The sequence below is a fragment of the Brachyistius frenatus genome, unplaced genomic scaffold, assembly GCF_029030835.1.
Source record: "Brachyistius frenatus isolate BFR_SWC_R1_liver_20210118 unplaced genomic scaffold, ASM2903083v1 Contig_63, whole genome shotgun sequence".
Classification (NCBI taxonomy): domain Eukaryota; kingdom Metazoa; phylum Chordata; class Actinopteri; family Embiotocidae; genus Brachyistius; species Brachyistius frenatus.
Genome location: NW_027210662.1, coordinates 585,596 through 707,308, shown reverse-complemented (window position 1 = coordinate 707,308; position 121,713 = coordinate 585,596). Strand labels below are relative to the sequence as shown.

General features: G+C 41.4%; 2 protein-coding genes across 22 annotated transcripts; both read right to left on the bottom strand.

Moving 5' to 3' along the window:
- Positions 1–9,295: 9,295 nt before the first annotated feature.
- Positions 9,296–78,828, bottom strand: LOC138625517 (potassium channel subfamily T member 1-like). 21 transcript variants are annotated; one of them, XM_069706474.1, is made up of 39 exons: positions 78,471–78,828; positions 74,987–75,035; positions 74,009–74,176; positions 51,820–51,858; positions 41,580–41,659; positions 40,222–40,318; positions 39,158–39,214; positions 38,991–39,039; positions 38,715–38,774; positions 36,625–36,699; positions 36,299–36,382; positions 34,735–34,829; positions 33,764–33,944; positions 32,719–32,883; positions 31,763–31,899; positions 30,606–30,669; positions 30,236–30,344; positions 30,047–30,155; positions 28,624–28,773; positions 28,309–28,544; positions 27,970–27,990; positions 26,478–26,691; positions 25,157–25,262; positions 24,827–24,999; positions 23,617–23,688; positions 22,033–22,167; positions 21,589–21,700; positions 21,155–21,217; positions 20,158–20,259; positions 19,636–19,719; positions 19,419–19,547; positions 18,883–18,903; positions 18,375–18,669; positions 15,971–16,033; positions 15,681–15,731; positions 13,627–13,638; positions 11,546–11,630; positions 10,772–10,899; positions 9,296–10,635 (listed from the first exon to the last, which is right to left on the bottom strand). In XM_069706474.1, exons 1-38 carry the CDS (start codon positions 78,535–78,537, stop codon positions 10,779–10,781), a joined length of 3,930 nt encoding a protein of 1,309 aa, XP_069562575.1. In that variant the 5' UTR covers positions 78,538–78,828; the 3' UTR covers positions 9,296–10,635; positions 10,772–10,778. The 21 variants fall into 21 exon arrangements, with proteins under 21 accessions (XP_069562575.1, XP_069562574.1, XP_069562579.1 ...); XM_069706473.1 differs by having other exon boundaries at positions 9,296–10,899; XM_069706478.1 differs by lacking the exon at positions 78,471–78,828 and adding an exon at positions 77,034–77,374 and having other exon boundaries at positions 9,296–10,899.
- Positions 78,829–79,494: 666 nt separating this feature from the next.
- On the bottom strand, positions 79,495–88,968 carry LOC138625520 (kelch-like protein 20). Its single transcript, XM_069706498.1, has 8 exons — positions 88,794–88,968; positions 88,328–88,482; positions 86,411–86,594; positions 84,131–84,274; positions 83,576–83,709; positions 82,204–82,415; positions 80,539–80,645; positions 79,495–79,737 (listed from the first exon to the last, which is right to left on the bottom strand). Exons 1-8 carry the CDS (start codon positions 88,814–88,816, stop codon positions 79,680–79,682), a joined length of 1,017 nt encoding a protein of 338 aa, XP_069562599.1. The 5' UTR covers positions 88,817–88,968; the 3' UTR covers positions 79,495–79,679.
- Between the last annotated feature and the right edge of the window lie 32,745 nt (positions 88,969–121,713).

Below are 121,713 nucleotides of genomic sequence, written 5' to 3'. Positions count from 1 at the left end.
TGCGTGAATGACGAAGACTTGAAGTTGAAACGGTTTGTTCTTCATCTCCACAGTCGAAGCTGGTCTCGTGCTGCTGCTGCTGCTGGCAAACGTGTGTCTGAACCGTCCTTGTGCCAAAGAGGGACTGGTTCTGATCTGCTCGGAGATCCAGACATGTGAGCGCTTTTTTTTTTTTTCACATTTAGTACATGTTCAAGAACCGCAGAACTTTTGGGCACAAAAAGTGAAACGACAAACTACAAATCTGGATGAAATGAGTATTTAGTGAGACGTCCCTTTGCTCTTCGGTATGCTGTCCCGGTTTGTCAGGGTGCTGAGCAGCTCGGTAGTTTGGATCCTCTTGGAGAACTTGTGATCTCAGACTGACTCCTGGATGTTGAGATCTGAGCTCTGAGAGGTTCACATCTGTTGAAGGACTCCTTGTTGCTGAAGATCGGACTCGGGCTGAATGTTTGTGTTAGTAGCCCCTAAAGGTCAGAGGTCATCTTCAATAGTTGCACAGTACATTATATTTAAATGGTGAACTCGGTCTTTAATTGATGAACGTGAGATCGTTGGTATTTTCCAGAGAGCTTTGTGAGGCGCTGCTGTCATCGTTCTGAATTCCCACAGGAGACATGACTCTTCGTAGATTTGCTTCATTGACGTGAACCGCACACTCGGTCGAGAGATAACGCTGGTTATATTTATTTATTAGATAAATCTGTATTTAATGCTGCAGATGATTTATTATATGATTTATTTTTCTCTGTGTAATGAGAAACTATTTAAAAACTGGATATTGATGATGGAGTTACGTTCTTGGCTTTTACAACATAAATAATGCTTAACATAATCAAATCGATCATTTTTGTTAATGACTGGTGTCATATTGCGCAACACTGCACCACCATTCCTGCTGACGCGTTGTTTCCTCTCCACATGAGAAGTTACCAGCCACCAGATGGCAGCAAAGCAACAGTTTCTGCAGGATGCTTTTGTCTTAATCAGGAATAATACATACAAATAATTGGTCTGCACTCACCAGAAATGGTTCTAGTTTCTTTCAAAAAGGAGTCTGAACTGTGAAGCACCCTTTGCAGGTTCTTTATGTGGTAACATTTCTGTCCTCGTAGCTTTTGACGCCGGTTATTCGTCTCTGGTGATGCCCCTGAGGGACGTTGGACAGATCAACTCCACCGTGTTCCACAGCGACAACCTCGCCTCCATCACCCGGCTCACCATCAACGACGCCGGAGTCACTGCAATCACACAAGCGGCTTTCGGCTCCTTTCGCAGTCTGATCACTCTCAGTTTAGACGGGAACCTGCTGACACAGCTGAATCCAAACTGTCTCGGCGCGCCGGCCGTCCTCCGTGAGCTCAGCCTCGCAAACAATCGCATTACAGCGGTGAATGAGTCCATGCTTCACGGACTCGTCAACCTCACGAAGCTCCGGCTGAATAAAAACGGCATCGCGACCCTTTCTCCAGACAGCTTCAGCTCCCAGAGCCTCCTGGCTGAGCTGGACCTGTCTGAGAACCGGATGACTCGGATCTCGCGGCAGGTCTTCGGGCCCCTCGTCTCCACCGAGATCAGACTGGATGGGAACCCGTGGGACTGCTCGTGTGACGCAGAAGACTCCGTTGTCTTCCTGAAAGGTTTGTGAAAGGTGAGACAGATCAGCGGTGTGCGTACAGAAGGTTGAGAGAGCTGCTTCTCTCCTCAGAGTTGCGGAGCCACGTGACCTGTGCGAGTCCTCCGCCTCTGAGGGGACGACGTGTGGACGACGTGTCGGTGTGCGAGACGTCGTCTCCATCAGGACCGCCGTCGGTGACGCAAACCGTCCCCCTCAAACCCACCGGTACGTTGACACGCTTTCACCAGGACATTCGGGACGTCGTCGTCTCTTTTATATTAATAATTAGCCTTTAATGTCTCCGTTGTTTCCAGCAGAGAACGTTATAACGAGTCCTCCATCCCAAACAGCAGCGTCTGTCCAACCCAAACCCTCTGAAGCACCCGCTACAATGTCCTCTCACACTGGTACACGTTTTACAGTTCACCTGTTCTTTTCAGCAACCTTTCCATCATCAGAAACTTCTGTCCACTCGGGGTTTGAGTTCCTCCAGTGAGCTTTCGGGGGGGTCTCCGAAACGTCACGTGGAGCCGTAGAGTTACTGAGAAACTTCTGCTCTCTCCTTCGTTGAAACCAGAGCCTAAAGATCTGGTGACGGCTACTAAAAGCACGCAGGCCACGGGACTGTCTGCCACCTCCTCACGTCACAACAACGCTTCGTCCACCGTTAACCCGTGACCACACAACAGGACGCTGATTTCGAGCTCCTCTGAATGCCTCGGTTATCTTCGAGGGGAGCTGAGCTTTAATTACTTTCTCTGTAATTCAGACCTTTAACCAGCGCTGGATGTGGTTCTTCTCATTCTGGTGTTGTTTATATTCAAATTTCTTGAGCAATCGAATTAAATTAATGATTATAAAGCCGAGAAAAAAAAAAAAATCATAAGCATGAACTTGTGTATCAAACTTTCGACTCTATTAAATGGACTTAATCTAGTCAATATTTTTCTAGGTTTGTTTTTCCCAGTAGTAGCTGTAACGCCCTGATTCTCATTATATCAATTTAGTTTTAATTGTTAGTTTGTTTGCAGGATAACTGAAACATTAGGTTGAATTCAAATGGAAGCCTCGGCCTCGGGATTAAAAACAAGTGGATGGCTTTGTGTGCATAGCGCCACCATGTGGTCATTTTTTAGAGCACGTTCTATCCTGATTCATGATTTCTGAGGTCATATTTTGTTATTGTGAATACCTTCATTCAGCTCGAGTTTGTTTGTAGCATCATGGCCTCCTGAACACATCATGGACAGTCAAAATGTTGTCATTAAGTTCACTTTCATCTCGTCGTCACGTCGTTGGCTGTACAACTTAAAACTGGAGAATCAGGGACACTCGTCATAATAATAAAATAATATATTTCAAACTAAATATATATTTTTTAATTTCATAATTCATGTATTACTCTCCACATAAAACTGTCTCTCTTAACATCACGGCCTTTTTTTAATTAAATGATTTAGATTTAGATTTGACTTTATTAATCCCACGGTGGGGACATTTACTCATCACAGCAGCATAGAGGAAGACAGAAAAAGTGCTCACAATATTATCAAATGTACAAATACTTATGAGATATAGGAAATAAGATGGATAAAAAAAAGTCTTATTTTAGGAAAAAATAAAATAAGAGCAATGAATAAAAATACACACACACACACGGACTATATACACAAAAACAAATAAAATAAATATAAATAAATACAGTATGGAATGATGAATGTAAAGTGACAGGCGCAACATTATTTTATTGTGTTATTGAAAAGTGTGACAGCCGTCGGAACAAACGACCTGCGGTAGCTCCTTCCTGCTCCGAGGGCGAAGCAGGCTGAACTGAAGGAGCTGCTGGAAGCTCCTCCAGTCTCACGGAGGGTGAGAGGAGTTGTTCATGATCCATGTCAGCTTGGTAACATCCTCCTCCCACCCTCCTCCTCCACGGAGTCCAGAGGACTGGCCAGGACAGAGCTGTCCCTTTTGACCGGCTTGTTCAGTCTCCCGTGGCAGAAGTCAGTGTTGTACCTGAAGTCTGAGGTGTACAAGGAGGACAGGAAGTCTGAGGTGTACAGGGAGGACAGGAAGTGGGAGGTGCCCTGCGAGGCCCCCGTGCTGCAGACCACCACATCAGACACACAGTGGTGAAGCCTCACATAGTCTGTTGGTGAGGTAGTTGATGGTCCATGCAGTCAGGCGGCCGTCCAGTCCAGCTCCCTCCAGCAGTGATGGCCGTACGGGGCTGAACATGCTGGAGAAGTCAAAGATCATGACTCTCACTGTGCTTTGTTTTTAGAGTGTGGGGAAAACCCACGTAGGTCTGTGTAGTTGACTTTGATGGGACCTACGATGGGACAGTGCTAACCACTGCCCCACCATGCTGCCCATGAAATTATGATACCACAACTACAGTGATAGAAAAAGGCGTAAAAATAGAAAAATGTTGATCATCTCAACTTTCTGGTGAAGGAGTGACAGGCGTTAGTGATTCTTCTGACCATTCGCTTCCACTTGCTGTCCTTCTTGACGGGGCTCTTGGTCTGGATGTTGACCTCTTTGTTGTTTTCCTCAGAGTTGATGACCATCCTTTTAATCAGGCTCACCAGAAGATGTAGATCGCTGTGGTGTCCCGTCTTCGATGCAATCAGCAGCTCCAGGTCATCAAGACACCGGAGCTTGAAGCATCTGGTTTCGTTTGGTTTGAATCCCGTCTCATTCAAATATTCTTCTGGTGATTTAAAAATCCAGCGCTGTCGACTGTTTTCTTTATAGCGGAAGTATAAATGAGAACCCAGGACGTAGTCCGCTGGCTGGCCCTGAGTTCCCACGATGAATCTGAGAACATCGTAGTCCATGTCCCCGGGGTACATCGAATGCCCTGTGGCCAGCTCCACAGCTGTTACGCCCAGAGACCACATGTCAATGTCAATGGCCTCACTATATGGCATGCGCATCGTCACCTCCGGTGCCCTGAAAAAGGTGGTCTGCAGAGCGACACCAGGACGGGCCGCAAACGCCGGATGTGCCAGGCCAAAGTCAATCATTTTAACTTTGATTGGCAGCTGACGGCGGTCCACAACCATGATGTTTTCGGGTTTCAGGTCTGCATGTATAATTCTCTGTGATCCCAGGTAGTTCAGGGCCGTGGCCAGCTGGTGTAAAACCGGCTTCAGCTCTACGACGAGGAGACCCTCGAGGTTTCGGTCATTCAGGTAATCGTACAGACTTTGATCAAGGAGCTCGAACTCCAAACAGATGTGCTCCTTGTGGGAGAAAAAGCCGTTCCATCTCACGATATTGCAGGTGTCTGGATCCAGACACCGTAGACGTTTCAGGATGGCGATCTCCAATTTTGCCTGTTTCACAGTTTCGGGATGGCTCTGATTTATCTTAATGGCAACTGTCCTGTTTGTTTCTGTGTTGAGGCATTTGGTTACAAAACCAAAGCCGCCTTCTCCGAGGAAAGCCTCCACTTTGTAGCACTTTCTGAGTGCGCTTCCCTCGTAAATCTTAAGGTCTTCTGATGTTCTGTTCAGTGACATCTTGACGGGTGCACGCGCACACGCACTTCCGAACTGCAGCTGATGATATTTCATCCTCCAGGTGGCGCCACAGCAACATAAATGTGATCCTATTGGATTTGTACGTGGGGCGTTTACTCGTTTTGAAAGACTGTGTGGACGTTCTAGTTGTTTGGTTTGTCCGTTGTCCTCTGCAGGATCTCATGTGACATCATCTTCATCAGTCAGAGAGACCTCCATCCATCCCTCAGATTTACCCACAACCCCCTGCAGACCTGAAGGTTTGATTCCTCTCACCTCTGCATGCCGTTTCATCTCCGACGTCTCCATGTGTGCTTGACGTGTGCTTCATGTCTGTCGTTGCCTCTAGAAGCCGCATCACAGACGAGGGTTGTCCTCACTCTGATTGTTGTCGTCGGTACGTTTGGTGTTTCTTCGGCACATTTCTGTTTGCTCGATCTGAATATTAAAAATCACTCTGACGAAGAGCGTGTCTCCGCTGGCTCTGCAGCGCTCCTCTGCCTGCTGCTCGTCGTCACGTGTTTCATGGCCGCGCTGCGACGAAGGAAACGCAACATCAAAACCGTGTTTCCCGGACGTCCAGAAGAAGAGAGGAAGAAGCTGGAGGAAGACCGCAGACCGAGTGGCGATCGGGACCCAGAGACGGCTCGGGGAGACCCCCGGCGGGAGTCAGAGCAAAGTCGGCAAATGCCATAATCCTCACGTCCCCTTTCTGCGTGTCCGAGAAACATCAGGCGACGGAGGCTGAAGCTCGGTGTGAAGATGCAGCCGAGAGGGAGCGGACGCCGGGAGGTGAAGCGGGAGCCCGGACGGGAAACTTCACGCACACCGCCGACGTGCGGGAGGAGCGGGAGAAACATCGCGGTTCTGTCGACACCGACGTCGCGCCGTACCTGAGCATCGGCACCAACCAGAACGGACCCGGAACCGAGGAAGAGTCCGCTGATCGCAGATCACACACGGGTAGGGCCATCGGCAGGATCTCCACCTGGCCTCTGACCGCCGGCCAGTGGAAGGCCAGATGTAAACTGAGAGAGGACGAAGAGGAGGGCGGTGGTTTCGCTGAGAAGTTCTCCGGTGAAGTGAAGATGGAGCGTCCGTCCGGCTCTGATCAGGACACAAAGGACCATGAAAGTGAGAGAAATCAAACAGAAGCTCACACGAACCCGAGATTCTTTCTGTCCTCAGGCCAAAGTGATCAAACCTCTTCCGTCTCTGAGGCTCTGAAGAACACAGAATTAAAGCCAGAGGAGCAGCACCAGGAGGAGGAGATGACCCGGGACCCCGTCACCGAGAGCCAGACCCAAAACCTGAACCAGGAAAACCTCCGTCCAAACCGAGACCTGAATCCTGCAGAGAATCCTGAATTGAAGGGCAGTAAGAGCAGCAACAGAGCAGGTCTGAGACGGGAGGCGAAGCCGGGACCGGGGCCGAGAACGGAGTCTCAGCGGCGCCCTCCGGTGGCACCTCGCCCGACGACGAAACGCTGCTGTCCGGCAACGAGTACGCCTTCGTGGACCTGCTGCACGAGGTCGTCCAGAACAACGGCCGCTGGACCAGAGGCAGGTGGAAGCAGAGCCACGGCAACAAGCACGGCAACAAGCGTCAGGACAGAGGTACGGAGGGAGTTTAGAGACGGTCCACCCTAAATATGATGTATTTTATTCTGGCACTCTTCAAATTAAACAAACTGATGCTGCGCTTCTGTGATTTCTGTCAAATTAATTCACTGTTACTACAGTTGATTATCTGAGAGTCTGATGAGAGGATTGATCCGACTCTCACGTTGCTCTGTTGAAGACACACTAGTGATTTTGTTTTATGGGACTCCCACAATGTTAATAAAATCACAAGAGACAGATTACAATAAACAGCCCCAGCTGAAGCACCGTGTGACTTGTAAAGTGAACTGGAAGTGTGACATCAGTTCCTCTTTAGATTTGAAGCATCCACCAGCTCTGCTCTTCTTCCTCACTTTTCCCTGCCACCACCTGACCCTGGAGAGGAGGGTGATGAGGGAGGGGTGGCTGAGGTGTCCCAGGGTCAGTCTGAATGAGGTAACTGTGGCAGCTCCCCTCCCCCTGTAGGTTTGTTAACTGCAATATTGAAGCCTCCAGTCTTCCCTTTAGTTTTTTTTTTTTTTTAGAGCCACAGGTGACCATATTTGGACACTATGCCCCGCCCACCTATACTGGCAATGTATTGACTTTTTGAATGGGAGTTCATTAGAGCCAGAGTTTTTTTTTTTTGAGCCAGCCCCTAGTGGCCCTCAGTGTTATTGCACGTTAAGGCACACTGACTCCACTTTCAGGAACCGGAGACTACTTCCACTTTTATTGATAATCTATTGGAACAGTTTCTCAACCAACAGTACATTATCTATAGGGCTTCATCACCTTCATCACCTTCATCACCTTACGGTCCAAGGAGGCAACTTGGAGTTCAGTGTCTTGCCCAAGGACACTTGGGTATGTGGACAGGAGGAGCCAGGGATTGAACCACCAACTTTCCAATTAGTGGGGAACCCACTCCACCATCTGAGCCACAGCCTCCCACAAACAGTGACTTCTTAAATCCTAAATAACTTTAATATTTATTTATTTTTTGTCTTTTTCCTTTAAGACACATCCAGGCTAGTCTGGGAAAAGAAGCCAACAGTGCAGCTTCATATTTGACGGAGGTCACGAGTCTCGAAATAAAAACGTCAGCGTCCGTTCGTGATGTCTGGCTGCATGCAGCATTTATTTGTTCATATTCTGTATGTGCAGAAGAAGACTTCTCATAAGAAATAGTACAAAATGACAATGACTCCAAAACATAAAGTGGAGGTAAACATAATACGTTGGCTTTTGATAACACCTAGACAACATGCGTGTTCCATTCATATAAATACACGGTATCAAATAATGGCTCCGAACTCACAAGCGGTTTACTGGATCGGTGGGTTTCTCAAGCTGCGGTACGTCACGCAAAAATGTCCTGCTAAATGTACAAAATGGGTCGTTCGTGGCAAGCTTGTATATCAAAACATGCTTCTTATTTTGTATTTGATTTATTATTTTTTTTGTAAGTGTTGACATGCCCCTTGTGGTGTTTGTAAGTACGGACAGTAAAGGAGACGTGACGTGCGGGTCGGTCTGAGGTGAGGACGCGGGAAGACGAGTAAATTTGCACGCGGATTGGATCCTCCATCGGCGGTCAGCTCGCGCGTTTCTCCTCCTCCGCTGTAAACGGAGACTTGTGACGGGGCCACTGAGCAGAGGTCAACAGTAGGTTCAGAGGGTAAAACACACACACTGTGAAGAAAACATCTAAAAAAAACAAAAAATAAATCAAATAAAACCACCTCTAATTCATCTCAGATTCGTCACGCTGTCACTTGATATGAAAAACACCAAATCAAGCTTGAAACCAACGAATGCGTGATAAGTTCCTGCGCGTTTGTCTGTCTGCGTCGCAGGATTGTTTCCGCACCGTCCGCCGTGTCCCACAGATTCAGATTAAAGGGTCGTGCTGCTCAGCTCCAGACATCCCGCAGAGCTTAGTGCAAAAATACTTCAAGTCCTCTTTCTCTCTGTCACACCGGAGACCGAAAACAAAGGAACCGAGGATGGAGATAGAAAGTTCTTATTTACAGTGAAGCCAAACAACAACAAAAAAAACAACAACAACAACAACACTGAGCTGAGAAATGAAGAGTGAAGGTTGAACCACGGGACTCGTGATCGTCCCACAATACAGCTGGACATTGATCACATTGATCACAGGACAACATCTGTCAGTCCTACTGACTCCATCAGAGCTCTGAAACTGCAAGATGACCAGAAATAAAAAGAAAGAAAGAAAAGAAAAAAGAAAAAGAAATAAAAAGTCCCATTAAATGACTTCAAGTTCAAAGAATAAAAACACCACAACCTGACCGATACCGTCAGACACACTTTAGTAATGATTAATTTCAGTATTTTCTTCCTCCCCGAGTGTGAGATGAGAATATTGATGCCGCTCTGTGCTGCCCGGCAGTGAGCTTAGCTTAGCACAAACACTGGAGGCGGGGGGGAACCGCTAGCCTCACCCTGCTCTGCCACCTCCGTAAAGTCAACGAGTACCAGCATGTTTAATCCACACAGACGTTCAAGGTGGAAAAAAACGCAAGATATCGCGACATTTCCAGCGGCGAAGTTTTCCTTCACTTCGAGGAGAGCGGTGCAAAAATGTTCTCATCGAAACTCTCAAATCAAGAAGCAAAGTCTGACTTTAAATTAGCTTATTAAAGATTTGAACATCATTGATGTACTGGCACACTTCATAGTTAAAAAAAATAAACTTGACATTATAGTGAGTTGGCGATGATGCCTTCAGGGGCTCACTGTAAAACTGCAACTTGCAAAACAAACTCATTAAATAAGAAGAGAACCATCTTACTGCCTTGATTGTTGTTGGCCTCATTTGCCATGAATTCCCCCGTGAGGGATAAATAAAAGTATTTGATTGACAGCTGTATTTCTGATGTCTGAACAAAGAAAATGAAAAAAAATACAGCTCATAAAACTACAAGATACTGTATTGAATAATGATAAACACTTAATAAAGTAGTGTGTCTAAACGAGTGTCGTTAACACGAGTTTCTGAACGCAACCTGTATAAAAATGAGTAATTCATCATTTGAGTGAACTGATTTGTCGTTTCTGCTTCGGTCAGGTCCTAAAACAATTCACACTGAGAGTAGGCTGAAGATGGCACATCGTGAACAAATAGTTCAACCGCATTTACAAAGCAGTGAAGTCAACGAAATGGCACAAGGCAGAGCAGACAGGGTGTAACAACAGTGAAAGCAGCAGAGGAAGAAGCGTGTGAAGGAAGAAGCGTGTGAAGGAAGAAGCGTGTGAAGGAAGAAGCGTGTGAAGGAAGAAGCGTGTGAAGGAAGAAGCGTGTGAAGGAAGAAGCGTGTGAAGGAAGTGGCTCCAGAGTGTTTTCAGAGGCGACTGCGTGTCGTAGAAAAGTTTGCGCTCGTAAAGAAAATGAGAATCTTGTCTGGGAAAAAAAGTCAAAGAATAAACGAAGGTAACAAATTAAGAAAAGTGGACTGTAACTACACGATAAATGCTTCAGATGGTAGGAATTCGACGCGTTTCCCCTCGTCTACGGAGAACACGGTGAGAGGTGGAGTTGCCGCGTGTTTCAGATCTTTTTGTGAGTTTGGGTAGAAACAGGAAGTCGGCCTGAAGAGACGGCACGGCGGCAGCTTCACCCCCGGACCTCACGACAAAGAGCTCTGATCTGTCCTTTGGTTGGTCGGGTGCAGCCTGCTTCTCACTTTCTGATTGGTTTGCGAGGGGTGTGTGTTAGTTTGTGCGTGTGTGTGTGTTAGTCGGGCGGGGTTGATGACGAGGCACTCTTCATGCGTCCTCCTGTAGCAGCTCGGTGGGAAACAGCAGGTGTCTGCAGGCCGTCTTCTGACATGTTGATTGTTTTGCTTGTGGTCGGAGGCTGAGGGACACATAATGCACGTTCGTTATGGACGGCCGTCCTCGGCCCGAGACCGGCCTTCACCTGGGAGAGACAAACGTGCCCTGCCGGCCTGGGCGGGGCTTAAAGGTTAAGGGTCGGGGTGTGGAGGACTGACGGGGGTTTCAGAGGTGAGTCTCGTCCCTCGTCTCTGTGCCGAAGTCCTGCTGGTTCCTGGTGCTGCGAGCCTGTCCCACCTGGGAGTCCTCCGGCATGTGAGCCAGGGGGTCCGAGCGGATAATGTACCTGGAGGGACAGGACCAGCGTTAGATGGTAGCACGGAGCAGGTTTACTATAAATGGAAACACAATGTTTCCCACACAGACTTGATGTCATCTGTCCGTCGACCGAACGCCACGACTTCCGTTACAAATTAAAAGCCAGGTAGCTTTTCACATACTATGATTTGAACGGGTCTGGTGGTTCTTTCAGGGGACAGGAGGTCCCACTGGTGGGAGCAACTTTGGGTTTCAGGTATATCTCATGTTAAAGTGCCTTATTTTACTCTTTTCAAACTCTCTTGGATAAACGCTGAATGTGTGCACAGCTGTAACTAAGGAAGGACTGGAGCTGGCTTCTACTGATAGCCTGCGTGGCGTTTAGGGAACACGGTAAATTGTAGCTACAGTAAACAATCAGGGTTACACTCTCCCCCTCTAAATGCAGGAATCTCTGCATACACATCGGCTGCACGCTGCGCCAGCCACAAGGACGGGTAGGAACTCATTTTGAGAAAGCAGAGCGATTGTTAAAAGCCAACAACAGTCTTGTTTGGTGCCCCGGGACAACCGGGAACATTATAAAAGAAAAGGTGCGTGTGATTTATGAAGCTGCAGCCTGACGACACGTTTCCTGCATCACAGATATGACGGTGTGTTGTTTTGAGCCTCACACTATGTCGTTGAGCTCCAGCACGGTGTCCGGAGGAGGGTTGATGAGGACGTAGGACAGCGTGTTCTGGTGGTCGTTCATCTCGTCTGCGAAAGGAGAGACAGAGGAGACGTTCAGAGCTGCTCCGTCGCCCTCCCTCGTCCTCCTCCACGAGACACTACATCAGCCAGGAAATGAGCCCGCTGACAGAAGGACGCTTTCATTTCTGGACGAAGGCAGAGTGACGCCCGAACAAGAGACGACCGGGTGCTACAGAAACTCGACACTAACAGTGGCGGGAAAAGATTTAAGAGATGCTTGTGGCAACTGTTAAATACTATTTAATAACTGTCACAGGTACCGGTGGAGGGAAATACGAGGGTCAACCAATAAGTTCCAGGACAACTGCTCCGGAGGAAGCAGGAGGAAGATGTAACTCTGACGAGTAACTGGTACAAATGTTGCGGCTTGACAGTCATCGGTTCCTGAGTTACAGACGTTTTTGTGATCAGTGAAGCGGATGTTTTCTATCAAACTCTGGAAAGCAGAGATCCTACAAATGGTTCAGGAGGGCTGCGACCATGAAACAACGAGCGTGGAGAGGAACGTCGCTGTCCGGAAACAATGAAAAGCTCATCAGGTCCGGCGCCCGGCCGGGTGGGCTTCCTCCGACGCCGGCGGGGCGGTGCGGTGAACTCGTCCCCCGGGGGAGGATCCGAGTGAAACCGGCTCCGCTGTGACGTCCTGAGGCGACTGAGGAAAAACGTGGAGTTGAAATGACCCAAACTGTGCCGACATGACAGTGCGCCCGCTCGGAGCCCAATCATTTAGTTTCCCGCCCTCAGCAACAAGTCGTTGCTCTCCACGACGACTCCTCACCGGATCCCTGAAACTTCGCTCTGTTCGCCACCAGTTTTTCACAAATGTTCGCTCTGCTGGAGTTCCGGGTGCGTAAAACATCTCGGACTCACTCCGGCCCGCTGGTCGCAAAAACGTGTGACTCGGGAACTGATGATGATCAAGCCGCAACATTTGTACCGGTTAATGATTTGGAATATATTTCTCCTCGGACGTCTCGGGAACTTATTGATTTAACCTCGTAAAAAGTCATACATAGAAATACATTTAGCATTTCATTCAGTTAGTATTTTGTCTTTACTCATACTGGTTTTTTTTTGTGTGTTTATTTTTTTAAATGAGACCAATATCAATATTAAGGTAACGACAGATGGGCAGATATGTGAACACGTAACAGAAACTAACAGTCTCGGTGGGGATCCTTCAGATTTAAAAACATATATTTTTGATGCCATTTGAACAGAGCATTTTATAGCTATAAAGTAAGTGTGTCGGTGCTGCCTGTTGGATGGTGACACTGAAAGGACTTCGAGCTCACTTTGACATTTCTGTTGTGTGATTTCTTGTCTCCTCGGCCGACACACAAATCCTGATTCAGCTGCAGGAAACCAGCCCCGGATTTATTGACCCGACTCCAATTATGACATGCAAATGATTTGCTATTCACTTAACAGTGACTTTTGTGTGTGGCAGATTATGAAGCATAGTTCGTTAATCATTTAATTATAAATGAAAAAAAAACTAGTTTTTGTTCAGCTAAAACATTTATTTGTATAATTTGATGATAAAACTTTTTTTTATTGAAGTGTTTTAATAATCATCTTCTCATTCAGTCCTCCATGTACTGTTGGCTGTCAGGTGTTTCTGCATTAAACATTTACATAAACTGTAAACATGAACAGTTGTAACGAATGTCTTTCATTGCTTCACGACATAGTTAACTGTTCTACGCTGTGGAGATCTATATTTCAGAATATTTAAGAAGAATCGATGAGAGGAAACTAACTTTTAATGTTCATGTCCCAGACGAGTCGTATTACTGTGTGTGTGTCAGTGTGTGTTATTTATGTCTGCGTGTGTGTGTGTGTGTGTGTGTGTGTGTGTGTGTGTGTGTGTGTGTGTGTGTGTGTGTGTGTGTGTGTGCTGAGTGCGTGTGTGAGTGCTCTCTGGCAGCGGCTCCTACTTGCGCTGTGTGATGGACGGAGGAAGGGAAGGGAGGGCACGTGTGTCTCCATGACAACCCACCTGCTTGTGGCCCTTTATAAAGCCAGGCGGGGTGGAAGAGAGAGAAGGGCTAACCGTTACTGACAGGGCACTTTGTGGAACAAGGGGGAGGCCCGCATGCTCGCCTGCTGACTCAAACGGCATCACATGCGCAGCTTCACGACGGAGCCAGCATGCAGACAGCGTCCGCGGCCACGCGGCAGATCCCCATCGCATTCCACACTGGAGCAACAGACTGGTATGAGGCGGCAGGTTGCCATGCCAACGGACAACACTCAGCCCCCACCCCCAACACCACCATCCACCCTCCCACCCCCGAGTGACATGTGACATGTGACACACACACACACACACACACACACACACACACACACACACACACACACACACACACACACACACACACACACACACACACACACACACACACACACACACACACACACACAGAGAGAGAGAGGACATGCTCCAGCATCCGTCGGACTGGGCCAAACGCAGAGCGACTCAAACCGAACAGAGTGAAGCAGAGCACATTGGGAGTGTGAGAGTGGAAGAGGACAACCTGCTGCTGGGTCACCTGACATTTGTTATGTGGCCTCATCCACACATACTCTGTGTATGTAATATGGATTATACCATGGCCACAGATTCTGATTGGTAGACAGCTGGAAAAAAAAAAAAGCACCGCAGGTCAGCGATGGTTGTTATGTTGTGGCTCCGCGGTCCGTGCTACGCAGCGAGATGAGCTGTGTTCAGACTAAACGGGGTTGTCGGTGTCACGAAGGGGGCTCTCCTGTAAACGGGTAACTGAGATGAAGAAGTTAAACACAATCCAGCTGAAAGCAGCGCAGCTGCTGAATGATGGAAGGAAGACAAAAACGCCGACTGTGTGAATGTGCAGCCAAAGTTGAGGCTTAATATCACTTTACCATAAAGCGCACGGGACGATCTGACTGTAATTACATGCGTATTTCATTTAGATGTATTTTCATGACGTGCATGAAGTTTTAGCCTCATCACTTAAGAAGAGAAGAAATACAAATAAATCAAAAAATATTAAACGATGGATTGGCTCACTGACATGTGAAGTTAAAAGTCTTCAGAGCTTCAGTCAGTCTCTCGTGTAGGTTAATATCAGGAAACCATTTTTAATAGAATTTATATCTCATAAAAATCACCGGGGAAAGCCCGAATGTTTGTCGGTCTGTGAACACTCTGCCCCCCTCCTGTCGATGTTCAGCCCGCTGCCTTTATGATTGATTTAGGATGCATTCACACCACAGCAGCTCTCTGGGCAGCAGAAGTTGGAGTTGCAACCATCCATCAGCTTTCCTGCGTGTTTCCAACTGTTGTTGATGCACTCACTGTCCCGGAGCAGTAGTCTCCCCTTTGTAGCTTCTGTCGTCATTACTAATATTCTACACATCGAAAATCCTGTAATCCTATTTGCATTTATATTTTTCCTCCCAAACTCAAACGTGTGGATATTACTGGACATTTTTAACACAAGATTTATATTTCTACAAAGTACTCATAAGGTTTTAGCCGCTGGAGGGCAGCAGAAACATCATTCTCAGGTTCTGTTAAATTGTTTTTGAAGTAAAGTAATTTTTTCTTCTTCTTTTTTTTTTTTGTGGATTTGTTCAAATCCAGGACGTTAGAGCCACGGTGAATCAAACTGCTGCTGAAACACACCGAGCTGACCACACACAGCTTCGTGACCATGGTATAAAGTCATGACCCACTCTGAGGTGAAGATATTTCTATTCTACATATGTGACATCTAACCTTCCATCCACAGACATAATGCCCTCCGCTCCACTCTTTAAGCCACACTGACGCCCTGCGGTACTCTAGCCGTGTGGGACGTCACCTCACGGGAACACAATGCAGAAAAAGAGCAGAGAGAAGAGAGAGATGGGAGAGTGAGATAGCGAGAGATATGTCTGCCGATCTACTGCTCACACACGCACACACACACACACACACACACACACACGCACACGCACACACGCACACACGCACACGCACACTCTCATGCAGTAAAGTTGCAGTACTGTGATCAACCAGCTAACCTGACAGCCTCGTCCCCTCTGTACACGGGTGCTCTGAAATATCCTGCAACTCTGAGCAACGGCATTCACTGTTAACTTCAAAGTCCCAGTTTGTTCATTTACAATTAGCTACAAGTTGTTCTCAACCAAAACACGTTATTCAAAAGATCAGAAAAAAGGTCTTCTACAGAGAAGTGGTACAATTGACTATTGTTCACTGGATGCTGGCGAAAGGACAAACTCCTTTCTCCACACGATGGACGTAACCGCTCACATGTTGTCAAATGAGTTGTAAACAGCACACAAATTACCTTGCAAATATCCTAGATTTACTCGATTCATGACATCGCTCGCAGTGAGATTAGAAACATCCTCTACAAGCCGAAGAGGGAGGGGGAGAGGGAGGGGGAGAGGGATTGGGGGAGGGGGGGGGGCAGAAGAGTCAGAGAAAGAAGGAGAAAAAACAAGGAAAAAGAAATCCAAACAGATCAGGCAGGCAGCGAAAGGCATTGGCAGTTTCAAACATAAACTGTGGAGGAATGTGAGAGCGATGCAGAAGAAGCCATGCGTCCGTGTGTGCACAGAATCACTTCCAAATTGATTAATCTGTTATGATGCTGCCGCAGTAATCCTCACTGACATTCATGGTTCTTAAGAAGATCTGGAGCTCTACGGGTTCTTCCTGAAACGTATTTAATCCACACGTTACATGAGATTTAGCACGTGCAACACATCTGGAACATGATTCTGCTTTTATTTTGAAAGCATGAAGCTGGGAGGAGACCAGAAGTAAAGAAACAAAAGTACAGAAGTGAGCAGAGAAGAATGCAGGCATATGCAGTCTGTGATCAAATGAAAGTGAGTTGAGGTTCAGTGCTCCTGCATCTACATGCATGAAGTGTTCACACCCACATGGTGATCGTGAGTGCGCGATATGGCACATGGAGGAAGCGTGTGATGAGTGTGAAAGCGATGAGAGAAGATGAGGTGATCTGAAGGCTAATGGTGATGCAGTGGGATGTTAACGGTCTGAACTATCAAGACTCACAGCACCACCTCTGAAGACGAAATGAGATGAGACAGAATGACTTGAACACAGATTGGAGTGTGAAAGATTCTCCTCGAACAAACGGCTGCTCACACGGCGGAAATAACTTAACTGCTTGAGAAAAACCTCAGTGAGCGAAGCAGCTGAACTCGGGAGTGTCCTCGCTCTCACGAATACAAACACTATCAAAGGAAAAGGCCTCGCTGGAGTTAACGCTATGCTGCGAGTGGTTTTGGTCCTTTTTCCATCTGTATGTTAAAGCTGATGAATACTTGATCTACACCAGGGGTGTCAAACATCCGGCCCGCCAGGGGGTCCAGCTCGGCCCGCCGGATGACTTTGCTAAGTGTGAAAATTACAGAAAGACATAAATTGCATTTCTATGAGAATATGGAGGTTTATGAGTACAAACGTTTTGTAATTTGTCTTTTTTTTTTTAATCGATCCAGTAATTGCTTCAAAAACAGCGTAAATGCGACGTCTGCTCCGGAGGCAGCAGCGCTCGCCACAAAGCGAGGGAATCTGCAGAGGAGAGCCCAGGCAGATAAACAGTGGGCTGATGTCTGAGTTTTTGCTCTTTATGTTTCTAGTTTATTGTACAAAGACCTTAAAATAGGGTTTATCATCCAAACACCTTCACCAATGATTTAAACATAGAGAAATATTGTAGTTATGTATGTGTTGTTATGCTATGATTTCACTGGTCTGGCCCACTTGAGATCAAAGTGGGCAGTATGTGGCCCCTTAACTAAAATGAGTTTGACACCCCTGACAGTATGAAGGACGAAAACCAAACTTCTTGCTGTGATTTGCCTCCTAACTTCCATGTGAAGAGAGCTTCCTGCAGTACTCGGCGGATTTAGAAAAGAGTTCCCGGTATTATTAAGTGAGCTTTGTAAAGGCAGAAATGGAGCAGTTCACTGAGACCGATATTACACTCCAAAATAAAACTGGATGGAGTGGTCTCAGATGAATATTTATAAAAGAATTTATAAAACTTTTGCTTTTTCCAGCTTCTCAGTTATCTTCTTGCTTTTCTTTGGGTTTCGGATTTTTAGTTGAACGACACGAGATCATCTTGGAATAACATTTTTTTTTTTATTTGACAAAAAACACTCAGAATTTTAAGTGATAATCCCTTCAGATTCCTTTAGATTATACCATGTTTGATTTTATCTGATGTTCACTGAAATAATAAACGGTACTTATTAAATTATAATTTAAACCGTTAGTTATTTATGTAACTATCATTTGAAAACTATTATGATGTGTGCTCTCGCTACTAAAAGAGAAAAAGTGGCCCCATTTGCATGTTGATGTGGAGTTTTCTCCTCTCTGATTCTGAGGCTTCACTCACTGAGATTAAACTCAACCAGTTCCATCATTTCCGCTTCTGTGACCTCAGAGACATGTTTACGCAACTGAGACTCCAATCTGCAACAAACATTATAATTTACATTGTTATTCATTTGCAGGCACATTGTGACTAATTATGATCACATCATTACAAATCAATCAGTTCAATAATTGTTAACTTTTAGTCCTTCCGTGCAATATGTTCTGTACTGTAAACTGAACTGCATATTAACTCTCAGAAGGGAACTTTAACATCACAGTAAATCTATCCGAGTCTCCTGGAGACCGAGGCCATCAGCCGGTCCACTCACCGTATCCCACGGTGGGCAGGCCCAGGTGCTTCATGCGGTTCTTGACCAGCTCCGACAGCTCCTGCCGCTCGGAGCGCCGGTACAAGTTGAGTCTCTGCTGCGAGATGCGCTCGGCTCTGCTCGACGGTTTGACGTTCTTCCTGCTCAGCCGCCGCGCCCACTGCATGCTCTTCTTCCTCAGCAGCGGGTGCTCCGACTGGTCGCTCGTGGTGGAGTTTCTGTGAGCCGTCTTCTCCTTGCAGTCCCCGCGCTCGCGGTGCTCCTCGCCCTGCTCCACGTTGATGGACACCTGAGACTGGGACAGGAGACGGGGAATTTAAATGTGCAAACTTCTGTCTTTTATGGTTTCTAGGTACCATTTTTCAAAGCATCCCTTATAATAATATGAAGGATATGAAATTTTGATATTCCAAAAAATGCCAGTAAGGTATGTTTTCATCTTTGCCTGCTTAAAGCAAAAGGTGACAGCTGACTGAGCTACTGCATGAAGCACAGCTTTGGATCTCACCTGTGCGTGAGTGTCCTTGCACTGAAAAAAGAAAAGGACAAACAGACATCCAAACAAAGATGCAATGAAAGATGGGAGCATCCAAAGCAAACTAAATCATTCGAAGCCTCAGGCATCACCATTACACAGGAGGAAATTAACCCTATTGGTAGTTGAGTTTGTCTGTGAGCTGCTTATTGGAGGCTGATCAAAAACCTTCATGTCCAACCCAAAATGTTAATTTCCTTCACCTGCTTGGCATAAATAGCTGTCTACTGCAACATTCTAGTTCGCCAATGATGCAAATGAGGATTAATTAAAATAAAAATTAAAAAAAAGAGGAGAGGCACAGACTCAAACAAAGGGAAGATATTTTAGGAAAAGAAAAAAAGAGAGCAGAGAGAATGCAAAGCAAGGACTGGATTCATAAACACAAATATCGGTGAGAAAAGAGAAGCCATACTTAACATTTCCAAGAGGAATGAATGATGACAGGAAACCAGAAGCCAAAGCTCAAACCAGAGCAGATATGAAGTATGTGACTAAGCTCAACTCGCCTCTGAGGTGGAGAACATGTGCGACTCGGTGCGGTAGATCCCGATGGGGATCTCAGCGCTGGAGGAACACAGTTTCTGGAAGAGTCTGCCGTACGTCCTGATCCACAGGTCCTCCTCTGTGATCTTCATCTGAGGACAGAGAACCACGATCAAGTCGCTGCACGTCACGCGCTCATTTATTCAAACGTAGGAAAGACGTAGAAGCAGCCGAACGTACAGCGCACAGGTACCCGGAGCCGGGCGTGGTGTCCAGTCCGAGGAGAAGCCTCGCAATGGCGATCATGTAGTCCTTCACGAAAGACTGTCCAAACAGAGACAACGTTTTCAACTGCACCAAACAAGCCCAGTCACTAACAGCTTGTTCAGCAAGAAGAGATAATTATGTCTATATTGTACCCAATATATTGTGCAAATTGAGCTTATTTAATATTCAAAAACAACAATTCGATGCTTCCACATTGTTTCATAGCATAAATCCGCTTTGTGCAAGTTCCCTTTTACTTGTACATTAATCTATTTTGGTTATATAATATATGGCTACAAATTTGAACAGTGTGAATTTTCTTTTCATCTACTTTCTTTTTACAATAAATGATGTGGCAGCTGTTTTGGACAAACGTTTCACATCGTTGCTTTCGTGCAGCACAAATTTCTAAGACAGCAGAATTGACTGACTGACGTGTCCACGTCTCAGGCCTATATTTATCTCCAGTTCAAGCCCGAATTCTGTTCATCCCACCTGGTAGAGCAGCGTGTCCAGCATGCTGATACTGAACACCCTGCCTGCAGCAAACGGCAGCCGGAACATGAAGGCCAGGTTGGAGCCCTTATCGCGCTCGATCTGAAAACAGCAGCAAACACAAAGACAAACAATTTGAGAAACAGAACAACAACTCCCTTTTTCTGTGTGTTTACTGAACTATTGCTCTTTTTTTCTTTTGCTCTCTAAGAACACTTGAAGTGAAAAGACCTGAAGAGGTTTCTAACACTCAAACTTGCAGGTTGGTTAACACATTTGTTTTTAAAGGAAAGTGAAGGTGAAATCTATCACTGTAGGTAGGAGGAAAGAACGGTTCAGGAAACATCTACAGCTAAGAGTCCGGATACTTTAAAAATTTATGAACTTTAATCAGTTTTTAAATTGTTACTTCCATAATATTCTCACCCGCAGAGGTACATTTTTGATACGATATATAAATAAGTAAATCAATTATGGAATCTGTTCCTCTATAAAATGCTTTGAAAGGAGCTTAAAAATACATTCAACTGCTGCTTTGTAACTGTAACATATGCGCACACACACACACACACACACACACACACACACACACACACACACACACACACACACACACACACACACACACACACACACACACACACACACACACACACACACACTCATATTTATTGCCTTAATTTTGAGATTATTGTTTTTGCTGTGGTTGTCATATACATTTTGTTGCTTTTTTGTTTCCATTATTTTTATGCAGCAATATTATTTCCGCAGGCTATGTAAACTTTATGAACTTTTAACATTATCTAGGTGGAGGCTTCAAATAAGCCCATTGGGTTTTTTGCCTCTCGATGCACATCAAATTAATATGAGTCAAGATATTAATGATAATCCTTATCTGTTCCTTTTGTGTTAATGTTTGAAAAAACAAGACCTGATCACAGAACCTAAATACATGTAAAACAGCACTACGATTATATAAAACAATAAACCCCATTACTTGAGTTTGTGGAAGGTGAAATGCTGTGTATACAGATGTTAACAGATCCATCTCTCTCCCTTCCTTGTGATGCCAGAGCAGGTTTAATTTGTAGGAGGAAAGAGAAAAATATTATTTTTACCAGTAAATATGCAAAACATAATGATCAACATTGATCAATACTTTGCCTCGTTCATTCATGTATTTATGTGTGATTTTGTGACAGGCTTGAAATCGCAATAAGATTTGGGGCAACATGCTAAGACAAAGCAAAACTAAGCTCTACTGGACAATCCAAGGTGCTTATTATTATCCGTTTTAAACATTACACTATAATAATCAAGCTCTGACCTGTCTTGTAAAAACATGACTACATCTTTCATCTGCAGGAAAGAAAACATCGTAATATAAAGGCAGGCCATCGGCACGTAGCTCGCCCGTCCTGATCCTCTCACCTTCTCCAGCTTGGACAGGGCGAGTGAGTAGCAGTCCTTAGCTCTGAACTGCATGAACCTCATGTTGGACGGGTGCGTGAGCTCGGTGATGATGCTGAGGCTCGGGAACAGCCTGGGAGAGGAAAACAAGAGAGAGGGCTGTTAATGGAGAGATGCAATGCTTTGTGCTCGTGCTCAGACCCGACGTGGCAGTGATAAATGCTTTCAATTCTCGTTGCTAAATAAAAAAAAGCACTTTCACAGCTTTGGCAACTGTAGTTTATCTTTGACATGAACTCGTTCTCCATTCTGGGAAACTCCACAACACCATTATTTACTCTATTCATCACAGTGAGAACAGACGAGGAAGTTAATTGAGTGAATCCGTTTCACGCAGCTCACACATAAACACTCAGCAACAATTGCAGTTGTTTCCTGCCTCTGCAGTGAAGCCCTCTCCGTTACCTGAACATAGTCTGGACGTTGACGATGGTCTTGGCGTCTGCCATGTAGTCTTCCTCTGCACTCATGGTGCTCTCCTTGTCCACCACCACCAAGTTGTCTGCGTAGATTATCCCACACTGCAGCAGGTTGTCCAAGCTGGTCCATTCAGAAGACAACAGTGTTTATGACCAGAGATACTTTTACAATACAAGACTGTGAAAGTACAGTCAGTAATAAACTTTGTTAGCATTATTCTTATGTTAACTAATTCATAATCACTTAATTTCTGTCTTAAGTGACGGCTTGCTATGCTTGGAGCCAGACTTTCTCTTAGTGTGCATTTTAAGGCTTCACCCAGCTCAGCATGATACCTAAACTCGGCAAAGAGGTTAAAGGTCGGAGGTCCAGGTCGTAAATTAGAAACAAAGTATCTGCTGCAGAATTAAGTTGCTTCCTATAAGATGTCTGTTTACTAATCATCTTAAAATGGTTTGGAAAACAATGTGCTATGAATATCTGACTAATAGCTCTGAAGTCTCTGTTCATTATACAAAGCTGTTCCTGCATGCATATTCTTCGAGGCTGTAATACAGACATATTGTCTCTAAGCAGTTTTTCGTCGACAATTCGAGACAGAGTCGGCAGTAAAAGCATCCTTTACTGCATTATGTTCTGTAAAAAAAAGTTCTCATAAAGGCGAATATCAGCAAACATATAAGCAGGTCTCGTCCAATAAAATCTGTATATTTATTACATAACTACAACTACAAAAAGTAGTAAACATCAATTTAATCTCTTCTAGCAAAGTGTACCCACTTCACCCAAACATCATCTGCATCAATTTACTAGATTGAATCGGACTAGTTAAGTGTTTACTAAGCGCAGATTTATGCATCAGCAGGAAAAATTCAGCAGAAAAAATAGTTCTTCCATAGAGGTTAGTTGTTACTGAATATTTACACTTTATTGCAGGTGAGACGGTTAAGATTTCAAACAAAAATAGATAATGTGGCACAGTCAGCACAAACGACACTGCTTAGGTTATCATTACCGGACATTTGACCACTTACAAGTCGTTTTCTATGTATTCAGACAAAAATAAAACAGTCACCTACATTTAAAAAGGACGGACAGTGGAATTCATTTTTATGGTTCTCTTCTTAAAAAGGTTATTTTTGGCAGTGACGTTACAACTTTGTGTTGCTTCAGTGACTTTCTCTTCCTTTTTTTTTTTTTTTTTTTTGAAGAGCAACCAATTTTCCCAGGCAGCCAAATTACAATTTACTGAAGTCATTAAATCACAAAGTTCAAACTAACCAGCAGTTAAAACTGCTGCAATCCAACATGGAGTGTTCACTTAAAGCATTTCACATGCTGCTAAAAACAGGTGTGTTTTTGTAACAGCTTTCATGCTGTATGATATTTGAACATCACTTCAGAACTTGAGTCTAGAAAGCAGCGCACTCTCCTTCATCCACTAACACAATACACCAACCGTCATTTATGATGCAATTATGATGTGGGAGCTATACGTCCATTAAAAATGATTACATACATTATGGTAGGTAATCAAATAAGCATGTTTGGTATAATTTAAACACTTACTTATCGATAGTGCCAGCCATGAAGTAAACCATTGGAAAGCAGCAAATGGCCTCTAAGAAGTGGTTGTCTGGTCTGCAGGAAACAGGAAACATGAATTCCACACTAATTATCTTCATAAACCCCGGTGACAGATTACTTCATTTCCTGAAGTTTGCTCGTTGACGAGGGGCAGAGCAGATTCATTTCAGTTTATTAGGCAACAAGAGGGAAATAAATCATTCTTCGATGCAATAGGAGCATTTACAAAAACCGGTTGCTATGGAAACTCCTCACTTAGCCGGAGCTGTCCTGGCTCTGTGTTTGTGTAGTTTATCTGTTTCAGCAAGTGCAGAGATTTGGCCAACGTTAATGAAACCCATAGCGAGTTGGAGCAGAAAACTAATTGCTGCAACACACAAATGTAGACACGCCCCAACACACAAATAGGCTCGCAAGTAGAAGCAAATAGAAGTGATTTTTTCCTTCATCTTGAAGCAAATCTATAGTTCCAGCTGCCATGATCAATTCTCCACTTGCAATTTGGCTGTTTGAAATTGCAAACATATAAAGTACTCGTGCAATTTTCTTTAATCTCAAGCCCACATATGCCCATAAACAAATGCAAATATACACTACAACACTAACAGGCACACATAGATCCACTTCTATACTTTCTCTCTGAACTTCACTTAAGCGTTCTGCACAGAGAACTTTGTTTTATGATGTAATTACAGGATCATTTCTGTAACTTGTTAACCTATATATCCATTAGCTGTATAAAATGAATTTTAATTATATACAACCTATATTTAAATCTACTGCAGACAATTGTGGTGCTCTGAAAATGAGCTCAGAAAATGACTTCTATGGATGTCAGTCTCTGAAATGACTGATGTCATGAATGAGTATACAAGTAGCCCAAAAAGTCCTCCCACTACAAGTCTTTATCCAACACAGACATCCATGTGATAAAAGGAGCTCCAGATTAAGGCTCATTGGCTGGTTGCTATTCCAACTCATATGGTAACAATATATTGAATTAGCATGGGTTTAATCTGTATTGTGTTATATGCACATACATTAAAGGTGTAGGTAAAATATGGGTTAAAAGCCTTTATATAAAAAAGACATCACTCCTAAGTTTTGGGTGTAATTATGAGAATTTCAATGCTTTTGCATCATCGTAGGAGTAGAAACAAACAAAGAGCAGATTGGAGGTTAACAGCCTTACGGGTAGTCTAGCAGCAGCACTATGGGGTTCAGCTCCTTTCTGGGTCGATAATAGGCCCGCAGAGGGACTATGAAGTTGTAGAGACCGTTTCCTGCCGTCTCTGCAGAAACTATAATCAGCTTATTCTTGAAGCCGTACGCCTTGGCATCCTCGAAGCTGTTGTGTGTGCAGCCCTGAATGGAGACAATTGGACAGGAAATCAGTCAAGGTTTTAAGTTGCACTGCGCTCTTAGGAGACAAATCACATAACAGTTAGATTTTACTGGAATAAGATGGTGAGGAGAAGGAGATACATGTCAGGTGTGTGTAGGTGTTTGTGTGTGAATTCACCTTGTCGAGGCGAAGGCAGCAGAACGAAGCCTTCTGTGGTAGGAGGTGGCACAGGGTCGGAGAGCTGCCGATGTAGGGCGAGTTGGGAGGATAGCCTTTCACAAAACTGAAGGGAAAAAAAACATTTAGTGGTGTCAGAAAACTAGGCCTAAAAACCTAGACTGAACTATTGGAAAGATATTAGCTTTTTAATCGATATCAGAAAACTAAAAGTGAAGGGGGAAACCTTTCAACCGAGAGTTTCATTCCTCTCCACAGCTTATTCTTCTCTAAAGGAAATGCTGAACACAAGCACACACACAAATTGCCTGTGGTTCAGCTGAAAGTTTACCTTGCCAAGATTTATGTCAGTATCACTGAATCCCTCCTTATTTACATCCTTACTTAGTCAAACTGAATATCACCATGAATTTCTGCCAATATATAAAATGTGTCTGGCTTTAAGTTTTTTATTTAATTGAGCAGCTGCTTTACTATAATTACTGACGTTTATAAGCCTGAATGACTAATTCCACTACAGAGTCTGTTTAGTTTGAGTTGTGTCTTGTTTTAATTTGTGTCAGGTTGGTTCTGTGTGCCTTGATTTGTGATGTGTCAGCTGAAAATGCCTCATCAGTTTTATGGTGCTCTCTATAGTTTGCTAATTGAAGAGATTCCTGTGATTACAAATATATGTACCCACTGATCACCACATGGTGGCACTGTGGGACCTTGAGTTTTATTCAATGCTTCTCTGCAGATATTTCTGAAGAACTGCTTCTGACAACTCTTGAAGCAGAAAAAGTATTAAAGCGCGATGCGGTGCAGAAACAGAGGCTCAGAGGTTGGCGGACCATGTTGTATCTAACTTTATGAGACTCACTGATGTCTAACTGTGTTCAGATGGACTTGTTAGGGCTGAAGCTTTAGAAACCCATCTGTCCTGAACAGATCTCCGTCTAAATAAACCAGATACAAACACAGTAAATATTCGCCAGCCTTGGCCTTCCTCTGACTCACTGTAATCCTGTAACAGCGACTATCTGTCTGGCCAGCTGATACACGGGCAAAGAGAGTTCACATCTGTGCAGGGACATCTTACACGAGAAAAGCGCTGACCTCCCAGTCATGACACACACATTCATCACTGCCACTTCGACACACTGATTACATGCCTATTTTAAACCCATCCATCTCTCCTCCTACCACCACTGAGACGTGAAGAAGAGGAGAGGTGAGATCAATCACGTTTGGAGCGCAGGACACTTGACACTTTTTACTTTCTTTTACTGCTGAAAGACAAGACACACTGTCCTCTAGAAAAAAAAAAAAAAAAACGTACTCTGATCCTACAGAGCCCTCCTCGTCCGACTGGTTGGTCTCGTCCTCTGATTGGTCGCTGAGGAGGTCGCAGGGCAGAATGGCGGAGGAGTCGGCGATCTCTAGGACGGGTGCGATGCTCGGCCGGCGGCTTCCGGCTCCATTTTCTGTTGGTATGGTCAGTTTGCTGCTTTCCTCGGGAGGATCAGGCTGCTGCAGATCAATGGCTACAGTACCTGGAAATTACATGAGGTTCTTCTTTGAGAAACGCACTTCATGCCGACACGTAGAAATAGCTCGCGCAGCACTTTTACTGTAATGTGGTTTGGAGTCAACAGTTTGCACATTAATGCTGTGGTGAACTCGTGACCATGGTCACATTCTCCTGGTGGAGACGCTTTTTCATCCTGAATATAATATAGGACAGGTTTAATTTATTCAGCATCTTCATCCTTCACATTCCTATTACCAACTTGAATTCATGAGCTTGACCTTGAGGAGAAAATGCGTTGCTTTCTGAATGAGGACGTTCTCCATTTATCATGAGTAGCAGTGTGTTTGTCAATAAATATGTCCCTGACATACATCATATTAGCTGTTTGCAATATGATGGATGATATATGTAAAATGCATATATCAGGTGTATAAGGTAACACTTCACTTCAGGGTTATCAAGGATTCATGCATGAATTCATGCGTTACTTAAGCATTACTTCATGCATTAATACCTTATGAAATCATCAGGAAATAACATGAGTTCAAGGTCATTTATGTATGATCTCATGCATTTAACAACACGTCAATTAAAGCATTAACTAAGGTAAGCACATCAATGATTATGATTTATTAAGCATGATCATTATTATTCTTTGCAAAAAATGTTGAACCACTGAACCAAACTGTGCAGCACGGAGCACATCTACAATCACCATGATGTGCTGTGATTGGACAATTTCTAACAAACATAATAATTCAGACATCATAAAACTTGAAAAACGTTTGCTCTCACATTCGTTCCAGCTCTTACTACAGTTTTAGCCACATTGGACAGTAGAGATGAAATGTTCAACACTTAGGGGCCACAAACATAATGACCTCATGAGTAACTAATGCTTAGTTTAGGATGATTTTAGATGTGCTCTGTGCTGCAGAGTTTGGTTCAAGTCTTCATCATGATCATGTTTAATAAATCATAATCATGAATTATGTACTCACCTTAGTTCATGCTTTAATTAATGTATTAATGTATTGTTCATGCATGAGATCATTATTAAGACTTGTCAGAAATATCAGATACATGATATATGTACTGTACATGTATCATTCTTTATGTTAAATTGTGATTTTTGTTCAAGAATATTAAAGTTACAGGAGAATTAAGGTATTAGTTAAACAGTAATGAAATATCACTGTCTTGTTCTGAGAATGACTAAATAATAAATTCAAATGTTTTATAATATTCAATGAGCAAATAATATATATTGTGAAAATCTTAGAAGTTGTAACTAACTTACCATATGAAGTGGCCTGATCAACTTTCACAGGTCAAAGAAAAGCACAACACAATAATGTCAGCCAACAAATTAAAAAAGCGTGGAAGAAAAATGTCATGCGTAACAGTCAGCGAAAGCAAACAGCTCCACTGAGGCGGCCACCGTTGTGTGAGTGCACTTCAGAGTAAACAAACAACAAAGCATCCATTTTCTCTTTGTACGCGGAAACCCTCTCAGCCATTAAATGATAAGTCTCATACAAACATAACCCTCCATCCTCCTCTCTGGTTTCCTTTCTTCACCTGCTTCTCTGCTTCTGAACATTACTGTTATTCTGCCTCTGGCTTTTGGCAGCCTTACCCATGCTGGCAATGATGCTGTGCACCGGCAGCCTGGAGGGGGCGTCGTAGAGGCCTGTGGCGGGCAGGCCCTTGCTGTGCTTCTCCTCTTGTTTGAAGATGAAGGCCGAGTTCTCCTCCTTGGTGATGTTGATGTAGTAGCAGGTGTCGGCGGCGGCCATTATGTGGCGAGGACCGGGGTTCAGGAGGATGCTCTTGTTGTCCTCCCTCTTCACACCGATCAAACACACGCCGTACCTGGAGGGGTGGTTTAAAAAGGGCCTGAGCACCACCTATTTCCCATTAACAATTACTCCAATATGATAAACGTTCTCACTTCTTGTGGGCGTGAAAAGAGGCGTAGGTGAAGCTCTTTCCATCATACTCCCCAAAAAACTTGCTGTCACACAGGCGGATGTGGTAGACCTCGTTTCCAGAGCAACGACCGTATATCCTCTGCCACTGCTCCGGTGACAACTGCCCCTCCCTGGAAAAAGGATTATCACAATATTCACTGCTTGAATTACGGTAATATGAAGCTTCAGATTTCCATCATGGACTGCCATCTTAAAGTGAAATATTGGCCTTATGCCTAAATTAGATGTTGGAATATAACTGCGTTGGCATCAATTTCTCAGTTGTTATTTAAACTGTGGCACAAGAGTAATTTCATTTCATGAAAGGAAAATCAGATTTGCCTTTATTTTCCATATCAGGGGTTCTCATTTCCTCACAGACTTATAAATCCAACCTTTCCTGACCTTTCCTGACACCGTACTCCCCAGCCTCCTCAATTCTACTCAGTAATGAACACGAGCCTAAAGACTCTCATTGTATTTAAACACGTCATGGAAGTTATGGGTTTTAATTCATTTGATCATGTTTAAATTAACATCTGCCACAAAGAAGTCTGTTTTAATTCCTGTCACATTTAAGAGCCTAAAGTCAGTGCGAGTTTCCATGATAGAGATTAAAATGGATGTCAGGTGTCTCTGATGTGGACAGCAGTGAGTAAACTGTGACAAACACAGATTCAGAGATTAAACTCAAAACAGAGTGAAGTTCAGTGATTTGTTTCTGCAGAGGTGATGGCACAGAAATGAGCCTGTCAGGATCTTTCAGGAAATGCAATTGAATCTGTGTACATGAATAACAACAGAAAATAATATTTAACATTATCAGAGCACTCAAAGCAAGGAAGATTTACTTAATTGAAACAGTTGCCATGCAAGCAAAAATAATTTCACTTGTGGAGGTTCATCTCAACACGGAGCAAAGACACAGCATCAGGTTTGTCAGGTTGAGAAACAATAGAAAATGTTGACGCTCAGCTCTCTTGCGAGATTGGTATTGGTCTTTTCAACTAACCAGCAACAGGAAAACAAATAGGTGTATTTAAAAAAAAAAAAAGTCAAAATTTGACCTAAAAAATTATAACCAGGATTTTAATTGAACTAATGAATAGATAAATGAAATGCATCAAATATAGGAAGGTGGAATGCGCTTTGATATTTAATGCTCTCAGGTCTCACCTAAAGTAAATTCCAGGGGTAAGATTTGGAGAGATTAATGCAGGACCATAATACCCACTCATACAGTATTTTGATTTAATTTGATTTTATACACTTTATTAATCCCCGAGGGGAAATTTCTTCATTATTATTATTTATTATTCAGTAATAAAAGTGCACACTGTGAGTGGACATCATTGTAAATAAATGCTCTCATAAACCGTTTCAATATTAGTGGGATGTACTCACTGTCCTCTGGAGGTGTGAACCAGGAGAGTGACTAAGGTCGACGTGGCCGGGCACACACAGTTGAGTGCCAGCATGGCGTACTTGAACTCCTCTTCACACACGACATGATCTGATTGAAAGAGAAAAAAATATCTTTCAGATTTAGGAAATGAGAAATGATTTTGTTTCTAAAGGTGTTTTCACACTTACCAGCAAATTTAACATGAAATTTATTTTCTGGTTTGAGGATCTGGACGTAGAGAGGACAGTTTGGAGCAAAGTCCTTCGCAGCCCACGCCCTCAAAATAGTCTGGTGGTCCTGTGGGAGCAGAAATATTTCCATTTTTACTCATTTGGTGGCTCATTTATAAATACAGCATGAAATTTATGGACCTTGAAGTTTGCCTTAGCGATTCAGTGCACTCGCAATACTCAACATCATCTGAATGTCTCCGACTCAGCTCATTTGAAAAGGAAGTAAAGTGCGAAGGCAAATTACAAATCATTCGTAGCACGAGAGGGTTTACGCTGGAAGCAGAGTTTATGGCTGCTTTGACAAATTGCTGTTGGAGTGACTCACAGCAGCAGTTCGGTCCACTTCGTTCCTGCTGCTCAGGATGAAGCAGGCCTCAGCGTCGTCCATCCTGAAGGAACGACAGAGACACAAACAGAATAAGACAGAAGCTCAGACAGACACGGTTTCGGGCTGGTGGCTGCGAATAGGACATTCAACCACACATGAAATTAATTATTTCAGTGGATCAATGCTTTAAAGAATAGCTCAGAACGAATGAATGCTAATGTCCCATGACAACTGCTGAAAAGGTGAACAGCTCCATTCTTGCATGGAAACAATCTGCCACAAATACAATTGCAGTGCTGCGACACCTGCGGGACAGAGAGCGTTCACTTGTACCAGAAAACTCACATGTTCTGTGAACTTGAAGTGAACAACAAAATGAAGATGTTCAGCAGATCATGGCTGGCACATCCATGATTTTATCCATCACATCTCAGTGCATGTAATTCTCTAAGCACCTAATCACCTGCACAACTCTGCACCTTGAGAAATTTATGATTTCAAAGTTTCATGTTCTACTGAGAAGTAGTTCCACCTCATTTCACAAGTATTGCATCATAACACAACAAGCAAAAAGCTGGAAACAACATCTGGCGGGGATCAGCAGGATCCCCTGAAGCAACCATTAAACTATAAAAGGAACACTGCCGCAGTAATATTTTCTATTGCCATCAACAGAAATGACAGCTTGAACATATTCAGGTGTTGCGGCTTCTGTGTGTGCCCTCTGATGTGATCAATGCAGGGTGAAATCCCATTACACTGATGTGCAAGCAAAGGGCAGCCAAGTGGACTTGCAAGTACTGGATCTCAACCTCTGATTGCACTTTAGAGGCTCTGCGCTGCCAGTCGAGGACGGACACCATCAATTTAATGTCCACATTCAATTAGCTGTGATTCCTATCCAGACAATACAATCAATAAAACAAAAGGTTCGATTCAACCAGACTGAAAGAAGATGAAATGCACATTCTGTGCTTTTACAGCACTGTTTGCACACACACACACACACACACACACACACACACACACACACACACACACACACACACACACACACACACACACACACACACACACACACACACACACACACACACACACACACACACACACACACACACAAACGTGGGACTTCTAACCAGGCATTCACTCACTTGGCCCTCATCAGGTCCTGGTCTTTGAGGGCAGATCCTTGCAGGTAGATGACTCTCTGGGACCACAGAGGGATCTGGAGGATACGGCGAACCTGAATGTCTATTTCTGTGGGACACAGGATCACCACGTAGTAGTCCTGCAGGACACAAAAAAATGAGGAGTCTTTATTCAAATGTTATGGTAATCTTACGGACCATGGTTATGGTTTTATGGTAAATGGTCTGCACTTATATATCGTGCTTTACCACCATAGCGGTCTCAAAGTGCTTTATAGTTTTCCTCCCATTCAGCCACTCACACACACCACACCAGAGTGCCATGCAGGCTGCTAGCCTGGGTTCAGTGTCTTGCCCAGGGTACTTTGGCATGTACACAGGAGGACCCAGAGATTGAACTGCCAACCCTATGATTCGTGTGCAAACCACTCTACCACCTGAGCCTGAACCTATTCAACCTTATACATGACATTAAATACTCAAGACTGAATAAGCAAAACAGCAGAGAGAAATATTTTATTAAAATTCAAAACAGTTCAAATTTTGCGAATACTTAACTCCATGTTTAGTTGTATATAATGTATTCAGTTAAAGCCTGTTACTTCTATGTAGTTTAAAGTTAATGTTTGTAATGTTGCTGTTTAGTAATCTGGTATGAGACTGTGACGAGAAGAACTTCTCTTCATGTAATTATCCTGCACTTTTCCCTCATGACTACTGCAGAAAATACATTATTCTATAAAACAGAACCAAGTAAGCACACCAAAACACAAACCTGGACTCTTTGTGATGTAGCTAATCGCACACTGATCTTCTACTGATGGTTAAAATGACCAGCAGAATGTGCAGTGTCTTGACTGCATTTAAAACTGCTCTGTTGGAGAAATATTGCAAACCTAAAGTTTTAGAGTTCAGAAAATTCAACACCCAAAGAGTCTCCTCTGTTCCACCCTCTGTACCTGTAGTCTGGGATGAGCGTAGAACTCGTTGAGGAAATCCATCAGCAGGTCTATCTTCAGCGAGCTGACACACAGCACCACATGCTTCTCTGTCTGTGCACGGTGGCGGCTGTAGTTCCCCCCCAACTTCTGGCTCTCCATCCACAGGTATGCGAGTTCTTCAAACTGAAACAAAGACACCAGATGTTGGCGTGATGTCCAGAGCAACAAGGATGAAATAAAAAATGAAAGGGATGGATTTGCTGCCTGGACTCAGGTGGAGAGAATGTTGCTGATGGAGGAATTTGTCAGCAGCAGGAGTTCATTTCTTTTTCTCATCCTCTCTGCAGGGAAAGTGAACTCTTCTCACATTTGAAGTGATGAAAGTGTTTGGGATCATTAAGTATAAATAACACAGTGACTAGGTGAATTTAGGATGCAGCCAGTGTGATCCCGCGTGAATTTGGCTCGAATTTCAAGTGAGATTTACAAATTTCTTCTGCAGCCAAAACTGTCAGAGACATAAAGGTCTCATGAGATTTCTATTTGCTGTCAGCCTGTAAAAGCTGTTTTTTGTGCATTTGTGATATTGGACCTGAAAATTGAGCAGAGAGCTGATTTCAATCAGGAGAGACTTATATGTGAAAAGATAGAGAATTTATTTCTAAGTGCACAACAGTGAGGATGTTAATAATGTGAAAGTCTTTGGCGATAGACCCCGACGACGTCTCTTAACCTGATGCAACCTTTTTGGTTTTGGAAAGCGGCGTTCTTCCCCTCTTATCACTCAGAACACATCGCTCTGCTCATTTATTAACGTAGATTTTCTGAGGCATTTCGAGGGTCTCCGTTTAATCATTTTCCAAGTTTGACACAAAATTTGAGGTGTGCTCTCTGCTCAAGTTTCAGGCCTTGGGTGACATCAGAAATGCCCACAAACCATCACAAAAACACACGCAAGACAGATGCTGATGATGATCAAGCAACGTAACTTGAAATTATTCCCCGTTTGTGCGCAACATAAACACTCACAGATCTTTGGGATCACACCTTGTAAACTATGTACCTGTAGTGGGAGGACCACCAGGGCAACGCAGATGAGAATGACCACCAGCAGTTTGGAGGGCCAGATCTGCGGTGTGACGTCCCCGTAGCCCACAGTGGAGAAGGTGACGATACAGAAGTAGAAGGAGTCAAACAGAGACAAGTTCTTCCCGGCTCTCTCCAGGTGTTGGATCCCACAAGCCCTGCAGAAAAATGAGGAATCATACAGTGTCCTGCAGGTACAGATAATCCAAATCAAACACATGAAGAGATATTTTACTGAGACAATCTGCTTCACTATTTCAATTTAACCTGGTCTGGACTGGATATCAGAATTCAATTTGCCCGAGACCAAAGGGCACCAAAGTCAATAGAGAACGAGCTCCTGCTCAGGATGTCATTTAAAGTGACACCATCGATTGTTCCGTCAGGTTCCTTTCAGTGCTTGTGCTAATTCATTTGTGTTTTTTCATTGATAAGATTTAATGAAACCTCCGGGGGCAGCAGGAATGAGGGGGTCTAACTGGGCAGAGTGGGGTGAAGGAGGAGGGTGCTTGGCGGTGGCCTTGGTTCACAAAAGGCTGTTAAAGAGCTGAGCTCTGACAACATACCAACATTAAAATAAATTGATGTTATAAAAGCGGAAATCAATGAGACATAAGAAATAAAGGAGAGGTGAATAATACAATGGCCACATGTTAAACATCTGCTGATCAGTATTTCTGCTCACAGAACTTCAAGATAGTAAATACCAAGTGTATGAAGAAAAAAAGAAAAGCTTATTTATTTAAATTTTTCAAGCAGTTATAGAGAGCAGTACTCAGGACCAGCAGCTAACTGGCTTCATATGAGATAACTTTAGCTACTTGATCATGGTGTCATTCAGTTACATTTCACCACACCAGAGAAACTGTGCACCTGCGGCCCCACTAACTGTTCATAGCACAGCATGTCTGCTTCCAAGAGATGTTTGAATAACAGAGGTTCACTAACCCGGTGAAGACCAGACACAGTAAAGTGCAGATGAGGATGAACACCTGGTTGAACATGGCAGAGTGGGTCCTCTGGATGGCACGATGGAAATCATTCTGGAGACGGGACAAGAGGTTATTAGATGGGCACATCTATTCTCCTGCGCATAAACTGTTTATTAATATACCTACACCACTGAGTGGGAACTGAACTAGTTTTCAGTCTGGTTTACAAAGTAAAACTCAACAACCACTGCAACAAAGACATTTGGGAAACAAGAAAAAGGCAGTCGATATCCTCATAGAGCCCTAAAGTTTGATCATTGTGTTAAAGGTGCAATACTTCACACAGACTTCTTTCTGAATTTGCATAAATCTACTAAAATTAAAGCGGACTTGAATGCAGTACCTTTTATTTTACAGAGCCAGAAGTTGAAAAATGTCCAACTGTCCAAATACTTCTGTGTGTTTATGAGCTTTTTCTTGACCTTTGTAGATCTTTTGTTTTATTATATTGGTGGAGGAAACAATGATGCTCTGCCTACAGACACTGACATTTGCTGATTCCATGATTGACATATTTCTGTCTTATTTTTTTCCACCCAGTCTACATACAACTCTACATTTTCGTACTCCTACATTTGCTCCCTGTTCATGTTGAAATGTAGCAGGTCCTGATTCATTTTCAGTTGCACCTTGTTAGCATGTTGTGCCTGCCACCACCTCTCTGGCCCCGGACTCAACCATCTGCCAACTTCCGCCCTGGCAAGAAGCTCTTACTCGCTCATGGCCTCATCTTATTCACAGCAAGCGCTGCGCTGCAGCGGGTGGATGTAATCTAATGTTCTTTGAATGTCATGTAGCAATCACTTTGCACCTATGGTGAATCAGTATCATCAACAGTGATACTTTAACACCAGAAATCCACCCACCAACCGTGTCTATGCAGACATCCATGTTTTGGTTTTCCTGATACTGCTGTAATGTGGCTTCCAAACAGTTAAACTTATCATCGTTATTTTCAGTACAGATTTGCATTCCATGAAATATTTGCATGTGTTGTATCTCTAACCTCCAGCACACGCTGTTAGTTGGATAATGAAGATGAATTGAATGAGCGTAATTATTTACGCTCTATATAACCACCCAAAGATAGGTGTGAAAAAGACTGCTTTTGGGCAATTGTAAAAACAAATGTCGACAATCAGCTCAGTGAACCTGAATACATGGTTAGGTGTAGCTTAGTTCCAGCAGGCTGATTTATTAAAGCAACCGGTGTTAGTCTGTTAGCAGGGACTAATGAGCCTCAAACTAATGTAACACAATTCAATAAGATGCATTGACTCGTTCATAGATCAGAGCGCCAGCTAACCAGAAAGAAAGGAATTAGCCTTCTCAATGAAATCCTCTGCAGTTACATCGTATAAACTCACTTAGCGTATACGGCTGCTAGAGAACGGATAATGTAACCTCATAGCCCGCAGTAGTGAAGATATAACACAGCTGTGTTTGCTCTCTCTTGTACAATTACAACTGCAGTGTTTACAGCATAATAAAAACAGGGTTTTAGTTTGTAAAATACTTACGATCATGTTCTCCAGGGCACCTTTGGCTAGCCAGCAGTTAAGAAACACAGGGACGAATATGTTTCTTAATGGAGGCCAGAAGATCTTGGGGAGGAAAGGAAAGGCGAGAGAAGGTGGGGGGAAATATATTGGTAAATATTAGTGATTTAATTCAATAGATAAACAATAAGAAATCAATATCCTCAATACAAAGGGGGAAGCAAATGAATATGTCCTTGGCTGTTTTTCCTTCACATTAGATTACTGTATAATCTCCAGCCTGAATGAAGGTGCCTGTGCTAATAAAGTTCTAGTGGAACAGACAGACTGATCAATTGATTACTCACTGTGATTATAAATGGCCCTGTATTGATCATCTCCAATATGAAGGATATCTGGAAGATCTGCTCCCAAATGTTCCCCTAGAAAGAAAATTGATGGGAGATAATCGGATGAAGCAGAAAGACAGCAGAGAGGAGAGCAATTCCTGTAATAATAGAGGAAGTCAGCTGGGACAGAAAAACAGTACAACAGGAAAAAGAAGTACAGTTTTATGTTCTCTAAATGACAGAGAAATACAAGGTCACATGCTTCTTTCTTTGGTACAAACAATTGCTGGAAAACAACTCTCCTCATTGATGTGCTTTTGTTCTTAAGACATTCAAAGTATGCTTGTTTGTAGGTCATGCCAATGATGCGTGTTTGTATAAAGATACATAATTATTATGAGACTGCTTCTGATCAAATATATCGTTATCAGTAATATTTTCTTCCAGATTTCATGACTTTTTGAAGAGTGTACTTTGTGATCTGCTCTTTCAGACGTGTTATGTAAATTAAGTTTACTAGTGTTTTTATTATAATTACATTCTGGGTTATATATTCAATGCAGCTCTGACGGAGGAAAAACTCTATTTCCAAACAACAGATGAAAGGAAAATAGCTTATCTATAAAATAACAACACTTCCACGAGCAAAATGTAGACTTTACATGCTTTTGTTGTAAAAGGCAGTGCAGGATGAATTTACCCTAAAAGTATGACACAATGATGAAGTGGGATGACATACTAGAAACACTGAGAGTTTCTAAGGTGCAGTTTAGTGGGGAAATATTTTTCTACGATGGCGCTTTTAAAAAAATTCAGTAAAGAAAATGAAAGTTTGTTGCAACAAAACATTTTACAAGGCTTCAGTTCACCACCAATAGAGAAATATAAAATACTGGCATTCGCTACTCATAAAAAAAAAAAAAAAAAAAAAAATGCAGTAGGAATCCTTCAACAACCCTCGGAGGAGGAGAAAAATACAAGGCTGGTCATGAAAAGATGAACAAAAGATTGTGTGTAATAAATCCCAGACCAAACTTTAGAGGAGCACCGGAGGGGAAAGAGGAGAAAGCAATATGTCTTCTTGCCTCAGAGTAGAAGAAAGTGGTGGGAGATGTTAAAAAGGTGTTTTCATACAGATCCCAAAGGCAATTCAGCCGTGTTCAAATGCAAAGTAAGACTGAGCTTTTTCCTGTCGTCTATATGTGTGAAGACAGGAACATGGCAGAAAAACATAAACACCAGTTACACTATTACATGGTAGATATTAATGCATGTACAGTATATAAATGTTGTTCATTCTGTATCAGAAAGCTTTTGTTTCCCTCTCTGGTCATTTATGAATATGTTATTTTGTGTCCGAACTAAAAAAAGTCAAACAACGCTTTATGTGGTTTTGTTTTTATCTCCAATACCTGAAAATTGTTTGTTTGTTTATTTTAAATAAACTTTTTTAACTTATGGTTGAACTTATGTTTCCTATTTGAATAGAACATATGCCTGTTTATGTTCTATTCAAATAGGAAACATAAATAGAAAAAATAAGTGGGGCATATATTGAGGCAACGGCAAATTCTCAGTAATGGATTACTTCTTTTTTTCAGAGCTTTGTAAAGCATTTCTATTATTTACACGGTGAGTTACTGAATCTGTATCTCACTGCGCTCTTCACTGCTCATAAGCAGAGTAATAATTGCACACTTCGTCTGACCCCTGTGTGATACGTGTGTTTTAAAAAAAACACATAATGCTGATATTTTTAACATTTGACTTGCACTCCTCCGTTTAAATGCTCGTGAACTGAGAGCAGAAGAGCACCTTCAGGTGACTCACACAGATACAACTCAAACTGCACTTCCAGCTCTGCAACCCTGTTTACATAACCAGCTTCTGAAACAGTGAGCTTCATGTCTGAGTTTAAAATTGGTAGCAAAAGGCTTCAAGCCTCGTGTCTTTAATAGGTGCTTTGGCAGTATGACTGCTGCTGGACACTGGAAGCTGTTGGCTCACGAGAGAGAACAAACAGGCAGAGCTGAACTTTCATCCAACAGCTGTAAAACATCAGCATGGATTAAAGAGAAGAAAGCGTGCACCGTGAACCAGTCCCTTACCTTGTAGCTGAGATACGTGATAAGCATAGTCTCCAAGAAACTGATTAAGGCCACTGTCACCTGGAGCAGAGGGGAGAGGGAGATAAATGGACCCTGCAACTGCAGACTCATCTCTTCTGGCTTCTCAGTCACCACTGAGGAACTACCGTCCTCTGCAAAGCTTTATATCTAATAAATGGCTGCAGGTGTTTTCAGGTTAAATTATAAATTGAGATTGAGTTCGTGTAGGGCGGTTTGATTTATGTGCCCTGTCAGGAGGAATGTTATTACTCTCACCTGTATCGCCCATACAGGAACCCGTCTGTTCACCCAGAAAATCAGCTCCCTGTCAAAAACCATAAGAAAAGTTTTCATCACACTTCAGTGCACCTCTTCATAATCGCAATACAGACCCTGAACACATAAAAACTTTACTATTAAATGCCATTTTGACTGAAACATACCAGTTGATTTCTGGCGACTCTGTTGCATTAGTCCAACTTGTGTTCCGACATATTGCACTGCAGAAAGTTTTTAAAAAAAAACAGCGGCATGGGACAAAACAACAACAATGTAGAAGTGTGTGAGAGTGGGAGTGGAAACATGCCTGCTGGGAAACATTTCCATCAGCTGGTATGTTGCCATTAATAACAATGTGTCTCTAAAAGCAGCTGGCACAAAGCACAGTACAGGCAATCTACAAAGTCCACATTGATTGAACAGAAGGAGCAACTCAGCTTCGCTCATTTTGTCTTACTGTACGAGTACTGTATGGCTTTAATGTTGCGGGTACATTTGAACTTTTCAGGAAAATATTTCAAGCAGAAGAATCTCTTGCACATACTCAAAGTTCTGAGAGTAAAAATCCAAAATATTTCCTATAAATAACTGCTCTGTGCTCTCCTGATATCTTTCACATTTGATGTTCCCACCCGCCAGAAGGAAAATATGTTGTGAAGGAATCTTCTGGCGTAAAGCCAGTCCTCTGGCTGGATTAAAAAATAACAGAAGGAGGTAGATAATATTAAAAGCAGTAAGAAAAGACTGTGAAGCCAAAGATTTACATTTATTTTGAACGTGCTCGTTGAGTCTTTTGATAACCAGCTTTGTGACACTGGTTATCCAGAACAGCTCATGTTGGGCTCAGTGAAGCCAGATAACCCAAAGAGAGCTCAGATAATCTGAGCTTGGCTTCGTGGGTTCAGGTAACGTCACAGGTTCGGCTTTGTGTTTGTCTCAGACATAACAGATCTGCGGCTCATGTTTCTAAGGACTCACCTGTTTATATCACTGTTGGAGCCGTTTGAATTATCTGTAAAGGACATTTTCTTTGTCTTGTCTTGACTTTCACTCTCTTTCATTTACTTGACCCGCTTTCGTTTCATCTCCAACTTTTGCCAAAACATAAAATATAACGAAGATGACCACGAAGGGCCATAAGGTCAAGCAATTATCCAGAAGTTATGGACACAGCTGGAATAGGGGACGATAAATGAGCGAAGTGGCAACGGCTGAGAGTGTCTCTCACCTTTGGGTGCTGTTGGGGTTATCCAGGCCAACTCTCACGATGTAGAGGATGCAGGTGAGGATCTTCAGTGCGAAGTTGAACAAGCGGATTCTCAGGCCTGTAGGGCAACATAAACAAACATTTGAATTGATTTAAAAACTAGAGCTCAACATGAGTGAACATCACTTCAAAAAGGCTTGGTTTCAATTTTGAGTATTTATTCACAGGCTAACATTTAAAGCTTTTAATTCTCTGTGTTCATTTTTTAGCAGATTTTTACACTCGTCTCAGTTTAAACAGAGTCTGCTGCTGACAACAGATGCAGCCACATCTCCTATTAGAAAGCTGCTAATGCTTCAATGTCAGTTGTTTAAGTTTATGAAATGTCCTGAAGCGTAACTAATGCAGCTCCGTGCTGCTCTGGCAGTGTCACAGCACCCTGTCACAACGGATTTCATGACGCGTAACTTTCAAAGCCTCAGGGAACAACACAAAAATAACATCAGCACATCTACATGCTTAGAAGATGTCGATGGACAACAAAGAAATAAAATACACTGGTGGGCTTCCGCAGAAATAACAAAGGGGCATATTAATGTTTAGGGAATCTAAATTTTGTGTTTGAATAAGTGCAGAAATACAGTGATAATCAGACACACATAATCTGCATTACCAAATATGCATATAAACAGAAACTTGGCTGCAGATACACTTGTTAGCCAGCGGGTGGTGCTAGTTGTATTATCCATTTCAAGTCGATGTCTGCAGCTAATCGCAGGTGACAGGACCTCTTCAGATGACCTCTGCGTCAATGTTAAAATCATTTGAAACCAGACAAACAAAACAACAAATAGAGCAACAGACGCCTGCAGCCAAGAGCGACATTTTCATTAAACTCTGGTGTTTTGTGTCAAAGTCTGTGGTGGCTTAGTGACAAGGACAAGCTGAGGGGAAGACAGCAGAGCCGTTGTCGAGGATGTTAATCACATGTTCTACCGGACAGCAGAGAGTTCCCGGAAAATGTTCACAACTACATGCAAGCGAATGGCTTCCAGACACAATGCACCAAACCGCTGAGTCTTTCTGAGGTACTGTGTCTTATCTCCTAATGAGAAAAACACTGCAGCCCTGCCTCAACCAATGAGCCGTACTCTTCTGGCCATGCTGTGCCACAGTGTGCATACCCAAAAACACAGCAAGCTCCAGTCAGCCAGCTCATATCATAATGAAAACCCCAACTGAGACAGGGAATGGGTAAGTTTCCTATATTCTGCTTTATGTATTCGTTTAGCTCCGATCGTATCCGGCAGCGAGCCTCTTACCATTTTCATTAAGAGAACAGAGGAGAGAGGGTGATGCTCCCCGTCAGCTGTACTTACTTGACCTTTGGTTTTTGATGAAGAAAAGCTTCAGCCGCTCCTTGAAGGTGTTTTCATTCACATAGAACTCAACCTGCACCCTGTGGGAACAGAGACATGTCAGGCAAAACAAGTACACGTGACCATGCATGAACACGGATGTGCATACAGAGCCCCCTGTGAAAAGACAGTTACACGTATGTTCATGGCACGTTACCAACAGAAGCATTTGACCAACCCGTGTAAAGCTCATGATGGCACCAAATAATCAGGAGTCAGACAAACCAGTGTATTTACGATTGTAAAGATTTCTAGCTCCGACAACAGTGCCAACAAAATATCTGTTTTAGGACTGACACCAATTTCATATTTACTTAATACCTTAGTTTGAAGAAATATCAAGCTGTGCCTATATTTCAAATGTTGATATTCATCAGCTGAAATAAAGTTTGCTGATCTGTGAGTGCTCATATTCTATCTGTTTTGATCCTTGCCACAATTCTGCCCCTGTCAGTGTTCAAGATTTGTACTATTTTCCCCTATATTCCAAAAGCTGCCATGTTTAATCAATATTGTCTTGAAAAAATCAGTCATTGGCCAAATTCAATCCTGAAAATGTCTCATCAATGAATAAGAAAACAATCATTTAATTCTGCAAAACAGTCTGATACTCAATGCAAAGGATACAATGCATTGCTAGACCAAAGGTTAGTACAAGTTTTGATACGCAGTCTTAGTTTTCATCCTGTTAACGTGTAGTTTTTCCCTGTAATGGCACATCCTGGCAAGATAAAAAAAATGTCAGTGAGTAATCCAAATAATTATTTTTGATGATGGTTTCCAAGGGGAAAAAAACAACAACTACGACAAAGAATGTACTTTGTGCAACTCTAGATAAGGAAAAGCTGTATAAGCCTCTCTTTTCATTAATGCCACCACCTTCCCCTTCACAATACAGCAACATTAACCACAAACACACATTACCTGCAATTCTAATGCAAAGCATCGGTCCTTGTTCAATAATGGAGATTACTACATAAATGTAAATCTATTTTGTCATACACCAACACTCTCTTAATGGGGATGCATAACGTAATGACATAATTACATGGCACATGGTTTAGGGGAAGGGAGCAGTTTTTAATTGCGTTACATTAATCCAAATTGACCAATTAGTTCATGAAACAGGCAGAAAGAGAGTTTAATTATTTAATTTGTTCTTAATAGTTCACATATATGGATTTAGTACCATTTTGTAACACAATCTGTTTCCCTCGGCTCTGGATTATTTTCCTTCCGTAATGAGAACATGTGAGGAAAGCCTGGTATATAACAGGCACTAACACAAATGTTTCCATTAATAATCAACAGTCTTCTCCAAATTAAAGTCTCTCAATGGTCACACATACTCTGACAGTTGTGAAGCTGTTATAGATTGTAGCGGACATAATGGACTTTAATAAGCTTGACCAAACAATCACTTAAGCACAAATAATGACGTAGTTACAGAAATGTGCGTAGGTTAGATGAACGCAGGTAATGAGGCAGGCCTATTGCCCACCTCTTTAAAGTAGAGAGCCTGTTGTCACTAATGAGCGTCAAGGGGAAGTAATAATTGGTCCTGCGGCCACAGCAGAGAACCTGAAAGCCTCCCACCTTATCTGATAAGATGACTGCAGAGTGCAGAAAGGCGAGGCGAAAGCAGCAGGGCAATTACAGCAGCCGAGTCCTGAGGGAGTCATATACTGTATGTGTAGATAAAGAGTGTGGGTGGAAGAAAGAACATGAGCTGTGAGATGTCTTCTAGCCATATTCCCCTCTCTCCAACTCCCCATTTTATTGCCATAGAGACAGCTTCCAGGGCAGAAAATGTTCACTCACGTATCTGTGTGTTATGATTTCCCAGCACAAGGAATTAGTCGAGGCTGCACACACACACAAACACATTCCTGGGTATATGAACTACAATCCCCATGACTCCATCTGACCAAACACACAGCGAAAACCATGTCAGCCGCACGTATTGACCGTTCTCTCACCTCAGCGGCAGTAAAAAACTCACACTAATGGTGGCTACAGAGGCTTCATGTTTAACCAGCTTGCCTGCGTGTACAATCAGTTACACAACACATAGAAAAACCTGAAATGCGACTCCAAAATGAAGTCAGTTCTTCTCATATTGTTATGTGGATTGGCCTCAGCTTTGTGATACTTAGAAAAGAAAAGAGGAGTCCAATGTATGTCTTTGTGTTTACCACGTAGTCCCAATTATATCTTAGAGCTTCTTTGTTTCTCTCAATGTGAGATGAGACACCTGCATTGCAGTCTGTTACTATTTGCTAATAGATTTTCTTTTCTGTAATAACGGCTCTGTACTCTCCACATTTTGTTTAAAACAAACCTGTGACACTGAGGTTAAAGAGTTGCGGTCATTCTGATGGTGTTTACTGGCTCAACCGTGCCCTCCTACAAGTCATTTTTGTGTCCTGCATGGCTTAGTGAATGGCGATGTTGGCAGTCTTGCATACTTAGCAGCTTCCTCATTAGATTGTGGGACATTTAAGACTCCCTTTGAGATTTTCTTGTATAAAATCGGGCAGCTTTTTGGAAAATATTACCTTCTCTCCCTTGAAAAGAGTCTGCAATGTTCTAATTTTACATTATCTGACTATTTAAGATCGGTGCTTTCTAAGAACACACAGAAACATATTTTTTATAGAAATATCTCCTGTTATCTTTGAGATGGATTGGCACAAAATGTTGTCCACACATTTCATGGTTTACAGATGATATAAGCCGAAAACCGTAATGTCTCAATAACTATTGAAATGATTGGACTGCAGTCTGGTACACACTCATCTTAGGCAACAATCAAGGTGTTATAACTAAATAAAATGTAACTTTGTCCAACACTTTGGTTTTTAACCATCAACTTCCGCTGTGCTTTGTGCTAATTAGCAAATGTGCTATAACGCACCCAAGATGCTGATAAACATCCCACATGCTAACAATTGTGTATCAACATTGTCATTGTGAACACGTTAATATGTTGATGCCAGCATTTAACTCAACAGTACCGATAGCCTCAGAGCCATGAGAATGGCTGTACATTCATACTGCTAATCTAAGGAGACCAATATGCAAATTAAAAGCATATTATGAAGTCATCATAATATAACCCTGTTTCCCCCAAAAATTGGGGCACTGTGCAAAATGTAAATTAAAAATGAATGTAATAATTCTCAAATCAAATAAACCCAAATCATGTTGCCGCCATCAAATTCAAAATAAGCATATATTTCTCATAAAACAATAAAATGTCTCAGTTTTAACATTTGATATGTTGTCTTTGGTCTATTTTCAATTAACTACAGGCTTACATCATTTGCAAATCAATGCTTTCGGTTTAATTTCCATTTTACCACAGCGTCCCATCTTTTTTGGAAACAGGGTTTTATTTAGTTGTTAATCCTTTGAAGATTTGAACACATTCTTTTAAATGTCTGAAAGTGTTTTAGATTAAGGTCTGACTACAACGTCTTAAAGTTAGAGGGACTATATTAAAATAGATTCTATCGTCATATACTGTTGACCCAATTAGGACGTGAGCACCTCAAAACACTAGGTCTCCACCAGCGTTTAGTCGTTTCATCTCAATTTCCCAAGTGTTGAGCACGGAGCCATAAAAAGAAAATGTGTCACTGTCAAACATCTGAACCACAGCCAGGCAAAGTTGAGCCCTTTCTGCACTTCTCATTACACGTACTTATGTCCACATAATTAACAAGCACTAGAGCAACATAGACAATGATAAAAAATATCTGCCGGGCACTGACCTTTTTATCATCTATCTAACTGCACACACCACTTTTTCCACAGTACCTCGGCAGGAATAACTTTCAAGTACTTACGCTCTTTTCTTTGGCAACTCTGTAGTCTGCAAAAAAAAAAAAATCACCACCAATCTACGGACGTCAGACTGTCAAATATAAACATGAGTTGGTTGCAAATTCAAGAAGCCTGACAGCATGTATAAAGTTTAAAGATGGTATAAGCGGTGCACGAGGCAGGAATGGTTGCACCCAGTTACAATAGATGCATCACATGACCTCAGGTCCTCAGCTAACAAGTCGACATGGTATGTAGAGCCTTTAGTAGACCGTAGCTAGCTGCCTTTTAAAATGTGTGAGCAAATTCATGAACATCATCAAAGGTGTGAGGAGACAAAGTGTCGGAAAGTGGAAGAAAGATTAAATCTGGTGGGAAGAAATTAAGATCAAGCTTTCAGCACGCACACGCACACGTACACACGCGCGCGCGCACACACACGCACACACACACACACACACACACACACACACACACACACACACACACACACACACACACACACACACACACACACACACACACACACACACACACACACAGAGTACACCTACAGTCTTGGCTGAAAAAACACTGAGTGACAAACAACTGCCGTGGAGACGCTGTAAGTAAACATCAAACAGCTTGTTGACCTCAGGACAATCAGATCGGGAAAACCGAGCTGTTCAAAGGCCTGCGATCGTTCTGGTGCTGAACAAAAAATATTGTCCAACAGCTGCCAGATGCTTTGTGGCACATGGAGTATCTGTCAGGGTGTTACAGCAGTGGGACATCACCTGGGGCGAGAGCGATCACGGGAAGATTTGGCAGCAGCAGAATCCCCCTAAAGTCCTCATGCTTCAGTATCTAAATTACCACAAGTGTTGGCACGGCAACCAGTGTGAAGCTAATAAGCTCAGTTATCTCTGATCAATGGCTTGAGTAAAACAGCCCATTGTGTCAACGTTTTCAATAAGACCAGGGCTGCGGGGCACAGAATCGGCATCACAGATAACACTGCATCCTGTCCTGTGAACAGCATGACAACGGTCTCCTCACAGCCTGAATACAGTTTCATATCCTCTGATCGCAGCTTCGCTCCGTCGCCCTTCTGACAAAGCAAACAGTTGAAAATAGACAGTTTCCCATGCGCCACCCTCTGAAGTGAGCGCACTATAAAAGCCGCAAGGATTCTAAAAATATTACACTTGGACGTGAATACTCAAAAAGCAGCGGCATCATTTTTATTCTCTGCTTCTGTTCCTCTGAGCAGCATCTGAACGTTTCCCGACGGAGGGTGCTTGTCCTGCAGCCTCTTTACAGTGCAAAAATAGTGGAATGGGCTTCAGGCCAGATATGAGCTGCGCCAACTGTTAAAGTAACTTGTCAAACGCACGCTGAATCCAGCATCATCAAGGGAGATTTTTGTCATAATCAGCTGGAGGCGAAACCAATCAGCTAAGTGGCCGGTGGTGGGACAAGGCCAGCATGTAAGAGCAGGAACGGGTCATTTCTGATCCTCTACAGCACACGAGGTGTGGAGAGGATCTTAGAACAAGGACCCAGATTATCCCGGATCATTTCCTTCTTAGACATGAGCTTACTGGAAGTGCACTGCAGCAGAATGTATCGTGGTGCAGCCTTGAATAAGCTTTTGAAAGATTAAAAGCACTTGACACATGTCATTCAAGGTTTGTCGAGGAGTTCTGACCCAAGAGAGTGCTGCTCACTTAGTTGTTCAGTACGCTGTATCAAAAGCAGTTCATCTTTATGCTGACTGAAGTAAATATTTCAGAAGAACTGAAGGGAGATTGCCGAATAGCTGGGTGATACATATTTATATTAAGAAGATGTTCCTTGTACTTTAAAAGATGCAGTAACAAAATGGTCATCCGAAAAAAAAGTAATAAAAACTTAAAGGCTTTAGCAGGATGCTGGTCCACTGCTCTTAATGAAGACATAAATCAGACCAACTCTACATGATGCATGAGTTCTACTTGAGTTCTAAAAATGATATTTTATGAAAGGATCCGATGTGTGAGAAGAGGTTTTACAGAAGGCCTTAAGGTCAGTAGTGTAGAGACAACAGAGACTTTGCTGTCAGATTGGATGATTACATCTTTGAGGGGAAGTAAAAAGGTCGAAGAAGGTTTTGCAGAGTTAAAAAAAAAAAAGTGGCAAAAGTGAAGTTAAACCTGCTGTCTGACAAAGAAAACATACCACGATGCCACTTCTATTACAGCAACTTTCACTTTCTTCTGTTTTGTAGAGAAAATTATAATTACAGGGATTCTCACCTGAGTGTGAAATTGTTTCATAACCAAATGGAAGTACATTAAATTTGAATGATTTATTAACAAGCTGTAACCAGAAAAGGGTAAGTTGTGTATGCCTCAGAAAACACGCATATTGTGACAAAGGCGGAATCAACTTTATGTTAAAGATTTAAAAAAACCAATGTATCAAATAGGAAAAAAAGAATCAGAAAGATGCTACAGATCATTTTGAAGCTTTACAAGAGATTTATAAACGGAAAGCAAAGCAGATGAACACGACAGACAAGCTTGTCCAAGAAAAAGAGACTTTGAAAAAGTATGAACATGAGCTGGTCCTTGTCCTTCAGAAATCAGAAGACTGTGAAATGCTTTGAAATGCTCTACAACTGCTCAGCTGACCTTTCTATAAACTATGAAGAAAATGTGTTCTCCTTTCACACACTTTCAGACGGAGCATTCTCTACAATTACAGTTTAATATTGTGTGTATTTCATAACAATATTTCAGCAGGTAAAGGTCAAAAGTTGGTCATGCAGTGTCACATGAAGCCTGAAGGAATAAAATAGAAAAAAAAAAAATCTACCTCACCTTTGAATACATTCACTTTTGTTCAGTATATTCCACTCTGTTCACTGCATTCCAGTAAATGCAGTGTCATTAACACCTGCTACCTACCTAATGCTGCCAGTCAGGGATTCCACAGTATCAATCTCCTCCATTTCGAGAGGATCAAAGCCATTCAAGCACCTGCTAAGAGTTACTTCACTGCCTTCATAAATTTGCTGCTGCAGAATATGCAAAAATGATTTTTGACTCTGATGAGCTGAAGCCAAAAGTGGTGCATACAGTCATGTACTTGCAATCATTTATTTGATGAGCTGAAACCGAAACCTCATATTTCCTGTGGTGTAATAAGATGGTTTAGACAACAACAGGAAGTACCTCAGTGTTATGTCAGGTGATGTGTCGGTTTCTTGGTGACAACAGAGAAGCTTAAGCGCCAGGAAAATAAGGTCACCTGCCCGTAGCTGCTGTTATTCCCTTTAACAGCATGTTGTGATGAAGAGCGATATAAAGAAGGAGCTCTTTTGTGCCGTGCAGGATTCACATTGTGCATAATGTAATACGCCCTGTCAGCCTGCGTTTCTGCTAACAGAGTCATCACATACGGAGGATAACCAGGATGAAGGGAACACTCACATGTCAACACAATATACCTGAGCACATCCCCAATGATCACCATCAAACAGTAACACAGGCCTGGCAAACGCTGCATCCAGGCGACAACCACCGCTGAGCGGTGAAACCTCAGCAGGACGTCTGCTATCGAGATGCTGAACACTGGCAGAAATAAAAAAGCAGCAGAAGTTTCATAAGGTGCAAACTTTTCTCTGAAGAAATGACCTGATTATCACCTCAGAGAAAAGAAAGAGGATCTTGACAGTTGATTTCCCTTCTTGTGATGCATGACTCGGTCGCAGTTCTGAGGATTAATGTTTCATTAAGGATGCATCAGAGGCTCAGGAGGGACGTTTTCTTACTTGACAGGTGTCTCAGCTTGTCACAGTCAACCATGACTGCTGCTGCCTGATCTTCCAGAATTGGCTCTATGCTTAATAAGGATTTTTAGGCTTCTGTAAAAAAAAGCCAACAAGATGATTACACCATATTTTTACTCATGGTAGTGACATGGCTCAGTCGGTCTGAGATGTGAGAGGTATTTGTCTAAAGTGGTGGACTGACCGAACAACAGGCATCTACACAATGGATTCATTCTGTACATTCCTGGTGCTCAGAGGATGAATCCTACGTTTCTGTCTGGGTTACGCCCGACATTTTCTCTAGCATCACCAGCAGGTTGACATTTTTGGTTATTAATGAAGCTTCTTGATAATATAAAGATAATTGGATGAAATTTGGCACAGATAGCGTAATGCCTGAGCCGGGAGGACAACTTATATGATCCTATTTTTGTTGCAAATCACCTTCAACCGTTTGGTATTTCTTGACCTCAAAATTTGGTTTGTGCATCAGCGGCATTATTTTTTGCCAGGCACAGAGTGCACACTGCAAACAAGTGGGAGGTTCATTCAAATGAGGCAGTGCAAAGTCAGTTGTTGTTATTTTGGTGGAAATGTGTCTTAAACTCAATGTTGGGAAGTAAACGTCTGTTTCTAGAGCAATGTCAATATGCTGCCGCTTGGTGATTTTCAGAAACAGCAGAAAAGTAAATATTTGGAGCAAACATACAGCAGTGATTGAGTCATGCTGGAAATGTAAATAAAACATTAATATAATAATAAATCACTCCCCACCCAGTGTATGTTCTTAAATCAATATTTAAACAAAATAATATGTTCATTGTTTTAGAAGCAGAAATGTGTGAATTGATCAATAAAATAATCAAATTGATTCACACTTTTCCACAGCTGCTTTATAGTCGTTGCAGGCAGCAGGTAAATATGTTGATAAATTGGAGTTTCCCTTCATTATGTGCAAATAACAAAAGGCAGTTACAAACTCACCCCATTTAATGCCACACTAATTAGACTAACCTGTTTTGACTCTGTATTATGTTGTTGGATTACAGCTGCTCATCAGTCTCGTGTGTCACTGACTCCTTTCCAGCTTCATTGTTTTCCAAAAGTGGTGTCGCATGTTTTTTTTTCTTCCACTGGGTTGCATGCAGGTGCTGTTGCGTTACATTTTATGTTATGGTGTGAAATATCATAAAACTGAAATAGCTCAGATTGATGTGGTCATATGAACACATTCATCAACATTTATATTATCTCTTTCTGCCAGGATTGTAGAAGTTCAATAAAAAAAAATTAAAAAACACCATCTGCCTCTAATGAAAGACTTATGTGTTCAGGTTGTGCTGCTCTGCACCATTCAGACAGTAATGTATTTCCTGTAAAAGTCTCTTTAACTTTGTCACGTGCTAGTGTGATTGGCACAGCTACTTCAGAGCTAAGAGACCAGTGATGTTCACTGCAGTGAACATCAGGTGTATGTTTGGCAAGCACAACCATTTTGCGCTTACAAATTAGGGATGGGGCATGATTTTCAAATAGTTAAAAAGATGTGACTATCTTTTGTCTAATTGCCCTTATTTTTAAGGCATAGTTGTAAAATCTTACTACCACCAGAGGGGCACCTAAAAGCTGTTTGCCAAACACCATTAAACAAACATGTTACTTCCAGGCTGCAGTAAGAATATGGAATAGTATTTTTGCTTGAAATGCCCATCCATATTACACATTAGCTACGTAGCTGAGCAACACATTTCAGTCAAAAGCGGACAAAAAAAACAAAAAAAAAACTCGAATGAGATTTTAAAAGATCTTAAAGAACTAATTCCATAAATTCGGAATACATATATATATATATATATATATATATATACACATATCTATATCTACACACTGATGGTTCACAGTTTTTATAACCACATCTTTACAACTCAGGTTTAAATGAAGAGTCTCAATTTCCCAAAAATGAACGTAATAAAAATCTGCAATCCAATCATCACGCAAGAAGAAACTGTGGCATAAACGTTATGATTATTGACTCAACAACATGCACATTATACAGTAAGGGCAGCACAAACAATTCACATGTTGGTGTTTTCAGCACTCATTTCACCAATATTAGAATCAGACTTTAGTTTCTCTTGGGATTCTCTCACGCAATTAATATTTCAAGCCCAGATCTCACATTGACAATACTGAAAGGGTGAAGACCATCGTGCACATTCAGTCCAAAGACAGATAATACACCTGGAGAACTTTGCTAAAAAAAACAACACTCAAAAGCTGCCTTTTCACCGCTTACTGTGGGATGGCCGAATGTGATAAAAATACATAATAAACTAAATGTGTTTGCCACACAGACCGGTGAAAAGGTAGCCGAAACAAAGAGCTTTCTACATCATTACTACAACAATCTCTCAACTCGTGATGGAATACAACCATCAACACACAGTCATAGCATTATGTCCACATATGGTGTATGAAAAATCCAAATGAACTGTGCTACGAATGTGCTTTGGTGCTCGCAGAAATTAGTGCAGACACAATCCATGCCATGCAAGCATGATGCTGCCAGAGACTTACTGGGCATTAGTTGAGTCCATACTGTACTCCTCCTGATACCTGGATGCCGCACACATGGACACAGATAGGCACAGGTTAGGAGAGAGTGAGGTTGAGAGAGCAGGAAGGGGGAAGGAAAGGGTGGAAAGGATGCCACTGCATTTGTTTGCATTCACTTGCATCTTGGATCAGAACGCAACCAATTAGTAACCTTCAGGGAGAATCTTGAAACAGTTTGTGCAGCGAGAAAGACCAGAACTGGATCTGATTAGGTAGTTGGTATTCCTTTTGTAGTTTTAATAAAACAATAACAAGTACTCAGAATATGGAGAACATTGATTAAATTCATTTTGATTGTCTCAGAAAGCCGCATCGACTCCTGAGCGTCTGTTTCTGACTGCACAGTTGAGGACTGCTATCAAGATGTCTCCACCGAGGTTTCATTGAGTTACCTTCAAACTCCACACACAAGTAAATATACAGTAAATATTTACAGTGGAAGCTGGCTGTATATGAGCTATACAGGACAGAGAAAATGTACTTCAGAGCTGGTAATTCATAAAGCACGTGCAAAACAAACACTTTACATTAAGTTGATTAACCAATGATTCAGCTAACTTCAGAACAAATGGAGCACATAATGCAAACCACAGGGGGTCAGTGGACACACCTTCAGGGTCAGTCTCATCGAGATGACCAAGGAGAAAAGGGAAGTGTGTAACACTGAGGGAAACGACAGACAGAGACATATCCACGTATTGATTTCAATGACTGACAAATGGACAGCTCTGATTGGCGAGGTTAAACATACAGGTTGATTGAATGCAAAATAAATCGACCTGTGCACTGAATGGTCTCTGACTTTCTTCGAAAACAAATTAATGAGGCTGAACCACAGATTTATGGTATTTTATGTATAGTGTAGGGATATTTTTTCTTACAAGGAATCAAATATATATATATATATATATATATTTTTTTTTTTTATTACACACACATTAATTTCAACCCAGTGTCTATATAGGTACCACAGCTTCTTGGCTGAGTCAGACTCCCACAAAGACGCTGTCATTCAGGTAATAGACTGATTATAATCTACTGCCTGAATCACAGAACAGAGCTTTTGTATCAACACTTCTTACACCTCCCTTCCCCTCCTCCCTCACATTAACACTGCAGATTACATATCTCAGTATTATGGTGGCTGTGTTTTTCTAAGGAATCAGTCTTCAGTCATTATTCGACAGTCCAGGCTGTGAAGCTGAAAAGTTTCAGATGATACACTGAACATCTGTTTGCCACTTACGCCTCTCTAAATGGACTAATGGAGTGTGCATTACGCTCAGGAAGTAGCAGGAATACATGTGAAGACCTTTAAGATCTTCAAATAGTTTATAAAGAACCATTTGCATTTCCAACATCAGAGGACCAGTCGATTATTGCACTCCCCATATACCTATGAAATCCTCAGCTGGGGATTTGCACTGCAGTCAAATGGCTTTCAGTAAATTTCAAATATAGAATATTCACGATGCTCATTCAACTTTCTTTCATAGAAAAACAAAAACATTGAAAAACAAAAAAACAACAACAAAAACACTCACTGTGCTGGAAAACAATTACAACCTGAAGTTTGTCATTCACCACAAATTATTTCTCCAAGTGACATCAGATGAACTGAACTGAACTGAACTGTGACAGATCACTTTCAATATATAATAACTATCACTTCATTTTGCACATATAAGAGAGTTAAAGATACAAAAGAATTGACTGAATTTCCCAATAGTGGCACTAAAAGATATGCAAAAGACTGAAGCACTAAGAACAACGCTTCACTTATTTTCCATCTATTTTAATGGTCTTACTTTAAAAAAAAGAAAAAAAAAGAGATTACAAGTGTGATTCATAAAGTGTCAACTGACATTTAAAAGTTAGTTCAGAAGTAAAGCAAATTAGGAAATGATTAGTCTGCTTAAGTCAGGGATACTGTACATAACAACCAGAGGATCAACTCCACCCATGTGATCCCAATGTCCATTTGATACCTATTTGACAGCACTTTAAGGGTAATAAAGATGCTATCTGGTTGCTGAGAGCTTAGGGAGTGTAGAGGCTAAGCCAGATAGAGGCTTTACCACCATTAGCTTGACAGATACTTAAAACACTGGCTCTGCTTCTTCCTCTTTTGTTTTCATCACAAACCAAAAAGTCTGACATTCTTACATTCTGCAGTTTGTATCATTGTGTCCTTGATGCCTTATGCTAATTAGGATAATAATAGGATTCACAATAAAGAAGCAAACTGATTCTCACCTCTTTGCAGGAGATCTGGAATCACAAGGATGAGCTGAGCTACAAGACAACAAGTGCAAAATGACCAGCACATCCAAAGAATGCTTTCAGCCACACTGAGCTCTGCCTCAAGGACTAACTCTGCAGCTATTTCAAGGGCAAATGGGATTTGTAGTTTTCAATCTCTTTGCCGGTATCAGGAAGTGTGCCAGCCTCATCCAGCCACTCCGGTTCTCATTATGTCACTTCACTTGTCACGGAGCCAGCTCAAGTTCAAAATATGACTAGTCAGTTCCAGCACAGTAACTTAACACCTGGTTCAAAAGGAAATCTAACATCAGCATTCCTGTAACATACAACAAGAACAACAATCCCGGGACGATCCGATGACCGAGCAGTTAGGGTGCATATCAAATGGTTAAGAATGCCGTTAGCAGCAGAGTGCCCGGTGCGATCTGTCCTGCATGGTATTCTCCTGCTCTCTCCCCACACTTCCTGTTAGTCTTCACCATCACTGTAATATAGACAGGAAGTATGAATCTCTGACCGGCTGGTAACACAACACCTCACACATACAGTAGATCTGATCAACAGCTAAACCTCAATTCTAAATCAGTCTGCAGGTACAATAAAGTGCAGGCAACCATAGCAACAGGGCCTCTGCTTCACAGGAAGTATTACTTTTGAAAACAGATGCCACCAAATGACTACAAGTAATTTTCAACACTGAAAATATGAGAAAATATGGATCATGATTCAAACAATACTTTGCTTTTTGACTGTGGCTGCCCATGCTACTCCACAGCATCCATTACCATCGTATTCAGGACATCTCACAATGTGTTACAGCTTCCATGTATGCTGTAAAAACCCTGAAACAAATGCTCCCTCTGGATACATACAGTCTAATAAAAACCAGAAACCAAAACGGTTGTAGCTCTCAAACACTGAGATAATCTCAACCATAACTGATCATTTGCAACATTATAAACTGAGAAATATCAGTGTTTAGAGCAAGTAGGCTGGGTGATACGATAATACATCATAAGATAAAACAAAGGGGTTTACCGTAACATTCATACTGTGGCAGCTGCCCCATTTTATATCTCTGGTTGTATTAGATCATTAAAGACAATGCTGGGATGAGCAAATCAATGAGGTGTGGCCATATTGGATTTTTACATTCATTCTGTTATCTCCCTTTATTTGTCAGGTATTTCATTCACTGGCTATTTTGTGTTCATTTTGCATTTCATACCTGGATTTGTTTCTCAATTCCCAGAACTAATGCTATATTAATAGTAATGTTGTGTCCTCCTCTTGCTGGTGATCTAAATGCGTAGGTTATTAATGAGTTGGTGTGAACCAATTTTGTTAAGTTGATTTTATTTAAGGAAATGCCTAGAAACCAGGACAGTTATTATTTTCAAGCATTGAATTCCCGAGTCAACCACTAAAGGATGTCATTTTCCATTTTTAAACAGAAATAATGATGGACAACACATAATTTACCCAAAGGAGTACATTAAAATCCTCATCAAACCTTGGATGCTCAAATCCAAATGAGAGTGTAATTGTTCCATGAAAGCATGGAGCTATAAATAATCATTTATATGAACAGGAGGAGGACACATATTCTAGCAGAGCAAGCATTTATAATCACAGTGTAAGAGAACTGCAATGAACATAAGAAGAATGTGAAGAGGAAATCAGCTGCAAAACTGATGCACCAAAAAAAAAAAAATCAAGAACAAACATGTTTTCAGACAAATTGCTCTGTTATTGTGAGAAGATACTAATGATAGAACCGGGCATAAAAACATGGTGTATAAAGAAAGTGCAGTCAATCTTCAACTATAAAAGACAATACAACAGAGTTGAAATTGTAAACAAGCAGAGGACAGGAGGTTTTCAGTCCATTTCAGTGAGCTGCTTCTTTTATTGCATCCACATTTATTACGATATTTATTAAAGGAGTAAATGTTTACACTAACATAAATTCTCCTTTAGCTGAGCAGATTAATGAAGATCTATTGTAACTTGTACTCAACCTCAACGTTGTGATTCAAAATCTAACAGGATATTCAGTTAAATGTTCACCCTTAAATGCATCTAAGTTCCTGTCTCAGGTGCTCAACACACTGCTCCACTTGAACACAATCACTGCATCACAGTTTATGAGCTGGGAAAAAGAGGTGTGCAGGAGTAGAAGAAAAGTGAACCGAAATAAGATTAGGCCTGTCACAATAATTAGACCACCGCATTCATTTTTTGTAATTGTCCCCATTCATCTGTTTACAGGTTGAATAAAACTAAAAGTATTTGTATGTTATTTTCTATCGTTTGAGGTTTGACGGGCACGTTGCACCCCCTTCTTCTGCTGGGATTTAATGGCACATGAGAGGACAATTAGCGCCACCAGCCGTTTGTCTCCCTATCCACTAATATTCAACCTACCACGTATATCTATCAGCACCTTTTGACATTAACATCATGGATTTGGTTCCAAAGCCAAACATGACATAAATGGCTCCTTTTCTTCCGAAGTTGCATCTATATTATTTAAGTAGGATTAGGCTTCAACTATAAAAGTGGCAAAAATGAACATAAACAAATCATTTATTGGTTAATTGTGATTATTTGTATGTCGAATAATCGTCAACTAAAATTTCCTGATCATGAAAGACCTATTAGAACAAATTCGAGCACAGAAGAATTCTCAACTAAACTGAGTTGAAGTATTTTTAAGATCAGAGTGAGCTCAACTTACAAAAATTAAGTTTCAGTGGACTCCAGTTCTGCATATTTCACAGGTCATGCCTCAAACATCTGCCTCAATCACACTGTGAACTACAGTTCAACCATCAGTACTGATGTACTTAAACATTTTTAGATTTAAGTTGGCAGTAACTGATACTCTGTTGTGAAAATAGATCAGATTTGATCATTTATCTGAAGAGAAATCATTCTTTCAGATTTTTATTGAAAAAATTACACTAATTTTTTTTCTTGTGCCTGATCAAGTGGCTCATTGGCTAAAGCAACATGTACCATGACAGCTTGATTTTATATCAGGGCCTTTTTGTATTATACCCCCCTCTCCCCCTCTGTCACATATCTTTTCTTTTTCTAATCCATTTAGCTTTCAATTAAAGAGAGAAATGCAAAACAGATTAAAAATAAATAAATTATGTATTCATCCATCTCTGAAAGCATCAATCAAACTCTGGACAGCAATGAAGGCCATTAATCAAGTTTACTTGGCATTGAGGAGTAGTTGCAAAAGTGAACAAGACTTTAAGATAAGAAGAACAGAAACTACAGTAAGTCAAGCAGAAGCACTTTCGATGGACAGATACAGTATGAAAGCTCTGCCCAGTGCAGCTGAAACAAATGGGTGTGAAGTTAATGCTGCATATCAGTCAATCTAATGTCCTGCTTTTTATCAAGTGCTACTGTTGGCCTAAAAGACTCAAACCATCCAGAGTAATTCAGTAGACTGCCCTCATAAATTAAGCAAGCAAATATCTAATAACTCAGACTGGGCTCTAAATTCAGATTCATTGCAAAGGGGCCAAATCAAATGCCCAATTTTCAAACAGATTTTTCATAGACAGGACAATGTGGTGGTCGAGCTGGACGAAGATTCAATAAATCTGATTGTTTATCAGTATTTAACAGCATCCCGTGTTTAAAACATAGTCAATCCCTCGGTTCCTGAAGCTCCTCCAAGTCTCATTAAGTGTCTTTACTGCCGACAGTATTCAGATGTCAATATTCTATAGAGGATCCAATATACACAGAGGGATTCCTCAATGCTGTAAAAGAAGCTGAAATAAATAAATTCTCGTTGTAAGAAGGCCCAGAATATTGATTCCCTCACTCACTCCACATCCACTCCTTCTCCAGCCAGCTGGACACAAATCCCACGCTGATCACATTTCACACCCTCTCTGAAAACTCTCTGATCCCGGAAAGCAACCTATCAGCCGGCAGAGGACAGAATGAGGCGGTGAGTGGACGACCCCACTCTGGACACATTTTGTAATTTCTGAAAGACGACAGAGACAGAAGGATGAAGGCAAACATTCACTTCCTCACTTAAGATAGAAGCCCTTTTTTCAAAGTGGCGGTCTAACCAAAATGGTTGATAGTGGTCCAAATGTGGTTGCCAAGGGCAACTGGCCAGCTGATGCATTAGGTTTTACAGCCCTGTAGCCACTTTCAGATATTGTGTATTAGATCACCATATAAACAGTCTTGGATTGCATTATAGCCGCAGTCAATAATGTTCAGTTTGTCTGGGGCGGCACGGTGGTGCAGTGGTTAGCACTGTCGCCTCACAGCAAAAAGGTTCTGGGTTCGAATCCAGTCCTGGGCCTTTCTGTGCGGAGTTTGCATGTTCTCCCTGTGCTTGCGTGGGTTCTCTCCGGGTTCTCCGGCTTCCTCCCATCATCCAAAAACATGCACCTCAGGTCAGGTTACCTGGCGCCGCGGTCGTGGCAGCCTGCTGCAGCATCTCCCCCCTGAGAGCCCCCCTGCTGTAGTGAAGACATTTCCTCTCGGGGATTAATAAAGTGTATAAAATCAAAAAAATCAAATTAAACTGACCGGCGGCTAACGTGCTCTTCTCTCAGTGTTCAGACCAGCTGTCAGCTGACTCACTGGCTAATCTCAAGACTAAGATTTGAATCGCTCTAACAGGTCTTCAATTATCACTGCAACCACCTACAGGAACACAAGTTCCTTCATCTCCCCCAGCGTCATCCTCACACATACTGTAGCACTGTGCGTTCATTATTCACTGTCATTACTACTCATTTTCAAATGATGCCATTGCAGTTACATCTCGCCACTGCCTGTGTGAGCTTCATTATCATCACTTGCATTAATATCAGTTTCATCTATAAATACTGTTTAATCACTGTATACTTTCTGGTTTTTGATCAGTGATGACCAGCTGCCACATTCACAAAGGTCAGCCTTTAAACCCGTCTTCATCATCATTGTGAACCCATTATTACAGTTATTAGAAGACGTGCGTTTGTTTTTATCATGCTCACCATAAATCGCACATCTATCTATATAAGATCATAGTTGGCAGCTGATATTGGCTGAAAGAAAGAAGATTATCATGTCATCTGAACATCAAACTTATCACATAGCCTATAAACTTCAAGCTTTTTTACTGTACACATCATAATAATTTCCATCCTTGAAAGGATGAAAACTACAGAGCTACTTAAGTATTTTTTAATTATTGTCATGAAGACACTGGGCTAATTGTTCCTTCACCAAAGGAGGCAATTATAAAACAAAGTTAAAACAAATAGAAAGATGGCCCCCAACTAGAGCCAACTCAAGCCTCAACCCCTGATCCAAGTATTGCCACAACCTCTTTCAGGCCAATCCACCTGCTTTCTCAGTGCATGTCATTGGCCTGCCAAGTCTGTAACAAACCATGACATCCATCCTTGCAGGCCTGGCATCCAAAATATAGCAGCTAAACTTGGGACATTTGCCAGAGGGGACAGCTTTGCAGAGGCATACGTATTCGGCTGACTGAGGTACTGTGGCTTCAGCTGGTATAAGGAACATTTAAGGAGGTGAATAATGACGGTTTCTCACTGAGCCCCTATTGCAGACTGGAAAGTAATATTTCTAGTGAAGGAGGGAAGGCAGGGATGTTTAAAGAGGCTTCACACATGACTTTAGCCATAATGCAAGATAAGTTTATCTTATACTATTTTCAACAGCACTAACATCCTGTTTGAAATAGATGTGTTGAAGTATTTTCCCATGCCACTGTAGTTGCTTGTGTGGTCTAATGTATGAGACTCGTAAGCTGTATATTGAATAAATAAATAAATAACAGCAAATGCGCCAGGATTCGGGATACAATTACCCAGCAGATCGAATCAAACAAATCCCAAAATGTCAATGCCCTCAAGTAAATATTGACAAGATAAATATGTGCCGAAAATATTGAGACAGAACATACTGCACCACAAGCAGATTGGCTGTGCAGTGGTGTCTGAAACGCTGCCAAACAAGCACAATCTCTGTTTTCAGCCAAACCGAGCTCATAAAACCTGCAGAGTGCCAATCCGAGCGGTAACGGCAGCATTTCTGCAGCTTTCAAGTTCTTTTGTCTCTCAGAGGACAGAAAAAAAAGCACGTTGTGTCCCTCAGTTGTTACAGATTTACCCATTTCACACAAACCACATCTAATTTGTCTACCAAATCAAGGGAGCGTGTCCTGATGATGGAGGAGTGCAAGCACATTTTTTTTTAGAGTTGTGCAGACAAGTGCTGAAATATCACATCTTTTTTTTTTTTTTTTTATCTCAACATGAAGGTATGTCATCGTCTCCTATGGTTTGCATTTTTATTGGATCTATACATCTGGTTCCTCTGTCAAATTAAACTCCACCTTAAATGCAGTAATGAAATATCATTATGTAAGAACATCGGGATTCATAAAATTGTAAGGGGAATGCAACATCCACTGAATTATGTAATCACCATACACTGCAGCCATTAAATGAATCCCAGTGATGCTGAGAAAAATGACTGACGACACTATAGTGTTTGCAATCATTCTACGTTCAGTCACGAAAGGGACTCATTAAGAGTCACCGTGGTTGCCTTAATGTTTGAACTACAGCCCGGGACCCCGTGCGTATCGATCATGTCGCTCACATTCCCTTAAATTTCCGTGGGAACTCTCAATTTACGGGTGGACAGCTTTAATGGTAATGGCATAATGATCACGGTGCAACTTTTCCCTGCAGATAGTTACAAGGATGGCTTCATGTACCATGCGCTCGCAGCATCATGTTATCTCGCGGATGCTGCATGCGCTCAGAAACATGCGCTTCTGGTGCGGATCTGCGGCAGCTACCTTTGGCCGGCATCGCTCCCAAAAGAGCCCAGGGTCCGGAGAGGGCTGGCGGGATTGACCCAGGTGGGCTCCGGGGTTTTCTGCACCTCGGTCTTCACGTCTGGGTCGATCTCCGAGGGCGAGGGCGTCAGCTTTGCGCCTGCCATGCCTCCCGAGTATTACCTCCAGCTGAGAGCGCAGCCAATATGTTTTCCTCCAACTGGTGTCAGAGCAGGCTCCGTCAGCGACCGATGCCGCCGGAAAACCGCATCCCGGTCTCAATGGTGGTGCACGGAGGCGGAGGGAGAGCGTCTGCCTCCCTGCCGCATCACGGGGTCCTCAGACACATTGAGGGAAGCATCAGCTTTTCTCCTGGTTATCGACTCTTCCTCCATCCCTGATGGAGATAAGCGCTCCCCGTGCCTCTCAGAGATTCACACGTCGTCACGATGTCACGTCAGCTGTTCGACCAACCCAACGGGCTCCCCACCGAGTTACATAACGAATTTAATGATCCGCGATTTCTTGTGACCAACGTGCCAGTAATTCATCTTCATCATGTCCGTCAGTGAGTCGCCAGCTCGGCGATGTCCACAAGATTTAGATGCTTCTGGATTCAAATTATATTTTCATTAAACGCATGAATACGTTTAACTATTTAAAAGGGTGCTGAATGGAAGATAAGAATGACAATCAAAGTGATATCACGGGTGATAGAACTCGTTATACAGCCTCGTTCACCTGTCGCTCTGAGAATATACGCCAACAATGAGGAACCACAGTCAAATGAGCAGGTGGCCGACAGTCAAACACGGCATGATAATGCTGGTTTGCATGGAAACACGGGACACCTGGAGTATATGAGACGTGTGTGCACTTCATTTTGAAAAGCCAGAGAAACGTTTGTAGAGGAACATATTTATCATCATGAATTCGATTTTCTTTAATAGTGGGAGATACAAATGAAATTAAATGTCAAATGGAATTTAACTTGATATAAATCACTCAGATAATAAAAAAAAAAATTCTAAAATCTTCACCGAGGAGATAATGCAGTTTTCAAAGCCAAAGAAAATTCAGATTTTAAGAAAAAATATAAAAGAAAAACAAATCAACATGTAAATATGACAAAAGAGCAAAGATGTTCTCAAAATGTGGAATAATTGGGGGGGAAGCCTCTTCGATGGGTCAGGTGCACGAGAGGAAATGTGGTTGATGTGCCAGAAAAAAACAAAAACAGGGATCAACAAGTCAAGGACTTCACATAAGGAGGATGATGTTTTTGAATATGGTAAAAATTCACACCAGATACTGGCTTACTGTAAATGTTTGCCTGCCACCAATCTAGATCAGCCATTTAAGATCTATTAATATGTGTCATCTCCTGGTCAAGATCATGACCTCACAGGCTTTTTGATAGTCATGTGCTACCAGGATGCAGTTTATCCCTGATTCAGCCAGAGCAGACACACAAGCAGAGCTCTCATTAGTAATGCATTTAGGACACATAGCACAGTCCACGTTTATTGCAGATGGCATTTAGAGTTCAGCCTTCAGGGAAACACATTAAATTATCAGTTAATACTAACCCGTGATTAGAGAGGTGGGCCTGAGGATAGATGGTTGCATTTAATCCCCGACTGCGTATGAAAATATGGGAGGCCAAAGAAAAAAAAAACAACTCGTATTTCCTCAACAGCAGATGTAAACATACCTGAAAAACCCACTAAATTCTGATCCTCTCCTTCTAGAGAAGCTCAGCGGTCTCTAAAATATGCTTACTAGTTTTTAATTATGATGCAGTGTGGTACCACAGTGCTGCAATGTATTCTTCCTTCACTGCAGAACGAATCAACCCAATTACTCAGCAAGGCATATGTAATACACCTGCCGGTCCACTAGATGACAGTGTTTTTGTGACACCTGGTGTTGCCTTGGTGTTAGAAGAAGACCCATGTCATCGAGACAGATCACGTGATGGACGTCATGTGACAAATGTCATGCGTTGGAGGTCATTTGACCCAACACTGCTAAGAAGTTTGGCAGGGTGGCGTAAGTCTCAGACTCCCAACTAGGATTCAAGCTGGAGAGATGGGGACATCGATTTGTTTATAGCAATGTCGTTTTTGTGTGTAACACTAACCACCATGGGTTTTCCATTTGGTTTTGTCCTCCTAAAGTACACCGTTTTTGACACCTTGCAGAGTAACACTGTGACACTGACACACCACCCTCTAGTGGCGTGGCAGGTGTATTACATGCTTTGCCGCAATACCGGGTTGGGTTAATGTACATGTTCATGTCCTGTTTTTGTTTGCACCGTTTTAGAGAGGTGAGTTACACAAGTTTTTGTGAGCACTGGTCCGGCTCATCTAAGATTCCTGCATGGGCATGACCAGAGGGCGCACATCAAAATGTGTGTTAAACTCTGGTAATCAGCAATAAATAGCCTTAAAATGCTTTAGAAAATCTACGGCAATAAAGCCTTGACCCTGGAGATGTTTTGAGTGACATTCACGTCACAGTCCCAAACTGAAAAAAGGCCCGTCAGGCGAATAACCAGGTATTTCTTCAGCGTTCACATAGTTGTGCACTGAGAATTAGTTCCCCGTGGTCACATTGTCAACACCGAGTTTTGCGATGTTGTTCTGAGGCGTCTGAGGGAAAACATTCAGTGCAAATGACCTGAATTGTGGCGCAATGGCATTTTGGTTCTCCATGACAAGGCAGCAACTCGGTGCATTGAATACGCATGTTTCATGCCCATAAAAACCCAATCATCACTCCCCACCTCTCCAAATCGCTGTGTTTCAATCCCTGCGACTTCTTTCTGTTCCCCGATAATTTGACACAAACTCTGATGTGAACTCTCAGCTCAAGTTTCAGATGCGTAAAAAAAATCGCAGACACGTCCAGACCACTGCTCACAAAAGCATGTTTAACGTAGGTGCCGATGTTGAGGAAGCGACCAAACTTGGAGAACTTATTCACAAAGGTTACGGCTTCTTTGAGCGCCGAGCACATCACACTGCTGCACGCCATTCATGAGCACAATTGTCAGTCTCTGAACGTTCTAATCCACCCTCGTACAAAGCCAATATACAGCACACATAGCAGCCTATTTAAAAAGACTGGACAGGTACGGAGATATATCGGCAGTTTTGGCAAGAAAGGAAAGTGCAGTAGGATAGTGTAAAAGTTAAGATAGGTATGGATGGACCCCAGTGTTTAATTGGGCAAATATGAAAAGAACTTAGCTAAGAGAGTATAAAAGACTAAAAATTACAATAGTTTCAAAGAGAAGGGCTTTGCCTAATATTTTACACAACTTTTACAATATAAAAAAAAAATACAGAATTACCACATTAATAACAAGTGTAGCTTCACACATCTTGTCTGAATCCGTAGCAGCAAAATGTAAATTGCACTGATCTTGTTTAACATGCTGAAAACATCAGGTGGGTTTGTTCAGCAACCTGACGGCCTGCAGGTGGAAGCCGTTTTCATCCTGTTGGTTCTGGATGAGATGCAGCGATACCGTCTGCCAGAAGGTAATCTGGTAAAAACACTGTGTGCTGGATGTTTGCAGACCTCATTCAGATAATTACAGGTCGATGTCCTGAAGGGTTGGGAGTTTCAGAAGCGTTGCCGTTTTCCCCATTTCCTGGAGGGTCACGGAGCAACTGCTGTACCAGCTGGTGAGGCAGCCAGTCAGGATGCTCTGTATGGTGGACATGTAGAAGTTGGTGAAGATTTTGGAGAGAAGGCGGAATTGTTTGAGCCTCGATAGGAAGTGACAAGCAGATTGCACCACGGTTGTAGTGTGCAAAGACCTGGTTCAATCGTCGGTGAGATGCGCTCCGAGGAACTTAACATGGCTGACTCTTTCCTCTGCAGCTCCATTGAGGTGTAGGTGAGGTGGGGCATGTCCAGCCCTCTGTAGTCCACAATCATAGAGGGAGGTTGTTTTTTTAGTTTTTAGTTTTTTAATTCATACTTTATTTTGCATTTACTTGAGCGTTGTGTTTGACGAGTCACGTCCTCCCTGTGTTTCTGCATTTTCTGTGAAACGCCACCGTACAACATTCGGATCCACATGAAAAGGTGAAGATTCACTAATGTTTGCAAAAATGCTAAGTTAGCATACAAATGATGATTCACTTGTGGTAAATTAGAGGATTTACAGATGCAAATCACTCCGTGCTCTTTGTGATTACTAATAACACGGTTTTAATCCCATATCATGTCGTTGATCTTGGCTGTATTAAATGCCGAGCTGTAATCGATGAACACAGTATTGTCACATAGGTGTTTTCCCTGTCCAGCATCATCTGTGGATCAGTTTGTGCTTTACGCAAATTGGAGAGGGTCCACGGAGGGTGGGAGGGAGGAACGGATATGTTCAACAGCATCCTAGACTACATCGTGAAAAGATGAAATGGGTGTGTGCCCATAAAAGCAATAATACCAAGTCAGCTTCCTCTATGAATATCAGTAATAATATTCTTCACCTCCACTCCCATCCTATTTGCCAAGCAGTGTTATTCAGGAGGGAAAACTGGGATACGTTTACAAAAATATGCTGCTAAATGAATAATGTGGTCATATTTCATCATGTGAACAAACAAATGTTCTCTGGAGGAGACTGTGTCTCTGCTCTAAATGCTGGTGGGAGTGTGGTTTCCGCTGAATTTAAGGAAGCAGTTAAAGTCATAAAAAAGAAGATAATGAACACATTGAGAAAGAAAATGAGGAATATGCCAGAGAATTACACAGAGGGATGCAGACAAGTTCAGCAGCAGCAGAGACAGGTGTAGAAGCACAGAGACACTTTGTGGTTGAAACAGAGAACTACAGATTCATGAGGCTCATTTAACATCAGCATCAGAGGAAAAAAACAAACTACTGTACAAAGGCAGGCCTCAGCCAGTGCTGCCTTAATGTATTCTATATCTAACAACACAGATGGCAGTATAGCCCCCGGTTTTATCTTCCGTGAGGATGCACTAATGTATCCTTGATCAAACTGCTCAAGCCTTTCACTTTAGGTACATCAGAGAAGCTGGTGAAACCAACACTCAAACCGTAGGAGGATAATCCACTTTCTATTGATGCATAAAATAAGCAGAGAAAAGATAATTGAATACAGATGCTTGAGAAAGTTTGCAGCATGATTTGCCAAATCAGTGGCTTCAGATTCACGCTGGTTATTTACCTACATTATATCAGGCTCAAACTGGATTTTAAAAAGGGGAGCAAAACGCAGGGACGGTATAACGAAGACAGCCGTGAAGCCTGTTAGCGGAGTCCTGTGTGGAGCTGCTGAGGTATTCCTCTGTGAAAGAATTGACAAAGAAAAAAAACTTGAATAAAGTGTAGAAGATGAGTAACTTCCAGCAACCGAGATGAAAAAACAGGGAAATAGGAGTTTCGGGGACAGAGCTGATGAACGAAGCACCATGCTGTCACATTGTTGAGGACATTGCTCAAAGATATGCGTTGTATTGTAGGATGTTATTAATTAAAAATGAAACGATAAGATCTACTTACTATTATAATTTATGAAATGTGAAAGTGTGTATAAAACTACATAAGAAATTGATTTGAATGGGTGACCTTCATTGTGCCTGTGAGAGCAGACCAAACCGGTTGATGGGCCAGATAATTTAAAGGAAGTCCCGGTGAGCAACCAGACCTCCCTTCAAATGTCTAATCACTGGGCGCGCCTCAGCTCCATGCGTCGTGCTGCAGATGGGCGTCGAGAGCTGTGATAATGCTTCCTCTGTCAAAACATATTAAGGCAGTGAGCTGGCGCTGCAGTGGGCGAGCTGTCTGCCTGCACACAGCATCGCCGGAGAGGAGGAAGAAGTCTAGCCAATGCCACTGGCTGCCTTGCACGCGGGAGTCCGAGCACCGCACACACAGGGAGGCTTTCCCTCGCTGACTGCCGAAGGCCGTTTCGTGCAAAAAGGTTCAACTCGCAATGTATTGGTCGTAACCTTATGTTCTCTTCTGAAAGATGACTGTGGGAATGTTCACTTGTGTAAAATCAGCACGACACAGTCAATGGTTCATCCACAAAAAATAAAAAATTAAATCTACTTGCTAAAATGTCTGTGGGACCATTAACTCATGTCTCCAAATGGTAAATGTGCCCTGAAAAGATCAGGAGGAACTTGTCGAAGCATCAGGAGACACTACATTATTATATGCCCCCCTCCAACCCCCCACAATACAATTACCCTACAAAACCTTACTGAAAATATGCTGGGACTCTTATTAGACCACATTAATGCCGTGTTCAGCAGTTTCATGAATAAAACAACTGCTCCCGGCACAACGCCGAGCCAAAAAGCAGGGGAGTTATTATCCTCATTTGCATGAAATGGCACAATCAGATTGCACTTTCCAGCTCATTTACATGTATTTTTTTAACAAGGCAAAATTTCATAATTGTACAATACCTACAATTTTATACATTTCTTCTTCAACAAAAGTGTATCTGAGGGTCCAGCCTATAAGTTATTGATCGCTGTACCTGAACAGTTTGAATAACAGCCTCCTTATTCACCATCAGTATCTTAAAATGTCCTGATACATGTACACGATATTGAAAACAGACATGACAATAAACACAGCTAAAACATCTGTAATGTAAAATGCTACAGAGAGTCAGCGTAAACAGACACCAGGTGAAAAAGAGCATGATGTGACTGGCAGGCAGATGAGTTATTTAAAAGGGCAGCTGGTGGACTCGTTTCTAAAATAATGCTGTAAATCCGTGACCAGTGAACCATAGTGGCCATTTTGATTATGAAACATTTTCCTGATTGCCTTGGCCAGGAGAAAATCAGCACAGCCCCACATGCAGATAGACTCAACCCATACAATTACAATTACACATATTTGGGCCAAAATATTTTACTAAATCTCTTTGAAGTCGTGGAGGGAACTGCGTTCGGCCAATTCCTGAATAATCCTCTATGTGACGTTGTCCATCTCTCCCACACCAACAATACTGGAACTCCTTATTCTGCGCTGACAATCTCATCCCAGAGCCTCGATCATCGCAGCTGCTTATTAAAGTCTGATGGGCAAACTCCACCGATGCTAATTAAGTTGGCAAGACAAAGCATGGGAGTTAAATGGTGAATGCACCAGAGATTTCCAGGCAAAAAGATGTAATAGGCCAGAAGAGAAAGCCTAAAGGATCTTATTTTCCTCTGAGCAGCCCCCTCGAAAATTCTCCTTTTGTCGTGTGCCTTTAATTGTCCGTCCCATTTGAGCAATCCCTCCAAGACACTCTGCCACTGTGCTCTTCCAAATGATTTCAGGTGAAGACCAATAAAATCTCTTTGAGAGAAGCACACATTCTCTTCTGCTTAAGCACCTGGCGCTGCTGTCACTAATACCTCCGCTGTGTTAAAAGGAAATATATCTGAGCAGAAATCGCTGAAATGGAGCCATCTACAAATTGAGCTTTTCAGGAACGCAACGCCTCGGCTCACTGTCATTTTTACCGTTTACACGTTCAGCTTTCTGCTCACTGGCTGCACAAATCCTGAGAAACATACCCGCACACAAGGTGACAAACGAGACACAAAGCGGACTCTGTGTCCGAGGCCTCTAAGCCATTGTGACAATAACAATAATCCTTAAACCCCCAGCATGTCATAGACACACAGCCACTCTGCTGCTGATGAGAGCCAGTCTAGCAGCCCACCCACTCTGTGCGGATGATGGTTATGACTAATGCCACCTATGGACTAAATTCCAAGCTCTGTTTGCTAAGTGGAAATGTGCACATCCCCACAAACAACATTCAGACTTTCCTCCAATCTGTTGTCGACAAACACTTCCTCTGTATTCCCCTCATCCCATGTCTTTGTTTTATATCTTATGAACCTCCTAAACTCACCCAGATGGAAATCACACAGGTATCAAATCCCAATATTCGCTTCTGCCACAGAATCAGTGAACCAACAGCCGCTTACAGTATCAGTGCACATTTATCATCTCAGGACGATTTACTAGAGAAATGTTGTCAGGGGAAAAAAAAACTGTGACTTCAGGAAATCCAACATGAAATGTAATAGAATCAGTTTATGTAAACTCAGAAATACATGTGAAAGACAAGATGTCCTTTGTGCTGCGGTGAAGCCGCCATATTACAGAGTTTCACAGCCATGTGAGTGAATGTTCCTCGTCTGAGACTAGCTGTTGCTTGACAGCAGATCATGCGTCGGCGCTGGATCACCCTTCCAAGTGTCACTATTTGACTCATGAGGAGGTGTTAAGAGCTGATTTAGTGGCTAATTAAATGGGCTCGCTCTGTCGACATCACTCATCAGCATCCTCCCTTGATCAGAGGAGAAAAACCCCAACAAGATTAGACAATCAGGGGAAAGATGGATGCAACCAATTTTCCTCCCGCTGCTCTTTCTGCTTGTCAACATTGTATAAAAGTTTTTTGTGTCGCTCGTTTCTATTTCTGACATTGACTGAGATTAGCTCCCCCACCTCTGCCTGACAGACTGAGAAAGAAGCCCACATACTCACACTCTGCTGTATAATCAGACACTCACAGGTGCACACACACACTAATGTGCCCACACTCAGAGCACATACACAACAATCTGCGCAGACAACACGCACACACACACACACACACACGCACACGCACAAGCGCACGCACACACACACGCACATGCGCACCAATTGCTTGCCAGACCCATGACTTCAGTGTGATTGCTCCTCTTCAGCACCCACACAGCCAAGTCGTCATTATGGCCCTCTGACACCCGATCCTGCAGATGATGACAGCCCAGGAGGGAGATCCCTCCTCCCCGTCCCCACACTGTACGCCCACATCCACACCACAGGCTCAGAGAGGAACGGATATACAAGCACACACACACACATACACACACACACACACACACTCACTCTAACGGCACAGAAGGGCTGAATACTGCTGGAGTCACACACACGTCCATTAACGTGTATTTGCACACAGAGACACATTCACAGTGACAGGCTACTCATAGGCATGAGTTTACAGAAGTACAAAGAAATAATCTGTTCTTTATGACCTTGCTCTTGTTTCCTTGTTCTGTTGAGATTTGAAGACAATGTGACACTGACTTATGGGTAATGAGTGACGTACTGTATATCCATGGGCTGTTGTTGCAGAAAGTCAGCAACTTTCACGTGTGAGAAGTAACATCAGAAGCCGTAAAGCACATGCAGCCACTGTGAAGTGCACTCAGACAGCTGTGATGAAGGTTCTGTAATCAGACATTATCTATCTGTCTATATATATATATTGTGTGTGTGTTTCAGTATAACTGTGTTTCAGTATAACGGTTATCCAAATGTTGCAATGGTGTCTCTGCCTCTCCTCATCACTGCAGAGCTGGTGCAGACAGTTGAAGCAAACAGCTCCTATCCTAAAGACAGGAATTGTAGATATCATACTGCGTGCAATAGGCTTTGTGTTTAAGGTTTTCTGAATTGTATGCCCCTTTCACTTTTTCTTATATTCTGGCTGTTAATAATACGGTAGTAGCCTACAAACAGATGCTATTAGGCCATTAAATAAATGTTCAGTCTCCTTGCTGGTTGTTCCAAAATAATGCCGCTAGCATCGTAAAAGTATATTTTAAAAGCCCTCTTTTTTTTTTTTATTTCTCTGTAATACAGCAGAGTGTTAACAATTTTACTTATTCCATTCTTTGTCAGCCCTAGAACTTAAACCGTTTTCTGCTACCTCGAAAATATGCTTTCATTTAAATAATTAAACTGATATAATCAACACGTGATGACTAGTCAACTATTGGCTTGAGAAGGAGAATCTTTAATTGCACAGTCCCACAAAAAAAAGCTCTGGTGACTCCTGAATCAGCTCATTCTGGGCCGTGTTGTTAATCAGTGAGCAGAGCTGCTTTCCAGAAATATGGGACATTGATAGGATTTTTGTACTAATTTAATTTTGCAGTTATTTAATTTGATGGATTACGACCTTCATGTCAAAATATTTGATCTATAAACAGTTTCTATATTCATTTTCCATCAAATTTAGTGTATAACCAATATTGGTATTTAAATGTACATGAACCCGATGGAATGCTGGGAACCTTTTTATTAGCAGGGCTGCTTCCTGATTTGAATTTCACTGTACTGAACACATGTATTTTTCAGTGCAATGAAAACTTGTGATTGACAGACCAAGATGGCACACTTAGGTTTTTATTTGTTATTTTACACTGGCCTTTGTGGACTTCCCTTCATGATGTTAATATGTTTAGTGAGTTATCACTGCCCCCGAGCCTTTGAACCACACCACCTTTTACTTTCATAACCCACCACGACAGATGCAAGGAAACCGATGCAAAAGGCCATCAGGGAAGGGGGTTGGGGATTCTCCCTCTGGGGGGCTCATTTGTTTTCAGGCTTTACACTTGACAAGGCATCAGCACAGGAAATAATCAACATCACAACCCATGCATGCAGAAGACCATCAACCAAGAAATACAGTGCCCCTAAAGCCCAGTGACATCGTCTGTTCCAATTTCTACTCCCGAGCTTGCGAACCAGCAATTACACAACACTGACACAATCAATAATGATGTATTCTTTTGAATTTTCATTCATTTTCAGAAACGCACTGAGCCAACGTAGGTGTGTGTGAAACTCTGCAAACAGACGTTATTTGATTTGAGGATCTTCTGTTTTTCCACGCGCATATACACTTATGCATGCGGATGCAAATGCACACGCACAGGCATACGCCTGCGCTGGTAACCCGGCAACAAGCTCTAATTACTCTCTGCAATTGAATAGTGAGCAGGAAAACAATTCATAGGGGACCTATATGAAACACTCACACAAACACACAATTCTACACACAGTACTCAACATGTACATACAGCATACATGCACTATCTGTAAAAAGATAACTGCGATGCTACCATATGCTGACTGTATTTTCATATAATTAATATGGAGTGCAATCTATACTGTGAACAAGTGTTGTCGCATCTGTCTGGCTTAAACCATTTCTTGTCTTGTGTCAACAGCACTGAGAAAACTGGAACAATGAACATCTGTAGTTAAATACAGAGAATTTCTGGGAAGAGAGAGAGAGAGTGTGTGTGTGTGTGTGTGTGTGTGTGTGTGTGTGTGTGTGTGTGTGTGTGTGTGTGTGTGTGTGTGTGTGTGTGTGTGTGTGTGTGTGTGTGTGTGTGTGTGTGTGTGTGTGTGTGTGTGTGTGTGTGGAGGGGGGGGTCAAATACTGTACTTCTGGTCTAAATGTAATGTGTAGACACTGATATAAATCATACTGACAACAATTTACTGCAGGAAGCCCCAGAGATGTTGGGCAAGTGAAGACAGGAAGAGTGACAGTGAGAGGATGGTGGCTGAACTATTTACTTTCATCTAAAATTCTTGGTTCAAAGAGAAATTTTACACTTGATGATATTCATTTTCCATTCATATACCGATACAAACCTGCAAGCTAATGAGAAAACGCTGTAGCGATCGACAGATGGTTATCGACCGTTCACAGATAGACGACTGCTGCCGAGAACCGGCCTGCAGCAGCGAGATAACAAACCCAATGTGCTCTCTGTCAGATCCAGCCACTGATACAATTACAAAAACAGCTACACAAATCATCAAAACAAACATTTAAATGCAATCGCTGTGGTAAAAGTGTACCAACAGGATATGCCAGTGGTGCTACAGGATGCATGAATAAAGATTTACAGCTTGATACAATGTGACTACTATGGAAAGCAAAGGTTCAGTTTGGAAATCTTTAACCCTCAGAAAATGCAACTGTAGCTCAAGCATCTGAACGGCTCGATACAACTAGTAGTGACACTTTTTTAAATGAACTGATCCTTTCAGATTACATGAGACCACTGCCTTTTTATTCAGTGTATTTACAAGGCAGCTTTCCACTTCAATTATTAAGGCAACAGTTTTTACCCATTATAAATCAACAATGTCAAGTGTCAAACACCCTCCGGCTACAGGCAGCTGCCGATACTAACGGACTAAAGCAGTTTACAGCAAAGTCTTAAGATCCTTTGACAAATATACTGTAGTACTTCATGTTGACAGTGAGACTTTTAAAAGCAGTAATCTCCATTTGTTCTACACAAGCCAATGATCATTCAGTGAGATGGCTTCATTTCAGCACCATGGAGAGCGCCACAGTACTCAGCCTGGCTGAGGCCAATTCTTTCCCTCGTGGGCAGCAAACAGCATCTGTTGGTCTGCCTCTCCAACCACAGCAATTATTGAACTCTTAGGAGACTCCCAAAACACTCCAGCGCTCTAGTGGCTGTTGCACCAGTCAAGGGCCAAGGGGCGGGATACTTCATGCTCTGTTTTACATCAAGAAAATGTATCCTCAAACCAGCATTACCTTGAGATAAAAAGCAAATCTAGGCAACACTTACAACTGCATGCCTCACATGAGTTTTGGTCAATCCCTTTGAATCCTTTCAGGCAGGAAATACTTTTTTTCTGAGCTTCAGCAATGTGATAATTAAATAGTCTCATTTAAGCTGCCGAGATAGTGATTTCTCTGTTGTTGTTGTAAAAATAGTCCAGAGTGCAGCACAGCCACGCAGGTGGCAAGCCTTTTCTTTCACTACAAAACCTCTTACGTCTGTTTCTATTTTTAAGGCTCTATCCACCTACACACAAGACCAACGGCTGAATACACTTCTCTTAAGTGTGGTTGCGGCAAGTCATTCTGGGAAATGTAGGAAGTAGAGGCAGATGAGGCCGCTTGGAGGAAAGACGACAAAGAAATATAGAGTACACAGTCAACATAAAGTTCAGGGCATTGCAGATGTATGTACACACACACACACACACACACACACACACACACACACACACACACACACACACACACACACACACACACACACACACACACACACACACACACATACACACCACACGCACCCAATGCTATCGCCTAGTACATAAACTAAGTGTTTTTCATGCTACCTCTCATCATTCTGAAATGTCTGGTCCCCCAGCAGCAAGTCCCTGAAGCGGTAGCGCGGTGGAAGAGGAGGAACCTCTGTATCCACCTCCGCCATCTTGAGAGCAGAGATGTCCAGAATAACGCCAGAGTTGCTGCTGTTGTTTTTCTGCAGGGTCTCGGTGGAGGTCCTGCACGACAACAAGGCGAACAACAGCTGCCCATCAACATGTCTGCAGTACAACGGTGACATTCTGACAATTTTTCAACCTGAACACAGATACAACAATGACATGTCAGAGATTGTTTGTGTGTGTCATGAGTTATAAAAATTGGGTTTGTGAACGGGTCGTTGTTGTTGTTGTTGTTTGAAAGGCCATGACATATGTTGTATTGAAATCCCTCCAATTTTTTCATCTGGGATGAGTTTGAAAAGAAAAAAGTGCCAAGAAAAACCGCAGCAAGGAAAAGGAACCATTATCTCTTCCTTGAAATATCAAGAAAAACCTGGCTTGCATTTATTGAGGATGACAAACTTTGGTGAGAACAACTGATTTTGTTTTCATAATGAAGAGTCTTGAACAGCTATTGAGCTGTTCTGCCCACAGTGTCTCTCAGCTGTGAAAACGGAGACAACACAAAAAGAAATGCTAAAAATGCACCTTATTTTCTAAATCAAAACCTGTCATTCAAAATAGTCTGATTTGATATAACAGTCCCTTTTTACAAAAATCATGTATTAATAAGCAAAACAAAACAAACATACACAATTGCATGCATTATTCAAAAAGAAAACAACAACAACAACATTGCTCCAGCATCAGAGTGGTCACCGTGAGGAACAGGTTGTCCACGGAGACAAATATGAAAATGCAACCCAGCCACTCTTACATAACAGTATGTGCGTCAGCATTCAGTAACAGCTACATTTTGGGATAAGTGTATGTATTTGTGTTGCCACTGTGTAACACGTAAGGATATGAGATTTGTCAGGAAATTACCTGTCACCATGGGAACCCGAAGATCGGCGTGGAGGGCTCATGACTACCTCTTGAAGGGGATTTGAGTGACGGACCAGAGAGAGAGTGAGAGAGAGAGAGAGAGAGAGAGAGAGAGAGAGAGAGAGAGAGAGAGAGAGAGAGAGACAGAGAGTTCAAACACACTTGTTAAAAATGTCTTTAAGACTTCGTGAGGATGAAACATGATTACATTCACGGCCTGATTCGCAGCTTAATTCAACTCCGGGTGCGGCAAGCTCTCTAAAACGTACTGCTCTTTAAACCGAGTGCGATTACACTGACGCGCTTTAATGCAACTGTACAGTTTAAGATGACCATTTTCATCATCTCACACATCTCCAGTTGATGGCGTTTCATTATTTATGGAATATATTCTGTTAAAGGGGAAAGAAGCAGTCGAGGCAGGTCAGTCAGCTACGTGTGTTTACTGAAGGCACCATTGCAGAGCGTTGCAATTTATGCAACCATGGTGAGAAGGGATCCCCTTATCAATTGGTGCTAAGCCTGTTTTCTGCTCACGAAGCAAAACGGGGAAAGGCAAATTACTTCAAAAATAGCACACAGACATTTCTACCACAGATACAACATACTGTATGTTGCCTGTATGCATGCATACTTTCTCTGGTTGAACATGATGGGCTTCACTCATGCGTGTGCGCGTTTCTTCTCGAGTGAATCCATGCTGAGCCCTCTGTACAGATGCCTCGACACGTCCACTCGCAGCGTTAACCTGGGCATACTATGTTGAAATTATTTTGACTCCCTGCCAAATCATCTACAGAGGGAACAATAAGTGGCTGTGTGGTCATCATAGTGCAGTGTGGGCAGCCTTGAGTGGGCTGATTGCACCCAGAGAAATGCTCTCCCTGATTAACAGTAAAAGCACAGACCCTCAGAAGTGCATGCAGAAGAAGGGAAGTGCAGAGATGGTAAATGAGTGTGTTGGAGACGGGTAGGAGAGGAAAAAGTGAAATAAAAGGCAGTAGATACAGAGGAGTACAGAGCATAGTGTCCTCAATGTGTCCTTTACGTTCAAGGAAAGGAGACCCAGATGACAAGATTAAGAAGACAAAAAAAAAGAAAACCGAGATAAACACTGAGATAACTGTACATTCAGCATGCAAGTAAAATGAGACCCCTAGAAAGATACAGAGTCTGCGATTTTTAAGAGCTGACTTAATGGATGAGGCAAAGTGACCCCAATAATAGGGAACAGAGTTACTCCCCGAAAGAGACTGTCTCCTCTTAATGGAAAGAATATGGACTCAGACCAAAGAAAGCAGACGGAGCGAGAGAAAAACATGTGCAGGGAAAGCTTCAAAATGCTCTCTAAATAAGAGAACCCATGATAAGAAGACAAATAAAAAAATAAAAGAATATAATCTGACTTTTGAGGTCCGTCATATTTGCAGCAGTTTTTAAAATAGTGTACACATGTCCTTGAGACCAGTTAGCAAAATCTAATCATAATATTCTGCACTTTCTGAATGCAAAACAAAGGAATTCGTTATTTCAAAAGATGGGTTAAATCTCTGAAAAGAGGTCATCCTACGGAGATAAATTAGTTTTTGAATGACAGCACAACATTTTAAAATGTGTGTAACCGGGCAGCACACACATATTTACAAAGACGGGTCAATTTCAGATACATGTATATGATGTATTGTAGATCAACCAAAACATAAGAAATCAAGTCATCCACAAATGTTAAGGGGACATGATACGAATGAGCAATTAAAACAGAACAAGCCCACACAGGAGTAACGTTAGGCCAAGGTGGCTGCACATTGAATGGAAATATAATTGAATAAAAGTAAACTATAGGCTACAAGCAGCAGCTGGAACTGAACTTCTCCAGTATTAGATCAGGAAGAGAACATTTTAAAGTTACACTGCCCCACTTTGGCGATGTTATTTAGATAAACAATGAAAGCAAACACAGAAACGAGCACCACGAACTTGTAAATAAAGCCAGACTTTCTAAAAAGAAACCTCCTTAACTGTTTGACTTCTTGCCGACTTGGTTTACCTGGCAGTGTCTCCGAGTCGGACCGAGGTCCCATCATTGTAAACACGGGTTGGGTTTAGGTAACATCCACGCACTGTCCACGCAGCATCGCCTGTACGACACAGGATGTCTCCCATCACCGAGTCCCTGCCAAAGCGCCGTCATCGTTGGAAAAGGTGACTAACAGGAGGAGGGGAGTGGACCCCAGCGGTCAGAGGGCAAACGGGAGTCCGACAGAGACAGCGTGAGAGTTCAGTTCATTCAGATCGATCCACTGTCGGTCTCGTCGGGGACAGAGCACGCCAGCTTCCCGCCACGGGCTACCTGGAGCCTCGTATGACGCGTTAGGTTTATTGAGGGGGGGGGGGGGGGGGGGGGGGGGGTAGTTCCGGTCCTCGGCGCTGATTGGCTGACAAGCCCCTCAAAACCGCGGGAATCTATCGCACACCTGACCGTTAGTCTAAATATCAACGCACGAGACCACGGCCACCGGCCAATACCGACGGACTTCACTGTCGCTTAGCAACAACATTGTTTGCCGCGGTTGCCGAACCACGTTGCTTGGCGGAAGGACGGACGTTGACGTTAATTATAGTTCCACGCTGTCCAATGTCAAACTTTGATTTTTATTATTATTTTTTTTTCCACCTACCTTCGTCTTTTTAATTAGCTCCGGTGTAACGTTTTATAAAACGCTCGCACGTCACAACGCGTGGTCTAAATGTACTGCTGTCTTCCGCCATGTAACGACGGCTTACGCGTCTTAAAGAAGGGCACCGTGTACAGCGCGCCGTCGTCCCCGCTGGTTCCCCATCCTTCCCTGCCCGGGACGCAGCAGGAGGAGGGCCTCTCCCAGCCTCCGGCGCCTCGCCATCTACCTGACAACCTCGACATAGCTCGGTGTCTACAGAGGAAACTGGCGATGGGGAAACTTCTCATAAGAAATGTCTGCCAGTGAAATAAATAAACATATTAATGGATATTTCTGTGTTGCCATGGTTTCGCCTACAGTTACAGCCTACTTGATTCAAAGTTTCAGGGCAGTGTTGTTTTTTTTTTTAATTTATTTATTATTTTATTTTTTTATCATGGCTTGCTTATTCTGTTTATTCAGCAATGTCATGTTATATACTGTGTAGAGCTACAGTCAGAGTCATCTGGTGGTCCGAGGCAGAAAGCACAACTTTACCGATGGAGCTGTCCTTACAAACACCATCACTAAAAACACACGAGAGCTTTAAAAGGCATGTAGAGACATTTGCCAGAAGATATCGTATTAAATTAGACCAAATGATAACTCATTTATTCATTTTATTAATCCTTCTCATAATTCCCAACATCAATTTATCAACCACACGCTATTCAGTACATGCAAAGTCAGGGCAACTTCTACTCACAATTAAGCTGCTTAGAGAAATTACATAATTTTTTTTTTTTTTTTTTTTCTGTCAAACATACCTGGAACAGCTCTCTCTTCTGCTGTTTGTCTCACAACTGTCCCCCTCAAATTGAAAAAAATATTCATTGTGTGTGCCACAGAGGGACGAGTGGGAGACACCGCTGGCTGGTTTGCGTCTCTGGAAAAGCCGTGTTGCTCTGTGTGCTTTCCTCGCGCTCAGCCTCTCCACATTTCAGCCCATTATTCTCCGGGGAAAACAGCTCGGCGTCATCATGTTTAAAGCCCACACAGCCACTTCTGCTTGCCCATGCCAGCAGTCAGATCTCACTCACTCGCTTATCTCACGGAGGACCTTGATTCCCACAGGTTTCTTTTACCGGCTCTCCATCCGTCTGGTTGTGTCACTTTGCAGCGCATCCTGTCGGTGGATGGATGTTTACGACAGCTCGATGATTAAATATGATGGGGTAATTATTTCACTGTGGGTCGTTTACAGATGTTCGCATAAGCAGATGCACACACAAAGTGTAATTATGCGATTCACATCTGCATTTCAAATTGATTGAAACGATTAAAAGAGGACGACACTTCGTATTCTTACAGCTGTTTTTCACCTTCAAATCACCATTATAATTAATAATTAATAATCAGTCATCATTATCCATCAACAACATGAGGATTTTTCACCTCCAAATCCAGACTTTCTTGAACCAAATACTTACGTTTTAGCCATGTTAACCTTCATTTCAACTCTCCTATTACTCCTTGTTAATATTTAATCAGCACAGTCATTAATAAACATGACATCATAATATCTACAACTGGCATGATCCCTTTTCTTATGTTGGATATTGTGATTGTTGTTGTCTCATGCAACATCGGGATCACAATTCATCTGTATTTGAAGTCTGTCAATTAAATCTGTTTATGGGGAAAGTGCAACTTGAAATCCATTTTCCTCTGATTCATCTCTATAAAAAAAAAGGTCTGTTTTGTAAGCTAGAGACATGAAAAGACCCACAACTTTATAACTGTAACCTGATAACCTATAATGGGCTTTAATGCAGTGCTTGCTATCATTTAGCAGCAGCAGTAGTCAGCTTTGACGAATGCAGTCATGTCTCATATTTGGAGTGAACTCTTTAATTATTCAGTCATTATGCTGCCTTGCTTGAACTGTCTCACAAGGTGTCCTGCGACCTGCATCCATTAGTCCGTCTCTCGAACACTTCTGTCCTGTTCAGATAATAGGAGCGTTTGTTGGAGTCTCAGCAAAGCACGGCCACCTTCCCTCCTGGATGCTTACTCTTCATGCTTCCAAAGTGTCTAAAAACAGATGGAGAGGGAGACAAGCTCAGACAGTGAAGCACTCAGATCCAGTGAGCAGCCCGAAGGCATATATATTATATAGGAGTCTTACATGAGCTCATTGCATGAATCACAAAGTGACTCGATGCATTTGTCTGGCTAGAAGAGAGAGTCTGTCTTGATTTAAAGTATTTTTGTCCTGTAAGCTTAAAATTCACAATAGAAAGACAGACTGCAATTTTGAACATTTATTAATGTAATGTCACATTTGAATTTTAATGAAGATAAGTAATGCTTGTGGATGATAAGGTGTTTTTCTTTTTCCTTATTCATCATATTGGTTTTCAGGAAATGTCTTGCATGACTTTGACCAAAGTGAGAGTTGACATTTTTCTCTTTACTGCACACACTGCACGCAGTGCAATTTCAGACTAGTTATGACAGTAAAGTATTTGAACACCCTTATAAGTATGATCCGATTTTGTATAGACATAGTACAAAGTCTGACAGTGTATGTATTGTATGTACTGTATTTGTGTTCTGACGAAGCCTCTACCTCATCATATAATTATTTAGACTACAAACTGTGTCTGAATAAACACATTTCCTCTCTGTGGCTCTCTTCTGCTAATTTGATATGACACAATAGTGATTCAGTTTTTGTTTTTTTAGAGCTTAAAGACATTAAGGCTTTTATGTTTCCTGCAAACTTCATTAACAGGAAATTGGAACAAAAATATGTCAGAGCTTTGGGCAATGTTTGATTGATGTAATAAGATTTAAGTATTGGTGATGTCACCAAATTGGCTTTCCTCTTACCTCCATGTGTTGGTTTCATGGCTGTACATCTCGATTGTTTTCAGGTTGGTGACACCATCAGAGCCTCCCACAGCCAGCAGAGCGCCATTAAAGACAACAAGCGACATCTGAGGCGGGATACACAAGAGAGTATGAGAAAAATGTATGTAACAAATGAAACAGATCTGTTTTTTGTTGTTGATGTTGATAACTAGGGTGACAAAGGTGTGAAACGAATATACTGCACCATCTTACACTTTTCTACCAAAATAAATTCAAGAGTTTTAGTATGCAATATGGAACGTATGCTACTAATACACCATGGTTCTGATACAATGGATGTCATTGTTGGTCAGTAGTGTTGGGAGAGTAACTAGTTACATGTAAGGAAGTTATGGGATTGAATTATACAGGAAAATAAATGTAATTTAAATTAGTTACATTTAAAAAAAAAAAGTACTTTAATGACCGTTACTACTCAAAATGTTGTGGTGATTACAAAGTTGTTACATTTGAAGGTATTCTTTTCAGTATAACGCTAATATGTAGAATAAAATCTGCATCTTTTTTGCTGTAGAAAGGCTCCATTCATTTAACTGTAGGTGCTCAAATTGTGAGCCTGGTTTTTAATTGGTTCTCTTGTTTGAATTCACACCGCATCTCGTCTGCCAGTGGCCATGTCGTCAGATTGGACAAAGGGATATTTAAAGAAGTATTCGGGAACCAGTGTGAAAAAGTTGTGAACAGTACGCAGCCCTTTTAATAGTTTTATCATCACTCAGTGTGAGGTTTGAGGTTATAGGAACATGTTTCCTTCACTGCAGTCAGGGTGTGTACTTTCATTCCCATGTAAATTTAAAGTAGAACGTTTAATTAAAGTTTGACAGTAATCAGTGTTGAGAACTGTTATGAGGTTTATAATGCCCAGTTTAAATTCATATTTGAGGACATTTCAGCTTTGTCTCCTGCTTTAAAACATTTGTTAGAAAAGTAATCAAAAAGTAATCAAATATATTAAGTTGCATTACTTTGACAATGTAATTAAAATAGTTACATTGAATTTCATCAGGGTAACTTGCAATCTGTTATTATGAAAAGTAACCATCCCAACACAGCCATTGGTCAGTGGCACTGAAAAATTACTGGACATATTGTGATGAACTTTTGTATTTGTGTCTTTTCATCTAGTGCCACCAGCAGGACAAAGTTTTCACTTATTCAGTGAAGTATTCTTAGCATGTTTATGGATTGGCACAGATTTGAAAGAAGATTGGAAAGAGATTTATGTCCGCCTTGAATAATAACTTAATGGTTCTTACAGCATCAGGCCAAACTTGTAACTTCTCCAGTATTTGGTTTGTGACCAAATAACTGCAAAACTTCCCATCGGCCTCATCTGGAGTTTAACTGACAAATGCTGGCAGGCTAACACACTAAACTGAAGTGGTGAACATTAAAAACATTATGCGGCTTCTAGTCAGCTTATTGTGATCTCTATTATCATTCAGAAAAAGGAAATTAATTGAGGTAATCAGTAAATGTAAATTTTGTCTTCCTCTCCGTCATATGAGCTTTATTTCCTCACTCCCCAATTTCTGTTTTTAATATTTATATGTGTATAATCCCTGAAAGTGAAATAAGAGGGGTGGGCTTCCATCTGATCTGTCATACTGATCTGTTACTCACGTTGTCCCTCTTGCTCCTCATGCGTTTCACAGGTGTCCACCTCATAGTCTCGGGGTCGAGCCTCTCAGCAGCACAGAGCTGCAGGTTGAGCTCGTCTCTGCCCCCGACCACGTAGATGTGTCCCAGGTACACGGCGCAGCCAGCGTTCTCCCTGGGAGTCCGCATGTGGGCGCATATCGACCAGGTACCATCTACAGGGTTGTACCGCTCCACTGGGGGACATTTAGAGAATAGCACAAGTCAGAAGAGGCCGTATATACCATTTAATACACAACTACATACACTGTATGAGTAACACTGCCTTACAGACAGACAGTGTTTATATTTATAAACAGAAATGTCCAGAATCTAGTGCATTTATTTGAGCTAAAATGAATGCTAGATATTTTTATTTTTTATTTTATTAAAGTCTCCAATGATCCTAAAATAATGTCATTTTAAGGCATTTTTTAACTTGATGGGAACTAAAAAAAGGTTGTGGGAATTTTACTGAGGTACACTTCTCACAGCCTAAAATAGTCAGCGACCAGTGGTAGCACAACATAACCATTGTTTATCTTTGGTAATCTCGGGAGCGTGTGTGTGTGTGTGTGTGTGTGTGTGTGTGTGTGTGTGTGTGTGTGTGTGTGTGTGTGTGTGTGTGTGTGTGTGTGTGTGTGTGTGTGTGTGTGAGCATGCGTGCGTGCGTGCCTACATATGTGTGCGTGAAAGTGAGATACACAGAATCAAAAGGTCAAGCTTGTTGTTATGTGTTACTTCAGTCCTGTCACATGTCAAAAAGCTGTCAAAGTAAGCTGAGATATTTTCAAATAATCCTAGACATAAATCAGATCTGGCAGTAACTCCGAGCACAAAAAAACAGTTCATTAAGTAGATAAATGATCAGTATGAGTTTTGGCTCGTTTCATTAATCATTCTTTTGAAAGTTGACTGTTTTGCATCATTTATGTCAGTTGTAATAAGTCAAAATAAGTCACAGTGACAGAAAGACAATTTATTGCCAACAATTTTGATGCCTGAAAATTCTTCAACTCATTTATTAAAACCAAATGCCAGCAATGTGTTGCTTCCAGCCCTTTAAGGTGTGAGTTTTCTGGTTTTCTTTGCTTTATATCACAGCAAATTGAATAACTTAAGGCTGTTTGTCAGACAAAAAAAGCAATGTGAAGGTCACACTTTTGATTCTAGAAACTTGATTGTCATTTTAGACTATTGTCTTCCATTCATCAGAACGATTAATGGGCTGATTATTCAAATAATTAATCAAGAGATAAATGGATGGAAAATAATCTTCGGTTGCAGCATTTTTGATGATTTAATTTGTTTGCACTGAAGTAAAATATGGTGTTTTATATGCATTAACATCTCTCACCTGAGTTCAGAGCCACATTGCCATCATTCCCTCCGATCACATACAAGTGACCCTCCAGCACAGCAGCCACCGCTCCACTTCTTCTGGTCAGCATCGGCACCTGCTTGCTCCAGGCGTTCAATTTTGGATCATATCTAGAGCAATAAAACAAATGCAAGCAATTTAACAAATGATATGTCAATCATTGCTGTTTTTGTAGAAGTCAAATTCTTTGTTCAGCCACTTTAGATTTACCCAATTTAATGTGAGATGTCAGGTAATTTACATCACTGTTACTTTTACTCTAAATACTGCATGTGCAAGACACAGCCCTCATTTTAAGGAGGAATATTGATTTCATCACACAAACTAAGGACGTTTGATCAAAGGAAACAGTAGCAATTGGTACGTGTCTTCTTAAATCAAAACAGAAACTTTTTGGTTGTGGAATTTACGGGGAAAAAAAAAAAGAAAAGTTTTTCCACCTTATGTCGATGAGATAATCTCACTTGTTCACAGTCTGTATAAAGAGGAATCATTTGGCAACATATTGCTTCAGTAGCACTCATGCTGTACCTCTCCACAGTATTTATGGCAGTAATGCCGTCGTGTCCCCCGACAGCGTACAGGTATCCGTCCATCGCCACCAGACACACTCCGCTGCATTGGCTGCTCAAGGGTGCTACATCTGTACTCCAGCTGTCTGTGTCTGGGTCGTACCTGCCATGATGGAGGTCAAAGAGTTGATGGAATAATTCTGACAACTTGAGTTGAACCAACACAGGAACACGCTTCCATAGAAACTTATATTTATATATACACTTATATATAAGTTTTTTGTAAGCTTGCAATTTTGTGCTTTTGAGGAAAACACACACACAAACACACATTCACACAGAGATAGTATTTTAATTATCATGGGTATCTGTGTAAATATCTGCCGGAGTGTTTTCTCTCCACTGAAAGGCTATTAAAAATGTTTTCTCTCCATTTTCAAGGCTGTTGGATGAAAACCTGCATGCCGCAAAATCAGCTCTTCCTCCGAATTGGCAAAAGTCTTACTTGAGTGGGATGTCGGAAATTCCCCATAAATGTCACAACAGAAATGTAAACACTTCTCAGAGATTAGCAACCAAAATGGGAGCTATCAGGTTGAGGCCGTCATAGGAGCTGATCAGTGTGGAGCAGGTCTTTCTCTGCTGCTGTTCCGCAGCCAGCTGGGGAAGATCATTACGGAGTGAGCTGACTGGCATTCGTTTAGGATGTGGCTGTCTGTGGGACTGTCTGTGGGAATTGGGCACAGAGCCAGCTCCTTCAAGATATGTTAAAGTAGAAGGAAAGGAGGAGAGGAAGTGGGAGAAAATGATCTATTGGAGTGTGTGTGTGTGTGTGTGTGTGTGTCTATGACAGAGTGGTTTATTTCTTTTATTCCTCTCTCTATGTGAAGAATAAACATGAGAGAATGAGAAAAATCCCATGAGCGAGCGTTTTGGGCTGCCCACTAATAAGATGGCATATAGTTACATTTTGGGTTCATTTTCAAAGGTCTAGTATCTGTCTTAACCCTCGTGTTGTCCTTGGGTCAAAATGACCCGCAGCTGTGTTCAACCAAGTTCTATTTTATTTTTTATATTTTTTGGGATCATTGGTCATCATTCTTTAAAGAAACCCTCACAGCCTCCTTGTCACCAATGATCCCAAAAAATATGAAAATAAAATAGAACTTGGTTGAACACAGCTGCGGGTCATTTTGACCAAAGGACAACACGAGGGTTAATGCTGAACTCTACTGTTCAGTTGTGCAAACAACAACAACACATAAATGCAGATCTTTCTCCCACCAAATCTAGTACACACTGTTCACAACTGTGCTGTTGAAAATAATAGATTTTTGCTTTTTATTCTGGTTAGATATCTGACCTGAGGTCAGGGGAAATCTTTGGAGTGGAAATTAAATCTTTGTAGACATGATTTTTGACACAGTGGGTGGGGAAGGCTTCAGACATTACAACATCCACCCACTGCTCGTATTTATGAAGGCAGATAGGTTGTGATATAAACTGGTCTATTCGTTTAATTTTCTAAGCTTCAGCTGCTCTTTTTTTTTTTTTTTTTTTTTTTTTTTTTTTACAAGTTAGTCTTTTTAAAACACGTTAAAATGTTAGAAAAAGTAGGAGGAAAACTTAAGAGTAAGAATTACAGACATGATATTATTAATGATTAAGATCAACATCACAGATTGGGTTTGGGTTATTTGACAGATGGCTGTCCGTGTACTGTGGCTTCCTGTTTGAACCATCCCACTGTCAGCACTCTGCAGTTGCTGATTGAGAGCCCCTTTGATGTCTCTGCATGGCACCTACACATTTACACGACTTCCTCCTTCACAGATCAACCTGGGAGGGATCATCAGGACGACCCTGTCAGAGCCAGGCAGCTCGTATTTATTAAGTGATGACTGGTGTTTTCAAAATGTCAACCCCCAGCTCCAGCGTTCACCTTTCCCTGCTGTGTGTGAGGTAATGAAAAGTCAGTCTGAGTCATCTTGTAGGAGAAAATTAACATCAACGAAAATACAAATTTCAGTTGCAGCCTCTAATGGAGTCATGATGTTTGCATTTAAGTGGAACATGAAATTCATGGAGGAGCTCAAAAACGATCTGCTAAAAGATCTGATGTGCGGTGCTTTTGGCGAGAAATCCTTCACCTTAAAGAGCTTAAAAGTGATAAAACCATGGGAGAAAATTTGAAGTTACTCCACAGTGGGACATTTGGAGATAAAGAATAATTGCCGAATTAAAACCACTGCGCATGAATTTGAAATGAAAGACATGTTGAAAGTGTACTGTCTCTCACCTCTCCACACTGCTGTAACACCTGACGTTATCTTCCCCACCCACGGTGTAGATCTTGCCATCCAGGGTGCCCACAGCAACGTTGCCTCGGTTCTTCACCATGCGTGCAGCTGTTCTCCACTCGTTGTACTCGGGACAGAACTGCTCTACCAAACAGGATGGGTCATCCTGCGTCCATCCTCCAACTACCAAATCAAAGCAGGGCACAGAATCATTTAACATATCTTCTTTAAACTACACACATAATGTCAACAGACATCTCACTTTGTGCATTTGTAACAGTAAAACAACACAGATGTGAGCAGGGACCCAGCTGTTTTGACTGGTTGCCATAGTGATTCTTGGCAGAAAGAGGTGTGAAGCTAGAAAGTGAAACATCGCCAAAATAAACTCAAACATAATGATGAGTAATTCATAGCTGCAAATGAACACGTGGGCGATGGATTACAGGGAAAACCACTAACTGTCCTCGTATGATTTTGCAGCCTGCACAGAAGCTTTGATGCTTTTTTGGCAGAGAAGTAATGAGTCAAACATTCAGTGCCCCCCTTAACAGTCTTTTCTTCGCCCCTCCATCTGTTTGTTCTTTAATTTTGTAGTAAGAAGCAACCCTCCCTCTGTCACATGTTATAATCAACAGTTTAAATATTGTAGAAAGTTTCATCCGGCTCCTGTAGAGCAACTTTGTGTTCAGTTTCTTGACCAGCTGAGAATGGGTGTTGGTGGTAATAGAGAACTTTTATTATAAACTTTGATTAACTGATGGAAAACTCTGACATGAGACTGAATTTATGTTAGCATATAATTCATATTAACAGTAAATCCTCAATCCTCAAACGCTGCTGTCTGAAACAGACTAAAGAGCAATTACAGTAAAAGGTGACCACAGCGCTTTCTTGAGAGTATGGTATCTGTACAGAGGCAGCAGGATCCGGCTTAAATTGGTCTCATGAGGAGATGAACAGATACGTTTTGACCAATGCACAGTCCTTTTACAGCATCATGTTAAAGGTTTGTGTCGCTGGTTCAGTCTTGGAGTCCTGGTTTTACAACCAAGCCTGTCATCCACCTGTCAGTCCACTGAGATACTGTGTAAGTGGCTCTCACCTCGCCTTGGCTTAAAAAATAAGATGCCTTATGTTTCGCAAATAACTACTTGTTTAAGATTAGGAAAAGACCATGCTTTGGGTAAAGTCAATACAAATGTAATTTTATGCTAGTAAAGTTACGCTTAAGTTACTTAACGTGCATTACGTAGGTCAAGTTATTTAGAAGAAATCCAGGTTGACTTTTGTCAAACACCACCCACCCAAAAAAATCAACCTCTCTATGCAGACTTTATCACTCTTTGTACTTTGTCAAGTGACTTCCGTCAAATGGCCTCCTTCTTTGACCCTTGTCTTGTACTTTTCACACCTATCTGAAGCAAAATGTGACACTGATAGCGTATTCCAGTGGACTGACCAATGTATTACATCTCACTTATTGGAGTACTCGACTAGATTTTCCCTCTATATATAGACTGCTGCGGAAAAAGTCCCATTACGCTTTTAGACTAGTAATCAAAGAGGTTTTAAAGGGGTACTCCAACAACTTTCACTTCCACAAAGTTGGGAAGCATCTAAGAGACACATAAATAAATAAAACTGATGCAGCAGAGCCCAAAATATCCCCAGTGTGAGCTCCAAAAATACCAGATCATACAAGTATGTTTCTCACAGTTTAACCACAGATGTCTCTTGGGTGTTTTTGTCTTGGTTGCTGAATTATGTCTTGTTTTTAACTTTTATTTCTATAGCACACTCTTAACAATGTCAGATCCTGTCCTCCATGCCGTGCACAGAACTAGGACGGCATAAATTGCACCTCAAAGTAAAATACTAAAACCAGGCTCTCTATTTGTGTTGCAGCAACTGACCTACAAACATCAGGTCATTGGAGACCTCTTTAGGGGGAAGTTTGCTGTGGCGTCTGTGAAGGGAGAGAGGGGTCGACATGCGGCGACGGTGGGGTGACCCTCCCTTGCCCTCTTTGATCAGCAGATGGTGGGGCTCTGGTTCCTCCAGCACGTCCCTGTAACAGAAAGGGACAAAGTAGACGGGGACAAATTGCAGCGATTATAAAGTCACGATTCTCTCTGAAGCGATGAAATGGAATCAAAATTAAAAGGACTTTGAAGACAATTAACAGTGTTTTATTGCTTACTGTAAAAAAAAGATGTGATGTTCAGGCACGATATCACCTCACTGTTTTCCTCATCAGTTAATTGTAGCAGTTACACACAAGATGATAATTTGAATGATGTAAAACAAGTTTCAAAGTTAACTTTCCAACTCTTAAATCTCTTTAGCACAGGCACTTGAAATCAGGATGAACAGCCTTACCCTTGTTCATTGTACACTCCCATGTTTTATCTCTTCTCCACTTGGCTCAGGGTGTGCAATCAAGATTTGTACCTCTGCCTCAAAGCAGCACCTTCGTGTCAGACAAGTTTCCTCTCTCAGGCGCTTTATCAGAAAACACCGCTCTGTTCCCCTGCAGTCTATCCTCAATCTACTGGCTGTCACGGCTCTTTGCTGTGAAGGACATTGTAGTTGAGGACATAGCTAAATCCTCCACCCCTCAGTAACGTCACAAACCCCTAAACTTCTTCCCGGAGTGACTCATCCCACCGCAGCAGATTGAAACCCAAGAATCATCTCACACACCCAAGAATGAGCTTCTAGTGACAACTGTCATTCCAGAGGACCTGTTGACAAGTGCTCAAAATGGAGGCTTTCTTTCTTACATTAGTCAAACTTTCCTTTCTGTTAATTAATTTATGTTTCTGTTGGGGTATTGCTCTCATGTGAATCTTGACTTTCACCAGTAGAGCGGAACATGTGATCAACCAGTTCTCCAAAATAGCTCAGAGGTTTATCTTATGACTCTTCAAGCATAAATGGCCAGACTGTAACACAATGTTACATTTTCTGACGATAGGAAATTAACAGGGTCAACACAAAGGTTGGGAGACCAAGCAGAGAAGAAGGTAGAAGAGGACAAGGACATGATCACGTTCTTGATGAAATAAGGACCGATCATGGTTTTACAATCGCAGAGGCTGGTGGAAGGGTTCACCTAAATATTGGGAGAACAACTGTGTCCTCAATCGTTCAGCCGTTGCGTAAAGAGAACTGGTATGTAATCCAACAATGTGCACTGTACTGTAATGCTGTATACATTTGGCCAAGAGACATTTAGGGAAGCTATAGGAGCCATTTTGTTTGTTGTTCTGTTTCAGACATAGGTAGTCAGGATTAGTTTTGTTGTATTGATTTCAATTGTTTGGAACGACCACACCTGTCCAATCCTCTCCCACTTTGTCAGAGTGAATGAAATAAAAATACTGTTTATTGTTAAAATTCTGCCTTGAAGTATTTGTTTATTTGGGCTGCTTTAGGTTCGTCCTTACTAATCCCCTGATATGTTTAAATATACACAATCTGTCCAAACTCTCCCACGTACAGTAATGAAAACTTTGTACTGTTGAAACTGACATACAGGAGCTTACAGAAAAAGTTCAGCCTTGTGCAAAACCTGAAACATAGTTTACATCAGAAAAAATTTGATTAAATATTGAGCCAATTGGCCGAAGTTTTTAAGAGTCAACATTGTAGGACAGACACTTTTCAAAAATATGTTGTTTTTTTTTTGTAAGGCTATGAAGAAAACAGTGAAGGCCCTCGTACAGGTTGGCGGACTGATACCATAAGACCAATTACTGTGAAACTTTAGCTTCTTTTTATGCTGTCTTTACTTACTTAGCGTGGGAGTTTGGAACGTTGCATTCAAGTTAAAGTCCTCCACATGCTAAGGACATAACCTGTAACCTGCACTGTATATTGTGTGTATTTTCTAAGTTAGAGAGACAATAACATATCCAAATTTTCAACTTCCTCTCAGCAGTGGTAACATGTCTCATACAAACCTGATGTTTGCCCCACATTTGCCTTGTTGGGATCTGGTCAACCTGGTGGGAGGCTCATGTCATATTGTTTACTTTTCACACCTAGTTACAGGCTTTTGTGGGTTCCATTGCTTGGCTCTGTTTGTACGAATGGTTTCACTTCTTGTTTTGCAAATGTTAAGGTTGTACTTTATTCTGTGAGTTTCTACTTTGTGTTGGTTTTTTTTTAGGAAAAAGGGTAATCGCTTCATTAAATTGAGGTTGAACTGTTTGTGCTTGCAGCAACATTAGTCCTCACCGTTTTACTTTTTCAATAGAGGGGTCCGAGCGTCTGTCACTGTCAACACCCTCCTGCAAACCTTTCATCTCTCATTCCTCTGAGGTTTGCATGATGACAAATGGTCCAGAAAATCTATATTTACATCTGTGTCCAGCAGAAGCCTTGAAGATGCTGCAATGACTCATCACATATAGGTCAAAATGTATATTCAGTATTTGCACTGCTGTTCTGTTACCAGAATGGGATTCTTATAGGGCAGACTAACAAACTGTGATTCACCTGCATGAGATAAATAGACACATAGACATTACACTGATTCAAACCTTATTTATATTGTTTCTAAAGAGTATTCTCTGTGAAGTAAAGTTTGATACTGTAATAAATATATTTCACTTGTCTGCACAGACATACAGACAGACTGGCTGCCTGGTAGACAGATAGATAATAAGATGATAATATGATCACATTGTTATATATTAACCCTTCTGCATACTTTGTTTTTGGATACTTTCAATTCTTACGGTAAAATTATATATGCAGAATTTTAACCCTATATATTTTTAGTGACAGTGACTTTTACTCGAGAAAATGATCTTGCTAAATCCTCAATTGCTAGTTAAAGCTGTTTTAAAGTCACAATCAAGACTTGTGAATATTTTATTTGAAATTTGTCCAGGTTTTTGACTTCTATCCTGAATTATGTCACATTTTCAAACCTTATTTGTGTTGCTTTGAAAGAGTAAATAAACACATTTCAATTATCTGTACAGACAGACAAACAGACAGACAGACAGACAGATCGATAGATCGATAGATAGATAGATAGATAGATAGATAGATAGATAGATAGATAGATAGATAGATAGATAGATAGATAGATAGATAGATAGATAGATAGATAGATAGATAGATAGATAGATAGATAGATAGATAGATAGATAGATAGATAGATAGATAGATAGATAGATAGATAGATAGATAGATAGATAGATAGATAGATAGATAGATAGATAGATAGATAGATAGATAGATAGATAGATAGATAGATAGATAGATAGATAGATAGATAGATAGATAGATAGATAGATAGATAGATAGATAGACACAAAAGGTAAAACAGCTGCTGTCCTCCTGTCAGCAGGGCCTTCAAAGTTAATCCAATAACAGATCTGTCTGATGTCTTCAGGTATAAAAACAGAAAGTAGATATCTTTAATTATCCAGATGTGAGTAGTTGAGACTTCCTAGAAGGACCTGTTGAAACTGTTATATTTCCTCTGCTGACATGTGATCACCATCCCCCTGCAGATTCAACAGTGAGACCCACGAACACTTAGCTGGTGGCTTTCACTTGACAACTGTGACCTTGGTAGCCTGGCCGCTCCCGTCAGTCTGGGGCCTCCTCAGCCTTTAGGTTGTAAAAGCCAAAACTTTTATGAGGTGAAGGGTTTATTGAAGTCAGTGGAGATAAAAACAAAACCAAAAAAAAACAAACCATAAACAGATCTTCATGTAAAGCCTCTGCATTATTTCTTCCTTGACCTGCATCAACATGGAAAAATATGAAGTGAACAAAATCAGTGGATAGAAATTACTGAATAGACCACTTCCTTTTTAACCCTGCTGTACTACCCAGAGAGAAATCATGATGATCAGTGGTGGACTTCAATGACCAGTCAACTTCTGATATTTAATAGTGTAATATTATATTGTTTTAAAACTGTAAAAACCCAAACAAGGGATTGGAGCTGCCATGAATCAGGCATAATCTGGACACGACTCCTTGTTTCTAATTTCATCTATGTGCAGTCGGTACCTGAAGGCCTGGAGAACAATAAGCCTCAGTCACCAGTCCAGCAGCTTCACAACAGTTTAAAAAAAAAAAAAGAAGTTTCTTTTGTATTCAACGTGTTAAGACAGACGATGAAATGTTAATTTATCTTGCTTATGTACTGGAGCTATTTCTTGACCAGCAGATGGGTCCAGGAAATGCATGCAGTCTTTCTAAAGACATAAATCAAAACAAAAGCCAGGTGACTCTTGAATGCCTGAATGATGAGACTCGGCTGTCTTTGATGTTGGCTGTGTAAACATGTTGTAGACAATCACGGACAAAGAATGTTCCTTTAAGTCCGCCTCAGGAAACTTGAAATTCACTTGTTCAAATAGAAGACTTGGTATTTAATCATGAGCCTGGATACATGTTTTAATGGGTGTTAATGCATCAAAAAAGTCCAAAAAGGAGCAAAATGCCCTCAGAAAATATGCACAAAACAGATTCATTATGTAAATTAAGCATTGAGTAAGGTAATGGCCTCATTTTAGTCACACGAGTGATGTAATTTACAGTACGGTGATCATGTGTCTTCTCATATGCCAGTAAACCTGTCTGCTAACCAGCCTGCAGATGACACACTAGCCCGCCTGCAGCTGTCTCTGGAGACGTCCTTCCAGTCACATGTCCGAACAATAAGACATGCTGCACAGCACTCATGGATGCGAACCTCAACCTTAACACGTACATTCCTTCTCACAGTGGGAGAATATATACTCTGGAATGAGTCTGAGGTGTTAGAAGAGGAATGTGACTGCTGGTTGGGTGGTTGTGTTGCTGGGTAAGAATTTGGACCTTTAAAGATGTTTATAGAAAATGAAGGAAGGGATGGGGAAGCAGCAAGGGAGAGGTTCGAATTAGATTTTCTTTTCTTCTGGACAGAATGTGATGAAACTTGAATTCACAGGACAATGTATATTTTTAAAAAAATTAAAGGTCATGTATGTTCTTCTCCTGTGTTTTTGTATGTGTAGCCTTATGACAGAATGAAACTGACCCACTAAAGATAACGAGCACATAAAAAAACCCTCAATGACAGGAACAATTTGGTTAATCAGGACTTAGTCTTGCACATATCCAATCCGGTATCACAGCAAAGCGTGAAATAGGCACGCCCATCCACTACAGCAAAACGTGAGTCAGCCACGCTTAGGGCTGTCTGAAAGTTACATGTTTTATAGTACATGAAAATGAAATCTACTGCATGCTTTGAGCAATGTAATTTACAGGAACATTTTAATTTCAGCAAAAACACGTGGTTGGGGTTACTCTATATGCACATGGTTGGGGTTAGGAAACAAAAAACAACTCAAGAAAAATGTTGTAGCCTCCTTGATTTGAACCTCATCTCACAATGCCGTCTATTTCACAATTTTTCACGATATTGAGTTGCCAAGGTACAGTATAAATCCATTTGCAGCTTTGGATCATCTTAACTTGGATGAGTGTAAGTGCTGACTAAGATAAAGTTTGTGTTTGAGCATTAAAAATGTCTTCCTTGATGTAACCTCAAATCTGAAGTGATTGGAGCGGAACAACAAAAACTCCCCTGCAGTGCCAACGCAAAAACTGGCAGTCTAGACGGGTGAGATTAGTCTTACTGTAACTGAAGGGAATGTTCAGTGGCCACAATATCATTGTGTAATCATCCCACACAGACTCTGGAAATAGGAAAGTATTCATATATAGGAAAAGTATTTCCAGTCCTCACGAAACACAGCAACAAAAGCTGTTCTTCAGCGCAGTTGAATAAACACAAACTAAGTGAGCGGTGGGGCGACTGTGGCCCTGCATGCCAAGTGGGATCTTTAAAGGTTATAGAGACGTCACATGTTTTTTTTTGGAGTTGTTAAAAAAGTGCTGCAGTTGACACAAAAACCCAGTTGAGGTGAAAGTGATACCGAGGGCAGGGAATGGACTCCAGGAAGAAGACACCAACACCATAAAGTTAACAGCTGCATAGCTTTACTTCGTGGCATTTTTGACAGAGGAGCTGTGATGAAGGACTGGGAGAGGGAGGGGTGCGTGTGTGTGCCAAGTGTGTGTGTTTGTGTGTGTGTGTGTGTGTGGGGGGGGGGGGGCTGGGCCAGTCCATGGTCAAATTTAAGATGTGCTCACAAGGTCAAATGTTCCAATTGTATCTTTTTGTGTATGAAAAAGATATTTCAAAATCTTAAAACTGCTTTGGTTGCTGAGGGATGGGAACTTCATAACCCATAAATAAGAATATATGTTCATGATGTACAGTGTCGCAGCCCAAGGAAAGGTAAGGAAAGGAAAGGAAAGGAAAGGGCACAGAGAAGAGGATGACACATGACTTTTGACGAAATATTTATTTAACAAAACACAAGAAAAAAAAGAACGAGAAAATAAACACAAATGTCAACCTAACCCAAACCACAAACAGGAAGAGAGACTAACTGTCTGAATCCTGCAGCTTTTATCACTGAGGAGCTGCAAGCACAGGTGATCTTATTAGTGGTGGACTTCCTGCTTTCTTCCTGAAAAGGAAAAGAGAGCCCAAACAGGAAATCAAGAGAGCTGTCACATCTCTCCATAAGAATTGCGATCGAGTCATAGACTGATAAATATTGAGAAGTTGTCAAAGTCATACCACAATAATTTAACATTTAAAATATTTCCAAAATACAATCACTAGTTGCCAAAACTAAAGTATCCATTTATTGGACCAATGCCAAAGGCTCACTTTACCCAAAATACAACAGGCTTACCACCACTCTCTTTTTCCTTGTTTCTTCCTGGACAATTTAAATGATGCTTGAGCCATCCGAAGTTTTTGAGAAGAAAACATGTAATCCTTATTCACTTAAGGCTTCAAAGTGAATATTTGCTACTACCACCTATCTTCCTACAAAATAGGAAATAAAATCTGTTATAATCATAATAAAATGCTAAAGGGCAGCCATTTACATTTCTAGATATTTCTAACTTCTTGCAGATATTCAACTGTTCCCACTCCTTCCATAATGTGTTCAGGTAAGACCTGTTTCAGCAAGGGAGCAGACAACGTCATTAATGTCCCCTTGGTTTTATAAATTAGCTGGATTAACTGCAGTTACATCACTTACACGTACAGTTATTGAATACTGTAGATCAGCCATCGTCTCTCAGCTAACAGTCGACGTAGATCACCATCCTCCTGGTGCAACTACAAAATTTTGTATAGCGGTGAAGTGATTCCAGACGTGTTTCACTCCCTAATCATAACCCTCTTATTAAAAAAACATAAATAGCCTAGATTCTGTTTCCTACATGTGCACATGGGTTTTGTATATTAACATGGGGAAATGATTATTACGGCTATAATCACATCATTGCAAATCCATCAACAAACAGCCACCAGGCAAACTGTTTCCAGCTGAGAGTCGGCGAATCTAATGCTGCACAGCAAACCAGAAGCAGCGGTTCATCAATGTATTCTTGAAACACTGGGGCTTAGTAATCACATTCACATCTTTATTGAATTCTCACAACAATTCTCAGAAGGGCCTCATATTTAGCCCACTATGAACCTGTGTGAGTCTATGCAAGTGTCATCTATAGCTGACTTTACACGGGGGTTTAATGGCATGTTTACAGGAAAGTATCTTATTATTTATCATCTAATTATGTCACTAAATGCATGTTAAAGTGTTAGAAGTTTTTTACCTACCCTCTCGCCTTCAACATGAGTTCTCCTTCAATTAGTAATTTCCTACATGTCCCAAAATGACAGGAAACTTTGCTGTTACAACGTCACAGTAGCATAATTGGAGTTAAGTCCATTACGGCTGTTGTCAGTGTAGAAATGATCCATCTCATAGACACCATGATGGGTTTCTTGCTCCATATTACACTGTGATGTACTATGGTGTGTCTATAGGCCAACAGGATTTCATACGAAAGTTGTGACACCAAAATATGAATCTTGTCTGCAGAGCTGTAGACTCAATAAAGGAGATTTGTGTTAGACCAAAGTTACAAAAAACAAGGCCCCAGGCTTTGGCCTTGACTCGTGTCAGACTTGAGGTACTACTGCACCACAGTACGGTGGAGATTTAGCACAAAACCAGAGAAATATTGAAGTCTGGAGTCAGCCTGGTGTGAACTTTCAAGCTACAAAGCTTTAATATTTAATCATTGGTGATATGCACTGACAACAATCAATTTCACCTGGGAAAGAAATTATTGTGTGTAATGTCATTTTATAACCTGTATTAAATGGTTTTTGGCCACTTTTGTAGCAGTGGAACAAACTGTAAACACAACAATGACAGATCATCTTCTTATAATGTTCAAATGATAAAAGTACTGAAAAAGAGTTATTTATTTAATTCAATTCAATTGACTCAAACAATGTTCTCCTGGGTGAAAGCTGGGGTTTGTTCCATCCAACCACCCTCAGCCTTCTGCCAGTAAAGACCTTACAGCTCTTTGTACTTTGTCACATGACCTTCTTATGTAGCTCATCACTGTGCATAAGACATAAGGTACCTTGTCCAAATGTCTGATACTCTAAAGGCACTCTGAACTGCACTATTTGAGAATGAGAACAGGCTGATGGGGGATCTGTGCTGGAGGTCATTGACGAAGTGCAAAAGTGCAAAAAGCCAAGTGGGAAAGTCGGTTGTTGGTTGATCAAGCACCAGGTTTTCAACACAGACCAGGGTTCGAGTCCATGAGAAAGCAACCAGGAGTTATTTAAAGAAAATGTTTCCAAACCAAGAAGTTTGGAAAACAAACAGGCTTTCTCGTTTTCAGACTGTCCTGTTTTAAGAATCAAATAAGCACCAAAGGATTATCGCTTGAGTTAACAACTGGTTAGTGTAGATGCTTTTGTTACACTGAAATGTTGTAGTTGAACAAAAAAATAGGATATCAAATACAAGCTAATATTCATTTGACTTATTTTTTTTTGGCGTACAGAAACAGTTTTCATCACTGACAGAGAGTTTCTTCTCTTCCTCAAAAATATATTTGTTCACTGACAACACTGCTGTGTGATAAATGGAGACCAGCAGAATCACACTTTCATGTCAGATGCACTTCTATCCTGTTTATAACACCCCTGAAGGGATTTATCATACTGCTTCCCATTGTGTCGGGCAGAAGAGCTAAAAAGTTGCTGTCTTGGATTTACTTGTCTTGTGTTATACACTGCTAAAATAAATAAATAAAGGGAACACTTAAACAACACAATGTAGCTCCAAGTCAATCACACTTCTGGGAAATCAACCTGTCCAGTTAGGAAGCAACACTGATTGTGAATCAATTGTACCTGCTGTTGTGCAATTGGAACAGATAACAGGTGGAAATGAGGCAATTATCAAGACAACCCCTGTAAAGGAACAGTTCTGTAGGTGGTGACCACAGACCATTTCTCTGTCCTCGTCCTTTCTGGATGATTTTTGGTCACTTTTGCATTTTGCCAGTGTCCTCACCTCTAGAGGTAGCATGAGGTGTCTACAACCCACAGAAGTTGCTCAGGTAGTGCAGCTCATCCAGGATGGCACATCAATGCACGCTGTGGCAAGGAGGTTTGCTGTGTCTGTCAGCACAGTGTCAAGAGGACGGAGGAGATACCAGGAGACAGGCCGGTCCACCAGGAGACGTGGAGGGGGACGTAGGAGGACAACAACCCAGCAGCAGGACCACTATCTGCTCCTTTGTGCAAGGAGAAACAGGAGGAGCGCTGCCAGAGTCCTACAAAATGACCTCCAGCAGGCCACTAATGTGCATGTTTCAGCTCAAACTGTCAGAAACAGACTCCATGAGGGTGGTACGAGGGCCCGACGTCCACAAGTGGGGCCTGTGCTTACAGCCCAACACCGTGCAGGGCGATTGGCATTTCCCAGAGAACACCAAGATTGGCAGCTTCTCCATTGGCGCCCTGTGTTCTTCACGGATGAGAGCAGGTTCACACTGAGCACATGTGACAGACGTGACAGAGTCCGGAGACGCCGTGGAGAACGTTCTGCTGCCTGCAACATCCTCCAGCATGACCGGTTTGGCGGTGGGTCAGCGACGGTCTGGGGAGGCATTTCTTTGGAGGGCCGCACAGCCCTCCGTGTGCTAGCCAGAGGTACCCTGACTGCCATTAGGTACTGGGATGAGATCCTCAGACCCATTGTAAGACCACATGCTGGTGCAGTGGGCCCTGGGTTCCTTCTGATGCATGACATGTGGCTGGAGTGTGTCAGCAGTTCCTGCATGATGAAGGCATCGATGCTACGGACCGGCCTGCCCGTTCCCCAGACCTGAAGCCAATTGAGCACATCTGGGACATCGTGTCTCGTTCCATCCACCGACGCCACGTTGCATGCTTTGATCCAGGTCTGGGAGGAGATCCCTCAGGAGAACATCCGTGGTCTCATCAGGAGCATGCCCAGGCGTTGTAGGGAGTGCATACAGGCACGTGGAGGCCGCACACACTACTGAGCCTCATTTTGACTTGTCTTGAGGAATTTCCACAAAAGTTGGATCAGCCTGTGATCTGATTTTTCCACTTTTATTTTGAGTATGATTCTGAATCCAGACCTCCATGGGATAATGATTTTGATTTCCATTGATCATTATGTTATTTTGTTCTCAACACATTCCACTATGTAATGAATAAAGATTTTCAACTGGAATATTTCATTCATTGAGATCTAGGATGTGTTGTTTAAGTGTTCCCTTTATTTTTTTTGAGCAGTGTATTACTTACTTTGGACTTTAGAGCGGATAAGTAGTTTGTATACCTCAGTGGGAGAAATCGTAAAGAGGGCTGCTGCTGATCGCTCATAAAGACTGATTTGTAAGAGAGAATATGTGAAGACTAATGTAATTTATCGCCCGAGCCAATGACCATTAGGTGTCCTTTGAGACATACATAATGACCTGACATGCTGATTTAATCATTCCGCTCGTAGTCCCTCTTTGCACCTGCTGTCCACTTGTAATTAGTGCTCTTATTGTTGTCCTGCTGTTTAATAGGCCAGTGGATAGTAAGTGACACTATCACCATGCTGGTCAGGTATCCTGGAAACTTATGTCACATGCACAGTAACATAATCACCTTTCTATTCTACTTGCAACTTGGACATCAGTCGTTCTGCACTACACAACAGTACAGTGTTCCTACTGTAACTCCAACCCAGACTTGAAGTTGTAGAAATCATAAACCATTTTTTGCACGTTTGGAATATAATAGAATAAATAAAAACACAAATGGCAGGAATATAAGCAATATATCAGAAATCAGTTGTATCCTAAATTCTCTCTTCCAGGACAAACTGACCCGCAGTTCATCAGGTTTGAACAGTAAACATAAAAAAATAATATTAATAGTAAAATTCATATAATATTGGGTAAACATCCCAGTTCTGCCTTATAGTTTTTGTGCTTTCCTGTTTTGTTTTTTTCTGCCAGTTCTTGTTCTGACCTGAGTTTTTTATTTAGTAACCTGCAGAACAACAAGAGTAAAACTTGAGATTTACTTCCAGTGTAGTGCATTTGAGTCCTTTCTTTTCCTGTGAACTATAATGACCACAGACAGAATGTCAACATAAATATAGAGTTAGGAAAATGTCCAGCAGGGCACAAGAGGCAAAAGCCAACAATACAATTTCTAAAGAGGAAAAGACAAGGATAGATAGTAAATAAGTTAATGAGATCACACAGGTAGTTAATTAGATGCACTATTTGGGAAGATTTGAGGGTGGGAATCAATCATTAATAATGATTAAAGCCCACAAATAGCCTGACCAAGTCAAGTGCTTGGGTTTAGACCCAAGTACCTAAAGAGGACTAACGCATACAGTAGACCTACACACAAACACACACAGATAGATTTACATCCAGACAGAAGCATATCATTTATCCAAAGGTATTGTTTTATCATAATAGTTCATTATTTTAAATATCAGATTTTTCAGATTTCAGATTTCATTGGTGATTTTGTTTTTCACAGTTTATATGTGGCATGCTGCTGGTGTGCTCCTATGGGTCATATTAGACTTGTGTTAAATCAAGTCAAATGCATAAGTGTCCTTAGAGGCAGATGAAGACCACTATAAAACGCTCTCAAACATCAACTTGACAAACTTCAGATACAAATATCAGATTCTTCAGATTTCAGATTCTTGCGCTGTTACAAGCAATTGTTTCTGCCTCAGGGATAATGGGAGATAACTTTGGGAGTTACACAGCATTACATGTCCCGGTCATCGAGGTGCCAGCTTGCCACATGGCCCTGCCAGTCTCCAGTAGGGAGCAGCTCCGGCAGCCCCGCTGCTCTGCAAAGATAGGACAGGTGGCCACTCGCTCCGTCCACTGACACAGGACATGGATGATGTGTTAACTTGAGATCCCTGACGGGTGGAATCACGAAAGGTCCCATCGTGAAACTTAATGATAGAAATAACTATTGTTAGAGGCAGAAATTCCTGAAGAAGCCATCCTGCGAAGTGTCCAAGTTCGAAAAACCAAACTACATAGTGAAGATGACCTGAATAATTCTGGTCAATAAGTGTATTATGTATATATATGTCTACACAAACTATTTATACTATTTTTATTGCCCTGGTGTAAAGATCATGTACGCTCAAATGTTAGGTGTGTAATGTACAAACGGGTTCGATTATAAAAAAAATTAATTAATTAATTAATTTAAAAAAAATCATGAAAAGTTGACATTTTGGACATACATTGTTTCCACGGGCAGCAATAATTATTCTCTATGTAATTACTTGACACAATATCCTGACCTGAATAGTTGAGAAAAGGAGCCTTACATTTGGATTTCTGATTGACACAGTCATTGTGATCATTTGGAAAATAAAAGTTAGTTTTAACTGATTTAAATGCACAATTTAGCAGCCAATAAGCCAATATTCTTAATCAATCTAGAAACACGTATGTTGCTAAATACAGTATAGTAGTTAAAATTGTATTTTTGGCCCAGATGTAGGGGCTTTGCCTGGTCAGTAATCCAACCGTGTTGATGCTTGTTGAGGCTTCAGCACAATTCATTATAAAATCATCACTTTGCCCAGTTAGTACATGCCTTAACATAAAATCTGTCGCTCTGCTGTATATTAGACTCATGTCCTCCCCAGAGTTAATAGTGTAAAGGTCACCTGTCAGCAAACCAACACTGCAAATAGCCCTGGCAATAGTATTTTTTATACGTGTTTGTGTTGGCATGCCAGGATTAATTCCTAGTGTGTGAAATCAGCACGCAGTAAGCACAGTGTGCAATAAGCGCTGCCTCTCCCATCTGACAATTCCCCTCCAGAAGATATCATCCCCCCCTGTGATGTACACTTCTGCTGCTTCATGGTATTAAATTAATTTAACCGTAACATGAAATTTGATACAGGATTGCAACCAGCCTGCTTCCTCTAGGACTGCCTGGCGACAACAGCATCGTGTGCTGCAGGTCGCAGTGTTTTGTGGCAACCCGACCATACCTGCCAGGATGAAATATTAGGGTCCACAATAATGAGGAGCCTCGACTTCGTGTTTTTCTGACAGCAGGAACAGATGATGCAGCAGTTGAGTTTAGACGGAGGGAGGTAATTGGCCACAGAGGAACATCAGACCACCGGGAAAGTTGCAAGATGAGCTGCCAGCCCACTTTTCCTACATGCAGTGTAATAAAATGACAGTGGGAGAGTGGGGTTGGGTGGATGGTCTGATTGGTCTTCTTGCACCATCAAGTGGTGAAACTCTGACATGACAGGATGACAGAAAAGCATGGGCAGCTCCTGTTTGCTCCTTATGGCAATGAGTGGTAGGGACCTGCTGTCATTTCCTATATCACCAAAAATAACATGGAAATGGACTTTTAGAGAATAAATTGCATGTCAGACACAAAGTAAATTGAGACATGTAAGAGTCATGAGTTTAAGTCTGAGACATCAAGATGAATAACCCAAAGTTTTTCCATAAACAATCACTGATTAGCTGATTAATAACCGATACTTCAGTAAAATGAGTCATGTATCACCAATAAATCTCTAGAAATGATTGAATGCATGAAGGTTTTGTTTTTGTCTCTTGCATCACATGATCAGGCTGATACTGGCTTACAAGACACCACAGTTTTGTACAACTACATTGGAAGCAAGATCTAAAGAGCTATGTAAGCATTTTAAACAGAAAGAAAGAAAGAAAGAAAGAAAGAAAGAACTTTCACAGTCACTTGCTCAGACCTTCATTGTTGACAACAGTTTCATAAATATTTGTATACGTGAGATTCTTTTCCCAAATTACATGATTTGTTTTCCTCTTGAATATTTTTTTATTTGCCAACTTTTAAAGACCTGAGGAAGAATACACAGCTAAGATCTTTGACTTCTAGATATTTGACATGTGTTATATGATTTGGGGCTAAACTTTTGTTAGATATGAACATTATACATTTGTGTTCTATTGGACTTCTCATGATGGAATGTTTGTATTTAATCGTATTTTTAAACTTTATATAACCAGCGTAGTTTTACTGAACACCATGCTTTCTTTTTCAGGAAAGTTCTGTTCACACTGACACACTTACTCACATTCGTACTTTGGAGCTGTGCAGTTAAACTCCAGATTTCAGATCCAGTCACTCCACTAGGGTTGATGCTGAGGGGCACCTCAGCGGTGGTAATGAAGCAGAGGAAACGTTGCTCTTTCACTTCCCCCACCCAGATTTTCCCTGCTGGTCCAGAGAATGAGCCACAAATTTTAAGTCCCAATCCGTCTTTTCTAACATTTGGGTTGGTAATTTCCAACCAGGAGTACCTCTGCAGCTGCCATGCAGGTGACTGTATCGGGGTAGTCTAGCTAAATGGAAAAATAATATATATTAGAGGGGAAATTATACGATCAATGCACTGGACACAAGATCTGAACACAAAGAGTTGCAAATAAGAGGGCAGAAAAACTTCAGTGGTACTTGAAAGTTTGTGAAACGTTCAGAATTTTCTGTATTTTTACATAAATATGATTTAAAACATGATCAGATTTTGACACAAGTCCTGAAAGAAGATAAAGAAAACCTAATAAGGCAAATGAGACAAAAATAGTATTTATTTATTAAGGAAAATGAACCAACATTACATATCTGTGTGGCAAACGTATGTGAACCTCCAGGTTTAGCAGTTTATTTGAAGGTGAAATTACAGTCAGGTGTTTTCAGTCAATGGGATGATAATCAGGTGTGAGTTAGCGCTCTGTTTTATTTAAAGAACAGGAATCTATCAAAGTCTGAGCTTCTCAACGTGGTAGTGAAAGAGTATTTTTGCTCGAACTGAGGAGATTCTAGAGGTTCAGAAAAAGAGTTGTTGATGCTCATCAGGCTAGAAAAGTTTACAACACCATCCCTAAAGAGTTTGGACTTCACTGATCCACAGACAGATAGATTGAGAACAAATTGAGGAAATTCAACCAATTGAACCAATTGGAGTGGTCAACCAACAAAGGTTACTCCAAGAGCATGACATGTCCACAAGGTCACAAAGGAATCCAGGGTAACCTCTACGTAACTAAAGGCCTCTCTCACATTGGCTGAACACAAAACAGAGCACAGCAGAATTTCAAGGAGAAAAACTCTGCTCTCCAAAAAGAACATTACTGCCTGTCTGTAGTCTACCAAAGACTCCATAAACAAGCCAGAGCACTGTTGGAAAAAGGTTTTGTGAACAGATGAGACAAAAAGCATCTTAGTTTCAATTAGTAGCTTTATGTTTGGAGGAAGGAAAACACTGCATTTCAGCATGAAAAACTTATATCAAAACATGGTAGTGGTAATATCATGGTTTGAGCCTGGTTTTGCTGTATCTGGGAAGGACATCTTGACATCGTTAATGGAACAATGAATAAACAAATTGTAAACAAATCTGTGAGGACATCTCACAGTGAGATGAATCTCAAGAGAAAGTGGGTCATGCAGTCAGACAACGACCCTAAAAACACAAGTCGTAGAATGGTTAAAGAAGAATATAGTTAATGTATTAGAATGACCAAGTCACAGTCCTGACATTGTAGATGGACTAAGTAGGCTTATATTGGATCATTTTCCTCAATAAATACATAACCAAGCATAATATTTTTACCTCATTTGTTTAACATCTCTTGATGTACTTGAGTGAAAATCGGATAAAGTTTTAGGTGACAGCTACACAGAAATACAGACAATTAAAAAAAAAACATTGAGACACGATTGTAGTTAGCAAAGCAAACATGAATATCAAAATGGATATCTCAAAGTAACAGCTGGATGGCTTAAATGTGCAGCTTCACTTGATTATTCACACATGTAGACATGGATTCCCCACAGTCACTGTGTTTTCTCAACTTGCTGCTGGTAAAACTTGTGGAGGCCATACAGAAGTTTCCAATGAAGAGCAAGTTGTGTTGATTCAGAAAAAAGTTTGTAAGTCACTACTTAAGGCCACTACTGCTTTGTATGGTTACAAATTACACAATAGGATGAACAGGAGGAAATTGAATATATTCTGCCTCTTTGCTCCTCATAATGAGAGCCAGGATGAATGCTCAGTGATCTAACCTGTCCCCTGACAGCAGGATATTACATAAGCTGTCTATAAAACGCAGTGATGTATGACTCTAACACAGCTTATGAACCCCAACATCAACAATCAATTCAGCCTCACTTCCAAATATTCGCCACAGTAACTCACTGAATATTTCCACATTGATCACAGATGACTTTTACAAATTTTGACCCTCAAAAGATGCTGAGCAGAGAGAAATGACAAATCACTGCTCCTGCACAGCACCGCTCACATAATGCATCACATCATGGATGGTGGAGGGCGGAGGTGTGCGGAGGTCCATAACAAACTGACACATAGCCTCAGTGAACATGGCAGGAAGCAAATGCTGTACTGCCAAGCCAAATACACTCAGACCCCCTATCACTTCATGAATGTAATCGATCCAGCAGGCAGACAGAGCCTGTTGGCCTCCGGAGGCCCTTTAAATGTGCCACGGCACACAAGGAGCTGCATGGAGCCAGTGTGCGCTTGGCATGCCGCCTTTTTTCAGAGAGCTGAGGCATTCACACATTGTGACCATTCAGACAGCTCGCAGAGGACAGACAACGTGCAGGTCTTTAATGGGGAACAGCAGAAAAATGCCTGTTATATGACAATAACACTGTATGATGCCCCAACAGTCTCCGTTTTACTGATGAAGAGAGACAGATGTTGATGGTCTCTACTCTCCAAAACATCCTGATTTCACTTATTTTCTACTTATGTTTTATATCCCCTGGTGGAAAGATGATAATCACATGTCTGGCTGTTCTTAATCCCCCAGATGAACAAGATAAGTCCTTTTATATTCCTTCAGCATGTTTAGCAGCCAGCTGCGTCCATTCAAAACCGATATGGCATTAATTCTGATCATATTTAGTGCAAGGACAGAACCGAGACGTTAGTCCAACAAAATGTGTCCACGATTGGCTTTACACAACCCAGTATCACGGCAAAGCGTGAAATAGACATGCCGGTCCACTACAGCAAATGTGAGATAGCCATGCTTTGGGCCTATGTAGGTGTGAAAGTTACATGTTTTGTAAGTGTGAAACGCATGTAAATGTCATGTGACCAGGGTCCAGGGTGCAAAGGACACTAATGTAATTTAATGGATAATGGATCCACACAAAATGACGAGGTTAAAATCCGGGAGGTGACAAAGTTTTTCTTGATTTGTTTTTGTTTGTTTTTGTTGTTCCTCGCCCCTACCATACTTTTATTTTTCCTAAGCCCAACCATGTTCTTTCTCCAAACCCATATTTGTGCTTATGTGCTTATTTGGTATCCCCAACCACGTGTGTGTGTTTTTTTCTTTTTTTTTTTTCTAAAAGTTTCAGTTCCCTGTAAATCACATGGCTCTAAGTATGCATGCAGTAGGTTTCATTTCCGTGCACCACAAACGTGTAACTTTCACACTCAGACAGCACAAAGCGTGGCTATCTCACGTCTTGCTATAGTGGACAGGCGTGTCTTTTCACACTTTGCCGTGTTACCGGATTGCTTTACAATAAGTTATAGGTTCAAATCTGCATTCAAATAATAGTCAAACTCCCATTTGAATATTGAAACAGGTTTTATTGGCTATAATCCTTCCACCTGTCCACACTGGCTATTCAAAGATCCTTTCCTAATGGGTTTATAGTGCATTGTGATTGATAAAAGACTAAATTTACAGTTCCTTGGACCAGTGCAAGAATACATTCAAAAGTTTATCTGACAGTAAAGCAGTCTAAGCTAAAAATCAACTGTCTTCCAAAGTTTCGCTTTTTTATCAGTAAATTCCTTCTTTATGTTGCTGTCGCTCGTCTGCGGCTCAGCACAGAGACCTAATCTGTGGAAACAAAGGGAGAGAATTTTCCAATAAGAGGACAGTAAGTCTGGAGGATCACTTGGACTGAATAATTCAGACTGCTGAGGCCTCATATAAGCTACAGATAAACTGTAATAAATACTGAATGCATTTCACACTGTCCTTCATCACTTATACCTCCTGGAATTTTTTTTTCAAGTATGAACAGGAGGAACGATTGACCTGAGCAAAACCTGTTTCAAATCTTATATGGGAATCCTGACTGTTGTTTCAAGACAGATTTAAAAAAAAAGATGAACCCATCCTTTGAATATCAGATTTCATCCAGTCAAGATATGAGTTTAGCCTTTTTTTGATCCATTTTTGCTAAAATGTTAAGGATGACTAATGTTTGCTTAATGAAATGATCACAGCTACCGAGCTCTCATGTTAACACATCCATCTCCATGAACATCATCTGCTGATCAGGACCGTGTGATATGATTGAAATCTCAAGAAGAGGCTGGTGAGTGAACTTTTGTGTCATACAACCTTTAGTTTAGCACACTTGATTTCTTTTTTAATATGTTTTAGTTTAGTGTTTCTTAATTTTTTTCTTTGCAAATTATTAGTTTAATGAAACAGTGAAGCTCACACTTGTCCTCTTGTTACGGTAATAACCTGCCTGGTTTAAAAGATATGCTAACCAGAACTGAATTTGTCACATTCAATTTTGGTGTCTGATGATAATAGTTTTAGACGTTTTAGCATTCAGGGAATGCTTGGTGCTTCAAACATTAAACTGAAACCTTTATTTTGAAACCTTTATCTGGTAAAAAAAAAAAAAAAACTGGCTCAATGTGTCAGCTTTTGATAGCTTCATGTTGATCTTAATCTAAATTGGCATCAGTCTTTAAAAAGTGACAACAAAAGAGATTGAATCCTATTTAGATACAAAGCTTCGATCAAGCAGTCATTGAAAGCATTTTATTACATTTGATGAATTAAATATGCCGTGTGAAAAAGATGCTTCACTATAAGCTGAGACAAAGACATAAAAGAGATGATATCAGAGTGAAGATTGAAGGTCAGTGATGATTAAAGATGGATGAGGAACCAGTGTCAGGCGGCGGGGGACCTGTGCCAAAGGTGTCAGCTGCTCAGGTGTCACTGGCTGGCCATGTGAAGGGAGAGCAGAGAACAGGAGACCAGCAGCTGGGCAGGTATCAGATCACCTGGAGCAAAGACCATTCAGATCCAGACCTGGACAAGACAACAGGTAAGATCTGTCATGTTTGATGGAAAATTAGTGAGCGAGGAAATTAGAAAGAAGAGTTTGAACACCTCATGACAGATTATTATGATTAAAACCAGATTTAATTTTTTTTAAAATTTATTATCAACAAAGTATAAAATAAGCAGTAACCAATGATATGAATAATGTTTTATATCTGTCTCTATTTCTACTGTAGGTAGTTGAAGAGTTAATGGTACTGAAAATACCGTGTTAAAAATGCAGATTGCCAAGTATGACTATGAAATGAACAGTACTGGGAAGTAATGAAATATATTTACTTTTCAGTGTTTAAGCAACTTGAACTACTTCATTATTTTCATTTTCTACTTTGTACCTACCTCCTCTACATTTCGCAAGAAATGATTTAATATTTAAAGCACGTTTTAATTAATTACATATGACAGCTAAGAAAGCTGCAGATTAATATTGCACAGTTAAAATTAAATCATTCAACTATCAGAGTGAACAGACACGTGTACAGTATACATTTTAAGAGAGTTAAAGATGACCCAGGTTAAGTAGGTAAAACAAGCTTCTCATGGTCAAACTACAGGATTAAAATAATTTTACTCTTGATAATTTAAGTCAATTCTAATTAAATAAAATCACAATTGCAGGAATTTTACTTCTAGTGCAATATTTTCTCAGTAAGTTATTGCTGCTTTCAAGTAAAGGATGAGTACTTGTCACATCACTAGAAATAAATATGGAATAAGTGGATGTTCAGGTTTTGGTCACATTCATTAGAAATAACTTGAGTTACTTCTTTGACATGACAGAGTTTTAAAATGATTATATAGCGTCAAAACCGAAGTTAGACCAGATTTCAGCACAGATCTCAAACACATGCAGCCATTATATTATTATTACACAGTATACTATACACGTGTCTATTCACTCTGGTAGTTGGATATCTTTCACGACACCCAGGAAAGAATAACTGCAGTACAGGGTAAAAATTCATCTTTTTACAGCTACACCTTCAACACAATCAACAGGACCAGAGACTTACACCCCAAACCTCCTGTATTTCCTGCTGTTTACCGCCTGAGGCTGAGGTCCACCCATGCATACACACACTATAATCTCAGGATATGGCTGCCTCTGCCTGCTGCCTCCTCTTTCAAACGCACTCAGCCCAGCAGATGACATGGGTGCAGCGATTAGGTTACAGATACTGCAGTTCACTGACAGGCTGCAGGAAACAATGGAGGCGTGTTCATGTACATGTGGAAAAACCAAGGATTGCTGTCATCTTAATTTAGATTTCCTTTGGCTGGAGTAAAAAAGAAAAAAGGAAAACACATTTGTTAGCAAAATGGGAAACAAACTCAGACAATTTCAGCTTTTTGAGCAGGACCACAGCGATGCTGTGCAACTCAAATAAGAGGAGAAAGTCTTTCATTTCAGGGCTTCATTTCATTCTTGGCCGAATTTTTTTTTTTTATTCCAAATCCTATTCACACAGACTATTCTATTATTCTGATTATTCTATTCTCCCACTGAAGCCTTCATTTAATTACATAGCCTTATCTTCTGTTATATCATCATTAGCTAACACTTTATGTTACACTGAGGCAATATTAGGAACATGTTTAACTGGTTCAAGACTTTTTAATCATTACCCACATCTCTTTTTTGCCTAATTATATTATAGATTAAAAAATAATAGATAATTATATCTCATAACTAAATATAGATACAACGGCTTTATATTATCAATTACCAAATTTTGGGGCTTATTTCAGCCTTGTTCTTACTGTAATATAAAGAGCTCATGATTATTGTACTGAAATATCAGAGAAGCACTTTGACAGATTACTTCAGGAATCTATATTTTGTGATCTGTACAGTGTTTCCACTCAGATAAATCATTATAAAAGTGAAATCCTGAAAAGCAAAATCTTTTATGGACTGGATCTATAAATGTGTTGCTGTTTCTTCCTGTGCTACGGAGTCGGTTCAGCATGGAGTCGTATCAGAAGGAATCGATGAGAAGAATCAGGAGAAACAGCCAGACTCTCTTCCGCGATCTCTTTTACCGAGGAGTTCACGGACGCGACAGAGATACTCCTGTAAGTGCCTCATTGGCACGTTCCGTTTATCATTACATTTAATGCTATAATTTCTGCATCCGGTCCTCTTTTGTGGGTGATTTTGTTTTTAAATAATAGATCCCAGCTCAGCCCAGAGATGCTAAAATGATCCACTCCATCGCCAGTCTGATTAGAGCGAAGAGCAAACTTCTCCTCCTCGAGAATCCAGATACTGTGGAGATATACAAGGTCAGCAACATCCTGAACAATGTTTTACTCTTATTCCAGTAAGAGATGTTACATTTATTTTACATGTTACATTTAAAATGAACTCTTTATTAGCGTATAAAGTATACTTTTAAAATGGATCATTTACAAGATTTTTCTTGGTTTCTAGAGGGTTTAGGTGCTGTGGTAGTGGTGAAGGGTGGTGGGCAGTTATTTAATCAAAACATATGCATTTACATAATAACTGTGGACCTTTACCATTGCAGTATTTGTTTAAAAATGCCATAAAAATAAAATTCACCAAACCTTGATAGGGAAAACCCTGATTTATATGATTTAAACTTAATAACCAGCCCGGTATCATGGCAGGGCGTGTAATGCACATGCCGTCCACTAAAGCAAACCGTGTTATTCTAATGCCTATGTGTTGATATTACGTCCATAAAGCGGATGTAATCATTGGAGTACTGTAGCAGTAATTTCAACATTTGATCATGAAAAAAGCCACAAACTCATTACTTCAAATAGGGGGAAATATGTCATATACTGTATGTTATATAGTCCCATTATTGCAAATATACAGTATGTTCCCTTGTTTGCCCCAAAGGTCATTCACACGTGTTAGATTAAAGGAATTTTCAGTCAACTGGACCCAACCTGTTACACCTATTATGAAAAATGTGTTACAAAACTCCAATTACAGTAATACAAACTCAATGTTGAATAAAAACTACATGCAACACCTAACACACTTAAACCTGCTGTATTAAATCATTTAATCATCAACAGCCACAGATCAGCAGTGAAAGTGATGTTTTCTGTAACAGACTTCTAACTAATATAATCACTGACATGATATCGCCGAGCATTTCTTAAAAAATTTGAAGAAGATGTGCAGAGTAAAGCCGATAAAATCAAGTTAATCTCGAAGCTGTTTTTGAAATGTTGCATGTACCCGATATAGCTGGATGAGCCAACGGGCCGATCCAGCAGAGCAGGAAAAGGTGATGTTTACCTCCCCGCCATCCCAGCAAAGGCTTCGAGTCTAAACTCCCTCAGAGGAACTCTGAGTCAGTCATGCCCTTACCTATATGACAAACGAAGAGGATCCTTCTCCTCGGTTGCTTCTCAGAGAACAGGAGGTCCCCTGAAAAAACAGGTGAGCTGACATCTGTTTACTTTCAAATAAACATGAATCAAACCACGTGTTAAAATTGAAGCCTGCTTGTTCTTGTCCTCACTTCTTCACTCTTCATGTTAGAGTAACCTTAAGGCACAAAGAGAGGCAAAGAAATCCAATGTCACTGTGACGATGACCTACCTGGGACAGGGGCATCGGGGGTCCGGGTTGGAGTCAATTCAGGATGAACTGAAGCTACTCCAGCAAGTCAACGGAGGGGAGAATATCTGCGTCTTCAAGGGCCTCGTAACTCCAGGAGGTAGGAGATGTGAAATGTCTTTAAACTTCTTTTTTGTTTGAGTGATTTTTCACAAACCGACTGTAGGACAAGTTAAGGTGTTTTCTCGCATTAAACAGGGTCTATGTGAGCAGAATAACAGGAGTTAAAGACTCTTACCTACTACAACACCTTTAATTACTCATCTGCCCTCGCAGCTTATTGTAATGAAAGTGATGAGGATGTTGGCCTGAGGCAGTAGTTCAGCTATAAAAAAGAATACAAAGCTTATGTTTGACCTGCCGTCACATAACAAAAAGTCAATAGACAAGACAAGTTATTTCTTTGCAGTTGTTACATGTTGACACATGCTGCACACCCATCACTGCAGGGGGGAATCACAATGTCAGGCAGATGTACAAAAAGAGGTTATGGATTTCTGCTTCAAACTGCGCGTGTGATGTGTTTACAAAATCCTCCGCAGGAGTAAAACAATGGAAGAGACAATGCACAGAAGCACAATCCAGAGCAATAGAGGAGCAAGGGGAGTTTATGGGATTTGTACTTTTTAATGACCTTTATTGCATTGTTTTTAAACCATACATGTTGTACTGTGCACTATATTCTTATATTGGCTACAAAAGAAAGGGATTTTTGGTGTAGTGTTGTTATCATACAATATTTTAATAGGTCATTTAAAAAATAATAATAATAATAACATTTGGACTATTCCAGGAAAACAAGAGTTACATTTTCCTCACTTAACTGCTGAAGTTCATGCCAATATCTTTGGTTTTATTTGAACAATTTCTGCTGAAGGTGATTTAAAAAAAAAAATTAAATAATCACCAGACAAGGTTTTGACAGTGTGTGTTGTGGGTTACCCAGATGAACAGGGATGTAAACTGATTGCTTGGAGATAGATGTGTCAAGAGTCAAAGCAAAGTAAAATAATCTCTATGGACACATAAAGGTTAAGTGACAAAATATGTTTTTTGTAATTTGGGTGAATGAGCCCTTTAAATGCTGGACATATCTGAACTTCCTTATTGATTGTCTCAAAGTGTTCACAGATGAATAAATATAAAGTCAAAGCAACATAAAATGATTCTTCTTGTATTGAATCTTGCTTCTTCTTTGCTCTTGTTTGCCCGAGTGGTACTTGCATCTTTGCTTTGGTTCAAGTTTGGTTGAACTGCAGTTCATAAAATTATGCAATTCGGGTTTTGAGTGTGTATGAACAAACAAACTCAAAATCCTAATGCTGAAGCGGCGATTCTGAAGCATACTTTTTATACATACAGAATAGTTTTACTGACAGTGTTCTCCTCACTGGTGACTGAAAATGTCAAACATAAAACAACAGTTTGATGCTGATTTATTTACTTATTGAAAGACTGCAAAAACCAGAGACCCGACCTGAATAACTTTGTTCCAAACATGTTGCTGAGCGATCAACCATCGTATAAACCAGCCAGCATATGTAATACACCTGTCAGTCCACTAGAGGATGCTGTGTCAGTGTCATGTTTTACCTTGCCTAGTTGTAAACATAACCTGCATGTCTGACCAGGGTTAGTAGAAGGAGGTCAAGTGATGAAGGTCAAAAATGAATAAAGTCTGAACAGGGAGGAGGTTGGGGTGATTGGATGGATCAAAAAACGAACTTCCAACAAGGAGAACCATGTTTAATTCTGTGAGAAAGCGGAAGTTGGTATAGATTTCTTTTGAGTAACTTCCATGACGGAGCAATTTTTTTTAAACCCTAAACATGATCTTTTTCTAACCCTAATCAAGCAGTTTCTGGTACCTAAACTGGACCAAATTGTGACCCTGTCACATTCAACCCAAACTATGACTATTTCCTATCCATAACATGCTTTTTTTGGTGTCAAAACCTAAGGTACTTTACTTTCCCGCATAGGTGAGGCTAAATGTGACATTAACATGGTGCCCTGTAGTGGACTGACGGGTGTATTAGACACTTTCGTGTGATACTGGAGTGTATAAATAGTGCTTTTACTGACACTGAACATAACAGTTTGAAGCAGCAACAGAGTGTATTTATTCCAACTTGCTACCTGTGATGATGGGTCACGAGGACTTGACTTGACCATCAAGGGTCACAAGCCAAAAACATCAGGAACCACTGCTGTATGTTTTAAGGAAAGCTCTCACTGAATATGTTGACCTGAGGTAAACAAGAACATCTATTATTAAAGCTCAGGCATGAACTCCTCCAGCATTTATGTTTTGTATTTTTGTGTTTTTCAGAGCAGTTCCAGTTTGTGTCTCAGAGACACAGAGGTTTCCCCTTCAGTACCACGTTGTACGTTAACGGCATCATGGTGGCCAGGATCAGCTCCTGCTGCGAGTACCGCTACGCTCCCGGCTTCCAGCAGGGCAGGAGGAGCTGCTTCAGACTGACCTGGCTGGCTGGTGGGATGCCTTGTTACAGGTCAGATATTAAGGCTGTGGGATGAATTTCCTTGGCATGCAACATTGGCAGAAAATTCGAAATCAGTACCAGTCAAAACAAACTGGGTAAATCCACAGCTCTACAGATAGAAGGCATTGTGGGTTGACAGATGAGTAAAAATGATACGTATTGCATGCACAAGGGAGCAAGGTTGGTGGTGGTACAGGGGGGGAAATGTGAGTCACGACGAAAGATCTTTTTCATCTTTTTCAGATGTACAAGTCTCCGAAACAAATACAGCTCCTGCCAGCAGCTCAACAACGGCACAAAGGAGAACTTAATTCTCCCTCTTCAACAGAACATTGGCAATGGTACAAAGCCTGGAAGTCAGTATCTCCATTTTCCATTACTTCCTATAAAGCTTATTCATCAATATTTTTTGACAGTAGGCCCAGTCCTTGATTTAAATGGACTAGTTTAAAGACAAAATGTCCCACAAAGCATTTTTTTCCCCCTTTCATTTTGTCTTGAATGTCTCCAATGCAGGCACCACTGAATCATGTCCATCATCCCCTCTTTTTATCCCGGCCAAACCAGTGAAGAAATCAGGGAGGAGGACAAGAAAACACATGAAGGAAAGCGAGCAAGGATCTACAGACAGCGAAGACCCCGCCATGGCTGGAATTAAAGGGACCTCCAAGAATAAACGACGCAAAGGTCAAACTAATCAGAAAGACAGCAAAGGAAAGATAGCTGGAAATAACAAAGGGGAAAAGGGACAACACAGCAAGGGCTCGGAAAGGTCAACGGTGACAGAGAAATCTGAGGACCAGGCTCCGTGTGCCAGACAACAGCAGAAACAGGAGAAAACAACCAGAGATGTCGCAGTACCGCAGACGGAGCAGCAGCCATCGAACACGACGATCAAAGTTCTCGGTGAGCACTGTTTGACTCATTTTAGTGGGTTTCATTCCTGTCAGAGAAGATGGGAAAACACAGAAGGATAAAATCTTTCAATTGGAGATACAGATGACCTTCAAGCCAGCTGCATGTGGTATTTCCATTCAATATCCTTTGTGAGGGCAACAAAAAAAAGAGAAAAAGGGAAAGAACAAGAGTGTTTCTTTTTAAAGATTCATTGCAGGATAAGGAAGCACTGATGAAGCAGAACAGAGAGAAGCAGAAGGACCTGAGCTCGAATGGGAAAAACAGAGCTGGGGAAAGACTGAAGGACTTCTATGAAGAATGTGCGGAAATGAGCGCTGCATTGAAGCAGGGCCCAAACAAACACCACTGGTTCAAGGCAAACAGTGAGTAAAGAAACCACAGCACAGTAGGAGCGCACTGGAATCCCCCGCGGAGCGCTATAAGTGATTTACATAATACATTTCAGCAGGAAAAGGTTGAATTTGTAATGTGATGCACTGAGCAATGTCTGCTTGAAGGAGGATGGATGACGTGTGGGAGAGGTTGTGCAGAAAGAGATACACACATGCCTGTACACACAAATCTCAGCAGATCTGCTTGAACAAACTGAATTTTAGATTTTATTATTTATATTCTCACACTAACGCTGGTTTCAGTATCACTGTGTGCAGTTCGTTTTAGGAGAGACAGTTTTATTGCACCTGAGCTGTTGAATTTTCTCTCTGTATTTGTCTGTAGTCCTGGAGAGGTGCCGGCTCCAGAAAAGGCTGTCATCGGGCCCCAAAGCTCCTGTGTCAGATGTGGAGCTCAGTGCAGAAAGTGACTCCATCCTGCAGCCTGATGAAGAGCCAGAGGAAGAGGAAGACACAACCAGCCTGAGTGCAGCCAAAGAAGAACCGGTTCAAGAACAAGACCTGCAGGCACAGGTGAGTGCACAACACACATTCATTGTGGTGAATCTGTGTGTTTGCCAGAAGCTCACTTTGCTTTAAATCACGACAAAAGCCCTTGAAACTAACACATCTCTGCTTTATGCAGAAGTGTGTGTTCTGATCATGCTACAGGATATAATCCTTGAAATAAAGATCAAGGAAACTGGAGCAAAGTTTAGACTTAAGTATTTTTTCTGTCAAATATATTGTGTTATAGACTGCTCAAATCCATACACATTAATATACAAGTCAAATTTACCACTCTGCCATCACATAAGAAAAAAAATAGTAGCTATTAACATGAGGCTTGCAGGTCTAGTTAGCATCTGAGCTAATTTGAACACTGATGTCAATGGATAAATGCTATCAGTGATTATCTATTACAACAACAGTAGTGTAATACTATAAGGTTCCAAAACAGAACATACAAATATGCAGGGCTACATACTATACATAAATACACAGACCTTCAAAGGCTAATAAAGGTGAACTACATCATGTCCTCTCAGAGCTGTCAGAAACAACAAAGGAACTAACTACTGCAAGAGAGTAATGTTAAACATAAGAACATTTTACAACAGATATCTCTAATGCAGCACAAGAACATGGCTGCAGAACACTAACTTGAACTGGAAATTTTAATTCCAAATAATATAATAAAGTGTCAACATTAAAAACAATTTAAAGTAATAATGGGGGCAATTAGGGAACTCCTGGGCTCCTCCTGTTGTGCACAAAGCAGGAAGAAGCTATAACCTTGAGTAAGTATTCCAAGTTACGTTGCTTGATCAACATTTTTTTGTACCAGTGGTGTGTGCATTTGTGATTTCACCATGGAAATAAGCAAAGAGCGCACGTCAAATTTTCTGTCAAATTTGGGAACTGTCTAAGAAAATCTATAGCAATGGAGCAATGAGCCTGGCGAGGTGTTTTGACAACATTTTTTGCAACATTTTGTGAAGGACATAGTGTCACTGTCCAAGACTGAAATGGTTGCGTCAGGTCTGAAGCTCAACCACGTTTGACATTTGGGGGGTTGTGCACAGTGAGGTCAACACAAGAGTTCTACTGTGTCGTTTTGAGACGTCTGAGAGAAAAACATTTAGCAGAAAACGACCTGAAATGTGGCGTGATGGCACTTTGGTTTCCCAACATGACAATTCACCTACTCAGCGTGATGAAAACCAAATTGCCTGTATTACCCCCAAGAATTTGACACAAAATTTGATGTGCACTCTCTGCTCAAGTTTCAGGTACGCAGTGAAATCACAGATGCACATGTTGGTCAGAAATACGCATGTAACACAGGTGTTGATGTTGATCAAGCAATGTAACTTTGAATAATTATTCAGGAAGGTTATAACTCCCCCCTGCTCAGTGCACTTCACAATGCTGTACTCCATTGGTGTGCAACAGGAAGAGTCTCTGACCTTTTTGATTGCCTGTCGTACGTGTCTTGTTTTCTGTTTAACATATGGTACAGTGAACCACAGTTGCTTCCCTTTTAGATGCTTTAGGTTTCTTCATGTTATTCCTCACTGTCTGACAATATCAGCTTGCTTAAACACTTTTTAAGGTCCATGTGATGTTCACACAGAGAAAACAACATTTATTTTATATGAATGTGCCATCAGATAGAAATAACAGATGTTGTTGTAGATTATGTTGTTACGGCTACCAAGGTCTAACATAATCAAAAGCCAAACTCAGGTTGCAGCCAAAAAAGAACAAGGTTTATTTCCAACCAAAAATAGTAACAAACATAATGTCAATCTGCCAGGAAGAAACAAAAAGCTGATGAGCATTTCAAATGAAGAAAAACAGGGGGAATCACTGTCCAACTAACATTGGGCCATTGGAAATGGTGTCTCCCTTCTAACCCACAAAACTAAACCTAAATGAACAAAAGCCACGGAAATAAAACTGACAAACCCAACAGAACCACCAAAAACAACCATACAGGGACTCCAGATCGCTGCCAAGCAAAATTACAACTATTACTGCTGCTGCGAGATGGAAGAGAGAGAGATAGTCAGTTAATGCCCCTCCTTTATTGGCTCCACTCCAATCAACCAATCAGGTACACCTGAGGGAGAGAGGCAGGCATCATTTTGCATTATTATTATGCATTATTTTGTATTGGATACATTAGAAACCTTAGGATCTGCATGAAAAATGTAAACTTTTGTTTGAACAACGTTTGAATGCACATAAGTTTCAATTACTGACCCACCAGTGAGCCACTGCTAAATACTCAGACCACGTTTTTCTTGTTTACATAATGATGAATTATTGAATTTTCGGTCTATACAATATTATATTATATTATATTATATTGATACATATTATCGGAAAAAAAATTGGTAGTTAAAATTAAAGATGTAAAATGTGACTCATCACACATACTGGGATTTACATAAATTGATGCAGTTTAAAAGAGATGAGGTTGATCAAGTTTTAGAACCGTACATCCCATGGTGTGAGATGTAAAACTCAAAACTACAGCAGCTATAACAATAAAAGGAAAATTAATATATCTTAGGAATGTAGCATTTATTTGACATATAAAAAGTTGATGAACTAACCACAAATTAATTATATGCTAAAGGATTATTCCATAGTTTGAGGAGTTAGCAGACAAACAGCTGTAACAAATGGTCACAGAGTTTTATCTGGGGCAGGCAGGCGTTTGGCTCGGTCATACCGATCATGATGAAAAAGCTTCCAACGGGGCCTGACAAATTCCTCAAGGTCTCTCAAAGTGGCACAGTGGATGTGGCCAGCAGCCAGACCATACGTCTCTCTGGACTCTCATCTGGTCTCTGTGTTTGGGAGACCTCCAGCACCTGTCTCACTCACATCTCTTTCCCAGCCGACAACACATTTCGGAGCTGCTCCCACACACAAATAGTAAATACTTAATGTTCACAATACTGTATTCAGGGCCAGGATGCAAAATGTATTTCTGCATGAAGGACAAAAGCATCTGCCTGCTTCAAAATGGGATTTCTGGATTTTATGAAACCTTGCTGTTTGGTGATTGAGGTGTAGTAGACGTCAGATGAAATGTTACTGTTTGTATCGTTTCTTTGCTGTGTTGCATCCTGGTATGGGATAGCATTTCCCAACAGGATTACAGAATAGAAAAATAAAATAAGTAAATACATCATAAGTCCCAAATATTGTGTTGTTGTTAAATGTTTCTGACATTTATTTCACAGCTTTTCAACCCTTGGCCTTTCGAAGTCTTTCCAAAGCCCAGTGGATAAACCCTAAAATGTATACCCACAATTCATTTCAGTAAAAAGGCGACCTTTTGGCGACAGTTTTCAACTTCTGGAAATTTTCAAAAGTTTCCATCGAGCAGTAACCAAAGGTGACATCACTTATTATTTTGCGTACAGCATTATGAAGCCAACGTCCCGCCCACCGATAGCCGTAACCTGACTGCACCACAGAAGAAGATGGACAGAAAACTAATTAGAAGGAACGTCTTTAGCTAGAAAAACCTAAATCATTTGTGGAAAAAAATGTGTTGACTGAGAATTTATTATTTAATGGGAGTCTATGTAGCCGGAGGCTTTTTGGAGCCAACCTCTAGTGGCCCTTGTTGGTATTGCAGTTTAAGACACTTCTGCATCGGCTTCATTTTTCAGAAGCTACACGCACTTTTATATACAGTCTATGGTTTCCACTGATATCTTGCCCCATGTCAAACCAAATTAGAAATTTGAATTTAAGAACTTCTATAATGATCTGTTCTCTCGGTTTGTAATCGTAGCTGGATGCCATGATGACAGTGCTGAGCACCTCCGACGAGGTGGAGCAGCTTGTTCTGAGGAACACGGACCTGACAGACGACCATCTGCTGAGCCTGGCGGGGGCCCTGAAAAGCAGCCTGTCCGAGGTCACGCTGCTCAACCTCAACCTCAACCTCATCGGCCCTTACGGTGCTCACATCCTGCTGGACGTCCTGAGAGTGAAGCCTCAGGTCAAAGGCTTGCAGTAAGTCCCCAGAAAGAATGATAATGGAATTCGGAGAACACACTGAATCACAAGGAGACCCTGGGACATCTGCTATTTAAAAACGTTCTAATATTTCTGTAGAGGAGAAAATGATGGAACTGAAGAGACAGTAAAAAGACACAGCAAATCCAAGGACGGTCTGCGCAGTAAAAAAAAAAAAAAAGCTAAGCTTTCCACTCCTGAATGGCACAATCCATCTCTTTTATGTGAACAAAGAAATGCCTCCAGTGCCTCACATTTCTGAGTTATTTCCTTTTTCTCCACAAAATGCAGTCGGTGTGCTCGAGCATGCCATTGTGACATTGGTTCAGAGAAATACTGACAGATTTAGAAACTTCAAGTGCGTGCTTTACACATATATGAGAAAGCGCGCAGCCACAACTGGACACTCAACACAAGACAACAGAATGGTGTGTGTGAAAGAGGAGTTTAAATATTTGGGAAAAAAGCATAAATCTAGAAGAAGTGAGGAATTTAATCTTTTTATTTAACTCTCTGCAAAAGAGTGCAAATCCCAAAATGTCTAATTAATAATTTATGATCCAACCAGATCAAACACATCCTTGTAATCATTCAAAGCAAAACTGAAAAATTATAAACATGCATGTATACATTTGAGCATTCCTCCTGGATATATCAGTTCAAACACTTGTGCAATCATTAGATCTTAAAACTTTATTAATTAAATCTGCATTTGAGATACCAAATACATCAAGAACAGGGAAATGTGTATAAAGATCAAACGTTAGACATTCCGAGTTTTTCCACATCTACAGATTTTGAAGCTGCAGAACAAAACACACAAGACCTTGTCGTACAGTGTGAGAAGAATTGCTTTTTGCTTATAACTTGGAGGTCACGAGAGGGAAAACTTAGTATCAGAGTGCAAATGGCTGCATTTTGATGTGAGCGGTTCATAGAGGACTGAAAATAAATCACCATGGTTACCACTTTTTTTTCCTCCCTCTGCAGCTTGTTTGGAAATAAACTGCGAGACCACGGTGTGCTGACCCTGTTGAATGGAATAGCTGAGCTGCAAGAACAAACAGAGAGAGTTGCTGCTGCTGTCCAGCAGGCGCTGCTCTTCCAGTCAGAGGAGCGTATGCTGCTGCAGCTCCCCACCGGGTGGAGCTCTGTCAGGGTGTTTGCACTTTTGGAGCTGGACATCGGGGGAAACGGCTTGAGCAGCGACGGAGTCAAGTTCTTAGCGGCGTACATGAGATCCCACTCATACCTCCAGTATTTAGGGCTGGCGCAGACCAGCGGTGCCGATCTGGCGGCGTGGAAGGAACTCTTTGACAGCTTAAAAGGAAACGGCTCACTGACTCAGATCATCCTGGACGAGAACAACCTGGGAGACCCCGGGGTCCGGCTGCTGGCCGACATGCTGAAAGAGAACATGAGCGTGCGGCAGGTGGATTTGGACCGGAACGGCATCAGCGACGTGGGAGGAAACGACATCATGGCGGCGTTGCTGTGCAGGACGCAGTTTCCGCTGAGGCATCTGAGCCTTCAGGAGAACGGCATCAGTGCAGGGCTGATGAGCAGGATACAGGAGGAGGTGAAAGATAAATGAATCCCGCAGGGGTGGAAGAATACGCTCGCAAACCTATACAATTCTTGTTTACATTCTGAGGTCAGAGCGGAAAAACCTGACTCAT

What these genes read in the sequence shown, in the direction of transcription:
- LOC138625517 (XM_069706473.1), bottom strand. Translation starts at nt 78,537, where the DNA reads ATGAATATTTTTTTCAATTTGAGGGGGACAGTTGTGAGACAAACAGCA. An exon ending in CTGTGTCTGGTCTTCACCGG is followed by an intron (nt 33,945 to 34,734) that starts GTTAGTGAACCT and finishes ATTTTTCTGCAG; the next exon opens with GGCTTGTGGGATCCAACACC. An exon ending in AAATCTAGGATATTTGCAAG is followed by an intron (nt 15,732 to 15,970) that starts GTAATTTGTGTG and finishes GCCGTTGCTCAG; the next exon opens with AGTTGCAGGATATTTCAGAG.
- LOC138625520 (XM_069706498.1), bottom strand. Translation starts at nt 88,816, where the DNA reads ATGGGAGTGTACAATGAACAAGG. An exon ending in GCCATAAATACTGTGGAGAG is followed by an intron (nt 83,710 to 84,130) that starts GTACAGCATGAG and finishes TTATTGCTCTAG; the next exon opens with ATATGATCCAAAATTGAACG. An exon ending in CATGAAACCAACACATGGAG is followed by an intron (nt 79,738 to 80,538) that starts GTAAGAGGAAAG and finishes ATCTGTTTTTAG; the next exon opens with ACACTTTGGAAGCATGAAGA.